Source organism: Botryllus schlosseri, chromosome 16 (assembly GCF_051294905.1).
Source record: "Botryllus schlosseri isolate E-star chromosome 16, Bs_hap1, whole genome shotgun sequence".
Classification (NCBI taxonomy): domain Eukaryota; kingdom Metazoa; phylum Chordata; class Ascidiacea; order Stolidobranchia; family Styelidae; genus Botryllus; species Botryllus schlosseri.
Window position 1 is genome coordinate 8,025,809 of NC_137251.1, and position 137,781 is coordinate 8,163,589.

The following is a 137,781-nucleotide window of genomic DNA, read 5'->3' on the forward strand; positions in this document are numbered from 1 at the left end:
TCACTTTCAGCCCGGTAACAGTATCACCGTGCCTGATAATCTGTTTTGTGTTTAGTCACCACGCTGGCAGGTAGGCTACAGAATATGTACTGGACACTGAACAGTGTTATGAAGTAGTTCGACGACACATTAACTTTCCAAATCATGCGCTCGCGGTACTCGTAGTGCAAGGGTGCCGCAATTTTTTTCCCTTTCAGAGGGTGCAAGATCAACAAGGTTGAGAATCACTTCACTAGGTCTATAAACAGACACGGATCGAAATCTACGGACATTGGTGTAACCACTAACCAGGCGCGAAGCCATCCGTAAAATAAGGGAGGGGGGATGAAAAAGGGAGGGGTTTCGATTTTTTTCTAATTTACTAATATAGCATCGATTCATTAGGGTTAAGTATGCGTAAATGACGATTATGCAATCTCCTCGTGTGGACGATTATACCCGTATGATAAGCTTGTCGGCGAGTCCGAAAGTGATGTTAATCAGCACAGGGGTGGCCAACCTTTTCGACCAAAGGGCCACATGAGATTTATGAACCATTGCGGGCGCTACTTGAATGTTGAAGTCCTTATTTTAGTCGTCCGATAAGGGTAAACCGGATTAGGTAACGGTAAAAGTAGGACTTATATTAGTACGCATTCAAATCGATAACAGATATGTCATGATAACTCTGTGTACATGTCCTAGCAGCGCCAAGCGGGAAATTTTTTCGAAGTTATACAATGAATTCGGTCAATATAAAAATGTTAGTTGCATGCAATGTGGGTCGCCTTTGTATATACCGCTGGGTTGATTTGGCCATGACATGATTAATCGTCGCTTGTATATATCACTATCGAAGATTTCAGTCAGTGATATCCCTGACTTCAGTGAACAATGCGTCTATCATTTTGTACAAAAGTTTCATCAGCGACGATCTTTCTGAGAGTGCAAACGCGAAGTCGCATGTTGGATGACACGTTCTCTCATAATTGTGAATATAGTTAAACTCAATTCCGTAAATTGGGCGTATTTTTAATTTATAATTTTAAGGAGGGGCACCAATACTTTAAAAGCAAGAAATCGAGTGATAATAAATCGCGTAAAGTGATGAGAGAAATATCAAGTCAAATATATTTGTCACATATAGTATTCTACTTCACGGTCATATACGAAGATCTACGAAAACGTGGATCACCCCTAGCTACGCCGATGCGTCGGAACTGATATTTTAGTCATCAACATCCAAAAATTCGCCGTCAGACTAATCAAATTTTCGGTTGATCTTGCAAGTTCACAATAAATTACCTGGGTAAAATATTTTTGATATTATAAAGAATTTCGAGAATTACCTCGCGGGCCACTCAAAACCTTCTCGCGGGCCACATTTGGCCACCCCTGAACCGATCAAGGATAATCCGAGGATTATCATCGAAAAACTCACATAACTACGCTTCTACCGGTCGGAATTGACTTTAATTTGTTTTGCATCGTCTTTGAAGACAGCGCAACAGTTTCATGGGGTTGGCAGAAAAATTTGATTTTTTTTTAATTTCCCCAATCAATTCAAAATTTTTATTGGCTCTGCGGAGTCCTATACTTGTTAGAATTGAACCAAATTTGGTGTGCAGCGTTTTTTAGGGTAACCTGACAATTTAATCAGTGAATGACTGGAATCCGGCCACCTCATCCGCGTCAGCGGTGTCTTACAAAAGCGTAGAGGTGGGCCGTGCTATAAGTCGGCAGTTACGGAAAATAAGAAGAATATATCGGCCTGGTGTAAATGACCATAGTAGTCGACAAACACCATGAATACCCCAAAACAAACAAACAAACAAACTGGAATCCGGGAAAAAAAGTTATTTTTGAACAGCCCTAATGTGCATACAGGGATATCTAAAAGTTTTAGAAATCCCTGATGTGCATATAGGGCGATTTATAGCACACATCCAATCAATGAGTATCTCGTGAACTGAGATAGAGAAGAAGTTTGCTGATTAACTGATCCCGTGCAATATCCTTATACGGCAACGCAGCAGAATATGCAAAAGCGCAAGTCGTGGATGTCGACTCTGTTCATTGCTCTCGAAGTTCCCTGCTAGGCTGCTGAAAGTTAATCGCGGAGAGCTGCAAAATTTCCAGCGGGAATTTCAAAGCACGCGGACACGTCATTTCCACTTTCTTCGTGCATTTGTGACTCATTCAGTGGCAGTTGAGTAATACATATGGACAGTACAACTTCGAAATTGATTACACCTCTCGCGCTGCATTGTATATCGTATAAATTCCGGAAGCCACAAATATTGACGTACATCAGGAGTTTCGTATCTTTTATAAATATTGTAACATTTGCGCTTTGAAAAATATCTATACATGTAGAGCAAATGACGTGATATTATATTGCAAAATCATTTTATCTCCTCTAGCAACTCATATGCCGTAGCATTCCGATGATAATAATAACCATCTTATTATGGGGGTCGGCATATTACAAAATCCACGCACCCATTGCCACCTCTAAATTTTTCATGAATGGACTCTTCTGTTATACTGAGGCTGAAGTTGCTACATTGTCGATTGATTTCTCATCTTTATCGGATAAATTGCCACGAAGATCGTCAGTGCCGCACGCTCATGGTAGAAGAGAAAGTCGAATTTAATACTTCCTATCAGCGTGCCCAATCTAGGCCCCGAAAATAAGATATACGGAACTGTATAGCCAGACGGAACCATATCGATATGACAGCAATGGCCTTATTATTGACTCCATACATATACACTATTCACTGTTCAGCCTGCTATTGATTTCATATTAATGACCCCACTTATCTAATTTGGCGGATAGTCAAGTTCGATTTGGTCTGGAGCACAAGATCACAGTAGTTTAGCACCACTAACCCCATATACAACCACAACAACAATAACAACTATCAATCATCCGATGTGAAGTCAGATAGAACCTACATGTAGTCTTGTGAAGAGCTCACGATACTCATATCGATTTGTAATATCGGCATATACATGCAATCTTCAGGATAGAGTCATACGATAACTTCCACAAATCATGCTGATCGCAGTGCTTGTGAAAGTCGTGACAGATAATTACGAAACAGTCTTATGGTTATAATAACAACGAGCATAAATATAGTAAAACACTAAAACCTATATAGACTATTCAAACTGGTTAAGTTTCATCTGTATAGCTGCAGTCGAAAATCCATCATCAGCAATTTCGAAAGCAAATTTTCATAGCGACTGCAATCGAAAGTTTTCTGAGATAGAAATAATTCAACTAAGCGGTAATTTCCATGCGGCGGAGAGAGGGACACGTCGCATAGGCGAGTGAGTAGTGATCGTTCTCCGTAGCGATATCGAGATGGTGTGAACTGATATATGTTGTCTGTCGTGGCAATATCTGATGAATACTTGACACAGTATCGACAGAATATGCGAACATCGCAAAACACCTGACGAAAAAGTAACAGATGACATCAGTCTGATGAATAAATCACATTCATGTTTTTTTTAATTGAACGTTTGAAGAAAGCATTCTTTGGATACTGTCGTTGCGTATCATTCTAAATCCATGAAAATTTCTTAAGCTTCGGTTCCGTTGAGATTTTCGCTCTGTCGTATGTTTGCTGTTTCCTATCTGGCAACCACTTTCTGAACACACCTGTGTCCAGTTACAGATTTTACATACCCTATATTGCCATCCCCGTAAAGCATACTCATTATGGGTAGGACTATGGACAAAATCGAAAGTTCAAATATATGTACCTTTAACGCGACCACGAAGAAATTATAGCCAGTTCTATCCTACAGAAAGCTAATATGGTATTTTCGGCCATGCCTAGCCTACTTCATTGGATTTTGCGACAATGCTATGAGTTGATTACGGATTGACGGAAATGCCATTTCCGCTAACGTGCGTAGCTTCGTACTCGCGTTTTGGATTCTGCGATACCACCAATTGAGGTTTCAAGGCTTCTGCGCTGGAAAAAACATCGATAAATATAATTCCGGTTGATAATATACCTTATACTGGAAAGGGGCGTGCAAAGTACCAGAAAAATCGTCTGGTATCAGTAGTGAGTACCGGTATGATGAAAATTGCAATAAAATCACTCTGACACCGCCAGCTTGTGTCGTTTTGACCATATGCTAGAACAGAGTAGGAGGGCAATGACGTTGGACCGTTGGAAGCAGATGAAATATCGCTATATGTTAATGATGATACAATTACTCCATCACGGTGCGCTGCCGCAATGCTAATATCGATTTTAACTGACCCCGACGGGGCTCATGTATTTCGGCCACAAAAGTGATCGTCGGCGTAGCCTATGTCTGGAGCAACTTTTCTATCGAGCTGGTCCGAAAGTGCCTCCGCGCAATCAGACGAGTACTCGGATCCTTATGCCAACCCTACTCATGAATGGTTTCGCCACACGGCACTAGAATATTCAGGAATCCAGAATATGCATTTGCAGAAGCGATGACGCTGACGTTGCAGCCACGCCATTTATGGCGAGCTCTTGTATCATTCTATGACCAAATCCTAAATATATATATGTAGGGCGTAGGCCTATACTACAACGGTGTACTGAAAATTGGTCAGTATAAAATTATCGAATGTAAACATGGAATGGCAATTTTCCAGCTTCCTTCTGCTTCGCTGGAGGCTGTATTCAGAATTGTTTTACGGCAGTGACTGTAGGATTTCTGGCAACCCAAAAGTTATCTTCCAGAGCGCAGAAATTACTAAATCTCGCTTGGTCGAAAGCTATTGTCGCGCCTATTCTGAAAATATAAATTAAAATATAATCAGGCACTGAACCACCCGGAATTTGCCCTCCAAGTCTGAAATGTCACCAAGGTCCGAACAATCGGAAAGCCGCAACGGGTCATCGTTATGGTTATGTTTACATTCGATACCTATACTACAACGTTGTTCTCAAAGGTGGTCAGCAAAATTCTCGATGAGGCGGCAAATGGTTTGATGTCCTTCATTGGTCCGTTTGTTTGCTTGTTTGATATTCATGGTGTTTCGATTGCATTGCTCATTTTACACCAGACCGATTCTCTTCATTTTTTGTTCCGTAATTACGGACTTGTAGCACGGCCCTCATCTAGACTTTTTATAAGACACCGCTTAGTTATTTTTGTTTCTCGCTTGGTATCGATCGAATGTCCTTTCTCGGGCATTAACAAAGTTTACTGCACGACGCAGCCGCAAATGGTACTTGAATCGAGTCGTGCAAAATTGTTCCAGGGTTCCGAATATTCTCCGAAGAGCGCGACAAGACTGTTGACATCACAACAGGGGCGGGCAACATGCGACCCATGACGGGATTTTGAGCGGATCGCAGACAGTTTTCGGTCTTACATGACATTGTGACCCGCATCTACAGTCTGCCGCAATCCCCCGATATTTCCGAGCCAACATTTTCGACCATGTACGTACAATTGTAGATTACAAAGACAAAGCTGAATTTCCAATCGAATTTATGTCCACGCCCATTCTTTGCTAAGGGTTTCTACGTCAGACATGCAGTCAGACATGCAGTCAGAGTTCAAAAAAACCTTTTTTACAACTTTGATCGACCGCAAATGTGTCATTGGCTTCAACGGCTGAAATAGGCTATATTACGTTCATAGATGCATTAAGCATTGTTTTAGATCTCTATGCTTTAAACTTGAAGTTTACATCAAATACGATATTCATTGTATAGGTGGGTGTACAGATTTAGGAATCCGGCCTGCCAAGTATTTCATTTTCCTGTATCAGGGGCGGGCACCTTCACCAGGCGGTTCAGTTCTCAATTTTGAATTCTCTTTAGTGGCTGAAGAATACCCGTGACAAAGGCCCGGCGAAAATATTCGGTTTCATATCAATATGTATAAGTTAGTCTTCAAATAAGTCCAAACGATTAAGCCCCCTCCGGCCTTGAAAACAAAACCTAGATTTATTAGGGTGGAGATCATAAAGTTAGCTTATCCGCGATAGCGCTAATCGCCTGATTAAAAACTGTTTTATTCCTGGCAACCTGCATCGCTGGATTAATGTTCCACCAGACGATTCGGGACAATCATCGTACGGAACAGTATCCAACTTTATGCGCCACGATTAATAGTCTTGACGGCGATGGAGAGGGGCGAGATAGCGTAATGGTATAATCCACAACTGCAACACCAATGGGTTGAGAGTTCGATTCCGACCGCGGTCGACTCCACAATTCCTATATGAGTGTTATAGATTTGTCTGGGCTCCTCCTCGCCATCTCATCGGCGTAAGCAGTGTCTTATTAAAGCCTGGAAGTGGGCCGTGCTGCAAGTCGGCAGCTACGGAATAAAAATGAATAATATTGGCCTAGTGTAAATGACCGATATAGTAGCCGACAAACGCCATGAATACCTCAAAACAAACAAACAAACAGTAGTTTTGATCATACGATCAGCACTCTCACGGATAAACTAACTTTATGATCTCTGCCCTGAGTTCTATACCATCAAGTTATTATAAGATCATGACATTCAGCTCAAGCCACTGAAAGACAGCTGGCAGACAATTGAGCCAGTAGCTTATTTACGAGTTTGAAATCAATGCACACTTTACACGTTTGAGTAGTTTGAGTATACTATATTCCAAATTTGAAATCGAAAGTTTCATATTATCGTAAGACCCGTTGATGCCAGTTGTACCAGCTACAGGGATAGAAGCCCATTGGTTTGTATTGTGCGTCAAAACAGCTTTTAGGCTTGATGCATAGAGAAAGAGGCGCAATTCACAGTTCCCAATGTCTCTATGATACCTTCAACATCGACACAATAGACCAGTGGTTCTCAACCTGGGGGGCACGCCTCCCCTTGGGGGGCGTGAAAGAATCTGAAGGGTTTGCGCGAAGCAGCGGTCAGTTGAAAAAATTTTTCGCGCTATGCGCGATTTTCCTCTAATTCACGTGTGTTTCTATATATGTAGACCGAATTTCATATTTTTGAATTCTCTCATCAGCAGTCATAATCTTCCATGCCATCAAACAATCTGTTGGGGTTGCTAGCATCCCAGTTGGATTTTGTGATATGACGATAAGGGGCGCGCGAAATTTTTCACTATCATAAAAGGGGGCGTGTCTAAAAAAAGGTTGAGAACCACTGCAATAGAGGGTTCGGAGGCAAAGAAGCGTGTGTATTGACTATCACGATGCATATACCAAGCAAAAGTGGTATCATTGACAAGTGTATGTTTGGCTTTTAATCTGGAACCTACAATAAGAGCAGATTCATTTGGCAAATTCAAATTTATGAGAAAGTAATTTAGCTCAGCTTGATTCAACTTTATATAGCAGCTGATCATTATCACACTCTTGCTGAGAACATTCTGCAGACAAACACTCTTTCTTTACCGAGAAAATATTCTTCAACTGTTGGTAAAACTTTTGAAGGCAATGGAATTGTGACATCTGGTCCATGAGGAATCGTTCGTATTGCGCAAGTCAAATTGGATATTGAATTTTATAACGATTTGTGACATTGAATCCAAAAAACCCTCATGAGCAAAAGTAACAATCTTTTCCGTGTCCTGGGCTCGCTCCAAACCATTTGCACACCGAATGTTAATGATTTTTGTTTTCAAATGCTTCAGAACCCGAATGTCGCTTTATTTTTCATTCAGTGTTCTGTGCATACTTCTTCTTTACATCGCCTAGGCCCAGGTGGGTGTCTAATTTCAAAGACTACTCCAAGTCGTTATGGCGCCTTCCTATCTTTTCGTGGTATCTTGTGATGTATTCAAAGGAAGAAATATATTAATAGATTTATACTGATATCAAAAACTAGGCCTAGAATACTTACTTTTTTACATACTTATAAAAAGTTACTTTTACTTCTACTTGTGTAGCTATGGTGAGTACTTTTACCACCTCTGATGATGTCCCAGTAGTTATAGCTATGACGCAACAGCAAGGAATACGTCACAGAACAGGCTGTTTTTAGCACTGAAATGCAAAATGTTAAATCATAGATTATAGAAAAATCTAGACGTGATGGAAAAAAGCGACTTCATATTCGTAATCAGCGTACGAAAATTGACTTTGTAGTCACCATTTTGGCCAGAGAGAAAAAATGATGTCGACCAGTGTAATGAGGTGTAATGATTACTACTCCGGCATCTGATAACACACGTAGGGGTAGACAGGAATGCAAGCACGATTTGCGTTGTGAAAAGCATTCTGACATCATACGAACCGTAATAGTTGCGTAATCAAAGGTTTTCCAGATGCGCTCTCCGCTCTGTAATAAGTGCGATACGTTATTCATCACTTCGGCGTTGATCCTAAAGCGAGTATTCGCCGCTGGAAATATTTTTTTACTGCGTATAACCAGCATCAGGAGAGGATCGAAGAAGGGATGTTTTCTTAAACAGTCACGTCATTCTAGAAGAATAAAACTTCGGTACGTATTCACGCTGAGTAGGTCGTACATATTTTCAGGCGACACATAGGCTTACATTTGAGATCAAGGATCGAATGTCGTAATCGCGTGAAACATTCGTGAGAAATGGGTTCGAGCACATAGGTTACTTCCATCGTTTCATTTGGAAACCTTTCCTGATTCATCTCCTTCCACTAAACACGGGTGGGCTATTCTACATTAAACCTATAGGCGGGCCCGTGTCAGAGGAAAGTATATACTTCGAACCTATCTTCAGAAAAGATTGTACATATAGGCATTAAACATCGTTGTAACTTTTGCTTTATTAATGTCTACTGTTTGCTTAGAAATATATGTACCTCCAAGAAGCTGTAGAAATATATGTGTAAAACTCCAGCGTGGAGATCTTTCCCGGCTTGACAAACGTGGATTCATCCGGTGTCGCTTACAATTTGTCACAGTTTACCTCGGCGACCGCGCCTCACGATATCATTCAAGACCAAAAGTGTCTGCGGGCCGCGTCTACGGAACATTAAGCGAGCATTTTTGCAAGGCATACTTTTTTTATGGAAGTATAATTTGTATCGCAGACATTTCACATAATATACATATAGTCACTCAGTATATCCTCGTTATCCTCACTATACTCAATACGCTATCTTGTGAAATTGTCGCCATCTCGGAATATCCTGAAGATTATTCACTGATATGACCATAAAATCGAAATTTGTAGGGTATTTAGTTTTCACTACGTCATCTCAGACAATCGACGGTGGTCATGGCCTCTTAAGACAGGTCGAAAACAATAACTCTTCAAAGCGATACCCAAATAGTGTGTATATTCAAATAACAATGTACCGTCATATCATCGCGCGATACCTGGCGACATTATTATTATTAATCTTTATTCACAGTAGAACTGGTAGATACACACATAATCCGGGAAGCAACCTGCCCCCAAAAGAAAATGGCGAGATTGGAGTAAATTTTTAAAATTTCAGTAATACTGTCAAATTGTTATTCCTATGCAATACACGGAGAAGTCAGATTACAGAATTGCAGTAGATGGAGAATTGACAAGGGCTACAGAGCAGAGGTAGAGATGATTGAAAATGAAGAATCGAAATTACAGAAATTATGCTGTGATTCACAAGTGTAATTTTAGTCCAGTGGTGCATTCATGGCCTTCCGAAGAATATGCACAAGGCCCAATAACGTGATCTTTTGGATCATGTCGAATCGAATGTTACCCGGAATCTGTTCGATATGTCTCATGAGTTTTTTGTTTACGACCCCTGAGTTATATTAATATTATTATTTATTCACAGTAAAACTTGTATAGTATAATATAGTATAGTATAGTATAATATAAATATAATAATATAAATCAAAATGAAAAATAGGCTAAAATATAGGTAGCGCATGATGTGAAGGATTGAAATTAAAAGTATTCGTGTCCGCAGCCTGCGGTTGCGGGACTATTAGGCACCATCTTGTTGGCGCCAAAAAGCCACACCAAGGCAGATCAAGTTTTGGCCAGCACGACGTGCGATCCCAGAAATATCCCCGGCGATAGAACCATGGCGAAAGATCGTGCCGGATAACCCTGTTCTTGCAATCTGAGTCCGGCGGTAGGAATGCGACCAGCAAAGTAAAATATTGCGCCCCGAGAATAAATGCAAATTGTGAATCGTGCGCGTCTCAAAGAAGTTTCTCTTTTAATTCGTTGTTTTAAAAAACTGAAATTTTAAAAAGAACAAAATTCTTTTGTTTTTTCAAATGTTGTATAATTATGCCATAATTGTGTAGATACTTTCGAAAAAGCATGAGCCTATTAGCCTACAGATGATTTGTACCCGATATAGTCGACGTATACGATATGGAATGGTTGGAACCCTCGAAATCGTCATCGAGGGCCATGTTTTGGACACGTTTGTTTTAAATTTATTTTTATTTCAAATGCCACCCTAATAGTTCGAACATCCGTTATTTGCATTCATGGTTTTTCAACTATGGATTTTATTATTATTATTATTATTGATGAAAAGGGGAGTGACGCTTTTCGCCTTTGAGGCCAGGTGCGTCACGGACTAGAATGTGCGGTCGGTACACCACAATGTGGGCAATATCCGATTTATAAGTATGTACAACACGCTAGAACGAACTCTGCAACATGAGATAACATTTCGGGGATGATCAATAGATTTTCGAGTGTTGTAGCGACTTTGAGCTCGCGCGCCCTGTCGAGTGTCGAATAAAAAGTTTCGATGAAAATCATATCGATGACAGTGCAGCAAAAAATGCTCGACTGTTTCAGGTACTGTACAATGCTTGCATAGGTCAGTATCGCTACATCAAGTTTTGTATAAATGCGCATTCAGGCGGCAATGACCTGAACGAAGTCGAAATCCGAATCTGAAACTATGGGTCATTTTACTCCAGGCAGATCTTCTTTAATTGAAATCCTGACCTACCGACTTGTAACACTGTCCACTGTTGTTCCAGCCTTCTGTAAGAAATCGATTACGCGTATCAGATGGAGAATAAGGGCATGTAGGTAAACCTTCAAGCCGGGCATGGTATGGTATGGAATGGAATAGAAATTTTCCATACTCCATACCCGCCCCAATCGTTCCATACCATACTTACAATTTTCCATACCATAGCAACATTCTTCCATTCCATATCTGATACTTTTTCCATACTTTCGAAACTAGCCCAGCTCTCAAGCGACATTCTATTTTTGATGTGTGAAAGTGTTCCGGTGTATATATTTTAATTACTTTGGATGGAATTATCCATTTAAACCGCCCTGATGCACCAATGTTATCACCAGTTCCTTTATATTAAATGTTGTCAGCGATGCAGGTTATCTAATCATGGAAGACGGAACGTAAAATCACGGGATTATTCTAAAGTACAACATGAACACATGAAATATAGATCTAGTGTAGTGACGCACTGCTAGCAGTAACATAATCTACAAAATTACATAAAACAAAGGTATATTCAAATTATAGAAGAGTGGTTCCCAATCTTTTTTTCTTCGTTCCCCGCAGCCTGCAATCTTTATTTCCAACATTTAAAATTGCCCCCTCCATTAAAAGTTGGGAGACTTACTATTGGCGAAAGTTAAGACCCCCAGAAAAATGTGCAGTGAGCTGGTAACCGTTCATGCAGTGTTACGCCTCCGTAAAATGATTAAACAAGCCGTGAGAAAAATAGGAAGGAATTGAAAGTTTTTCAAAAGTATAGCGAAGTAGCATCGATTTACATGTCTAAATGCCGAATAATGCATAGGTCAGATAAACTTCCTGGTGTTGACGAACTTATGCGTATGGTAGATATAAGCCCCCATAAGGTACGCTTTCACGCGCTGCTATAACTCGAAAATAATTATATCATTTCATCCGTAACGGGTCCGGCTATGATATTAATTAGCGAGCCAATTCTTTAATTATTTATTATAAGTGTGCCCACCGTAAATACTATTTTATTCAAATCCAAATTTTTCGACGGCAATAACTCCGCTTCCTCTAGTTGGACTTGAACCAAATTTGGTGAACATAGTTTCTGTAGACAACCTGACACTTTCATGAGGTGAGCAGAAAATTTTGAATTTTTGTTTATTTATTTTGAATAATAAATAGAAACTTTCTTCTCCTGTAGCAATGCGGCTACTCGCTGGAATTGAACCGGATTAGGTGAGTACGCTTTAAATTTGGTAACCTAACAATTTTATCAAGTAGCCAGTACAATTTGAGAAAAAAATCATATTTGAACACCCCTAGTGTCCAATGATATTTCGCAACGATTGACAAGCACGTTCGTATATATAGATATAGGTCATAGAGGCTATAATAGAAATCCTGTTGTCATAGTATCCGCCTAAATGTAATGGCGAAGTTGTTGCTTTAATCTCTGTTAGCCTATATATTTTCGGTGGACGACGCAATCTCGTATATTCGCTTGATTTTAAATGGTAACTAATCAGCCAAAGAGACGATCTAAATATAATTTGAGAAACCTGCTACCTGCTATTTACATTATTCGACTGCTTTCAAGTTGCTGGACCGCAGTGCATAATTGGAGATTATGGTGACAAAAGATGTTGTTGCATGCCCCATTGTCCCGTGTTACAAATGCATCCATCGCTTTCGACATTGTTTGCGCTGACTTCGGAGAACTATCTACAAGCGAATGGCAGTGATAAGAATTGAGAATGCAAACGTGTTTTAGCGTTTGAGGACTCGTTATAGACGGGCCGAAGACAACCGAGGTATTTTAATTCGGCGAGCCATTACGGCATGGAAAACCAATATTGATTTTTAAATGAAACAAGTCCCTGTTTATTGAGCCATCACAAATGCTTGTCATCCCGTAACTGGTTACATAGGATATTTGGTTGCTAATCGTACATTCCAAATGTACAGTTCAAACAGCGTTTATTGTTTGTGTGTAAAATAAGGTGTAGCGTTGCTGTGGCCTAATGCCCCGAATGAAATGGAAATCCCTAACTATACATGGCTCACCTAAGTTAATTCTCCTTCCATTATCGAATTTGTTTTGTCGTCTAATAGCCATTTGTGATTCTTGAGTGTGGATTTTCAATTCCGATCTTTGGTCTTTATTCCATGTGACCTCTGTTCGTCTCTCGCTGCGCCGTGCTCATTCTCTCATTATCCGTGGTGCGAAAGGCCAAACGGCAACAAGGACCAAAGCTTTCTGTTGAATAAACAAACGCCGTTACCTGAGCCATTACGATAACAATTTATGACTTAAGAATGTAATGCGCACTTTGCTAAACGTACAGCAATGCAAGGCGAGGATGTGAAACGTCGCTTTCTGTAGCATATAGTCGTCGAGTAGACGTACAATTTGTGTAGCGGCGCACTCAAAATTGAATCCACTCATCCTCAGTATTACCATTGGGTATCATATTCTTGGGCAGGACCGGCTGTCTATGGTTCTAGAATCACATATGCTCTTTTCATGTGGTGCATGGAATAGGAATAGGACTTCGGTATTCTTGTCATTGATGCTTTGGCGGCATATACATTAGGGTTACCATACGTCCTCTTGTAAAAGGATTTGTCCTCATTTTTGACTTTTTTGACAAAATTCGACTTAGATACAGTAAATCAGCATCAGCATTAGTCAACCAACCGATAATGTAAAAGAAAAACTGTATTTTGGGAGCAGGCAGGAAGTTGACCTTTTTTTAGTCAACCGACCACGAGGTGAAAGAAATTTACGATTTTTCATGATTTTCCTCCGGTTTTACAAGTCTGATAATTTTGAAAAAGTGTCCTCTTTTCAGATTTCCAAAATATGGTAACCCTAATATACATTGACTCATGTAGTCTAGCAACGCCTATCAATCTCCGAGATATAGAGGTTCAGTGGCTGACAGATGTCGTAGTTTTTCACATTCCACCCTTTTAATATATCTGTGACATAATTTGAAGAGGTGGTCAGGAGTAGGGTTGTCGTAATTATACTACTTGCTCAAGTGCAGTGCTTCTCAACTGGTGGGTCGCCAAGACGTATTAAACTTTACACTTTCGTATTCAATTTTCCAAATATTCCGAACACTTTATATTCTCAAGATTAGAAGAGTAAATGCATATTATCCTCCTCCAAATTAAATTGTTTTGCGCGCATAAGCGCCACAAGCCACGCTGCCGTGCTCACAATAGTTAGTGAGCCAGATCTTCGTCACAGTCATATTGATCAGAGCAGGAGTCTCAAGCTCAAATGTGCTCGCGGGCTAATTTTCCAGTTTCTGATGGCGCCACGAGCTTCAGCACCAATAATAGGAGTGTTCAATGTCAATAATCAATAATCGTCAGATTATATTTCCATCTGAACGAGACACTCCCAATGCACAATGCGATAAGACACAATGCGATGTAATGAACGGATAAGAGGATGCCGAACGACCAGTTGGGGTTGTAGCAGTGTTGGGATCAAGTCACTACCTTCGAGTCACGAGTCATCTCGAGTCATTGCACATTTTGACTCGAGTCAAGTCAAGTCAATCGATTTTCAAATGTGACTCGAGTCAAGTCAAGTCACTCGTTTTTTGGAGGTGACTCGAGTCAAGTTGAGTCAAGTCAAGTCAAGTCACGAGTCAAGTCACGATTCGAGTCAAATTGAATTTTTGAAGTATATGTGATGACCCAACTGTGTGACTGTGTGCTAACTGTGTGAAGGACAGATTAATTGGCCATTTATCTTGAATCAAATGACGATTATAAAGTTAAATATTCGTGCAAAAAGGTGTTGTATCGCTCACGCACACGTAGAACTGATAATAAAATACGTGAGTAACTGCATAGCTACATGCTACAGTCTGATTTTATCAGCCAATATAAAGGATCGAATACGAAGCCTCGAGAAGTTGAACAAATTGATATAGTACAATAGGCACTACCCACCTTCACCTCTGTGAGAATATAAAGGCATAAACTAAATTCGTTCGATTTCAATCATACAAGAGTGTTGGTAAAGGTGAGCACTGCGCAATGTAAGCACTAATAAGCTGCCTAAGAAACAGAGATACGATGCGAATAGATAAATCTACTGCTACTAGGACAAAGTAGGTGTGATGGTTTCGTAAGCGGTCAATTTATTTGTGATGTAACAATGGATGATCAGTGAAACTTATAATTATTGAAGACTGGTTGCTCTCGCAAGTGACACCGGCGTATCGCTAACAACCAAAACATACATAATATAGGGTGATTTAATCGACACCGTTTACTTAATGACTTGAAATTGACTCGTGAATTTTGCTCCGAGTCACGAGTCAATCCGCATTTCTGAGGCGTCGAGTCAAGTCAAGTCAAGTCATTTTTGCAAAGTGACTCGAGTCAAGTCAAGTCATACGAAAAAGGTGACTCGAGTCATCCCAACACTGGGTTGTAGTTGCTGTTTCTTAAACTGGCATCCACCTCGGCCTATTGAGCCCGACGTCACTGTTCGCTTTCGATGTTAGTCTCATTTCCTCGCTCTTTCTTGCTCTTTCCGTTCTTTGTGACTGCGACCTTTCATCAGGTCTTTTTCTGGGCCCTTTTGTGTCCGTAAGAACAGCGACGCGGGGAAAGAGGGGCCCAGAATAACCTCCTACGCGTAATCGAACCCGGGCCGCCAGTAAGTTTAAGTAATTCTACAAATGGTCGGGCACTAGTAACCAAATCACAATTTTCATTCACGAATCGTCAACGGGTCATGTGACGTTATAGCTGATCTTTTATCACTTGGCAAATTTTGAAAGTGATGTGATAGTGAAGTTTGATGAGTAGTTTCAGGTTTGTGGTGTAGCTTTAGAGCTAATTTTAAGTTCTAAAATCTGAAAAAATATATATGGCAGTTAAATATTGTCGAATTCTTAAAATCTCAAATGCCGAAGCGGGCAGCACAAAATTGGAGAATTATTGAACTTCCAAATTTTCTTCCCGCCGAGCGCGATTTGACATCGTTAGATCTCTTGTTTTTAATAGGGGTACCCAAACCCATCTCCATAATGAAATAAAACGCATAATTTACCGAAATAGGCCTTTCGGTGTTGGCCATTACCGCGCCACGACATACCAATTCAGGGGTCGGCAACTCCTGACACGCGTGCCATTTGTGGCAGGCGAGATGATATTTTTATGGCACGCCAAATGATTGACGCACAGACGATAGGACAACCATATTTTTGCAAAAAGTGAAACAGAAGTTTTTTAAATGTACAAAGCTCGTAGGCGACCCAAAATTATTTCGTAAATCAACATAAAATATAGTCTTTTCAGGCAGATTCTATTTATCTAGTAAAATTTTCCGCACTTAACCCGATTACCCAGAGGTGGTCAAAGTAGTCAAGAAAGCTACTCAATAGAAGTAGAATTACTTCTTCCATGAGCAACCTAAAACTACTTGAAGTAGAAGTAGAATTGACTGTCTTTAAAAGTACTCAAGTAAGTAAGTAGTTGTGAAAACGAACCTAATTCGTTCACTTGGATTGTAAAAAGGTGAAAATTGAGCTATGCGAAAGATGACGAGCTCGATTCATATTGATGCATACCAGCACTCCAGCAGGTATCCAATTTTCGATAGCATAAGGATAAGCATTCGTCCACATCATGGGATGAAAATGATAGTATTGATATGGAAATGCGATACTAATCCTCTGTTTACTCAAACAGCACGTTTTAGAAGATATCATGGTATTGCGGACTCCTCCTACTTAAGTATCGTAGGCCCCGCTCCCCCATATTATAAGGCCTGTAGTTTAGTCGAAGAGCAATGGTGTGTTGGATATGGTGTAAACACATTGTGCGATTAGTAAACGTTAATAAAAAATATGGTGGACCGTAAAAATGCTATATTGTGTAGCTTTATTTCTGGAAATTGATGGCATTACTACACTTCCTCTTATACTTCAACATGTGCGTTATCCAGACAAAAGAAGTGATATTAATTAGAAATCAAAATATAAGGCACTGGGAATTGAAAGGGAAATATAAATCTGAAAACAGAACATGTATTTAATGTCTTTAGTCCAGAAAGTTTCGAAGGCTGGTATGCTAAAACAGCTCTAAAACTAAAGAAAAGTCAGAGTCCCCTTTTCCAGATTGGAACACGCCATGGACAGCTAGATTACGATATGATAAGTAAATGCTAAATTGTGAAACATCAGTTTCAAACATTATGATAAGCCATATATACTGTGATGAAATATTTGATACGGTTAAGGGTGACAATGCGGTGTGAACGGAACCACGCCAACCCGCTACCTAAATTATATTTACCGATACTTTCGTGAAATCATACTGCATATACTCCGCATTCACTGCGCGCGACCAACATTCTAGGCTTAATTCGACTTTTATGAAAATTAAATGTCGATACTCCGTGAAAACAGTCCCGAAATTTCTCAGGCTATCTTCCTGATTGGAGGATTAAACTACTTCTACTTGACAAACTGCAAATAGCGAAAAGTAAGTAGATCACAAAATATTATGAAGTAGAAGTAGAAGAAGTGAAATTCAGATCTACTTGAGTAAGTCCCAGAAGTAGAGGAAAACTACTTGAGTAATTCAAAAAAGTAGAAGTACTTCGTTACCGACCACTTCTGCCTGGAGCCTTATTTCTTGATTATAATGTGGGAACCCCCCAAAATACATAGATATATGGATTTTTTTGAAATGCATAATGTACAGAAATGAGTCCACCCGTACTAGCAATTATGAAAGAACGGCAACCTATAATATCGTATGAAACCGTTCGGGCGCTTCAGTGCAGCTTGCGAGAGCGCGACTAGTATATCAACCGGCATTTCGGCGCTCGGCATTTTCACGCTAGGAGACACGACCCAGACACAACGTTTCAGGCAACATGCGACTCCTTATGGTGTGTGCGCTGCCAAATTGATTGACGGCGGTAATGAATAAAAATTACCGCTGCATGTTGGACAAACCGTTCGACATTTATATAATGGTAGCGAGATAGCGTAGTGGTATAATCCACAGCTACAACACCAATGGGTTGCGGGTTCGTGTCCGACCGAGGTCGACTCCAGAATTCCTACCTAGGTGATGGAGGTTTATCTAGGCTCCTCCTAGCCATCTCCTCCGCGCAACCGGTGTCTTACAAAAAGCCTAGAAGTGGCCGTGCTACAAGTCGGCAGATACGGAATTTAAAAAAAGCAATCTCAGCCTGGTGTAAATGACCACAATAGTCGACAAACACCATTAATACCACAAAAACGACAACATTGATATGTTGATTTCGATATTGGGGCGAAAAAACTGTTTCCCATTTGTTTTGCACTGTTATCAGTCACAATTTCGGTTGAGTGTATTCATTGCTATGTGCCGGAAAATTAAAGTCATGACCAATTGTATAGGTAGGCGAGCACACGCAATCGTGTTTTGTCCGCAATTGGGGTAACTTATACGCTTTTCGCGCAAGGGCTATTGAATTTGTGGTTATATCTACGCACAAGAACGTTTATAGAGTCATATAACGGATGACGAGCATGACGCTATGGTTGCCATGAATCTTTAGTTTTGGTGAGTGCTTATCACCATTGACTCATTTACTACGATGCGGTGAGAAAATTTGCCAGGAAGCGATGATGAAATCTATTGATCTCAAGTCTGTATCTCATGAGATATTGAAGTGTCTATCATTAACCATAGTAACACCTTTGCTTATTGATAGCATCGCGTTATACTTGGTTGTTGTTCGAGAAAAAATGTGTCACACAACAAGGTACACTGAAGGTATAGGCTATTTATAGATAACTAACCTACGTAGGTTAGTTATCTATAGGCTATTCTCCTCATGTGCTTATATATTCAGCGTTCGCGATGCACAAAAATTTACAGCGTAATCATATCTCGTTCTAGGATTATTTGATTTCTGCATCTTGCTGAATAAATCCGTTTTATAGCGACATATTCGCCTGCAACAGCATTTGTCCTAGTTCGCCGCAACGTTCACTGATGTGCAACTATATGCTTGAGTATTTGTGTCCGCGTAAATTATCTCAAATTCCATATGATTAGTCGATTTGCATACCCGACAAAACATGCGCCAACTCTGAACTTAGAAAAATGCTTCCTCGTGGAGTCACGACATTTTACATATTGCGAGTTGGGAGGATAACGTGTAAAATGTGTGCGGATCACGAATGCGTATTTATTATGTACATATGAATACTTAACTAAAGTCACTAGATTACATGAATTAAGCAATCGAGTTACATTTTTCCACAATAGCCTAAACTATTGATAGTGTAATTTAAATCCATGACTTCGTTCCCGACTATCAAGACTATTGCGTAGCCTAGTCCGGTCGTTGTCTGCAAAATTCGCACGCCGGACAAGAAGAGAATATTATTTCCCGGGCAAAGGCAGTTTTTCGTCACGAAGTACTAAATGACAAATATTATTCGACACACGTTTGGTCTGCGTTATACTCGCGATACATACAGTATATAGCGGATTCCTTCGTGATTATGAAATTTGGCGCATTGCTAACAAAGACGTGAGGATTATTTGCACGCATCACCACAACGACCATCTGCTTCCGTAGGTATTCCTTGAACAACAGGACGGAAGTTTTATATCCCAACTGCAGCAGCGCGGAAACGACAACTAACTACCGGTGTCGAGCTGTTGAATCCAGTAATCACATTATTACGAATTGGGCCTGCGTAACATTATTTGCAAAACGATATAACGATATCACTTTCTGTCCATTTTTGTCAAAAGCATCACTGCTGTAACCACATGCTTATCAGGCTATGCAACTGTTGTGTGTATGATATTCCATTTAGCAATAAATGCGCGCGTGCTATTATCTGCTGCTATAAGCAGATGTTTTGCGGCCAACTGACTGGATTCATTGAGTCACTTACGTGGTAAGCCGAATGGCAGTCGTCACTATATTCTTAAACAAAGGCGTTAGCAGATTACCCCGCATAAGGTACAGGAGACGCTAAGATACGATTCGTGAATACTCGATAGCAAAATATTTGACACGAATTTAACAAGAGTCATCGGTTGCTGATTGCACGTGATGTGTGATCACAAATGATGACCGTTTACTACGGTGTCGTAGCAAATATTTAGTAGGCCTAACCCTCAATTCGTGTTTGGTTATAAATGGATTAAATGGCCCTTCAATTGCTGTGTGGATTTCTCTGTGGGATAATACCTCCCACATAAATACACATATATTGCCGCAACAACGAATATACTACTCCCCTTCAACGTGTGTGATGACCAGTAGTTTTTATGACCGTTGTTGGCACCAGGGTAATGTGTTTGGCGCGGCTTAATGACTGTCTGACACAACCCCAACGTGAAAGCGATAGCCCCGGCGCACGGTAAAGAATTGCGTAACGCGCCTTTCGAACAGCTGTCCCCCGTCACTGCTGTCACATGTAACACTCGGCATATATATTGGAAGGCCAACCTAACCACGAATACTATATATTGGACATTTACTTCTAATACTGAAGGTTCTTATCCGAATAATAAATTCATGGAATGTAGCATCGACCGATTTGGAAATCTCTCTATATAGTATCCTCGGTAGGTCAATCGTATTCATACCTGATTAAACTCAGATATAGGCGTAATGCCTAAATGATGTTTCCATACACGAATTTCCGCTGACTCGCACGATTGTACCAATGCTACGCAACGCGAGGAGGCATTTCTGAGAATCAAGAATAAACGCATTAGATGACACCATGGCCGTGATCAACATACAGAGGCTGTCAGTAAGGAGATCTTCTGCCATGCAGGCCATACATATTCATAAATTTCCTTACGAAATTGACCACGGGAGCTGATAGCGAACAATGTTTAGCTTTATAATTGTGTGTCCTTGCCAGAACAATATCAATTATAGGCCAAATCGGTTGACAATAGTTCATTGATAAATTCTCGCAGTTGAGTATAATCCGTGGAAACCCGGACGAATTTGGTAGTTGCAGAAGGAGAAAATACCTTTCCCTGATGCGTTGATGCAATAGCCAATACCACTGCGCAAGGTCATTTTAATTCTATGTTATTGCGTCCAAAGTTAAGCCCAAAGCCGCGTAGAACGAACCTATATAAACCTGTAAACAGTGGTGGCTTTTGGGGGGGGCGAGGTGGGCGGTCGCCTGGGGCCCCCCCTATTCGGATTATGCGCTTTTTTTTTTAAGGATAATAACGAATAAACATGGAAATCCGTGTACCAAGCGAGAATATGATTCCGTACGGATGTGTCAATCATCATCAAATCTCTGCATTTGTTATAAAAGTCCCGTATCCCGATGATGATCACGTCTCTGCATGCAGTAGAATTACTTAGCCTTGATGTAGTCTATCCTTAGACACATGCAATGATAGACATAGCCGAATCCAGCACCTGGCCAAACCGTACCGCGGGAAAGGGGGGTCTAGGGGGCGGAGCCCCCCAGAAGTTACGGTTAGATACTTATGGGGGGCCCCCCGGTAAGTCTCGCCCAGGGTCCCCCGTTCGTAAGGCCACCACTGCCTGTAACAATCGATCCTCTGCCGTCAGAAAGAATGCCTCTATGCTTTGAGATTCTTTCATTGCTTTTGTTTTCTTATATGGTTATTTTCATCGCCGAATTTGTCTCCGTAATATTATAAAATAGATAGATTTATTAACCAGCGGATAGATACGCAATTTCAGCAATATTGGTAATCCCATAGCTGGCGACCGGAGCACATTGAAACTGGTCTTAATCGAAAGCTACTGTCGCGATGATTCCGAAAATGTAAATTATTATCGGGTTAAGGCCCAGTAATCCCAAAAATATCGTGTCCAAATCCTAAAAACTGCAATGTTCCCAACAATCTGAGCCCCGCAACGCATTGACCATAACAATGACCATTGTGTCGCTACGATTGTTTTGGACGATGAAGACTTTGAGGGCGCTCTCGTGGTATTTTCATTTGTCTGGAATCAGTAAGACAGTAGCTTCAACCTGGGGCTCGTTCGCATTTTTCTGGGGGTCGCGAAGCTGCTGATCGTTATTCTTTTTTTACTGTTACCCAGATAAGACGGGAGGAAGTCTGGGCGAAGATACTGACCTGTATTCCTTGCTGCAATCATGTGATTTTACACGTAAATTCTTCTTACATATGCAGTTCAATCGAGCTGCGTGCACGGTGCATGATTTGTACCGGTTACAAATGGTTATTTCGCTCTCGGTCTCAAGTATTCGTTATCAAAACTGACGCGTTGAACGTTGCGAAATAACGCGTGGTATGATTCCAAATCGTGTTTAGGTATAGCATGGAAAAGAACACGCGACGGAGGGCTTCAACACCAGCTGCCTTATCGATTGAATGGTGTCTGTGGAGCAACACGTAGTAAATATTAAGCTTCTTTGCGTTGACCCCCTGATGATGCCCGTAATTACAAGTTAGAAACTTAATCAAATCATATGAAAATATATATTTGTAAATAGATCACGAACATGAATCTATTAAATAGTATATATTCATATTGAAATGAACCCGAATATTTTCGGCTGACACTCATCAGGGGTAATCGTCAGGTTCATTTCAATATGAATATACTATTCAATTGTATATTGACATTCTGTACCGGTTCTGTTCGAACATGAATCAATGGACGAATTTAGTTGTCGCGCGAGATAAACTTGATATCCAAGAGAGTATAGACGAGTCAGGTTTTGGTACAGTAGCTAAAATCACACATGCAGTTACTAATTTATAGGAGCGTTATTGTTTGGTTGACTGGGTACTTTCCGTCACAACTCAACGTTACCTCATCACCTCGGCAGTCCGCAGTGACGCAACGGCTCGACCATAGAGTGTTGATTTGCGGTTGCGTGTTAGAGCGATGCTGCTATGTGCACTCTCGTTCAGATTTTTTCGTTCTGCAACACACACAAAGCATATATAAGTGATTCAATGACTGCCGATACACAGTACAGCGACATAGTCATCTGATTTGACGAACGACAGTGTTATTTACAAGTTACCATCCAGTGTAACCGAATTAATTCCGAATATGAGTTCACGAAGATACCGTCGACGAGGTAAGAATGCTCTTATAATAGTGTAGGTTAATTTTCGCGTACGCAAGTGTTTCTTTGCGCTTCTCTCCCCCTTGAGCGTACCTCCAATGCATCGTTTAAAATTGGCATAAATATTTCTCTGTGGGCCAGATTTTGCCAGCGGTCTCCACGCTGCACATGTCTGGTGGGTACATTGATTGGACATGAAATCCCGCACTATGACATGCTTAGAGAACTCGTGATAAATATGACATCATTTATCCTATGTCATGCAAAGACTTACAATAGATATTCAAAGTTGCATGGCTGCCACCTTTGGCATCAAGGAAATCAATGGCGCTAGCAATTCTTTAGTACAAACTGTAGTTGTGCTCGTGGTCTCCTCATATGTTAAAAAATATATTGCTGCTTTAACGAAATTACGAATGCTCTGATAATCAATATCTTGATATTTTGTTCTGCAGTGAGCTCGGGCACCAGTACCTCATCGTGCCAACAAACCACCAGGAGAATGTCACGCAAGCGAAGTTCCTGCGACTTACGAAGGCAAAGCAGCGCTTGCGACTTACGAAGGCAGGACAGCACTTGCGAAGTATTCTTGGGACCGCCCATCGTAGAGAACCCGCCCCTTGTCAATGTAATCCATGATAAGTCGTGCGCATCGGCTAGCTTGGTGGCTCTCCTATCTTCCGAATTAATGCACCTCGGCAAAAGACCAAGAAAGTGTTCGTCGAGTTCGTCTTCTTCATCTTCTTCGTCGTCATGCTCTTCTTCATCTTCCGATTCTGAATCGCACCGCTGCGAAACTGAATGCGACTCGATCAATCCCACTACCGTTTGGCCGGAGGAAGCAATTGTCAACAGTGCAATTATCAGACATGTGACAACAGGGTACGGTTTCAGTACGGACGGCGCCCCCCACCAAGGCGCTGCTGTATCGCTTTCGTCGAGTCCACGCAAACTTACCATATGGAATTTGTTGGATAATGTCTACGTTTTCGGACTGGAGTCGGGCGGCGAAACATATTACATCACCGCACCGTCGCTAACCGAGGACACATATCTCTGTTTACGAAAAGGCGGAAGCGTTGGCGCTATTGCGAATAAGTACAGTGACCCGAGGTGTTTCAAGTATGTATTCAATCAACGTCTAGGGCACATAATTCTTCAACCATCCGCGGACGAGGGATGGGACGTGGCCGTCGCAGTTGATGAAGTGGATCGTGACTACTATTTGGTAGTTTTGAAGTCGATCGCATTCGCTGAAGAATGGAGAGTAAAGTACTTTCATTAACATTCCCCGCACAAAATCTTCATTTTTACGCACGACATCTTTATTACATTGAAGAAATTATATTTTCTCTGCGTCACTCATGCGACAACCTATTTATAGACGATGGACAATCTATTGTTTCAACAGTGCTTGCCGGGCGATTTTGCAACAATTTCAAGCCCTTTCGCACTCTTTGAACATCCAACTTTGCTAGTCTTTATATATGAATATATATTTTAATTTTGTTATTATTTGCAAATTCCACTTTATAGGCAACCGCTTTGCATATCTTTTATTTATGATCTATATATATTTATATGTGATTTAAATATAGTTTTGAAGAGCTTCTTGGAGGCACAGAACTTCAATATACAATTCAACAGTAAATTCATATTGAAATGAACCCGAATATTTTCGGCTGACACTCGTCAGGGGTAATCGTCAGCAACTAGTAGAGAATTGGAAAGAACATTGTATCAACAATCATATCACAAAATATAGTTTTGTGCAAAATTAAGCATTGAAAAAATGTGATAAAGCAGTCGAGATTGAAGAATTGAGAGTGTATGTCAGGATTGTCAGGGTTGACAGACATACGTCCCTCGGGCTGCATTCGGCCCGCCGGACGATGTCATCCGGCTTGCGAAGCAATTTTGAAAAGATTGAAAAAATGCTTATATTATCCAGCACATTTCCAACAAATGTATCCCAATCCCACAAGGCATTAAAGGTCGAGGTCAATGTTCACTGTTCAGTAGGGCTCTTCAAAAATAACTTATTTTCTCAAATCGTACTGGCTACTTGATAAAATTGTTAGGTTACCTAAATTAAGCCTACACACAAAATTTGGTTTAATTCCAGCCAGTAACCGCTTTGCTACAGGAGACGAAAGTTTCTATTTATTATATAGAAATAAATATTAAAAAATTTGAAAATTTCCTGTTCACCCCATGAAAGTGTTAGACTATCTATAGAAACGATGCTCACCAAATTTGGTTCAATTCCAACCAGTGGAGGCGAAGTTATTGCCGTCGAAAAATTTGGATTTGAATAAAATAGTATTTACAGAGACCGATTCTTTGTTTATTTATTATGGTTGTGCTCACCGTAAATACTATTTTATTCAAATTTATCGACCGCAATAACTCCGCTTCCACTGGTTGGAATCGAACCAAATTTGGGGAACATCGAGACGACCGATTTCGAATCGTAGGTCGAGGTCGTTCACAATTCCATTTGTGTGCCTTGGAATCAACTTTTATCAAAATACACCAACCAAAACTCTGTCAACAAAAGGAGTTCGTGTATCACCTAAAAATAGTACATTGAACGTTCTCTCATTCGAAATTTCATGCTGGTGACGTCATATTTTGTGATACGATTGTTGATATACAATGTTCTTTCCAATTCTCTACTAGTTGCTGACGATTACCCCTGACGAGTGTCAGCCGAAAATATTCGGGTTCATTTCAATATGAATAACATATTTGGTTGAAATTTATTGCCTTTCAGCGGCGGGGCACTCTATGCATCGCGCTGGCAGCATAAAAAAATCAACACTAAACGAGCATGCACCTCGACAATCTCAAAAATTTTACTTGCTTTGCTACGAAAGTTTGCTCGAAATACCCAGCTTTCTATTTGTGAATATTTAGTGACTCTCTGCTTTGAGCTTGACCCGCAATCACACAACATCAAGAGCGAAATAACCTACATCTAGGAAGTGAGCGAATGATGCTTATTCAACCATCCAATGGAATTGATATCGTTGTCTGATGTACGGGGACAATCTTGATTTCATATGTTTATTCTATCATAAAAAGTAAATCCGGGCGATTGGGATGTTGGCTACTGCTGTACAACTTGTTAAATGCTGGGTAATATCGGTAGCAAGTACAGAAACCCGTTTTATACTCTACTTAATACCAACGTAGCAATACTCAGACATCGAATATATTGTCCGGTCTGGCCTGGACCGTTAAGGCGTAAGATTATATTCCCTTCAACGTTCTCGTCGAAATTGTTGGCAAATCGACGGAAGATAAGGATTTTATGGGATTACTGTATCATTTGATTGTCCCAGTCGATACATTTAGCGATGCTCAAAACGTCAGTATGTACTTCAGTATTGTGGCACCATGTGGTCCGAGTCGTCGTTGAGCATCGTGTACATCAATATTGGCTATCACTTCACTGAAATGTAGGGTTGGAATTACCTATATGACGTCACATGACGTCATGAGGTTCACGTTCGCGTTCACACAGAACCTTTTAAAAAGGTTCGCGTTCACACGAACCTGAACCTTTCAGAGGTTCACACCATCCCTACTAAGAGCTTTATGGAAAACTAAAAGAAAAATAAATTATTCACAGAATAGAAACGCCAATGCGAAACCGCCGTTTTATGCAGGTTATACATGGAAAACATAAACGTCGCACAAAGATATAATTCAAATACCGATGGTCGCACTGCCGTATAACCTCTGATTCAAAATGTCCCCGGTCTTCAGAGAAACCCGGGTCGCGATTTATGAATAATGAGCTAAACCACATTTACAGTCAAATCATCGGTAATCCTCACGACACATCGCATGTCCAACACCATATTACGACTCAAACAAAAGAAGCTTAGAAATATATTTACTAATATCGTCGTCAGAGCCGCTGTTTTAATGGTTTATAACTGTATTCAACCAGTCAATCATCGTATTTTGCTACTTCCGTATATCAGACATGGGGTGATTAATTCATCATCATCATCATTGGTTTATTAGCAACTTTATCAGTTCAATACACCACAAAAATGCGATACAATGAAAAGAAAGGAAGATGTCGAAGCGACTAGGAGTTGTCTATGGAATCGGACACCCACCTTGGCCTAGGCGATGTAAAGAGGAGGCATGCACACTGAATGAAAGTAAAGAAGATCGTATAGAAAAAGGAAGCGACAAGAAATAGGGCGGCATGTCATGGGAAGCGAGATCGATAGGTCAGTCGTGGTCCGGTAATTTTGAGGATGGACTGTATTTACTGTATTTACTGTATTTATTTATATTTTTTATTATTAATTCATGAATGTAAATCGATTGCGATTACGATTACTTCTGATTCACGCGATTACGATTAAGATTACGACTACGATTACATTGGAAAAGTAATCACGATTACTCACGATTACATTTGTTTTGCTTCTTAGAACTAATCTTATAAGATATATTGGAAGACAATACAAGGATTAAGATGAAAGGCCCCATGAGATAACACCTTTCTTATTTATGTGTCATTTGCCTGTTACGTCATAATGTACTAATTACCCAGCTTTATAGGGGACGATTTATCGCACTTAACGATCTGCATTCTTGCAAGGTCCGTAACTGCCGCTCCCCAACTTCCCAATATGGCGGGGAGCGAGCTCGAAGGGGACTCAAAAGTATTTCGTAAACCATCAGAAATTATAGGGTATTTCCGAGTGACGAATTGCTGTTTTGGTTCTGATTCTAGCTACAACCCGTGTTAACATACTATGTAAACGGATGGTTATGGCGGCAGGTCTAAAAGTTGAGTAAAGAATTGTGAAATAACGATTGACGCCCGTTTCACGTAGGGTCATATTCAATGATCCCTCCAATGTTTGACGAGTCTGCGCACACTCACCAACTTATTGCGCATACCCTGCGACCGTGTCAGTACTGCGCATTTGCGCACGTGTGCAGCTTAGAGGGAACATTGGTCATATTAGAATGACATAAAGTGAACATAAAATTCTACCTTCAACTAAATACAGATATTGCAAGCTGCCGTTACGAGAGACGACAAAGAACGGCTTGGTTATGATATATATCAGCAGCTGTTGATTTTTAATGCGTCGTTGTGGAAACCGTATTGTTTTATTTGACGAGTACAAAATTTCGAAGCTTTGTCCGGTGTACGTAGGCTACGACATATACCTACTGCTCGCCAAGCAGCAACGGTCAAACTGTGTCTAACTAAGCATAACCAAACATCAATACATACGTTACTATTTGAAACTAGGCAGAGTTCTGCGAGGTAGTGGCGTCTGGAGTGTGTCGATAACCTGATAATGCTGATATACACCACGACGGGTGTTCTTACAATCACACTATAATGTACATCGAATATATATTTACTATGTGTGGATACTGCTTACGCAATGACGATCAAAGCTAATACTTCTGACGTAATAATGAGCAGTAGCGTTTGAGAATCAGACGTTTGTGCGATCACTAACTAGGTAAAATTTCTCTTCCTTGTTTACGAATGTTCAGTTTATGTCATAGTCTTCGTACAAATAAAAAGTAATCGTTCTTTCACAAAGAAATCGATTAGATATGAAAGTAGTCGAGTACGATCACGATTACTTCGGATTTTTTTTTGGAATGTAATCGATTGCGATCACGATTACTTGAAAATCCTGTAATCGTCGTAATCGATTACGATTACTAATTGCGATTACTCCATGTCTGCCGTATATATCGTTAGTGAATAAAGGCGTTGCAAGAATGGAAACCCTCCGATCCGTTATATAATTTCATATAGTATCATTATTCAAGTGAAAAAGCATGGGCATGGATGTTGAGTTAACATTTTGGAATCGTTTGACTCGTCCGGCACGCGAGCGATTTGAGGTTTCAATGAAGCCCTCGACGTTAGTCGAGTTTGACGCCCCTGCTGTGTATGTAATAAGTGCTGGCTCTACGATTGGGGGTCCTGGGCGAGACTTCAAGGGGGGGTCCTATAAGTATGTAATCGCAGCTTCTGAGGGGATCCACCCCTTATCGCATCTATTGTTTTCAGCTTAATATTAGTGCGCCGTGGGGAAATGGATTACGCGATGTGCGTATGGCACTATAGCAAGGCTTTGATATAGGCCGGAATGTTGAATTGTTCTAGCTCCTGAGCCTTCTTTTATCATACATTGTCAAATTATTAAAGAAGTGAACCATTAAACTATAGCTCATGCCTTCATGTTGAAGATGAATGGCATATTGCGTGAAATAATATAAAAGCGAGAAAACTGCTGCAGGCTAAATAGACCCACACTAATATGGAAAGCTATCGGATGACATTAGTAATGAGCCAGCACACCACGTCAAGGTTTGAACCAGGTGCTGGTTTAGGTCATATCTATTATTGCACGGTTGCAAGGATAGACTACATCAAAACTAAGTACCTCAACCGCACGTAGAGACTTGATATGTAGATATGAATATAGATATTTGATGATTAACTAAAGAATGGGGCCCTTCGACCAGGGGGCCCCCAGGCGACCGCCCTCCTCGGTCACCCTAAAAGCCACCACTGTATGTAATATATAATAAACCGTGCGGGTAATATTCTATAACTCCCGGTTGTTTTGAATATGAGGACGACGCATTTTGCGATTCAAAATACTCCAGTACCTGATCTTGTTGTCTTAGAAAATTTGTATTGGCGTTACTAAGGTGTACCGGAGAATGGATGTATCTATACATCGCAACTATGTGCATCTTGAAACGACAATGGTTGCTAGAAACAAGTTGTATATGCATAGAGTATAGAAATGATATTTTTGACTACAGGAAATGTAATCTCGATTCCACAAAGAATATTGAGAGATTTCGTCGATGTATCATAAACAAAACGTTCAAAAGCTTGTAAGACAATCTGGATGTCTTACATCTTTTTTACAGTGCACGGGACACACTGAAGACACGCGTGTAATTACTCAATACCAAGTGATGACGCCAGTGCTCCGAGGTATCACGTTTATGATGGCTAGCTGTTACAATACTGTTAGGTCGCCTATCCGTGTCATCATGCTCTTACTAACGACCACGCAATAACGATATCATCAATGATCGGCGAAGTTTGGACATTTTCGTGCATGATAAGGCGTTTTTTCATCGTGATTTGTGATTTACAATTCGAAGTGACAGTTAAAATCGATCTATCACTATCGATCATCTACCTTAGTGGTTGTCAATGGTAGGGCCGCAAATAGTACTGATGTGGGTCGCGGCAGCGCTATAGAGTGATCGTTTATTACACTGGTCGGGAACCTTGTTCGTCCGAAGAGCCATATTGACCCTATATTTTCCATTTGAACTCCCAAAGAGCCATTCATGTCTGTCCGTCAACTATTACGTCACAATTGGAAAAATTCGAAAGCACTACATGGGATTCGTCGTTTGTACCGTATTTTCTCTAAAAACTCGTACTAATCATGCTGGTTGCCCTTATTTGAGTATGGGTGTGCAAAACCTGAGTTACATAGATCTTTTGCAACTTGTATATTTTTAATTGTATTGCACTGAGAGGCATGTCATATTTTTTGAAGCTTAAGACAATTACCATTTAGATTTCTAACAGACGTAAACAACAGTAGAAGTATTTATCTACTTTCTAAACAGTTTTACCCACCTGTCTACACAAGATTTTGAACATTTTTACTACCAAAATCAAGCAGCTTGCCTTTTTATTGTTCGAAAATAAAGTGTAAATGGAGAGGTAAGGCATAGGTGAGGTACGGCCAGGCCATGCCTTACCTGTGATAGCGCAATTCATCGCAAATATCATAATTTATATAACTAATAATAATCGAATGTAATTGTCGCACTGATCCCGATTCGACTTCTCAATTCTCAAAGTATTCGGCGATACGATAACGTTTCGCCACACGCCTACATTTTAACAGCGACTAAAAAGCTACGTTATCAATCAAGAAAGTGGATAGCTATGGCATTGTTTGTAATTTGAATTTGTAATTGTGAATGTCACTTCCACGGTAGTTCATTTCTCGCCGTAGTTCAGGAAACAATGTGTATTCGAAAACTGCATTGTGATACAGGTGCCGCCACGTATCCTACTCTCGTTAATCAATCAACGTGTCGTGCAATCCAAGATTTCGTGGCGGTTACATCGAATTCGAGAGTGATATTGGTCGCTGGCGCGACTGCAACTTGAATTTGAGGATTTTGAAAAGGGGGACCGAGCCCCTAAACTCGAATATGCCACTGTCTTAAACTCTCAAAGACATGTTTATACTGCCACAACAATAATTATACTGGTCGTGCTGAAGATTTAATAAGAAATGGCTGCAATAAAGATAAATTACCACAAAAATAAAAAATTCGTAAAGAGCCATATCTTATGTCCGCTTTCCGGCCACTGGTTTAATGAATTATTCATGCACGTGATATTTGCCGAATCTCTCGCGCAAAAAATATACACCGGCGTAAAGTTTTTAAAACGTGGTTACTAAACTGTGTGACATTTTCGTATTAATATTGCATTCTTGAGGCCCGCGACCTTTACGAAATTTGAAAAGTTGCCCACGACCCGTTTTGAGTTGGCGACCCCTGATATATGGGGTGAATAGCTTATTTTGAAACAACAACAACACGGTGCATCAGAATGCACAACCACCATGTTCCGTCGATTTTAGCATTTGTAAATGCTTTACTTATTCTTCTTCCGAAATCTCAAATCAGAGCGCGTGCCGCAAAATAAAACCTCGCGGGCCGCGTGTTGGTGACGCCTGCTTAATACATTTCCAATACAAGTCCACACTTGACGGCGTTTGGATGCTAGCCGATATATGCAGCACGTGCAAACAATTTGTGTCACTACACGGCCTGATAAAAAAAAGCCCATATTCACTGCCAATGTTCCCTCTAAGCTGCGCACGTGCGCAAATGCGCAGTGCTGAGATGGTCTACAGAACAGTGGTTCCCAACCGTTGGGGAATATAGACGCATTTGTTCAACATTTTATATAGGACAGTCTACATATTTACGGAGACACATGCGCGATTACCGTTACCACTTACCAGTTAACCGCTTTGGAATGTATGTATCGAAAATTATATTGCGTGCTGTTCACAAAAACTCATTTCAACTATGGATAACCAATGATGGCGTCACAAATGCATCCAACACGACCAGTATGACGTGAAATAACGCTAAATTTTACGGGTTACCGATATCGGTTCATATACGTTCCACGTCGCATTCGTGGGCGATTGTCTCGCGGACTGGTGTGGTTGTGTGTCTTGTGTACTCAAACATGCAAAGCTGCTCCGTAATGACAAAAGTTAGAAGGAAATACGACGGTAGTTTTGGGTAGTGCGGAATGAAGACAAAGAGGTTAGGAACCACTGCTATAGAAAGCTCTAGTTTGCAGGGAGATGGTGTTGGTGTTAGACTTGTTAAGGTTAAACCAACGGCATCATATACTCACCTTTGCGAACTAGTTTGTCTTCAGTTGCTGCGTGCGGTAGACTTTAAAATGGGATCGCATTACGAAAGACTTGGACAAACTCTTGGCCTCAGTCATAGAATGCTTGGTGATCGATGGACGGGACAAATCCGGCATGAACATTATTTAGTTAGAAGGGGTATGGTAATAATTCGTTGTCTGGCAAAAATTGGTGCTTCTCGTGGACCAAATATGCATATGAATATATCATCGTTACCAATCTATTCTTTATTAACTTGTTTTATATCTGCATTATCTTGCAGCAGTATAATCATCGATATTTTTAATTCTCATTAACAGCAAAGTGTATTGTTGTGGGTTTATTATTATCATCATTGGTAAAACGAACGAAAATAATGTGACCCTTTTCACGTGATAATGCCTTTTTAGCGCGACAACGCGCATAAACCGCGCAACCGCGCATAATATGATGCAATGATATGGCAGAACGAGAGAAATACATTGGCAGAATGACACAAAAAATGAACGATTTGGTCCACAGAAAAGCAGTTCAATCAGAGGTCACGAACCTTTCTTTGAAACCAAGAGTTAATTCTTGAGTACTGATAATTGCGAAGGGCTACCAATTACACCCATCGTTTTCTCGCGCTTGATTGACTTTGAAATTCAAATCAATGAACAGGGTTTCCGCTCCGTGCCGAGGACTGGGCGCCAAAACGCCAATCTTCGCTTCGAGGCTCGGAAATATTAATCAGATACCCATTGGGAATCCACTGGAGCGACGACGACTAACTCGCACCATTGAAAACCACGTCCTCGGGATAGACTGACCCATGTTCGACTGCTGTTCACAGGGAAACCTTCTCCACTCCGACCTTCAAAGCTCTGATTTGAATATTTGTTACTGTCAGCAAGGGCGACTCATCTGGTCTTAGCGGGCGACCTGGTACCCGCGGACACCGCGTTGGTGACCGCTGTGGTAGATGATCGTAGTTTCGGCTCGGTTTATTAGCAATTTTTATCAGTTCAATACACCACAAAAGTTGCGATACAATGGAAAGATAGGAAGGTGTCGAAACGATACTTGGAGTATAATCTTTGGAGTAGTCTTGGAGTAATCTTTCAGATACACCTTCAGAGGTTTTCTCACTGCATGGCAAGAATTATTCATAAGTGTGTTAAACTAAATAACGCGTGTTAATTCTGTCGCGTATTAACAAAACTTCATTGACTGATATCCTCGTTGCAAAAGTTATACGTTGTTCGTTAATAGTAGCGGTGTCATATGCTTCATATGGAGAAAATTTGATCACAAGATTAGGCCTTATGCTTATGTTCTCCATAGACTCCTGTAGTTTATGATTGTAAATATACGGGAACATATCGATTTGTCATCTGGTTAACTTCATATCCAAAAAATAATCCTGCGATAGACGCATATCTGAGGTTAGACTTCATCCCGCGGTCCGACGATGAGCTGGAAAGTCTACCTACAACTGCCTCAGCATTGTAAGCGGGTATTGGTATTTATCAGTGTTGAAATTTCCTATATTTTTTGCTTCCTCCGTTTCCTCTATCTAACGCACACTCTCAGGACAATGTTTACTTTTCGATATTATATTCGTTGGGATTCCACATGAACATACAACCAAATCTAGTTCGATATTAGATTTCGAGTATTCTCATTACAACTCAACGTCAAATAGATGAGTGACGCTAAGCTGAGTGTAGTCGGCCAAATATTTGAAATTAGCGCGAATGTGTTTCTCAATACTACCCATAATTTCTCACGGAACGCAGACCATTTGTCGGGTATTTATGGGCAGGATAGAGCGTGCATGAATACAACGCGGAGTAATATTATCTAAACTGACACGTATCTTTCCATTAGTGAGACATTATCTCGCCGCCGTCTCAACGTTCCGGATCAGAAGTTCAGAAATTCTCTTTAGTCAACTTTTGTCAACAACAGCTTCACATATTACATCACACATTACACGCTTAATATTTAGACCAGTTACATTATTTCGCGCCGTGTCGACCCCGAATCCTTATTTTGAACATGGAAGTCTTTTAGGTTCTTGCGTTCATATAAAATACGATGGTGAGACATGGAATCGGACCCCGAATACTTGTCTCTATGGTAGTCTGAATTTCGAGGTCGATCAATCACATTACCCTGCGGCCTGCTCACATACTCAACTAAACATGCTATAAATAACATGGCGGCAGACATGACAATGTAAACCTGATCAAGTTTCAAGGCCTACACGAATTGGTACATTGAGTGACAGACATTATTTGTCGGACATTTTAAAACTATGACGAGGCACAGAATTATACATATGTCTGTCGTGGTGATACACGGCTTACTTTGGTTGTTGTGATTTCTTGATAAATGCATTTTGCATTTGAGTATTGAGACGCACATATTCTGGTGGAAATGGGTATAAAGAGACCGCTTCATCAAATAGTGAAATTGAAGGGAAGCTATATTACTTGACTACTCAGGTTAATAAGAAGTCTTTTGTTTGCTGACAATATGGATTGAAACAAGGCACAATGTGCAATCATTGTGACATGGTGACGAGGTCGTATGCTTAGAAATGCATTTCAAATCATTTCATTTTGGGATATTCTGTAGCATCTGAAATTTGTATAGAACCGAAACAAACTTTTCGACTTGCAAATTGCAATTGTAAGCGCTAGAAATACTCGTGTGGGAGTATATAAGTTGACGATCGAACGAAACCCATAATGAGCTATCAATCATTGAAATAGAGATGCTATTCTTAGTATTTGTTAGCCAAGAACACTATCTGTTTATCTAATGATACAAATAGCCTTAAATTATCGAAGACGCAATGCATGTATTTGAATAGCCGGCGTAGACACGAAACAATAATGTCCATCCACTTTCGAGTCAACCATTTGCCGGCTGGCGGGAATAGAGGAGAAAGGTTCAGAAATTTGCACACGCAATCCCATAATTGCTTGATCGGTTACTGAAATAATACTGTGAAAGGAAGCGGAATTTCCGGCAACGGTGCCGAATCTGAATACGGCAGAGAGGATTGCATACACGGTATACGGGAATACAATTTGTGATAAATGGAGGGCTTAAATCTTTAAGGGGTCATAATGATCGCCATTCTATGATGTTCATGGTTATACACCAAGTTGATAATGCTTTACCTTATCATGGTATCCCGTAGCGACAGCAAGTCGGAGCATGTATAAAAATGAGAACTTTATTACCCAGGAGCGGCAACCGTGTGCAAATTTTTGGTATAAATCGATCAGTCTTTAAACCAGATTCAACCGTCTTCAATTCATAGAGTATTAACGATTTACGCTGAACATTGATCTACTCTCTTTCTCCCTCCCTAACATCTTTAGTATATCCATAAAATTTAACACTATAGCAGCACGTCTTTCTTTGCGGTCACGTTAAGTGGCCGATCTCCTAAATTACGTTGCCGCTATTCGCATTCCCGCCCTTATTGTTTGCGCACGTAGCGTAATTAGTATCATTATTACCGATACCTCAGATCAGCGATTTCTCTTAACCTCGTTAATTTCGTGCGCCGCAATTACGAGCTTCCGCTCCGCAATTTGATTGTTCAAGGTAAACGATCTGTTGGTTAGGTGGTCAAACGTCGAATTCATTTCGGCTATGGACACTTGGACAGCATGTATGCAAAATGAAAATTGTATAATGAAGTGTGAACAGGGCGCACACAAGGGGTAAATTGTTCTCCCTAATGCTGCAAAGCTTCTATTTTGGTCATTCTGACGTGATTTTCATGCACTTTGCCATGATGTATATCTAGAGTCGTTTCACTGTGGAAATGATTTTACCTATTCTTGATTTCAATTGTGATTCGTAAAAAATGTCTATTTACAGTTATCAAATCACATTCTATAATAATAGCTGCGACTATTAATTCACAAATCTGCTGAATTATATCAATAAACCCAGCTGGAAATAGCCTTAATGCGTCATTGAAAATTTATCGTATTCGATCATTTTTGATTCCTCGATGCTCTATTAGGTACGAATCCGTACACTCTGATAGCTCACGTCATGGTAGTTTCCATTTGGGTGGGGTGGGGGTAACATACTATCCATCATATCATGTATTTTTGGGTTATCGGATATCGGACGAGCACACTAACATTGTACTCTCAATTCATTGCGGGACCAAAGCGCGCAAATTTCCTGATCTCAACGAGATGAGAATCATTCAATGCTCTGAGTATACGGAGTAATTGGGAATTTTGTAGCTGTTCTGTGATTATATACAGGACATGTGGCGATGCCAGTGGCTCATGTAGCCCGCTACATCAGTCCGGGGTATATAGCATATTATTATCATACGCAAGGCATATAATTTCAACTTTGTTTTTGGTACGGTTCCTTCGAATTACTCCAATAACCGCCTTGAGCACTGGTGTTGTTTCGCTAATTTGTGGTACTTCCCTTCACTACGCAACATCGCTATGCGACACATCCGTAGTATATGCGATGACGCAATGAGCCAGCGATGGAAAGTTAATTTCTAGTTGCCGATTTGCACACTCGATTTGAGCTTTTTTCTGCGCTACGAGCTATATATAAGCGCACTGATTTCTCTGGGATAACATCTAAGCGACATAATCATTTTGAGATTACCCATAACAGGATCTATACACGCTTTAAGGAAAGTAACCGAATCCATTGCTAACATGAGTGCAAGAATATACCGCCGACGAGGTAAGAACACTAGCTATGGAATTGCGTATGTATGTGGGAATCAGGACTGTATATTGCCTGTGTACAGCATGTCGTAGAATTGTACAACAATTCCTGATCATAGCATTTCGAATTAAAATTGATATACCTGTTATTGATGATTGGATAAGATATATATATAATTTGGTGCGTGTCAAGTTGAGTTACACTCTGAACTATATCAGTGTGCATGCGCTGGCAACTTATGTATTACACCTCTTGTCACGCAGAGAGCTCGAGCACCACCGGTATCTCACCATGCCAACAAACCAACGCGAGAATGCTACGCAAGCGCAGTTCTTGCGATGAAGGAAGGGAGAGCAGCTCTTGCGAAGTGTTCGTGGGGCCGTCAATCGCAGAGAACTCGCCTCTCGCCGATGCATTCCTCCACCAGTCATACGCCTCCGCGAGCTTGGTAACCTTCCTTTCGTCTGAATTCATGCATCTCGGTAAGAAACCGAGGCGGTGTTCGCCAAGATCGTCTCGTTCTTCGTCATCATCATCCGACTCTGCTTCTGATTGTGAATCGTGCCTTTGCGAAGCTGTATTCGACATCATCGAGCCTACCACAGTGTGCCCGGAAGAAGTCACTGTTGCTCCCAAAACAACCGTGAAACTCGTGAGAGAAAATACCAAAGTGTGGAACGTGTCTCGACCGGCAGAAGGTCAGCGCATCACCGTCTCAACAGCTTCAGCTAGTCTCACCATCTGGGATTTGCCGGATGACATTTACGTTTTCGGAGTGGAATCGGGCGGCGTGACTTTCTATGTCCACACGCCGTCGCAAGCCGAAGACACATTCCTCATGCTGAAAACAGGCGAAAGCCTGGACGCTATTCAAGACCGGCATAGCGACCCGAGATGTTTCAAGCATGTATACAAGGAAGAGCTTGGCAAGCAAGTTCTTCAGCCCGTATCGGACGACCAGCTAGGTGTAGCGCTGGAGGACGGATATGCGGTTGTCAAGCCGATAACTGACGCCGAAGGGTGGAAGTTGGAGTAATCTCGCAAATAAATTCATTCACGCACTTATGCAATCATGTTTGCACATGAGAATTTTAATGTTCTGAATTTATCACAGATTGTCGATACATAACTAACCGGTGCAACGAGCACTGATTTCGGTAAAGCAACATTATTGACTGTTTCGTCGAAACTCGTCAACCCCATCTTCATTGGTATCATTATTTATAATACTACCTCGCGAATTGTACATTTATATTCTTTGGAAATTTAACGGTAAGGAACCGTTTATTCATTGTTTATTTATTTATTTATTTGTGACATATTTATATTTAATTGCACAACATTACTTCATTATGGATGCCTCAATAAACATTATGTTCGCGGTAGAAAAATCGAGTCCGAGAAAAAGTGTAGGAGGTTAAGTTGGATATAAACCCCGGAAAACGCCTTCAACAATTTCCCCAAGGATATCTCCCGAAATAACCTCCTTAGTTCGTAAGGTCAGAATGGAGGTGTCACCAATCAATAAGATATCAATAATCGTCAGATTATATTATCATCTGATCAAGACCCCACAAGTAGTCAAGTACAATGCGATAAGACACAATGCGATGTAACTATAGCAACACGTGAATCAATTCTCATTGCTTCATACTGTGTCGCATCTTGTATGAACAATTGAACATTTTAACTGAAATTTAGTCCACCATGGCGTATTTCTATCCAACATGTCGGTACGAGAGTTTGACAAGGCTGCGACAGTTTGATAAAGTTTATGACGGTACACTAGCGAAAGAATGCATTCGATAAAAGGGATTCATTCATTCGATGCTGGTCAATGAATTCATTCTACATATTTTGAAATGTCGAATGTTTTCTGCCCTTCAGCGCAATATGACTGCTGTGCCGTATAAAGATTTTTAACGATGTATATCAAATGAACAGAGAAGGTCATGGTCATGGTCATGGAAGTGCTTCCACTTTTCCGGCGTATTCAGGGTGGTTTTTCTCTAGTTGCAGCACTTACTCAATTAACGCAACTTTTCGGCCATACTTCTACGACAGTGCCAGTTTTCAACCTTTTGACTTCGCGGACCCCCCACCCCACCCTTCCGTTCACACACACACACACACACACACACACACACACACATATGATAAGTTATAGTTCAAACATAGCTCAATTATCTTGCAACCGTCACCTGTCAACAAAATGACTTTTCTTGAAAATAACACAGCACTATTTATTTGGAACTAGGGAAAACTTCTATTATTTCAAAGCGAATTCTGTAGCTGCTAAGTGGCCGTGTGCTGAAAAGTCGCGTCGTGGATTCGATATAAACAAGTGCCTAAAATCCATTCCCACAAAGATAAGTGGTGGCGAATGTAATAATAACGCTTCCGGCGATATCTTTGGGTATGATCGCAACGTATGTGGCATTAAAATTAAGAAACAGATTTCTAATGAACATATACCGTCCAGCCTACTCATATCCAGCAGCTCATCTTGAAATGAATCTGGAATATCGGTCATTTATATCACAGGATAAATTTATCTTGACAAACAAATTTTTTCCAAAACCCAAACAAAAGCAGCAACATTTTTGTATTAGTAGGTTATTGGCAATTTGGCAATGAAATCCAGTTTGTGCAGTATAATATTCCATCTCAAACGGCCATTCTGTTTATGTGAGTCATCACGTTTTAGCAGTTATGAAGTGAAACGACATCGTGATTTTTTTCTAATTCAAAAAATACAAGTTAGCTTTCAACCATTTTTCTAATTTGGAAGTTTCGCAGACCCCCAGAAAATGCTTCGCGGACCCTCGGTTGAGAACCACCGTTCTACGACAACCTCACCATATTTTGCTACTTGTCTACTGTTGGCACCATTTACAGTTTTTCATCTAGAAGCATTATGCCCTTCCAATCAAAGAGATAGAGGCAAAGATGACGAAGTCTACGGTCTGTTTTCACAGAGATCTTGTTCAAATCAGGACGTCTCGCTTACGTGATCCTCCATATCAATAATTCGGTTAACTAATAAGACCTTCGTCGACAAAGATGCATCTGAGGTTAAATGAATCATATATGTTTATCTCTAGTTCAGTCTTGACGGGTGCTGATTTCAGGGGTTCAGCTCTAGTTTTAATAGTGTGATATATAATATGATGGATTTGACTGTGACGTGAACTGTAATCTGTTATTTTTAAATTTATGAATTAGGTGCAGTGCAGTGGATCTTAACCTTTAATAACCTGGCGAACCCCATATTTTCGCCGAGTCTAATTATACATCTACATTAGCGTTGCCCAAAATTTGGAAAATCTCAAAAAGGCTGCGTTTTAATGTCTCATTCTATAAGTTATTGAAAAGTCCGACAACGAGCCTGCAAGAATCTCACAGGAAAGTCGTTGAGATTTCGCGCAAATCGTTTGAAAGAAGCTGCAGAAGAGTGGGAGATCCACAAACCAAAGAATCGCGAGAAGACCGGTAGTCGCGAAATCACCGCACATGACTGGTTAATCGGCTATGTTTCAATGATCACGAAAGCAGCGGCTTGCTGCTGACCATAGTCGCTCACACGAGGCCACATGCCACGAGCATGATAGTAAGGTATTGCCTAACATGGAAATGTCTGGCGCATTCCCCTGCGCGTCACCCCAAAAGATCATGGGGTTTGCTGTAATGCAGGGTCCCCAAACTGAGCTATCTCCATCAAAAAGACCTGTTTTCATGTCACAGGCCATCCATTGCTTGACAAATTCGTGAGAAGTAGATCGCAAAGGATACAAATCCTTGAAGCGCGAGGTCTCTTAGCTTTCGCCTGCCTTACTGATTTAAGCACTCATCACATCGATGTCCTCGCTCTTCTTAGTTGGGCATGTTTTGTTCTACGGCGAGCACTTTCTTTCCGCCATTATCATTTATTATTATCCAACATGAATAATGTTGACAAGGCGGACTTGTCCAACCGTCCGAAACCATCGTCAGATGTTCCGCCCTGTTGATGAACGATTGGGTAGAGGTATTCGTCTTTGCATGTACTATCGGTGATACCGACAAAAAAAACCTTGTTTTCTTCTGAGTATTTCAAATTCCGGCTGTATCGAGAGACAGAATTTTTGGAAATGTTCATTTTCCAAACAATTTCACGAAACATTCCCGCTTATTAGTACAAGAACTAAATGCTAGTGTGCAGAGCTGACAGCAGCCTGATTAAAAGCACCACTTTTACATGTATGTAACTGATGTATTGCCGTATGACCAATGTTCCCTCTAAGCTGCGCACGTGCGCAAATGCGCAGTGCTGACACGGTCTCCGCGCACAGAAAATCTAAGTTGCGCACAAAAAATCCGAAATGATGATCTTATTTTTAGTCGTCACGCACTGTTGTCCAAGGGTCTGCGCAGTGAGTTGGTGAGTGTGCGCAGACTCATCAAAAATTAGAGGGAACATTGCGAATGACTGCTGATTGCTGGTGCTGCTCCCGACACCCGAGCTGCATTCACTTTCATCGTCCTTTTCCAATTGCACGGGACGAGCGAATTTGCATTTGTTGCTCATAGGGGTCCTGCTGCACTCCTGAGTATGCTTATCATCATCCGCGAAACTTGTCCTTCAACTTCATTGGCACAATAATTACGCGTAGCCTTCTTATGTACCGGTAGTACACTCGAAGAACTTGCACAGACTTATTTATATAAACCGAACGTTCACACCAGGGCGAGAAATTTATACGCTTTCCAGTAGGGTGGTATCATCGTGAGCCTGTAACGCTAATTTTGCGAAAACCTAGGCGGAAAAGATTCTATCAGACTTGAACAATTATAAAATTTTCAACTTTTCCAAATTATATCAGAATTAGAATTATAGCTACAAAATTTTTTCAAAATTACATTAGAATTAGATCACCCGCATTTCGCTCTAATTAGTCTTATTAGTCAATTAGAATTAACTAGTTGTCCAAGTCTACTCGCGATTCGCGAACGTGTCTGCTCTCTGGCCTCGAGTGGCTTACAAGCCTCCATGATTATGGCCCTATAGTGTCATCTAGCGTTACAGTTTTGGATTTTCGACCTGGTTGAAATTGGGCCGCGCTGTGCCTATCGAGTCTTGTGAGCATTTGAGAGTTGAGAGCAACCAGAGTAAGCGATTTTCCTTGGGAATTGAGCTTGATCGTCCTTGTTGGAGCCACTTGCAGCGCGTTTAAATCTATAAATAGACTACCTTGTGCACGAGGAGCTATGCTAGGGTTACCATACGTCCTTGTTTAGGAGGATTTGTCGTCCTTTGTCAGGAAATTGAAAATGTCTTCCGATGACGCCTAAATGTCCTCCTTTTCGGCAATTCGTCCTCGTACATTCAATAATAGAGGATTGCATTAGTTTTAGAATTCCCATCACTTTCGATAATAGGCAATGTGCGTTTCAAGCTGGAGATAAAATATATTCCAAGATATTCCAGCAAACGGAATATTATCAATATCTTCTTATTTTATTCGTATATTTAGTCACGTCGGGCGATGTAAGATGCGGAAATAATTCAGGCCATGATGCTCATACCGAAACCTCGTATTTTGTGCATATTAGACCGAAAATATACCTTATATAACTTAAGAAACGCACGTAGTTGCTTCACCTATATTTGAGTCAGCATCGGAAATATCCAGTCCTCAAATCAACGCATCGCTCTATCTCTATACAGTATGACGGACAACGTCTGTGCAACAGCATTTCGGTAACAATCCGACAGACTTGGAAAACTAGATCATTCTAGTTGTCTAATTTCACTAAATTAGAGCGAAATACCAGTATCTAATTTTAAGATAATTTGTGAAATGTTTCTATGCTCTAATTTTAATAGAGTACTAATCTAATTTATTGTTTTCCTGGAAATGCCTGTGTCCGAGGCATAACACTTAGGTAGGAATTCTGGAATCGACTTCGGTCGGACTAGAATTCGCAACCCATTGTTGTTGCAACTGTGGATTTATACCACCACGCTATCTCACAACTGTTTTCTGAGCGTCCTGGCCGTGACAGTGACGGATAGTGTCTGGGCCATTGCACGACAAGGCAATACGCCCAAGCCTATTCATATCAACAATATTTTTGAACTGAAATCAATTTCAGCATTTCAAAATGCTTTATCAAGCGTTCTTCCGAAATCTCAAACCAGGTCGCTGGCCGCAAAATGTGACCTAGCGGGCTGCGTGTTGGTAACCGCTTGTCTAGCGCGAGCTCGAACTTTCCAGATTGCAAACGGAGTCCTTACATAACTACAGTATGCCTCATGTAGAACGAAATTTTCACACGTTCACCTCTGGCTCAGGGCATAATCACTGGCACGACAAACCTGTTAAAATTTGAACAACTATCAATAAGCGACGGCTCTCGGACCTTTCCCTCTGTCAAGGAATATAGGACTAAGGTAAACAATACTTTCCATATAAATCCTAAAGATTTGTTGCAGATTTTTTCTGGAATTATTTCGGTAATACTTGATGGGGAAAGTCGATGCACACCGTGCGCGTGCAGTCGCGGTCGCGGAAATCTATAGTTCACTGACTGCACAATAAGATAGCTTTAGATGCCATGTGATCTTGTATTCGCTGATACAGTATTTCGTCATACATTTCTAATTTGATCCACATGATATCATGAATCTCGGCACCTGAACCACGATGCCAAATTATCTGATAGCCGAGAAGAAATAATGATGACATCACTAATAAGTACAAAGATCATATTTGTTTGCCTTACAGCCTCCTATGCACTCGATGTACTGATTCAAGCGAGTCAACCAACTACTAGCATGATATCTATGTCTTATCTATGTCTTATGATGATTTGGCTCATCGTTTCTTTATCGGCCTTAATCGTAGGCCATCGAAAATCGTCAAACAATCGCAAAGTTAGGCGAACCATTGTCTCCATTCTTGTAGGACCTTCGTTTTCTAAATCGGAATTACGTGTGATGTGCGATGAGACAGCTTACCCTTACAAATATCACTATATCGCGTGGTGGAAAAGGCTGAAGCCTCGCACTAGTCTGCAGTCGATTTTAAGAAGAAGACGCTGAGAATAGAAACCTAAATAACAAAAGTGCTATATGGAAACTGCATTGAGTAACATGAGTTGTCGAGACAGCACGATGTAGTGACTTGTGCATGTATTGCATGCAATATTATGTTCCTTCAACGCGGTGGCCTGAGTTGCTGACAAAAGTACTTTCGATGCATGTACTATTGGTGTGATGCAGTGCAAGCTTAGGGCCGTTGTTTCTTCATGGCTTTTCTGCATTGAATAAAACTGATAATCAGTTGCAAGATGGTATGACAAGTTTTTCGGGACTTTATATGCGGTTCTATATTCATTCTGTAAACATTGATTTCAACTGAATGACTGATTGGCGTGATTGTCTCTCATTTACGCGCGATAATATAATTATAAATAATAATGCTTTCAGTTGCCATGAGCACAATCTGTATGTCAAGTCTCTTCTCTGGTGAATTCGTGACCGATGTGATTTTGCGCGGGTTTTTCCAGTGTCGGCCATGGGATACTAGGTGTTTCCCCTTTCTATAACAATTTGGTAAGATGACGTGATGTCTTATGAACGCGCAATGTGACGTTTCGTCAGAAGTTTTTTTACAGAGAATGTATATAACATGGATGGTTTTAGTCATCCTAGCACAACTGGAAAAAGAACTGACTTTGCAATTCTATTACTAACGAACTTGTCAACACCGATAAGAAATGGATAGATTCCGTAACATGGTTACAGAAGTGACACATCGAAAGCAACAAGGTAAGTTCTTGGCCTAGGCTACAAAGCAGCGGCGATTGTGATATTTTTAGATGTATTGGCATCGTGTTTGTGTTCACTCTACAATATTTATAGAGCCCTTTCTCTTCTATTTTTCAGGCGTAGCTACGGATTTTGACATACCAAGTATGGTGGAATCACTCAGAATGAGAGATAGGATGCAAAACGGATATTGGGGTGAGTTTGGGTGCGAAATGCTCAAGGAACGCATGGAGACTTCGCTCGGGGAAAGTGACGATGAATTCGATATAAACGGCAAGGTACTAGAAAAGGAGCCGAAGTTAACGCGATCAATTGATCCCGACCGTAATGCAGGACGGACATCGAATGTTTTTCTGTCTCTCGCCACAATGCGATTCGAGAGGTCAAACGGCGCGAACAGTGTGAGTCTGGTAGACGATGTAAACACCGAAAACTCATGGTGTCCGGTGGAAGGAGAGCACAGATTGCAGCTATATCCCGGCAGAACCAAATTTCTACATTGGGTAATAAGGGATGGATCTTCTGGTCCAGTCCACGTCTTCGCACTGGAAACTGACGCGGGAAAGCGTCGGTACGTGAGAACGGAAGACCATCACGACTTCCTTATACTCGAGGCGTCAGACGAGTCTGGTGAACCGGTTATTGACAGCAAATCCTCCGATCCCAGATGCTTCGAACATGTTAGAATGCCACTCGCAGGGGGTGATAAAGTTCTACGTTCCCTACGTAAGCGCAAAGCCGTTGGAATAAAAAGAGGCTTTATCGCCGTAACTTCAGACGAGCAGGCGCGGTCGTGGCTTCTAATGACATAATACAACGACCCACTCTATTGAATTTGTATGAAAAACATACATTATCTATTTTTCTATATTTTACCAAGAGCATTTGCATTCGTTTGAATTCATTCGCATTTACATCTATATAAAACTTTCACTCTGCCTTTTCTTGAAGTCTTTACACAATCGACATATATTTATATGCCAACATTTTCGCTATTCTGTCAATCATATGAGCTAAACATATATTTATTCTACAATTAATCGCTGTTATACTGCGAAGGTTTTTCTAATACACATATTGTACATTTTTAAAATGGTGGAAAGTAAAAGAAAGTCTGTTCCAATAGTTCTGTGACTTGAAGGCATAATCATAATTATAATAATTATTCACAATGATTGATTAAATTCGATCCGCCGAAACGGACTTCTCAAAAACATCAAGCAGATCCATTCTAGAGCTCACTGATATATGGCGAGCGCGGCTCTACCCAGCGTGGATATTAACAAAGATTTATAACAACACTTTAGTATATATGAAAGTCGGATTTATTGAGTGAAATCTGAAACTGAGTGAAGAATGATGGTGCAGCCTGATATTCAAAACACGGAACATATATTACATTTCACTTGAAATATTCCTATACCTGCGATATAAGTAGTAAAATCCCAGGTCATTTTACCACGAACGTCGCGGTTTTTATTGTATTCAATTATAGGACATTAAACAATTCAGCCAGAGCATTTGCTTCGAGCTCTGTATACATAGGGTTGCATTAAATAAAATCAATTTAAAACATACATGTTTAAAACAAAGCCATTGTTTAAAACATGTTTGTTATTGCTTTTTTAGGTCATGACGTCACTATTATTCAATTGTGACGTCATAATGGATTAACATGCACAATTGAAAATATAGGGTAAATATAGCTCCTTGGACGAAACATCGACGTAATATAGCTGTTGTACCGACTATTTTGAGGTTTCCAATAATCCAATATCGTTTAAGTCGGCCTTTATAGGCCATATCGTCACCTCCGGTCAAATTTTTATGTTTGACGAAGCATTAAATGTCTGTCTGTCTGTCTGTCTGTCTGTCTGTCTGTCTGTCTGTCTGTCTGTCTGTCTGTCTGTCTGTCTGTCTGTCTGTCTGTCTGTCTGTCTGTCTGTCTGTCTGTCTGTCTGTCTGTCTGTATATATAGGGTGGTAGTCGTCCGTAGGCTCATACAACATGATATTTGGGAGGTATTTACACAATTATGACATAATTATACAATCCTAAAAAATTTGTGTTTTAAAAAAGGTCCGTTTAAACAGGGGTGTCAAACTCAACTGAAGCCACGGGCCGGATTGAACACTTCAAATCGCTCGCGGGCTGCACCGAAATTCCTCAATCCCAAAATACATGCTCTTGCTCCTCATCGCCGACCTCACTACTACGGTAGTGCATTGAAAAGCCCAGACTGAAAGTGAGTCGTGCTACAAGTCGGCAGCAAAGACCACGATGGGAACGCTTGGGAGCGACAGAGAATGAAGAATGACTGCGAGAGCGTTTGAAAGACGTTCCCAAGAATACTGAAAACGCAAAGACTTCTGAACATTATGAAATTCGTGTCGTGGAGCACAAGGCTAAAAGGGCGATAAGCTCCACTGTGTTGTACCCATTAATAAATACATACATACATACATACATACATACATGCTCTTGTTTTGCAAATTGGCAATAATACGATGATTGGCGGCGGCGATGACGGCGGTTAAAAGTTATAAACCGAGAAAACAGTGGCTCTAACGAGGATATAAGTTGGCATATTTCGATGATCCCTTCGTTTTAATGATATATTGGCATCAACCCTGCATATGCGTCGTGAGAAATGCAAAAGATTTAACTGTAATCGAGGACGTTGGAATTTGCTTCGTATTGTTATATCGCGATTAGGGTTTATCTCGAGGCTGAAGACCTCTATTATATTTTCCATGTAATTTGCATATAAGGGTTTAGCATTCACGTTTTCGCTTCTGTGAAAAACTAGTTTTTGGTCAATGAAATGAATTTGCACATTCTTGCCTTCTCAGAATTGGGTGTCAATGCCAGTGACTAGGGATGGTGTGAACCTCTGAAACGTTCAGGTTCGTGTGAACGCGAACCTTTTTGAAAGGTTCTGTGTGAACGCGAACGTGAACTTCGTGACGTCACGTGACGTCATATTGCTAATTCCAACCCTACATTTCAGTGAAGTGATAGCCTTGCAATACCTAGCGACGATTCGGGCCACATAATGCCACAATGCTGAAATACCTATTGATGCTTTAAACGTGTACAGATGTATCAACTGGGACAATTTCGACGAGAACTTGCAAGGGAATATAAGCTTACGCCTTAACGGTCAAGGTCAGACCGGACAATGTATTCGGCGTCCCACGTATTGCTAAGTTGATATTGAGCAGAGTGTAAAACGGCTTTCCTTACTTGCTACCGATATTACCCCTTTAACAAGTTATACAGCAGTAGCCAACACCCAAATCCACGGAGTTGGTTTTTATGATACAATAAACATATGAAGTCGAGATTGACCCCGTACGCCCGCTAGATTTTTTACATCAGACAAAGATATCAATTTCATTGATTGGTTGGATAAGAGTCATTCGCTGACTACCTACATGTAGTGTTTCGCTCTTGATGCAGTGTGATTGCGGGTCATGCTCACAGCAGAGATGAGTCACTAAATATTCGCAAACGGAAAGCTGGATATTTCGAGCAAGCAGTTGTAACAAACAAGTAAAATGTTTGAGATTGTCAAGGTGCATGCTCGTTTAGTGTTGATTTTTATGCTGCCAGCGCCATGCATATACCGGGCCCGCAGTTGAAATGCAATAAATTTCAACCAAAGATGCTATAATGAAGTGAAAATAGTAATAAATGAAAAAGGTTCACAGTGCAGAACCTACCAAGGTTCGTCTGTGAACGTGAACCTCTAAATATCTGAGGTTCACACACAGAACGCGAACGTGAACCTCACGTTCACACCATCCCTACCAGTGACCTGTTCCTAATAGTGACCAGAAACCACAACACCACAGTCGGCCTATAAACATACTCGACATGGGTGGTCTTTAAGGACCATTCAATGGGAGTATTTCTTACTAAATATATCGATATTTATTAAAAATGTACTGGATAATACACGCATTTTTCAAACTACCCAGAATTGCTTCGCGGACCGGATGCGACACGCGCGCCGTATGTTTGACACGCTATTAAAACATGTTTTAAAAAAAGTGACCCGACCCCATTTTTTTCGTCTGACTGCGCGCCTCAGTATGTATGTATGTATGTATGTATGTATGTATGTATGTATGTATGTATGTATGTATGTATGTATAGCATACACCGTACAGAGGTATACAGTGAATTTTACAATGTACAATTGTATATACAATATACATACGAACAGTGAATATAATAGTAGGTACTAATAACACTATTTAAATGCGAATGAAATTTCGTCGCAAAATACAGTTATGGAATCACTGTGGTATACATTGTCACAACGAATGGTATTTGAAAAGCACCTTTGAAGTCAACCCATCTCCAGCAAGTTCATTACTCAGTAGGAGAAGGTTCAGAAATGAGCTGAATGACTGACGTAGTTTTCTTTCGTGATTGATCTGCATTCCCAAGTCAAATTCTCAGTTGCAAATAAACCGTGTTTGCAAATCTCAGGAATGGAACATGCGAATGATGTAGAAGGCTGCGAAAGCCCATAAATAACATCGAAGCAAAGAGGCAAACAGGCAAACAGTTTGAGCCGAAACAGGAATGCATTCCTATTCACGGATGGATCATCCTACATAACATGCTCAAGCTCACATATCATAGTCGAGTAACGCTTAAAGTTCATTGCCGATGCCGGGGAATTTACAAAAATGATTATTTTGCAAGAGTCCGATCTTCCTAATGTCAAACGAGGTAGACAGACATGTGGTCATACCATGTTCAGAATTCAAAAAGTCTATATATTGTGAGCTCGGTACTTCCCGCAGAGGCGTATTAGGGATGTAGTTTTACACAGGTACTTTCCAACTTCCTTCGCACAAAATACTTTATGGCTTATAACAATGTGATCCGAAAAAAGACTCAATAGCTGTGTTCTTGTTGCCTTATATATGATCTTGCGCTTGTTCCTTATCGTCCCTTATAAATAACGACCGTAGCGGAGAGTTGGCGAACACTATAAAGTAGCAGCGTCATGAGCGAGAAGACGGTATCGGTGACCATAAGCACTGAACAGTTTACTACTAGATCGCCGCCAGTTACTGAAATTCACAAAAAGACATACCCCTGGACACGGGAAAGGCTGGAAGATTTGCGACCACAAAAGACAAACTTTCGAAAGATATCCGAGCTCCCGCCTCCAAGCTTGCAGCGGAACGTCGCCGATGAGATCGGTAGTTGCACAAGTACATGTAGAAAGATGATGCGAGGGAGAAAATGGGTGAAAATAAGGAGTGAGCAAACCGGGAATCTTTGGCAAATTCCAACGGACTTACCATCTACGACCATACCTGTGTCGCTCGAAGTCGCTGACTGGAACGTGTGCGACTGGGATCTGGGTGAAAATATTCACGTTTTTGCGTTCGAAGATAGAATAAATCAAGATATATACTATGTTAAGTATCGACAGCATGGTGAATCCCGCAGTTTGATAACAGCAAGTGATGATGTTGATCCGATGTCGCTAACAATGACTGAAATGAAAACGGACCTTCGATGCTTCCATCTTATTCGCGAAAGAGCGACGCGCGACCGGAACGGGCGGGCTTATAACATGTGTCCGGTGTCAGCCCATGACATACCGAAAGACCAGCGCCCCGCTGTTGCGGAAGAAAACGGTAGTTTAGTAATAGTGCAAGGGCTGCGTCATGCTGTACAATGGGATTTGAGATATAGAAGTCGGAAACAACACCCGGAGTATAAATTATAATATTCGCATATCGAACGTTTTATGACTCGGAATGATATGAAATATATGGTGAATGGAATTAATAAGGTAGAGTACTCCTAAGCTAAAGTAGCCTAATTGGCTTCAGCTTATTTCATAAGGTATAGGTAACAATGTAAACTTTCCAGAATAGAATTGCTTTATTGTTTCATCTGCTTCTTATTACAGAATGGCAATTGTATGATGTATGATAAACTACGAGTTAACGAAATTCGAAAACATGCATTAGCGACATAACGATTTTAATGCTGTTATGCACAGAGGTGTGAATTTATTGTACTTGAAGAGGCATTACGCGCGTCGCTGTCGCGTGGTCGCAAATTAAAGTTAAAAGTTTGAAAAACATTTGGTCACTGTATTCGAATGGTGGCTACAAGATTTATCGCACTTCATCAATCTCCGTGGTCTCCCGGTCACGCGCCATCGCTTCCTAACCCAATCAATGATTTTTACTAAAATTTTCATTGAATCAAAACACCACAAGATTGCGATATATGCCTAATGAAAAGATTGGAGGGTGTCGAAACAACTTGGAGTAGTCTTTTAATCATACGCCCTTTTCGAAATTTCTGGGTATATCGGCTGACCACTATTTCAGAATACTTCTGAAATTCGTTCTCTGAGTCATCACTTGGACCCGACTCCCGTTATACCCGATTTTCTACGAAACTACGACGTTCGTTGCGTCGGGTCCGGTTTTTGATCGCATTTTTGATCGCACTTTCAACAACGATGCAAAACAAATTTGACTCAATTCCAACCAGTAGAAGCAGAGTTATTTCAGTTTTTCGTTGCTAATCGTCGGATCAAGGATAATCCGAGGATTATCAACGAAAAACTGATATAACTCCGCTTCTACTGGTTGGAATTGAGTCAGATTTGTTTTGCATCGTCTTTGAAGACAATGAAGACAACAATTTCACGGGGTTGGCAGAAATTTTTTTTTTTTTTAATTTTCCCTAATAAATTAAAATTTTTAATTGGATCTGCAGAGCCCTATACTTGTTAGAATTGAACCAAATTTGGTGTGCAGCTTTTTTTAGGGTAACCTGACAATTTCATCAGTGCATGGCTGGAATACGGGAAAAAAAGTTATTTTTGAACAGTCCTACTGCACGATCACAACTTTCACATGAGCACAAGATAGCACACATACAGTTGGAACCACGAAGGATGTATTAGAAACACAGGAACATATCAATGCGGAAGGTAGACATCGCTGCAGACACCCTACGACAGGTCCCGGCCATTCCTGGAATGATCACCATAGAATCTCCCTAAATTTGCAGGTAGTGAGCACGCAGTATTGCGAGCTATATATCTCTAATTACCATCCAAGTGTCGTAACTGATGCGACGCATGCAAGAGAAATGCAGTCAAATTCTAATCATTCACAGTTCACAGCACACGTAGCGACTTCCAAAGTCAGCAAATGAGAGTGAAAGGCTGTCACAATTGCAAGACACATCTTCCAGCTTGGCCAAATGGTGCCACATAAAGCGATTTCGTGACCATAATCCAGACCGCATCCAGGGATGTAGGCCACAGCAAGGCATTTGCGACTCTCGCGATTGAAAGATACTAGTCGATAAATGCCCCAAGGATAACAGAAGCATACTGCATGACTTGACTACTCTAGATAACCCTGATGACTACGCATTGCGAGCTGATGAAGCCCGCTTGTATCCTTTGAATAGGTAGAAATTAGCTACTTAAGGGGCTAGGCTACCCTAGAAATTGAAAAAAAAATCAAATGTTTTTTATTGCCGATATTTGTTGTATTAGATGTCATCTTTCATATACCCAAGTATTATAATCATTGAATTCACCTAAGTGTCACAAATTGATTTTTTCATGAGACTATGTAGTCAATCTCCCCCCTTAATAGTGAACTCGGCTACAACCACCGCGAATATCCGAGCCCTATATTACCTGAGGAGGATATCTATGGTGTAATCAACGATGCGTTACAACAGATCAAAACAAACGGTATGCCGGTCTCAGCACTTTGCAGCCAGTGGTGCCACTCCTAGTGTTTTAACACTAGATCTAGTGTTTTTTCGGTCGTCCTAGTGTTCTAGTGTTTTTTTTTTGCAAAATTTTGCTAATCTAGTGTTTTTCTGTAATTGTGCGAACAATGAATATTCTAACGTTATACTACTAAATTATACACTAAATTTATTGCTGATAAGGCGATTTATTGTCTCTGACTGTGTTTGTTTTCAATAATTCCATGTAGTGGTGTAGTAACAACAAGCAATTAGTGAGAGAGAGAGAGAGAGAGATATGATATTCTTTCTCGCCTGCACCATCGAGATGCTTTGGCGACGGAGTTGCGATACGGCCCCATGAGGTCATCTAGTCTGCGGGCTGCGCCCCCGTTTTTTTTCTCCTCCATGCTATCCGTGATTGCTGAGCGCCTAGCAGGATAGCTGCGGATACCATTTTTCGAGTCTTTGGTATGACCCGGCCGGGGATCGAACCCACGACCTACCGCTCGAGAAGCCGGACGCATAACCATTACACTATCTCGCTCGTAACAGGGTACGCTGTGAATCCGTACTTATGAGCGAGAGTCTCTGATAAAATGAAGAGCGATTTCGCTCTGATACTCGTGGTTTATTGTTGAACTCAGTCTGCAGATTCGGGCATGATTTTCATTTGCCGTGGACAGCATACTTTGGTGTCTTGAATCCGTTAACAGCCTTATCGACACAAAGAATAGTAAAATTAATCATTCCTCTAGCTGTGCAATTTCCCTCTGTGATATTGATGAAGTTGATGATTCGTCGGAAGAATGGGCTGCTTTGGCAAGATCGCAAAATAAGCTGCAGGTTATCAGTCAATGCCCTCCAACAGAATTTTTGCAAAAATTGAAATATCTGTGCACAATGGATTCGGTGAATCAAAATTCCCTTTACTGGGTAAGCTCATGATGAATCTCTTGGCATTGCCACATTCCACTGCATTCGTGGAAATGAAGTATGCTGTACCGGGCTGTTCAAAAATCACTTTTTTTCCTGAATCTTGCTGGCTACGTGATTTAATCGTTAGGCTGCCTTAAAAAACGACGCATACCAAATTCGGATTCTTTCCAGCCGATAATCGCGGATTTCGTTGAGTTTGAAAATGTTAAATTTGCTCAAAGATACCAAAAACTTTTTCTGCCAACCCCATGAAATTGTCGCACTGTCTTCAAAAACTATACAAACCAAATTTCACTCAATTCCAAGCCGTAGAAGCGGAGTTATTTGTGTTTTTCGATGATAATTCTTGGATTATCCACCGATCAAGGATAATCCCATAATTATCAAAGAAAAACTCAAATAACTCCGCTTCTACTATAGTTGGAATTGACTTGATTTGTTTTGCATTGTCATTGAAGACCGCCCATCAATTTCATGGGGTTGACAAAAACAATTGAAAATGTTTTAATTCTTCCTAATAAATTAAAATTTTTAATTAGATCTGCGGAGTCTTATACTTGTTGGAATGGAACCAAATTTCGTGTGCAGCGTTTCTTAGGGGAACCTGAATGGAATGGAATGAATGGCTGGAATCCGGGAAAAAAGTTATTTTTGAACAGCCCTATGTACAGTAGTGAGCAAGATGCCACACAAAAGATACTCATGTTTGATGGATGGTGTACAATCGAAAGAAATTTTATGATGCCGTACAATTCGAAAGCGACAATATTTGATTTGTTCGTGCTTTTGAATTCGTGTCATTAATTTTCGTTGAATAATCATGCATATGTATCAAATTAATGTGTGGAACACTTCCTATCTATGGATTTGTACCTTGGTCATAATGCTTGGCAACTTGGCAACGGCAAATTTTTCTTGCAATTTACGAATCTAGTGTTTTTTTCGCCAATCTAGTGTTTTTTCACGACATAATCTTGTGTTTTTACGGGAACCTAGAGTGGCAACGCTGTTTGCAGCTGGTGTTTCGTAGGTTCTCAGTGACTGGGTTTGGGGACTGTTTTTTGTCAATCAAAGCTGATATTGATCACTGTTAGAGGCTGGATTGGAGTATCACAGTGTCATTTGATGTGTCATGGCATTTGTCAAGACATGCAATTGACCACGGAATCGGATTTTGTTCGAGCCATTCACCGTTTTACGGTCGACTATTGAGCGGCTATTGCAAAACGTGGGAAATGGGAAGTCAAAGAATGGAAATCTACTCATTCAGAACTGTGAACGAATGGACAGGGCTGTCAAAAGCAGAAAACATGGCAATACAGAAGGAAAATATAACATCCTGGCGCTTTTTAGACTATTAACTGTGTGAAATTTTGGATTTTCAGAGTGATAATGTGACTTTTTCATGTTACGAAATAAAAGTGGCTTTTTCTCAAAATTTTCTATTTTTCGTACCTTGAAAGTTATGAATCATTTTTGTGGCAGACAAAATCGTCCAATCAACGTGAAAATTTGCAGGTATATCACCGTATATGTATCTTGGGATGCTTCTCCGGATGAAACTGTTTATTTTCTTTTATAAGTTAAGGGTCCCTTCCCTTTAGGTTCAACTAACTCAAAAATTTGCAAAAATTTTTATTTTATTTTAATTTTCAATTTTTTTTTTCAGAGAATAACCCTTGTTGAAAAAAAAAAAGTTTCATCCGGAAATTAGGGGTAATTTGAATCTATTATAGGCACCAAGAAAAAATTTCACTTCAAAATTTTGCCAGAAAAAAGTTCACAAAAAAATAGTTTGAAAAATCATAAAATCGGATGAAAGTCAAAAAAACGTTGACCATTTTCCACCAAATTTTCACCAAAGTTCGACTGTCCAACACAGCACCTTGTGTCAAAATTTCAGAAAGATTGCTTCATTAGTATCAAAGTTATGGTTATATTACTGATTTCCCAATTCGAGGGGTAGCCTAGCCCCTTAACCCCTCTCGTTATTCTACCGCCAAGCTACTGCGCAACTTCACAGTAGCCAGGACCTAGAAACCTTGCTTTCACGTTTCACCTGCTGAGTATACAACAATTGCTTTCGTTGATGCAAAATTTCATGTCAATAAAATGTAATAGTTTGAGACAAACAGACGTACACAACAAACAACACTATGCCAACGGAAATCGCATTCAAAACTCCACGGAATTAGACACTGAATAGGGCTGATGTTCAGAACAAACGACAGCCATCCGATCACGGCGGAACAAAAACATCATCTTATCTTTCTATTTTTTTTCATGGTGGAGTGCGAAAAATATAACAAATGAATTTACAACTCGAAAATTCATTACCTAGTAAAAAATGGATATGGCAACGACAGCTCATACCAACTATGCACTGACCGCCGGATCGAATAAGATACAGAAAATTGCGTACATGCTTTTGTCAATAACACCACATATATCAAACTGCATGCTATTTATTCCACGATTTCAATAGGACCTCCAAAATACTGTTGATAGACACACTTGCAAAACAATAATAGGCACCGTCTACGAATAAAGTACCTCCTAAGAGATGTGACAAATTTCCAGTCCAACACGGCGCGCGCGTTCCGCGAGACCAGTCCAGCCGCCCGTTACCGGGGACCGACCCACAGTGGCACGGATATGTTTCTTCAATCTTACGAGAGTAAAATAATATTGCACTATTAGCTGTTCATAATTTTGCCACACATCACTGAATTGCCCTGCTGCAAGGGTAGAGTTTTGCCGAGATTTTTCGCTTTCCGCCTCGTGAGCGTTAAAAGTTTTCTGTGGGTCCCTTTGACCTTTTCGAATTTTCTCAATGATTTCCTGCAAAACGTTTACGAAAATGAGAAGGTTGGCTGCACACTGGTTTTGGTGCAATTATTCCAACCTATAGAGGCATTGCTGTAAGAGAGAAAAGTTTTGGATTTATTTAATAAAACTAAACAATAAAAATTTACTGGCTACTCCATGAAATTGTTAGGTTGTCCGAAAATAACGATGCACAGCAAATTTGGCTCACCTCCAACCAGTACAAGCAAAGTTATTGGAGTACAAAATTTTGGATTTGGAAAAAGTAGCGTTCACGGTGGCTAGTTCTTGAATTATTTATTACAAGTCTACCCACCGTAAATATTATGATTTGAAATCTTAAAGTTTGAACGTCAACGACTTCGTTTCCACTGGTTTGAATTGAGCCCAAATTTGGTTTGCAGCGTTTTTTTAGGTAAACCAATCAATTTTATCAAGTTATCAAGTAGACAATAGAATTTAAAAGAAGGGTATTTTTGAACAGCCCTATTATACATTGTTGGTGGCTGGTATATAATTGGTCCTAGGTTTTATCAGGGGTGTTCAAAGTACTCATCGTCGGCACTCATGTTTTTAATCAAGTAAAAACTGAACACTGAGTCGTCTAATATCATAACCAAGTGAAGAAGTACTACAAGTAGAGAAACTCTACTTGTAGCACTTTGAAAAGTAGAACTACTTCGTTACTGGCAACCTCTGGGTTTAATTAGGGTTCCATGGAATTGGAAGTAATGATCGAGACCAGACTTGTATCAACTACTGGATTATAAAATAGTGCAACTAGAACTAGAACTACTCAATTTTCAAAACCTGCAACTAGAACTACTCAAAAAAGACGTTAGTTAGTTAGTTGACCGTCAGCTAACTAAACAAGTAGTCTGTACGAGTCTCATCGAGACAGATAGAATTGAGAAGTATGAATTGATGACATAGTCCTAATCCATAAGCGACAGTCGATTTGCCTACTCCCCACTGCCACTGCCCTAGGCTGAGCGAGAAAAAAGATTTGCGAGGGGCATGAATTTTCAACAAGGACGTGACGTCACCAAAGCTAAGATTACAATTTCCAAATCCAAAATTTCTGAAGAAACAACGCCGCTTTGCGTATGGCTATGCCATTGTCTACTGCCCAGTCTAATTTCAAACTCAAAACGAAAGCATTGGTCACTGTATCAACCACAAATTATGTGCTGACAAAGCTCTTACCTCATAAAATCTCAAATTACACCTAAATTTTAAACAGCATACTTACGTGAACGTAAAATCTGGATATGATATCCTTATACAAGACTTTGGTGGTAGAGTTGAAAAACCAGTGAACACTGACAAATCGATAGAAGCCTGCATGTCAGCGGAATGACGGACAGAAGCGCGGACTATTGGCGATTCCAGCGACAGCCGGCATTGGACTGATAACGCTCCGCTGCCAAAAGGAAACGCGCATCGTAAGATGCATGTTCTTTGACAAGAACGATCGAGACTTACCCGGTAGTGGTTACGATCTCAACAGTTCGACTCCAGAGCGAAAAATCAATTTCCGCGGTGATTTTTGTGGAAATAGCGCCCAACACTTCGGCTTTCACGCGCAGCCCTGACGCCATCGGTATGTGCTGCAAGATAGTGTTACGGTAGATATTTGCGCGGCAAAAAGTTTGATTTTGGTCAACATCACAGTTGATAGATGATAATTAATGATCACATATTATGTAATATACAGATTGCCACAAATTATGAAATACACACATGTTCAGTGAGCCGAATGAGCAAACATTGTTCGCATTTGTAGTGTGACCTGGGACGGCTCATTTGATATCCATGCATACCACGGCACAATCAACATATCATAGTGAATAGGTATGGTATGAAAGAGATGAAAGCATCGTTAATATTATGCATAGGAATCGGTGACTCAAATCTCAATAATGACGTCACAAACGCTTACTTCGAGATGATCCACCAGCATCAACATGGCTTCCACCCCGCTCGGTTCTCCGGAGCTACCCTTCCACGCCAGGGCCATCATCTCACCGTAGCCCCGGAAGAAGGTCAAAGGCCGTAATTTGACCCCCATCATGATGGACGACATTCCGACCATGGAGTCGAATTCCTCTTCTCCCGGATCGTGAGCACTGCCGATGAGAGATTCCAGGCCTTGCACGACGATACCAGCCTGAAAGGAGAGAAGCCATAATGTTGCGGTGTACTGGTCAGTGGGGTTTTTCAGTTCAAAGATAACTTTTTTTACTGAACAGCCCTCTTGTAGGACCAACTGAAAATAAGTTCTAAACTTGCTCCTATTTGTCGTCTCACTATTCATTTTACTTAGTCGCGAAGCTGAATCCTACGATGAACTGTAAAAAGTATTCGAACAAATCTACTATTTTGAAACTGCGTACTTGATTAGATTTTGTAAATTCATTTTCTAGTTCCACTCAAAGTAGTTTTGATGACTTGGAAATCACTACTCTTGTTCTAATCAAGTAGAAATTTACTGTGTCGCTTCAACTTCGATAACGCCACCAGAATTTTACAGGGGGTTGTAATCGTCGGCACAGAACAGTGATGTGTGTTCTTATATTCTTATATGGAGACACGATATTGATGGACTGAAAAAGCCTGGCCACCATGAGTTCTGAAAACTACACTAGCTACATCTAGCAGCTTTAGTTCGCTTGATACATCAATCAATTCTCTATCGCAGAATAGCATATTGATGATGTATATTAGGTATGGCTGCAGCTATATTTTTGTAACTGCCTAGGTACTTCATAGTAATATAGGTATGCTTCAAATATTTGGATATAGCCTCTATCATTAATGATCACATACATGTGAATAAAGTCAGTAGCTAATGTCAGTAATGATATTTTAGAATAGAAAAAAATATAACTGTGGATGACATACCTCAGTCAAAGCGATGGAGTTTCCTTGGCTGTGCAACGTAAAGTCAGAACCAGTCCGTCTCATCATGCCGGCGTTACTATATTCCATGAAAAGGCCGTAAGTAACGTGAGCATCGTCAGTACTAAAAGCAACAATCCGATTAAGCCACGTGGACAGTGAAGAGCTAAGTGCAAAGATCTTACGAAAATAAGACTCCAGTGAAGGCGGAAGCCATCCCTGAATTTGCTAGCGTCCAGTAATTTGAAATCGTGCGGTCTTTGAGCACTTTGAGAATCACATCCCTTGAGAAAATGGTAATAAATATATCTTCAATGTTATGATAATACATTGCTACAAAATAATGATAGGATGACATTAAATTATCCTCCATACTATTTAGCATGAAATATACAACCTGAGCAGCATTCTCAGCGACTTACACAGATAACACATGAATCATTTATAGCCTCTTAGTAGTTTTGCAATGGCATGAAATAAAACTTCATAATTTAGGCGAAGTCTACCCAATATCCATATCATCTGCATCCGCACATTAGCTCAAACGCCACGAACTAAAAATATTTGGTGACTTGAAATTGACTCAACATTGGAAAATTTGCGTGACATGACTTGCGAGTCAACTTGAAAACTTGTGGTGACTCAAAATGACTTGATCCCAACACTGCCTCATACAGAGATAACATTGCTCATTATCGTAATTTCACTTTTTGAAAACAAATTTCGCATACTTTGAAGGATGATTGGTCTTGATGATGTCCATTATTTTTTGATACATGAAGTTTGAAAATTCCTTTGATTTGTCCTCCGGCAGCGAGAGAAGAATGTTTCTGATGCTGACTTCGCTCGGGTTGTTTGTGAGAATTAAAATACCCGCAGCTGACCGGATGGTGTTGTCGTACCATCTGACGTTCAGATGGTAGATCCTGTTCATCACTGCATGAAACTGCAATAAAAATGTTATTACGACACTTAAAATACGTTCCTAATGACAGATGGCAGCGGATGGTTGGGATTTGTTGCTATTGTATTTTTCGCAGATTTAACTTTGTAGAGCGAGCGAGCGAGATAGTGTAATGGTTATGCATCCGGCTTCTCGAGCGGTAGGTCGTGGGTTCGATCCCCGGCCGGGTCATACCAAAGACTCGAAAATTGGTATCAGCAGCTATCCTGCTAGGCGCTCAGCAATCACGGATAGCATGGAGGAGAAAAAAATACGGGGGCGCAGACTAGATGACCTCATGGGGCCGTATCGCAACTCCGTCGTCAAAGCATCTCAATGGTGCAGGCGAAAAAGAATACCATCTCTCTCTCTCTCTCTCTCTTTTGTCATCTTGTGTTACAATCCTGGTCTTGTGAAGTTTTGAATTGATAAAATTATCAAACAAAATCTCATGATCCGACCTATTTACCATGACAAAACTTATTCTAAGCAACCATAAAATCAAAAATCTGGACACCACTGTTATACACCACTTTGCCGTTGTTGTTCGCGATATTCATGGTGTTTTTCAACTACATTCGTCATTTACTCCAGGCCGATATTCTCTGTTATAATTGTGTATCTGCCGACTTGTAGCATGGCCCACTTCTCGTATTTTTTAAGACACCGCTTACTCAGATCTGTTAGCAAGTAATAGCCTAGATCAGTGGTTCTCAAACAATTTTTTACACGCCCCCTTAATGATGGTGATAAATTTCGCGCCCCCCTCATCGTGATGTCACAAAATATCAAAGAGAGCAATCAGAATTCTAGCAATCCCAACGGATAGTTTGATGGCATTGAAGGTCATCGCTGTTGATGAGAGAATTCTCAAATAGGAAATTAGGACAATAGACAGAGCAATAAACATGAGGTGGAGGTAAATCGCGCTGAGAACCACTGGCCTAGATAAACATCCTACACTTGGGATGGAATTCTGGACTCGACCACGGTAGGACTCAACCTCAAAACTAATTTGTGCTGCAGCTGTGGATCAACCTTATTGAAATTAATTCTGTATGAAAAAATAAACACGGACGAGTGATTCATATCACAGACTTTCAAGTTATTGCTTTACAAACTTACGTCGCTTCCAAAATGCTTCGAGTCGAAGACAGTCAGTGTGGTGAGAGCGTGATGGCATACAAGATCGAATTTGCTCTTCTCGGCCAAATGAACGAGACGATTGATGAACTCGGGCATGCCGGAATTTCTCGCGATCAGTATGTGATGGTTTTGGGTTTCTTCCGTGGTGGACTGCATGAAGCCGTCTTCTATCAGACGAATGATCTTTTGTGGAAGCTGCGGCAAACGGAAAAGATATTACTTAGCAGGTTTTTTTTTCATTAGGTAATCAGTGAAGCGATAGTATTACCTAGCAAGTTATGTTCACACTTGATCATTTCCCATTTGAGGTACAATGAACCACAAAATTTATCAATCATGGCTTATGTGCCATTCCTAAGGCTGGGAACAATGATTCGAGTATTTGATTGGAATAGGGTTTTAATTGTAATGAGTCAGGTCTAGTAGTGAGAGATCAGAGTGACGATTTTTTCGAGTTCGAAATTATACGTCTTTTGCAGGTTGGTAACCAAGTTGCAAGGTTGCGAGTCGCAAGTCAATCTCACTTATATAGTTTTGACTCGAGTCAAGTCAAGTCATTTTTAATTCACGACCGAGTCAAGTTCGAGTCCAAGGCAGCTAATAGAGGGTCGAGTCTGAGTCATTATGTTCACTGTTCAGTTTTCAGTACAATCCAGTTCAACCCATTTTTTTCAACTCTGCTTGAGTGATATAGAATGGCTCGCATTCATAATATAGTAATTTTCCTCAGTCTTAACAGTTTCTGGCCCTATTTTCCAAGTATCAGGACTGATAGACGAAATACCAATAAGTTGGTGACTTTACTATTCTTCAAAGTTACAATGAAATGTCTGTCTTGGTAATCCTAGCCTTGAGTCATATGACTTGGGCCGAGTCATGCACAATGTCTCGAGTACAAGTCGAGTCAATACAAAAATTGACTTGAGTCAAGTCAAAGTCAATTAATACTAGATTGGCTTTGCGTCACTCAGATACTCCATTTTGCCCAGCTCTAGTCCTGGCCCATCAAATTATTAAGTTATTCTGCTGCTTGGTAATGGTAGCGCTGGTAATGCAGAGTATAGTGAAGAATACTAATGATGTGCCATGTAATTGTATACCAATTCCCAAAAAATGTGTTGACCCGTCGAAACCTGGACTCTCATTGTCATTGTCAACAATCTAAAGTGCCAAGTCTCTGCAAGCAGACAAACAAATTTTACTAAAATAAATTTGATATACGCCTAGGCCTACAACTACATATATTTGAATTCAATTTAATAAGTACAACTTGATGCTAGGCCAGGCCATGTTTTTTCACTTATAGATTAAGAACAGGCAGCACTGCCGAAACGTACCATCAGTTCATCAGTTAAACTGGCGGTTGATAACAAACAGCTGAACAAGCCAACTAAGCTGGTTCTGATAAGTTTTCAATATAAAAAAATGAATGTTATGGGTTTTGCATATCTTACCTCTCTTTTGCAATTTCCCGGCTTTGCGGCACAAAACTTTTTCAGAACCGCACCGATGGCGAGTCCGACGGTGTCTTTGATCTTGGCACTGGAAATTTTTCCTTGATAGATTTTCTGTCGATGTAAAGTCAATAGTTACCCACTATTTAATGCTGTCAATTACTAACACCAATGCAAGTTACTAACCACAGGGTCCGCCACAACGAGAACAGCCTTAAAGGGCGAAATGTATTCTTAGATTAGATAATTTTAGGGTTTAATATCTACAATTAAAATCTTGACAACTTTTTGTTTCTTTCCAAATCATTTTTTTTATCTGGTAACACTTTTGATGTAAATATGTACCAAACGGAGTTTTGTTGCCGAGCATGGCTTGCCTCATCTACCAGTAAATTAACTTGGTTGTAGTAACAACGACAGTTTGGATATCAAGTATATCATTCGCAATTATATTTACATATACATTATAGCGTACACACCTGTATCATACGTACAACTTCATATCAGCACACATACTAAATAGAATCCTTCCATCCATACAATACAAAGGTAGAAAGTCTTGTATGAATTACCAGAAGATCTCTCAAAACTTTCTCGGACGGGTGGGAAGAGAATGCGATCCCGGTCAAAGCCCGTTCGACTGCGCCTTCCATATTCTTGTCGTTGATGTCCAAATACTCCAAAAGCGCGTCTTGGGAAGATTCAGTTTGCGCAGCGGCAAGTATATCCAGCAATGTGTATCTGAAAGTTGGAAAGATAAAATCAGTTCCGATGAAAATTTTACTTGAAGTAGCGTCGTCGGCAGAAAAAAACTCACAAAATGCTCTTGAACTGTTTTGTTTTCAATAGTTTCAGCAGCGTTGCTTTGTCAGCCTGTCTCGCCGCCCGCACAGCGGAAATGTACGCCTGCGCCGACGTGATATTCGCCATGTTCTTCTTCGATAATTCTTCGGACAAATCCGTTATGATTTGGATTACCTAAATTGGGGTTGCCATATTTTGAGATCCGGAGAAGAGGACACTTTTTACAAATGACAAAACTTCGTAAAAATCGGACTAAAATAAAAGGATTTTCGAGAATCGACTCCCAGAACGCCCGGTCTAACATCAGATTTTGTTCTTTCTGCCTGCGCTGCCTTCGAAATAGTTTATCGCGTTGATTATGCCCTTTTTTAATTGTGCCTGTACAATCGCCTAGCTGTCAAAGCTAGAAAGGAGGACGAATAGCCAAAAACGAGTACATTTGGGCGTCTTCGGAGGACATTTTCGATTTCTTGAAAATGGAGGACAAACGAACAACGAGGACGTGTGCTAACCTTACCTAAATGCGATATAACCTATGATATATGATTCCGCGACTCAAACACAAAGGGCACCGATACTGAGTATAGCTAAAGATTGCACATACGCAACTGGACTATCAGATTCAATTATAGATCCAAAAATTGATAACGAAAGTTAGCTCTTTGGTATGTAAAATACTCCCACATTGATTAAAAGCTGTATATTATATTTAATTTTTGAATGCGTATACAACTGCAGAGCATCAAATTATTGTGAGTAGAATACTGAATCTAAAGGGCATTCTCATAACCGACAACATTATACTTACATCGAGGCAACCTTCAGCACAATTTTTGACGTCTCTTTCTGAAATTAGCGACTGTCGAACGTACTTTTCTCCGATTTTCCTTTGCTCTAAACACAAGGGAAATTATTACAAACAAAAATAGAAAGAATAATTTTGGTAAAATTCTGACTACCTCGGGCAAATGTTTGCAATGCCTCTTCTTTTGTCGATAGCGATGAATCTTTAATGTCATCAATGGACAGGAGTCCCATTTTTTGTCTGGAAATTTAATGGACTAGTTAGTAACTAAATTTGATTGTGCGACAACCAGAGGCAGCAATTGGATTCTTTCATAAGAAGCTTTGAGTCAAGTACATAGAAAATACAGCATTGGGTAGAACTAGATCATTCTTCATACTCTGTGATGATGTCAATAACCAATACCACGTGGCTGCCAATGCATACATGCAGATGCATCACGACGAGGATTTCATGGGTAAGTGGGGACAATTTCCCATAATAATCAGCAGCAATTTGGGCAAAAAAATCTCACCAAGATAAATTACAAATATGAAATCTTCATCCCCATGCCATATCGATTTTCAGTATATCATACGTAGCTTATCACAAAATGACGCACACCATACCTCCCCAACGAATAAAGGCTTATCTCTTGTCTAACATTCAGCCTGATGGCGTGGGACTCAATGTTGACACCGTACATGATAAAGTTCTTGCCGGGCGCCAGAGTGTAGATACTTTGACTCGAAGAATCGGTTGTGATTCCAAGAACCTAAAAAGGGACAATATGTTACCATTACACAACAGATTACTAACCTATGGATAGATGCGCTACTGCAGTCGGCACGCTTGGGTACTAAGAGATGTTTACTGCAAAGCAGTGTAAAAGAGGCATAATTGGTAGTCCTAAAGCCGGCGACCAAAGCACTCAAATTTGATAAAGTTGATCTTGATGATCATATTTGAAAGCTACTGTCGCTCTGATTCCGAAAACATTCATTCAAATGTGGTCAGGGAAATGTAACCATCCCGAAATGAGCCCCAAAATCTGAAAACCAGAACTGTTCTGAACAATCGCAGTGACGCAGTACAATGACCTTGACAATGAAAATGACAACAATGACCGCTGCCATCTATCCGTAGGTCAGTTATGTATAATTATACATGGTACGACCTGGGTTGGTATCAACTCACCTCACCTCAGTATTTAAGAGACAATTCATTACAAAAAATATGACAGATTGGTGCAATATGTGTACAAGATAATTGATCATGAAATATGATAGCCAACTAGATTAGTATATTCACGTCAAGCTGTCATATCAATGTAATCATAAACACATAATTCAGATACACCCGTACAATCGTACATACATACATTTTAGATCATCACACTCGATACCCACCTTATTAGGCGAAGTAAAGCTTTCTTCGCCGTGGACACACGACTCCATATCTTTCTCTTTTTTTACCTCCATACCATCGATTCTATATGTTATATTGCATTTACCGGAGAGATCTTCCTAAACATTACAGAGTATACGGAAATAACAAAATTTCCGAGAATCCCATTAGCAGATCTAAGTATATTACCTCAACGCGGACCCCGGGATGCGTTTGAACTTGAAAGAATCCCAAAATACCTCTTTTGATATTGAGCGATGTTACCGTCTCTCCTGTGCTTGCATAGAATTCTTCAATCTAGACAAAAAGTTTAAGTAGTAACGATGTACAAGTTTACATATAATTAACAAGAAACACTATGGAATGACATGGTACAGAAATTCACATGTCATGGCGCTATCATGCTCAACAATATTATATGGCAATATCTACGCCACCGATTGACCTATACATGTGGTGCATAGTAACTATTATATTCGTTAAATACGTCTGAAAAGACACCAACAGTATACAGGAGCCCATATTTATCTCTCCAGTTACACTACTTTCAATATGGTACATTGATATCAATCACTCACACAACAACACATTTTGTATCAAAGTACTTTTACTTGTGCCAGTTCAACTTCTTGATAATTAATAACATGAGCCTTGAATACTTTACAAGGCCTCTATTTTGTTTCTAGAATACGTCTTAATAAGACTCGGAAAGCATTACTTTTGCTAGGGCGTGGATAAAATTTGAGTGGGCTACTTCTACTTTTACATGAGCAACACGGTTGAGTGCTTCCTTCCACAAGTAACTAGCCGCCAGCTAAGCTTCCATATTATCCAGTCATGTATAGCAATTACAATCATGATTTGTAATCTCGACTTACACTCACCTAAATATTCACAGTAAAGACTATTGCAATTGTGTTCCATATATTGGACTCTGGCCATCGTATATTCCATAATATCTATAACTCACTAAATGAAAACTGCCATCTCGAGGTCAGTATCTCTTCGATGCATTCATCAAGCAGCATGCATTTTGATACTTGATTACTTACCAGGCCATCTTTCCATCGGAATATAATTGGTTTCGTGATGGTTCGAAGGGCCGCGCTATTTCTTGTCACAAAAAAATTTGGATCTCTCCTCTCCTTGTCGCTGACATTGAAGACTTCGGCTCCGTCGAACTTGAAAGAAAACTTTTGAAAGTTTATTCCTTTCCAAACAACCTTGTTAACATCTGGAATATGGCTAGGGGCAGATTGGGCATATTTATTGTTCATTGTTATGTTGCCATTTATCAGACATATTTTAGTACCAGGGGCTAGAAAGAATTTTTATTGTGTGATATTACCAGAGGTGGTCAGTAATGAATTACTTCTACTTTTTAGAAGTAGCCTACTCAAGTAGGGTTTGGCCACTTGCACTACTTCAAGTGGTTATGATTATAGACTACTCTACTTCGAAGTATTCAGTTTTCAAGCAAAACCTGGCCAAGAATACTTACTTTTTACGTTATTGGAAATAGCTACTTCTACTTTTACTTAAGTAGAAATTTACATTTTAAAGTCTATTAGAGTAGCAACGATGACTACCTTTACCACATCTGGATATTACAAATATAGTTAGGTCAAAACTCCCCCCCCCCCCCCCCGACCATATTTTTATAGGAGGCGCACTAATGCTACCCTAGCTCCACCAAGATTTGTATTATTAACGTAGCCTACACACAAAATCATGATCCAACAATTTAATGGTGTATGATGGAGGACCAAAAGAACTAAAATTAGTTTATAACATCGAAGACCAATAGAATATGTCACTTTTTATGGTTAGACAGGAATGCGCAATAAGGTCTTGCAGACTTACGTTGCTTAGCCAAATCAAAATACATCTATGATGCCTCCTAACTTAGCAAGATATGTGGGCTGATACAAAGCAATGCAATGTTGGACTCACCTTCATTTCAACAATTTGGTCATATTTGTTGTTCGGGTCCGTCCATCTCACAATAAGGTCGACCACGGCGTTAACTCGAACACCTTTCAAGATAATGAATAAATACATCAGCAATCAGCATAAGAATTTTCACGCAGCGTATCGTTCAGGCCGCGACTTTACGATCGAGGCTCAAACATTGGCTGAACTCATTCGATAAAGCACAATCTCATTGCCAATAAGCACTTTCAGATGGGAAGTTAAAGTTATAAATTTAAAGAGACCATTGGAGGTAAAGGACATCAGTATACAATTGAATAATAAATTTATATTAAACTAAGCCCGGGTATTTTCGGCTGACACTCGTCAGAAGTAATCGTCAAAACTGACGCTTGCAAAATAGATTACTGAATTTGCCGCACAAGGACACGCATTGAGAATTAATAAACGTACCGGGTTGCGTGGCACAGGCGATAATACTCACCGACGTCCGAGTGGCGCGTGTGAACTTTAGCATCCGTCGGCACGTCGGCTTCGTTCAGTTCCACTTCGGCTTCGTAGCTGTATTGGTATACTTTCGTCGGATCCAAAGACTGTCCCGATACACCCGCTGAAGCTGCTTGTGCGAAGCCACGCACAGCAAAACAACAGCACGAATGAAAGCAAGTCGCGCAGATCATAAACATGTAAGGTAGGATTCGCGAGGGCCTCATAGTCGCGATGATACGTTATGCGAAAATCTAGAATTTCAGCAATAAGCGTGGAATGCGTTATAAGCGATTAAGGGCGACTTCCATCTAGATAAGCTTGAGAATATATATTATGCCAAAAAATAAACGTAGTAGTTTCAAGTCACATGTTTCAGCCTTGCGCAACTACCCATTGTATAGCATCGCTCAGTCACCAACCAGGGCAGGTCAAACTTGAAGGAATTTCTTATCACCTTTTATTAGCATAGTACCGCTATGAATGAAATTGGTGAAAGCAAACGAAAAGTACAAAAAGCTACTCTACTACGGTTGGGTAAGCCATTTATTTGATTCACTCAAAATAACTCGTATGCCAAACGCGCTGAATCACGTTGACGTTTCAAACCCACCCATGTATATTCAATAGAATTACAAATATGTTATACATTCGCAATTTAGAAACGGTTGTAGGCCTCGGTAAGCGACTGAAGCTTCTCACGAATCTCTTTGTTTTTGCTCAAAATTGTCATAACAAGTTTAGCTCTAACCGATTATATATTTCCCTGCACTGTTTCCAGTCAATATCTTCACTTCAACTTTCTCGATACTAAGCAACACTTCATATATGATCGAAACAGCAGCTCCTTACAGAGCATTTCGCACAGCCACGTATATATCCTCGTAAAACTACATCGTGTTGTTTACCAATTACTGCAAACTCAACAACATAACACAGGCGGAGAAGAGATATCTGATCGTCGCGAATGTTGTGAGCGTAAAGCTAGATCGGCCGCTACTTTTGCAATACTGACTGCCGCTCTCGCTTAGCGGAGCAAAGTCCAATCTACGAAGCAAGTACTTTTTCGCTTTGAAAACATAGGATTGCACAATAACCGGGAGCGAGAGAGAAACGAAGGCCCAGATTCAAGTCGTTTGCATAAGAATTGAACCGGCTTCATCGTCACTGTCGGTCGATGAATGGATGACGAACTATTTGAGAAAATTCGATTTGGAAGAACTAATACTATATATACCTTGAATAGCGTACGAATTGGTAGTGTTCTCTCAAAGTTTCGAATATTTTGCTGCGGAATCAGAAATTGGGTAAACTTACCGGCAAATACGACAAATGCGATCCACAGCGCACGAAAAGCGATGCTCTTGTTGATTGCCATTCCGCTTGTTTAAAATTGAGCTATTAAACTATCAATGAAAACACCAAAGTCACAAAAAGTACAGTAGTGAAAATGTTTTGATAACAAAACTGTTCTCGAAAGTGATGAATCACAATGTTCCTTTGTTCGAGGCAACAGCTTGCTGTGCCAGCAAATAATGTATACGTGTACCTTCTCAGAGCATGAGCAATGAGCATATTGGCGATATATGCTGGTTATATTTATAACAGGGATTATATATATTGTCGTAATGGTGAACATAATACTCAACTGAAGTGCGTTGACTCTGATGATAAACTTATCCGTTAGAAATCAAGACAATATCTGTCGATGCGTAATGCGTTTGCATGTCTCCAGGGCAAAATACTAGTAGGCCTACATTTATTCCCAGCACCGTTGTAAGTGCACACTGAACAATGAACATCGAATAATGGAATCAGCAATCTTGTTCGCATTTTGGTTACACATGAGCCTCACCTGTCTAGAGTTCCCTGTAATGCTAAAGAAATCATATTCATCGATAGCTACCATAGCGACTTGAAGTGTCGCCAATAAATCGTTTTTATCGGCGCGAGATAGTTTTATATAGATGCCGGTGGAATCAATGCCCGCAAGTGAGCAAAGTCCACGATAACGTATCCGATACACGCAGCATTCGTAAACGTGGCAAAATCTTGTTAGGAGTCGGACACCGGGTTTACTACTGATTGCATTGAGTCAACAACCAAAGCACACAATTGATATCATGTATCGAATTGCGATTGTATGATGTCATTATAGACGTTTGACTTTAAATTATGATGCTATCGCTGACTGCAACTCGAAGAGCGGACATATTCGCTACAACCGTTTGTGAAAGGTTTCTTCGCGAATCGCCAAGAATATGCTGAGACTTGATATTGTTTACCAAGCGACGCATCAATAATCACAGCTGATTTCTCTCGCTGCAACGGAGCGGAACCTACATGGCAGGTCAAAATCATCTGTTTTTGTACTCTTGAGAAGAAATATTTGGTTATCCACCAGGATTGATATATTCCTCGTGTCCACCCACAAACGTTTAAGCGAAGCCAACTTGTTCAGCTCAATTGCATAATATTGTAGGCGCCAGCGCAAACGACGACCGACAGCCAATAAATCACAAAAATAATGCTTTCGGAATCTCTTGATAGCGATTCCACGCGTGCAGCCGCAAAGACCACACACGCGCCACGCACGGCGGAAGCCCTTTTGCTCGACATGGAGTAGACAGAGATAATATATCTTCAGAATTTAATAGTATTTCTGGTGATTAGTTATGCGTATCAGCAAACACTATGGGGCATTGTGCCGGGGTGGGGTATTTTATATGCATGACGTGGCCATGCAGGATTGAAGAATCCATCCTCAGATCTTCAACGCATCCAAAGTACTTGCTTTTTACAATTAGTCAAGTAGAAAGTAAATGTTTTGATAGATCATAGCCTTTACAAGGGATCCAGTACGCGAAGGGATTTTGACCGGCCCACAGAGAGTTTCTACCCTGAAAGTGAAATTCAATTCTGAAAGTATTGACAAATTTTATGCGTCATAAAATGAATCCAAATTTGCCAACCTGAGAAAGATGGATATGAAAGTGAGACTACTTGTCCTGTTCGGGTTCACATATACATTGTCGACCATGAGCACTGACGAGACAAGGCTGCGTTCCAATATAACTGACGTTCACGTGCAGTTTTTACAAAGGGTTTCTACATACGATATGCAGCCTGAGTTCAAAGAACTCTTCGACAACTTTGACCGACCACAGATGTCTGATTGACTCCAACAACTACTGTCAATAAATAAATTAAATACTGTTTTTGGTCTCTATGGTTTAAAGTTTAAAGCTTAAACACGATTTAGTCCCATGTTTGGTGGATAAATACGCGTATGTAATCCGGCCCACCACGTACTTCATTTACCCATATACGTCCCGCCGACCGGAGAAGCTGCCTATCCCTGTTCTAGTGAATAAATACTAGTCTGTGTTGAGATAACCGTATCACGATGGATGATATGTAGACCTCGCCTTTGGACACATGTCCCTGCATTTTTATCGCTTGTCCTATTTAAGTTATCTTCTATGACTCCACTTTTCATTCGGTGTGCATGCCTTTTCTTTATGCCTAGACGGGTGTCCGATTTCAGAGATAACTCCAAGTCGTTTCGAGACCTTACTATCTTTTGATTGTATCACAATCTTGAGGTGTTCAGATCTGATGGTATTATTATTTGATAGTCTGAAACAGACCTGAAACTATAGTCTAGATATCCACGCTGGGAAGAAATTAGCAGCATTACTTCTACTTGAATATCCTCAATGTCCAGACAACGTCTGCGACTAAACATGGATGTCTGAAACAATGCATCAGCCAGCATCTCCAAACTCACATGTTAACAAAATCAACTTTATTTCAACGAGGTACTCAAGCATTAATTTCATCCATACCGTGAGGTATTACTCACGTTTACTATAGGCAATCTCTTGATACAAATATATAAGAAAGCAGACACTATAAATCTCATAACATTTTAAACAATTTGATAGAATGATGGTCTTCTACAGTGGGAAGTATGGAAAATATATATATTACATAAATTGGATTTGAAAATAGAGAGTTACAGGCCTACTGAAGTTGGACTAAGATGGATAAAATATTCAAATTGGACGGGAATTTCCAGGCGAAGTGTTATATAACACCAAATTTTAGTTGATAAAGTAAATCAGAAGTAGGCTGATTAAGAACCTGGAGCAAAATTGGATTGACTGTAGTTTTAAAAAAAATATCAAAAAATTTAAAGCAAATGAAAACCAAACCTTGGAAGAATAGTTTCAAGTAAAATTGCAATTGCAAATGTCATTTGTGGATATCTCAATTTGCATTACTCTACATTGGGTCAGCAATAAGAGCTTGAACACAGTGAGTAGTACGGGAAATCCCAAAGGCACCAGCGCAACTGAACCCTCATGGCAGACTTGGACAACTAGAAAATTTTCAGCTTTTTCAAATTAGATTAGAATTAGAATTAGAGCTACACAGTTTTTTCCAAATTAGATTAGAACTAGAATTAGAGCAACAAAATTTTTCCAAATTAGATTAGGATTAGAATTAGAGCTACACAGCTTTTTTCAGATTAGATTAGAATTAGAATTACTGAATTCGCAAATACTTGGAAATTGAATGAAATTGTGAATGAGAAATCAAGTTCAGTTCATATCAAATCACAGCGCGTTCCCATAATAATGAGAATGGTCTGTACACCATGCTTGGCTCGTTTTGCAAATCAGTGTTCACCAAGACGCGGGCCACATGCGGCCGGCGATCTGATTTGTGATTTTGGAAGAACGCGAAGTAAAGCATTGTGAAATGATGAAATTGATTTCAGTTTCAAATTATTGTTGTTGTTTTTTCAAAATAATCTATTTGCCTGTGCCCAACAACACTATTCCGCACTAGCAGAAGCGGCTTCGGCGTTGCACTAACACATGGTTAATTATTATTCGTCACAACTACTACTATGATCGTACGTACTGTGTACTGTAAGTAATGCGATGGCGGCTTGGCAGTTGGCACTAGATTTCCCTGTGCGAGAGGGATATTCTTATTAACTCGCTACAAAATGCCGCGGACAACGAGGCATTTTCAGGAAAACAATAAATTAGATTAGAAATAGAATTAGAGCTTAGGACCATTTCACAAATTAGTAGAATTAGAATTAGAGCATTGAAACATTTCACAAATTAGACTAAAATTAGATTACTGGCATTTCGCTCTAATTTAGTGAAATTAGACTACAAGAATTATCTAGTTGTCCAAGTCTGCCTCATGGACTTTACAAAGGCTCGCGAAGATGCAAGGAATGCTTACGCCTTATATCATAACAGCAATAGCAAATGCATATAAAGTAACAGTACTCTTCCTAAAAGGCATACTGACATGATTAAAAAGGATCAAAACATTGAAAAAGGCATAATTTCGGCCAATTCATTTTAAGAATCAGACCGTTGTCTGCTAATAATCAACAATCATTTGATCATTGAAATTCTAACTTAAACATTAGATGATCCCATATCCGAGTCTTGTAAGCTAACAGATGGAAACGGCATGCTGGGAAGTCCGGGCTGATCTAGGAAGCTATCATCTTGGGTACCTGACTGAGGGATGATGGACGTACCCGGCAAGATCATCATATCTACATCGGATGGTGTGGATCTGAATATAGGAGTCTATTACGAATATCGGTATATCGCAAAGTTAGATTCTTGAAAGTACCGTTTTTTGGAAGCTTTTTGGGAGGGGCGAGAATCCTGGGCTTTTGAGGCTTCCCGTCCGGCTGACGAATGCCTCATCAGCTGATTGATGTCTGGATGTCTCCTTAGTTTTGAAAAGAGATTTTGATACTTGGTAGCAGGTTTAAAATACACGGAATAATAGGCAGCGTATTCTGTCAGTACCAGTGGTGGAATGCAGTACAGCCTAACAGCCTATCAACTTCTACCCAACAACAGTGAGAACAAGCGGTTGGAATTAGGTCATTGATGTGAAATCACTTAGTGACAGTGGGATAAGTCTTTGCAGTTTCATTTTATTTTGTTACTCATCCATAACTCGAACCTCAATAGTCAGATTTCAAGCCATTTCATTTCAATAAAATCACAGGCCTGAAATCTGCTCAAGTAAGTATTTTTAGAAAGCAGATTCGGTCAAGAGGTAGGATACTTTTAGCAGTAAACCGGAGTTGATTGATTTCGAAATTGCAAGAAGTAGGCCTGTTTTTCTGACTTATCACAAAATGAACAATGACACTATAAATTGGTACAATCTTTCGAATGTGACAATCTCACTCCAAAGAGTGATGCCATATTATCACAATACTACTAACCTAGAGCCAACAATATAAAGAATCTGTGACAGTCATGTTTATCATTAAATACTAGCCATCTTCAGCAGTGCATCAGTGGCTATACGGTGTTCAGTTAAGAAAATAGTTAGGGCTGTAGACATGTCGACCGCCCCAACGTGTTTCAAAGATCACAAATGTACACAGGCACCCAAGATCTAGGCCAGTGGTAACCAACCTTTATCGACTCATCGGCCCCTTATCAAGCTCGACACAAATCTTCGCCCCCCATATTTACAGATCCGAAAAAGAGAACATATAAACAGGAAAATCATCCACCTTACTCTGATCGCTGGTGAATTGACTAAAAAAGTCATTTTTCCGAGCACCTACTATTCGTTGCGTTGACCTCTTTTTCTAGTCAACTTTCACGTCATATGCAGAAAATGCCGTCTTCACGTGCATTTTTGGCCGTGGTAATTAAATATATCTCACTGGACATTCTCACATTTTCTCCCCCGTTGGTATTTTCGCCACTTGTTTCTCAAAATCGCCCACTTGGTGGCGATATCGCCCACGTTGGGAACCACTGATCTAGGCCGAAAAGCGATTTAAGGTGCCGCGAGTTTCATTATTACTTTCGGAAAGATGTGAATTTTGGTCTTGTTTTCGCAAGCACTTGGCTGCATTTCTGCAAATTATCATAGGCTGAACATTAGGGTGTTCAAAAATGACTTTTTTTTTTCTCAAATTGTACTGGCTACTTGATAAAATTGTTAGGTTACCTAATTTAAGCCTACACACCAAATTTGGTTCTATTCCAGCCAATAGCCGCATTGCTACAAGAGATGGAAGTTTCTATTTATTAACCAAATTTGGTGTGTAGGCTTAGATTAGGTAACCTAACAATTTTAACAAGTAGCCAGTACAATTTGAGAAAAGAATTCATTTTTGAACACCGCTACTGAAAATATTACAATATTACATCCTTCAATTACACTGTTGGTATGGTACATGACAAACCTCAGTTGACCATAAGAAAATTGTCTACTACTGCAATATAACTTACGAGTCACTTCTCGAGTCAGGACTTTGCTGGTGATAATCAGAAATGGGAGGAAGGTGCTGCTGGACTTCAAGGTTGGAACTGAAGAGGAAAAACATAGATTACTAGGCGCTGGTAACATGAATAAGCTAGTGAAAATACCTTTGCTGCTTTCTGGCTACTCGAACACCTCCATGGGGTGTCAATTGAGCGAGAAGCTGTTTGATCTCTCTCAAGTCTCGCTGCATCTTTTTCATGGTGCCATCATTCGCTTTCTGTAAAATATTTATCGCACAACATCTTCATATTGCTAAACTTCAAGGCGAGTCGAAATTTGGGAAGAATTTGGTTCGTTCGTTCCAGATAAACTCAAATTTGTGAAACCCATGCCGCAATGGATGATAAACAGTAAATAGGACAATTTGGCATGTTGAATTTTATACAAATTGACACTGAAGCATCCTCAAAATTCCATTTCAGCCCGCCAGGGCAAATATATTGCAAGCGTAAACACATTTATAGCACACGTTGCTTTTTAATTCGTTTCTAAAAAGTATGATAGCACAGTGGTACCTGATTCCTATTAATTGCTGCGAGCGTATCATGAGTGATCCTGGCATAAGCACCCGGCATCCTTAATTCTGCAAATAAGATTTGATTGAGACGATTCCCCGATTAATACTGTGGCGTAAGGGATTTGTAATATACAAGAATACAGCAAAATTACAATCAGTTATTTTTCGGCAGATCACAGCTTGATGCAGTTGGATGTGCATAAAGAATAACAGTGAAATATAAAGGAATATCCAGCCCGCATCTTGTACCCAGCTTGCCAATTAAGGTATCGTATGATAAGTAGTTGTTGTGCGAAGCTTTTAGCATTGAGATACTAAATCATCACCGTTATATATCAAACACTTGAAACAAGTGAGTTTCATAAGGCAGGGATTTTACGATACGAATTAAATAATAATAGATAGAAAAAACTAGCAAACTAGCACCACATTGACATAAATCTCTAATGGAATAATCAACTAAAACATGATACGACATCGTGTAGGATGGCATACGTGAAAGTTTGCGAGTACCCGGAAGAAGGACTTAATATGCAAACATCTATAGATCATTTCCGATACTGAATTTGATCTGGTCATTCGTTATCCAATGCCACAACAGTACATAAGCACAAAAGTGTTTACAAGTGCTTTCAAACAATTGCGAACTCAACAAAACAACATATCGACTCATAAATTGATGGCATAGAAATAAGCAGTACCTTTGCTCGTAACTGAAGACTTGTGTCCAAATCTCCCATCGACTTGATCTGCCTCCTGCACCAGAGAACATGATGAAATACAGCACAAATCAAGTTAAAATTGAGCGTGTCCAAGAGAAAGAACAGGAATCAGCGACTTACCAAGATAATCAGATAGATTAAAAACAATCATCAATTCAGGAGAAGACGAAAACAGATACCAGATAATCAGATGGGTCTCGGATCGATGTTTTATTGTTATTAAAAATCACTGGTATAATAGTTCGGTCAACAGACGAGAAAAGAGAAGAATTTGATAGACTTCAGGGATTGGGAATCGAGTCGAGTTTTGGTAGGATGCCGAAACTCACAAAAGAATGTCCATTCGTATCTTGCAACTCCCGAAATCGTAGAAGTTTGTGCGTGTCACAAAATGATGGAAAGACAGAAAGAAATCTCAATAACGAAAGTTTTTTCGTACAATTTAGTCGCAGTAATACTTCAAGTCATTGTTAATCAGCACTACTTCGTTGAAACAAGTAATTTTCTTTTGCAGCTGATGTATATCCATTTATGAGCACTCAATTTCTGAAACGCACACAATGATGAACAGATATTGGATCGATTCATTCAGAAGCGCTATGATACGATTGATCGTAAACTAACTACAGGCTAGCGCACAGCAGAACATTATACCGCGACATAGCTTCTTTTGCGCAATGAAAGACCGCGTTCAGAGCCATGGAAACCTCCTTCGACATGTTTTTCCTGGAATACCATCAATATTATTATATTATGTATATATACTTATTAATATATATTGACTACTTTAGTGTAAAATAGTTTTTTTGTTAATAATGGTGCATAAACTTGTTCACTCCTCACCAAAGCCTCTCTCTCCTCGTTCTCTTTCCTTATGTACTCGAGCACCTCGTCCATCTGATCCCGTACTTGTATCGTCGCTTTCTTCAAGTCCTGATCTTGGTTTGTGGTGAGGTCGTCATCGTAGAATTCCACTTTTGGACTGCACTTGTCCATGATGAACCTGAATTGCGTTGTCAAAATCACAACACGCTTCCTTATTTCTGATGCAAAATAGCTAACGTACGATATTCAAAAAAAATTTCGTGCAGGGGACGTAGTGTCTGCTAATTGTATGACACACTTATCTTTGGAAATCGCGATTTGAATACTTGAATATGAATTGAGTATCAATTTCGGTTTGATTTATGTAAATAAGCAGACCGTGTTATTTTTGGCATTTCAGGAGCCAGATGCCAAAACTGCCAAAACTAAAAATTTGAAAATGCCAAAAATAAGCAATTTTTGGCATATGCCAAAAATAACACGGCCTGCCAAATAGTTTATTTCGTTCATGGTGTTGTGTTAACAGGACCACGTTACAAGCGAGAAGAACGTTTGTGAAAGGCAGGTTTCTTAATCTGGGTCCAGCCCACCCATTAGGGGTGAATGCATGGTGTCCTAAATGGTGTGGGCACAGCGAGATTGGACGGCTGACTGCATTTGGTTTACGTCATACTTTCCATTTGTCCAAAGGCAATTTTACGACCATTTTTGACCGGCTTGTCGAGCGCTAAATTTGATAAAACGGGTATCAATGTGAAGCTGCCGCAGTACTGATTATTAAAATATAAATTATATTCTGCTCATGGAACTGAAACCCCCAAAATCAACCACGATTTTTGCATTGTGATCGAGTTGAACATTGTGACGCAACAAATTGTCTGGCTATTTATGAGCTGCATAGTCTCGTTTTGCCAGACAGTCTTGTTGCGTCAATGTTCTTAAACAAGCTAACCTTCCCAGGACTCTTCCATCCGAGTTGGTAATATTAAAGATACCTGAATTGACAAAAGTCCTCTCAAAAGATATCGGTAGACTGAAGGAGAAATGATAGTCGGGCTACTAAATAAAATGTGTTGAGAGACAACACAGGAAACTCCCCAGGATCGGGAAGAAAATTCTTTTCGTAATGAGATCGATGGCACTGGCGAAGTGATCTCTTTTCATGATGCATGGAAGCCGGTTCGGCCCTCCAAAGATTTTGAAGCTATGAAAACCTTTTGTGGATGACTGGCAACATTCTTTCCCTCAACGACTACTGTTGAAGCCGATATTTCCCAGATTCGCTGGGCGAGAAATGAATTTAGGAGAAACTTAGCTGACCTGAGTTTGGAAGCACTGTTACAGTGCAAACGATTTAAGTCTATTCAACAGCTGTAACAATCAGCTGTTGAGAGTGTTTGTTTGGCTTTTCTTTCCTTTTTTTGCTTATTGGCACCGATTCCGATGGATACTGCACATTTTGTGGTTTCGTTTAATATTATTAACCTATGAAATCGTTACGTATTTTCTTCTGCTCATTGTTTGTCGGCACTGATTATACGTGGGTGCTGCACATGTTGTGGTGTATTTTGACAAACTAGCCCAAATAATGCGTTTTTGTGACTAATTCGAGGCTGAAACTATCTATTTAGAGGACGATGCCAAAACTGCCAAAAATAAAAATAGAAAAATGCCAAAAATAAGTTATTTTTGGCAGTTTTGGCATATGCCAAAAATAACACGGCCTGTAAATAAGCAAGTAAAAAGTGAGCGGTTTGAACACCATCACTGGTAAAGTGAAGAAAGGTGAATAGAACTTCTCTCGAGCGAGATAGTGTAGTGGTTGCGCGTCCGGCTTCTCGATCGGTAGGTCGTGGGTTCGATCCTCGGCCGGGTCAGACCAAAGACTCGAAAACTGGTATCCGCAGCTATCCTGCTAGGCGCTCAGCATTCAGCAATCACGGATAGCGTGGAGGAGAAAAAACCGGGGGTGCAGACCAGATGACCTTACTATAAAGGCCGTATCGCATCTCCCTCGTCAAAGCATCTCGATGGTGCAGGCGAAAAAGAATACCATATCTCTCTCTCTCTCTCTCTCTCTCTCTCTCTCTCTCTCTCTCTCTCTCTCTCTCTCTCTCTATCTCGATCTGTTACTGCCAAGAAGCATTTCGATTGTAGCGATCTCCAGCCACGTTATACTCAATCGATCAAGTAAGCCTACACAAATCAATTGATATCAGGGTCATACCGTCGAAATCGATCCTTTCTCTTTTGACTGAGATTTTCCTCGATGCTCAATATCAGTATCGCTTGTTGCATCACCGCATTTGCCTGGGCGTTGTCGTAAACCCTGTCAATAAAATAGAAAATATAAATACACTAACACACATTACGAAAAGCACAGGCCGCAGACCAAACATTGGAGACGCCTGAAAATCACAACTCACCTTTGGAAGGTATCGGACAGCAATGCAATGAAGAGATTGATGCACAGTATCGCGCTTATCCCAAGAAATGTCCCGACGAGAATGTACGTCATCACCACGTCGAACGTGTGCATTTGATCGTACTCGTAGTCGTCAACAAGGGTGATACGGTAAAGTGAAAAAAGCATCTGGTCAACACTGCTCATCGAAACAATGGTAGGCTCGTTGCCTGGAAAAGAATTTTTTTTACGTGTAACGGCGTCAAATTGCCTTGAATAGTGCAGATATTGATTAGTTTGGGGCGGAAGTGAAACCTTTCCAGATCAACATGTCCCAGCAGCCCATATGGCACCAAGTAGACTCGTCTGACTTATTATATGAGTTTGTGGATTTTTACAAAACTTTGGTGGTATAGCTAATATAATTGGTATACCAGGATCATCGGATACCACTCTATGTGATAAACAGGCTTCAGACTGTATAGTGTGCAAGACAGTTCTGGTTATTTGGAAGAAATACAATTGATTCCCTAAAATTTCAAATTACAATGCAGGCATAACTATTGTTCGGAAGTTGGCCCATGGGAAGTTATAAACATCATCATAGGTATAACCAAACACAGGGCTTGCTTTCTACAGATAGCATAGTGAAACATACTGTTTCCGTTACCGTTACTCACCAAATATCATCCAAAATGCGCACGCATATGGAATGTAAAATTCAAAGTACAGAAACAGGAACCGTAAAACATCGTATGTGATTTTTCCAAGCATAACGACGAATGGCCCCAGTTGTCTGAAAAATACATACCAGTTGCTATTTGTCAGGCTTACTGTATCTCAAACTCATTCTTGTAAGATTCTCCCCATGAAAACGAAGTATACGTGAAGCTAACACCGGACCATGTACCGTATTCAAGGGGGCAGTCAAAGAAGTAAAAACTTTCCCAATATTCAAGTTTGAACAGGTGCGAATAGGTTAAAGAAAAGATTTCAGCTAAAAGCGTTTAATTTAATTTGAAATCCTGAAACTGATCACTGATATTTAGCTTCAACTGTTGAAGTAGGAGTACTCCAAAAACAAAACTAAACTGCTTCAGGAAATATTGCAATAGGTTTGAGTATTCAGACAAAATCCTGGGATCCCTAAACAACATTTTACGTAGGCCTACTGCATGTAAATAGCTCTAGTATTGCAGAGAGATATAAAAGGGAGCATTATGATTATGTAAAAATACCATGCAATGTACCAATGTGGTTGGTATCATGAATCTCACGTAAAACATAGGCCATACCTGAAAGCCCTAATGTTTTTCATCAGCCTCAGCCACATCATGATAATGTTGATCGCAAAGATTCTATTGACCCAAACACTGAGACACCCATTGTTAACATAGGCATCGGGAATAGCGCAGACAGATTTATCCGTCTCATCTGAAAGACAAAAATCATTGTGTTCGCAGTGCAGAATTCCGAAGTCACAATTCAATGAAATTGTCACAATTTAGCCTAGAAAGTCTAACTAAAGTCATAGCGCCTCACTTCCTTGTAGGATGAGCTGTGCGGCGGCATCGCAACCATCAGTAGTGCAACATGGGGGTGGTCGGTTTTCAGGAGTATAAGCGACGATATTCACGATATGCGTCAGCTGAAAATTTCACATTGTGTAAGCTTGCATTTTCCGTACACGTAAAGGAGGTTGAATATCTTGGTAATGCACGCATTCAAACGAGCACGCAAACCAGTTGACAGTGAAATGGCAAAAAAGTTGTCATTCCTGCGATAAGCTTCAGCGTTTGTCACGGAAGGAGTGAATTTAAAAAAAAATTTATCTACGTACGTGTAAGAGTTCGTAACCACGAAGCACAATTACGGAATAACTTACAAAAACGAAAAAGTTCAGGAAATACACTGTCCAGTCGAAAAAGTTCCAAAAGTCATGAAAGTACGCGGGTACCATGTCATCCAGATTCTCGATTTCTCTTTCCAGGTAGTTTTTCTCCTAAAATATATCGATATTCAACCTGAGACATAAAATCAGAAAAAAAATCTACCGGTGATTACCCCACGCCGACTTACGAAGTGGAATGAAAAGTGCAAAATGTATTAGCGTATCGTTCACAACATTTTGTTTCATTTATGTTTCATAATTTAAAAATATGACAAAATCATCCCGCCGATAAAAGACAGGACAGTGTCAAAAAGATATAGTCAACTTGTTGAACACGAACACCTGTTTTCAGTGAGAAGGGCATCTAAAGGTTATTATATCTAGATAATGGCTTGCATAGTACAAAACAAACAGGAAGTTAGAGACAGAATCGCATGAAAACTCGATCCGTTGATTGCTAGAAGCCAATTAGAGACATAAACCGGTAAACAGTAATAGACACATCAGCACACCTCCGGCCACTTTGGATGACAAAATTTTTTGTCGCTTTCGATGTTCTTGATCCTCCATTCCTTCCATAGCGCGAAACGTTGCCTGGACGCTCGAATTTCCAAAACCTCGATCCCGACAAAGTACAAGGAGGATGCGATGGCAAAAATCCAGAAAACTATCCGCCAAGCATCCTGAACAGTGCGAAGCATTTTATACTTCAAACTAGGCCTGGACAACATATACTGATATAATAGCATGTGTGCTACACCTTGTACAAGACAATTTACATAAGAAATTGGAATCTTCAAAAACATCAATGCTTTTGATATATCTACCAATTTAACAAGGGGTAATTTTGTGGGTACATTCCTCTTCAGTAACTTGACTGGTTAAAAAACTCATTTTAGAATTACTCATGTACGGACCCCTACCGTCTTACAAGCTATGACAAACCTAATCAACCAAACAATTCAAGAGAAACAAACAAATGCACCCAGAAAGTTCATTAGTCGAGTTACAGATTTGCTACAGATTAATACAGCATAAATAGTCGCTTACCGATCCCGGCAGAACATAAAGGTATCTGGTTTGCCACGGAACCCCCACGGCTAATGTAGTCCATATCAAAATGTACAGTAGATTGACCAATAACGCTCTGATGGCACCAAATCTGTAAATAAACACAGGGGTATGTTAAATCGCATATATTTTAATCCACGAGTGTTGACATGTGTATCGAATTCAATATAAATGACAATGCACTGCAGAAGTGCTCTCTCGGCCAGAGTGGCCTTTCTGATTGTGCAATCTACTAGGGAGGGCATGGTCAATCTGCCATATCAGCGTTTACAATTACATGAAATTGGCAATTCCCCCATTACCAATAGCGTCAGCAAGATATTAACCAGATTGAAGTACCTGCCAAAGTGGTGCCATTTCACATTCAGCATTTTCAGTATGACGGGATGCATTATAATGTCCAATTGTTTGTAACCGACAATGACTTGAAGCTGCAAGATAATCACTGGCTGTTACTGCATAACCGCCCCAATTGCAATAACTTACTGGTGTTTTTGCAAGGGTACTTCCACCTAGGCAAAAAAGATCATTATTAATTAACAAGTACTGTACCTATGTTAGACATTGTAGAGCAATCCACGGCCGCATTTCAATTACTTATGTAGCTTATGGCCGCATTCCAGAGCATAGCCGTAATAAACTAACTGGACGCCAAACACACACGTTAAACTGGCCATGTCCATTTCTGGTGAACTCCGGACTAATATATTTTTTCATATCGGGTTACTATACGAGCCGAAATCGCGAGTGGTCATCTTTTGAATAGTTACTGGTACGGTATACGATATGATTGCGATAATTTTTTTTTCAGATTCACGAATAAATTTTGCCATTATTATTAATCGTTTCACATATTACTATCAATAATTCACCCTTTCTCAGCCCATGTGATCAGATTCACCGGTAGAGTTGATGGAGGGAGTGTTTTTGAAAATTCACAGCAAGTTATAAATGATGATGCATCTTCGGGTGGGGCACTTGTTATTATTTATGTCATTAGTTGCATGCTGTTATTTCTTGACCTCCCACCAGGATTGTCGGTATAGTGGGAAGATCAAGCATTTGATGGTATATCAAAATGTACGTTTGAATCAAACAGTCACAGCAAAGGTGAGCAATAACAATGTATGGTACTTCTATTTCCGAGTATACCAGCACATTAAACAGGCTAATACACAAAAACGGGTCCTGCTTTTAGACTAATTCCGCATATCTACTTGGAGAGTTTTCAAAATTTTAACTTCTCCACCAAAATGCTTCTTGGAATAGTAAAAATTAGCGGATCAGTTCCTGTATCAGGATAAAATAGGATTAGTTCTGAAATGAAAGGTAGCTTTAGAATAATTATTCACTCCCCATTAGTCACAAAGATGCACCAATCAATTCTACAAGTTGTTTCAAGATAGAGACAAAAACATCTTGCATTACTCTGGAAAGCAACTCACACAAATACTTGATAGACCATTCATTTTTTCAAACTACTTGGTATAGGATTGGTACATCTTTGAAATGAAGTACGGTATACTTTACTTGAGTTACATCCATGGCTACTTTTAGCACCCCACTAAAACCATCACAGTAAATCGCAGCAAACAAGAATGGAAGTGACCAATAATTATATATTGTACTGCATCTACCATCCGAAAATGCAAGGCTGTATCAGTATCAGTACCCCATATCCACATATTCAAAGGCAGAAAGAATGAATTCACGAGGCATGCATAGTATGGAAAATATATAAACATGAATGTGAATGCAGTTGAGTTATATGGTGATGTCCATCATTTGAAAGCTATTTCAGAGCAATAGTAAAGCTGCAAGTCGTTTGCACATGTACTGTACTGTAGCCAACAGCAATTACCAGCGGTATCAGTCTCAATTGAATGAAATGGTTTCTAAGTGATACTGTCCTGATTGCAAAGTAAAATATTCATTAAGTGTGAAAGTAAGTTATGATTGGGACTACAAAATGTGCTCTACGGGTTATTCTCAAGGTTAGTATTCCATCCAGATATTGCACACAAATTTCAACAATGCAATGGTCTAGAAGTACCATGTACGATTTCCATACCTGGGTCTTTCATATCTATTCCTGATATCAATGAACATTTTATTCAAATACCCGTATGGAATCATATCGGATCAGAACTACAACACAATTCCAGCAACAGAAGAGAAAACGACATCATAAAAAGCAAAGCAAATTAAATCGTAATTATTATATACTAAAGGGGCACTGCACTCTAAAAATGATGTGGTCTCAAATTGAAGGGCAAAACGAAATAAAAATTTTGGCCGCAGCCGTTTTCTTCAGAACGCCACCGTAATGGTGGTTTAGATACCGCGTTCAACGGAAGATGTTCAGTCAGGAGATTTATGTCAAAATCGGGCCTAGTGTATTCTATTTCTTCGGGACAAAGGGCGTGTACCACATATTTCCTTCATAGCATCGGCTGACAACGATATAAAGTTCGATCTCTGCGTGACTGCTGGAACGTGAAGTAGCTATCAAAATTTCAATAAATTGCAGCTCCATTACGGTGGCGTTCTGAAGAAAACGGCTGTGGACAACATACTTATTTCGTTTTGCCCTTCAATTTGAGACCACATCATTTTTAGAGTGCAGTACCCCTTTAATAACACTAGCCAACTAAAAAAAATTTTTGTAGTGCCAAAGATATTCTAATGGTTTTGGGGTATTTTTGGGCTGCCGAGTCCGAAAATGACATTCGTTTCTTTGAATTGGCTCTATTTTCTGAGATATTTAAATTTTTATTCAAAAAAAAAAAAGCAAAATCATTAACTTTAGTAACTGTGAAATGCGGACAGAAGTATCAGTGATATGTATATTGGAAATGTCTCTTAAGCCAACGCATTACTTATTCTGGACCAGATCTCCACTACACTATTGTGGCACTACATTACTTCAGAAACAAGACATTGAAAACACTCCAGTTTGGACAGCACAAGTTATTTATCTGCAGCCTATATACAGTATGTTGTTGTACTATATAACTCGACTGTCACAAGCGATTTCCTCGTCTTTCTGCAAACTGTAAAGTACAGCATCACATAGTAAACCAGGCGATTGGAGTGTAACAGTAGAAGCATCATGCTGATAAGCTGCATAGTGCTATAGTTGTGTAAGGCGCTTCGAGACCTTTCTGAATATACTTTGAGCGTTAGTAAGAGCCGGGCTTGTGCTTCTACATCAGCTGATTTCGTTTACTGCTAATATCGCATAACTTAGCTTGATCTTCACATGAAACATGACTCACGTTTACAAGGCAGAGAATTTTACCTACGTCAAAATTGGATATTTTTAGCATTTTTTGAAACTAAAATATGGAATATCTCAAAAAATAGAGCCAATTCGGAAAAACTAATGTCATTTTTGGATTCAGCGACATGCAACTACCCTGAGACCGTTGAAGCTTTCTTGGCACCAAAATTTGTGTTGGCCAGTGTAATGAATCAAACACAAGAAAAAATGAAATTTATCCCATCACAACTCAACACTGTACTTTTCTATCATATATCTATATCAACACACCCCAGCTACTAACACTCGGTCTATACCTTCCGTTTCACTTTCATCTAAAATTGAGAAGAACAAATTACACCGATTGATTCAATGTCAATTTCAATGTTTCAATAAATAATTTAAGCATAATTCTTGATTACCGGCACCAAAATTTCAGTATCGGTTTGTTCAAAATGAGTCACGAGTCAAGGCCACTGAATTCGAGGTGGGTTTTGGATTTAGGGACTCCTTTAATCAGTTTAGATTCCTTCCTCACTCTCCACCAAATTGTTCTTGAGTGATATTTTGACGTGTTATACGTAATGATATAGCAACGAAACACAAGCGATGGCACTTTATGTGACTTGGGAGGAGAGGCTGCACATGACCGGAATATCGACCCACAGCACAAAACAGTTAATTGAATAGTAGTTACCGCGGCGTTTTGGATATCACATTGACTTTGCCTTGTGCTAGACACATCCAATTGCACAAAATTTTCTTGATGACAAACACGATTCAGCAGAGATATAGACACTTGAACAGATCTATTATTATTGACATAGTCAAGAACTGTCAATAGTGCAATGAGATTCATTCTATAATGTATAGCATGTGTGCTTAACAGTTTACGTTACAGCAAATAAGGCAAATACGTAGGAATCTTAACTACACTGGCAGGTAGCCTACAGCTTTACAAAAAATGTTAATATAAATTTTCACGGCTTGTTAATTATGAAATGATGAGATGATTTCGTGAATGAATGCATCGCAGGGATGATGTTAAATGTGAAATGGTGAGGTAATTAGTTCTTGGCTACGTATTTGAAGTCATATCAAAGTACCGAATTACCAGAGAGATTTGGTTCCAGCAAATGCAAAGAGAAATACTGCTTCCTGCTGGGCCTGTCCATTTTATGAAAAGTGTCCAACGCGTCCATGGCCTGAAAACAGGTATACACCACAACGATAAAGAAAATTTGAACATGTGCGATAACGATTGAATGATCTGTGCATTGGCGTGAGAGACAAAAATGATAAATATCACTATGTATCATCAAATGAATTTGTCTTCGACAAAAAAATGCTCTGAACAAACATCCTTTCATGATAACAGATGTAGACGAAAATGAGTTTTACAATAAATTGGGTCACAGCCCGGCACATTTACATGTCTGCACGGCCTTTAAGATCACATCATCGCATTGTATGGTCTATTTTTCCCGGTTAGCTCTAGGTATTACCGACATTGAATTGACTTGGGTACACAACTTTAATATACAATTGAATTCTATCATAACACTACAATCCCATGCAGCAGTATAACAGTTATTGGTAGTGGATTAAAATTTCAACATCAAAGAGTTTTTCGCAACATTCACACTTACCACAGGGCCCATCCTTATGATCATATTGGTCATGCACGATTGACCGGCATTATCGAATCTCCCGACATCGGCTCCGTTTTCCATAAGCCACCGAGCGGTTTCGCTCCGATCTAAGAAAAGATTGCACTGATAAACAATCAAAACTTCGCGAATTGACAGCAAATTTCATAATTCCGGCTGACTAAACTTGTGATTAAATTGCAGCGAAGCAAAAAATCTCAGAGTATGCGAAGCTTTTCGGCAAGCAGACCTGATCCAAAAGGGAAATTTGTGATTGCAACCACTTTACTTCAAGTACAAAAAGAACAGTTACTCAAATAGGTGGCCTACTACTAACAAACAGCACTTTGCATGGTTGCCTCTTGGATTAGCATTTCCTACACAACCATTTCAAAAGTACGAGCATTAACAAAAGTTAATCTGACCTTATACCTGACCCTTATCCTCAAACCTGATCCAACCCCTACCATCACCATCAGATAAGCTAAATTGACCCCTGACCTTATCACTAATCTGACCTAATATTGTTATGCACTGTTTTGAAAGCATCACTATTTTGACACCAGCTATATTGCTCGGTTGTTGTTTATAGCAGACGCAAGACCGGGAATTTCAATTTGAATTGGTAACGGCATTGGACTACACATAGGCTTATTAGCTGAAGGCTGTGGTTTCTCAAATACATTTTTGTAAAATGTGCATATTTTAGCAATTTTGAATGATCTTGGTGCTTTCCCACTTTGCTCAAACATACCAAACCAAGATATATAAGAAACCTATTTTACGGGCAGCAATGCCAGCAAACCATTCAAAGTTCTTTGCGGGCCTCAGCAGGCATACCCATGCTCTAACTAATGTACAGGTAGTTGTTGAATCCTGCCAAAAAACATAGCGATGTCACCTAAATCAGCGGCAACGTAGACAGGAGTTCTCTTTTTGTAGTCCTCTGCTTCTATATCTGCCCCACACTTTATCAGGATCTTGCACGCTTCCACCGCATCATTACGAGCGGCAAAATGAAGCGGAGTCTGCTTTTCCCCGGCTGTTTGTTCCTCCAGGACGGCTATCGAAAAAGTGTGAGTGCGAATTGAAGGCAAAAGGAATTTCCAGCAAATTTAGAATGACAAGATATCAATATTTTGTCACACTAACCGCCGTTTTCCAAAAGTAATTCAATCATGTCTGGATAATTTGTAGCAGCTGCTACGTGTAACGGCGACCTTCCGTATCTATAAAATTATAGAATCAATGACAGTAAATGAAATAATTGAATTCGGATTACGTTGCATTCCCAATCCACTGGTCGCCACGCAGATATGATTGCGGAATCGCAAAAGTGAATCGCAAAAGTTTGAACTTATTTGGTACGAAATCAGTACATAAGTAACATCAATGGATGTCACTTTCACATTCAAGCACACATTTCCACAATTATCGCCAGTACATAATGGCTCATCCATTCATTCTATGGTTAAGCATTCATATAACAAAGTAATCCAGTTTTACACAACACGCTCACCAGAGAGATCATATTGAAGATATAATAAGTATGTTCCACCTAAAATAACATAGCACCGATTGATTGTGGATTTAGGTTGAAGTTTCTGCTGAGACACAGTGAGGTTACTTGACAATAGCAAACAATGTGTTTCTGCTCTATCAAAGTACTCAAAGAGGATATTTCAATGTGTAACCCAACTGAAAGATATTTCATGCTTTATGATTTTACTATGGAAAAAAATTGTATTGCAAATAAAGCGGCCATCGCTGTTTAGAACACTGTACAAACACACTTTCCCCTTGAGCGGCAAATAAATGCATTATTCTCCATTATATTCATGGATCAAAATGCGCTATCAATGTCTATAAAATGTGATAAAATCTTGCAATAAATTGTGAGGTCATTTTAATGTTGGCAAATACTAAAATATCAGTAGGCTACTGTTCGCATCAAGTCATCTAAAACTGGTAACCAGATGAGAATAACTGTTTTGAATCTCTCAATCTCTCTCAATAAATTACTGCCTAAAGGCCATCTTGTAAAACAAGTTGTAGGTCACTGTTGCAAGGGATCCATTGCCTGATATCAGTTTAGATATTGCTAACATATCTTTCATTAGATTTTGAATAATGGATCAATTGAATGATAACTCTACATAATATGCAGTGGCTCATTGTTGTCAGGCAATAGTCATGAAAGTTATATCAAAAGTACAGAAGACCAAGATTTGAGTATCGTCTGTAGCACACTTTGAAGTCTGGGCGGTATATGTGGGCTCGCCTACCCACCCTGTTGCTATTCTCATGGCAATTAAACAGTCAAAAAGAAAGACTAATTCGAACACTAATTGTACATTAATAAGAGTAACACCAGCAGGCTCAGCTGGATGTTAGATTGATAGACAGTACTTGGTCGTATTACGACATCCTCCTATCAGTTCATCCGTATTGTGACTTGTGTCGCACTGTTCATTGTGTGTTTGTGAGGAAAATAATAGAATTGCTGATTATGATTAGAAATATATCAAAATAAAACACGAATTCATCTGCATTTTGGGAGCTTGTCAAACTGCTTCAAAGCAATAAATATGGCAACGAACAAAAACAGAGAGAATTACTGTACAGCAGTGTTGGGATCAAGTCACTACCTTCGAGTCACGAGTCATCTCGAGTCATTGCACATTTTGACTCGAGTCAAGTCAAGTCAATCGATTTTCGAAAGTGACTCGAGTCAAGTCAAGTCACTCGGTTTTTGGAGGTGACTCGAGTCAAGTCGAGTCAAGTCAAGTCAAGTCACGAGTCAAGTCACAATTCAAGTCAAGTTGCCTTTTTTAAGTATGAGGCATGATTACGTCATTGCATTTTGCTAGCTGTCTAAAATACAGATTGAGCGGTCATTGATTCTGAACCAATGAGCGAATATAAGTTAAATATAAGCGCAATAAGGCGCTGAATCGCTCATATATACGTAGAACTGCTAAACTACGTAAGTGATTGAACAGCCTCAGTTTATAGTTACCAGGCAAAAGAGAGAATAGAGAAACGAATTGAAAAGATGCAATACATTATGCATTTACAAATTGATATGATACAATTCAAGCCTACGCTAATGGTTGAGGACTATATCAACTGTATTTGAATTCAATTTCAATAAAACAAGAGCTTTGGTTCAGGAAAGAACAGAGAACAGAAATAGACATTTTGCTATTAAACTACTTTACTGTATTAGTTTACGACAACGTAATCTGTAAATTTCGATCACTCCGTTTGCAGTCAATTTATGTGTGTGAGAACAATGGAGGTTCAGTAAAGCGCACAATCACTGAAAGATTGGTCACTCTCACGGGTTACACCAGCATTTAGCGAACAGTCCGACCATATGCAAGATACAGGGATTTTTATCGACACCGATTACTTGATGACTTGAAATTGACTGGTGAATTTTGCTCCGAGTCACGAGTCAATCCACATTTCTGATACGCCGAGTCAAGTCAAGTCAAGTCATTTTAGCAAAGTGACTCGAGTCAAGTCAAGTCATACGAAAAAGGTGACTCGAGTCTGACTCGAGTCAAGTCATGACTCGAGTCATCCCAACACTGCTGTACAGAGCAGATATCAGCATACAACCGCCAAGTTCAAGTTACCTGTCACTCTTGTTCACATCGACGCCTCTCTGAATTAGAAAGAGAGCAATGTCGGTATGCCATAACCTGGCCGTCTCGTGCAGAATAGTTTGTCCGTAACGATCCGTGCAGTTAATGTCGGCTCCCTTGTCGAGAAGCGAACCCACCAGCTCTAGATCCACCTAAACAACGTGCAAGTCAGATAATATTTGAGTATTTCCACTCGTTTACATTCAAGAACTTACCTCCGCCGTCTCTGGCGGCTGCTTGCTGACCATCACAAAGTGTTCGATCAGCTTCCTATTAAGCCTTGTCACGTTTCGTTTTGAATCTACGAAATGAAGAGAACGTCACAAGTAAGCCCGGATTAGGGTTACCGTACCATTATTTGAGAATGCAAACTTACAGACAAATCATTGATGCTACTTGAGTAAATGAAATGGCACAATTCTCTACTCAATTAAATGTAGCAAGTTTGAGATCTATTCGAAGCATACTTGAAGTAGAAGTAAAATTTGAACGTTGCTTCAATGATCTGACCAAACACGGAACTGCCACTAATATCTTACATATCTGAATTTGTAATGCAGAATACCGTCGTACTGAATGCTAGTCAGCCAAATTACAACACAGTCAAATCATTTCTGCCACACCATTATTTCATTCGATAGCAATGGCAACGCCCTATTACAAGGGACATCTCCGACACACGATTAAGGATGATTCAAGCATAGTGACAAAGTAGGCTTGAAGACTGTGTCATATCAAGCCTCCTGTCTACCTTTCATGTCGCATTTCACTGTGTTACATTTTTGTTGCGTGATGTTGATATGTAATGTGGACGAATAAAGATTCTCTCTCTCTCTTATATTGTATGTGGTGATGGATACATTTGAGGGTGACAGACAATGTGCTTAGATTGCACTATACTTTGAACAGTGTAGAAAAAAGTGACACCCTACAGAGAAATCATGAGTGTGGCATAATTTTTGAGTATCTTGAACTTCAACGCATGGAACCCAGAGACAGATTATAACACCGAAATCTCGGACACGTCAGATAAATTTATAACTACGGCGGCCCTTGACCGGATAAATGTACTCAGCAGTCGTTAAATATCTGTTTGAAGTGGTATTCGACGACATTTAATCACACCCACAATAAACTCTCACCTCTTGGTGACACAGATACGCCGTTGTTTTGCATACTTGGTTTGAACGCCAATTCCTCGCGGAGCAAAGCTGCGTCTATTTCCAAACCTAAATGCGAATCCATGACAGACTGTTGCCGAGATGTCTTCCCGCTCCGCAGACCTGTAAGTGGTACAAGCAAAACTTAACAGACTTGAAATGACACCTAGAATCTTGTCGGCAGGGCCTGGCATAAGAACTCGAATCCGAGTTGAGTATCAAATGTAATTATTCGAGTCAAGGAATGAGAGCCCACTTTGCCTACTTCCACAAGTGGTTATGTTTGTAGACCACTTCAATGAAAACCGTACATAGTTTTGAGATAAGCTTGCATCCTTTTTGCAAGCAGAATTGTCATGATAACGTGATGAAATAGCCTGTATCACGGTATCTGAATATATTTTTTGAAAATTGCACCTATTTGTAGTGTCATTTGTAGTTCCACTGCAGTCACTGCCCCCAAAATTTCAATGACTTATTTACCTCGGCATCAAAACTGCCCAAGTGCAACACACGCATGTCCAAGTCACCCAACTACCATATGGTCGACGTAAAAGATCATCGCTCTATCAAATATGCCGTAACTGCAGTGTGGAACAATATCTCGCCGGCTATCCAACAGCCATCGAGCATTTCCACATCCAAGTCGAAATGCAAGCCGTTTCTACTGAATCAATACGAGTCAGTCCTCAAGTTTACCGGACCACGACCTGACATATCGATCTCGCTTTCCGTCACACTCCACCTCATTCTGACGCTTGTCCTATTGTATTATCTTCTTTTACTTTTCATTCAGTCTGCATGCGTCCTTTTTCACATCGCCTAGGCCAGGTGGTGTCTGATTTCAAAGACTAATCCAAGTCGTTTCGACACCGTCCTATCTTTTCACTGTATCACAGTCTTGTGCTGTCTTGAAATGATGAAATTGTTACCAATAATTGATTGATTGATTCATTAGTTCCCACATCCGATAAACTGCTTAAAGTATTCGGTTCCTCAACCAAATCTAATTTTTGAAACTACTTACTTAACTACTTTTTAGCCCTTTCATTTTAGACTTCTATTTGATATAGTTTTGATCTTGGAAACTGCTACATCGACTTGTAATCAAGTGAAAATTTATGGCGTTACTTCTACTTCTACGCTATCTACTATGACCACCTCTGTTCATCGCCTCAATCTACTTCTTCATGCAACTTATTTGAGCAAGTATCAGACATCCTCAATCTACTTGTCATAGAGTGAAAATCTACGGATTACTTCTCTACTAGTACTGGAGCATCATCGACAAGTACCAAGGTCCAAGAAATTCTGCTTGAAGCTAATTTGAATACTTGCATTTCAAATCATATTGTAATGTAAGCACAATAAGAAGAAACTCCGCTATGAGGTATTGCTCTTACACTGATGCACAGAAATTCTGCTTAACATGTCTGAAATCACAGCCAGCAACCTAGTTCTATGCCGCATTTGACATAATCTAAAGTGGCTACCTGTAGCAGAGTCCTTACCAGAGTCATTTCTTTGAATCCGTTCTTTTCTCATCTGAGTCACATATTCCCGCCAGTCTTTGGCTCGTTTTTGCATTCGGAGGACGTCTTCAAATTTAACTGCTTTAGGCGCTTGTCCTGACTGAAAAATTATCAATAAAACAACAGGTCTCCAGTAGTTCGAGTTGCATTGCAAAATATTGATCAATCAATATTTTATTAGTCCACAGGAGTTGAGATAATAGTGTTTCTTCACCTATTTTTGGTACAGAAAATTCTTGGAAAAGCTAGGGACGGTTGGAAAGCTATTTTGAACAGTTGAGATATGTTTTCAGATTAGTGGTAGGCCTACTTATCAACAATATTATGAATGGGCTAAATTTTCAAATGAGGATACTTGTAGAACTATTGAGCCAAATTGCATGTAATGACGAGGTTATGGTACTTGGGGTGGAGAACTAAATGAAATGTTCGGGTAGTAGCAATAAATTGCAACTAATAGTGGTAGCGGCCGATTCTTAAGCCCATTAGTTAGAGGAGGTGCTACGAGCTCAACCTGGCTAAATCAATGTTTAGGTTAATCTATTACCTGTTCTGTCTCATCAACAGGAGCCATGAATGCACGGTTGTCGTGTCCTCTGGCATCTGAAGGCATAAAATAGATTACCATAGAATCACAAAAGGTTATGCCAATTGATTATTATGTACCGGCATGGATTGCGATAAACAATTGTTTATGGAAAGCACTTTGAAATAACAAAAACAAAAGAAATATGCTGCAATCATGAAAATCTAGACTTCGTAAATGAGGCGGGACGGTCCAAACGACAGCTGCAGTAACAGCACAGCACTGATACTATAACCGCTGAAATTTTGGATTGAATTTGGATTCGAAAATCACCAGTACGGCGATAGTAATACCAAAAAATTCACGTTAGTTGTTCAGTTCAGTTTTTAAGTAATTAAATCAATTCAAACACGGCAAGCTGGCGATAAAATGAAAAGATATAGGAATAGCCTAATAAGAAGTCGAAACGACTTCACTACAAAAAATTAGACAAGTTTGGTCTTAATGTCTCAAATCGATTTTTTAGCAGAAAAAGTCTTAAAGATAAATTAGTCTTACCAAGGAATTTCTGTCTCAAATCGATTTTTTAGCAAAAAAGTCTTAAAGACCAATTAGTCTTACAAAGCACTTTCTGTCTTAAAAATAAGACCCAAATTGATCGAAAATAATAGCAGTGCTTTGAGGGCATTCTTTTCAATGTAAGGTTCCGGGGAAGGGGAAGCACGAGAGAGACCATAATCTGCAATGTTGGGATAATACTGTATACTAAGGAGTTTACAATGCATTCACTTGATAATCTTATTAATGTACATGCCACTTACCACTCAACATGTAATGTTCAGAGAACAATATACACGCTTGTCTGAGTCAATACTAGCATTTGTGGTGAGTGGGTAAAATGAGACCAAAAACTGCAAAATTCGTCTTGAAAACAGGACTAAAATCACTGAAGCATCAAAAATTATCTCAATAAGCTAGCTGTGTCTATAAACTCTTTATCACAGTATTGTTGGGTGGTCTCTCTCACTCTCCCTCTTCACTCAGAACCTAACACTGAAAAGGATGCCCCAAAACCACTGCTTTTATTGTCAATCAATTTGGGTCTTACTTTCGAGACCGAAAATACTCATGGTAAGACAAACTGGTCTTTAAGACTTTTTTACTAAAACATCAATTTGAGACAGAAAGGGCTTGGTATGACCAATTATTCTTGAGAATTTTTTTTATAAAAAATCGATTTAAGACCAAATTTGTCTAATTTTATGCTCTTGGCCCGTGTCAACTTTCGGGTCTCATTTTTAAGACCACAAACCATGTTGCTTCTTGATTAGCGAAATTTGTCTCAAAAACAAGACCAAAAATACTGACACATCAAAAACTGTCTCAAAAAGCCAGTTATGTATTATGCTCTTGACCGGTCTCATTTTCAAGACCACAAACCATGTTATTTCGGCACTTCTTCGATAGTAGGTAGACATCGAAAAGTGTTCACCATGATCACCAATAAATGTTTCCCATGAACACAAATAAAAATTTATAAACGTCAAAATGAATTGTTGTTTTTTGTGTCTTTGGAGAGACGGATATTAGGGTCGGGTTGGGGGGGGGGGTATTAGGATTGGGGAAAGAGGGATATTAGGGCATAGGAGGGGATGTTAGGCTTGGGGGAAATTAGGGTTATGGGAGGGGGGATATTAGGGTTTGGGAAAGAGGGATATTAAGGTTTGAGGAAAGGGGGATTGGAGGTGGGTTAGGGTCAAAGTTGGGGTTAGGTATCCCTAGATTAGGAAGGGGGATATTAGGGTTGCGGGAAGGGGGATATTAGGGTTGCGGGAGGGGGATATTAGGTTTGGGGTAATATACCCCTCCCGCAACCCTAATATCCCCCCTCCCACAACCCTAATATCCCCCCTCCCACAACCCTAATATCCCCAACCCTAATATCCCCCCTCCCACAACCCTAATATCCCCCCTCCCACAACCCTAATATCCCCCTAACCCCAACCCTAATATCCCCCCTCCCACCCTAATACTCCAACCCTAATCTTGGGATACCCTAAACCCAACTTTGACCCTAACCCACTCCAAACGCAAAAACAATACATTTTGACGTTTATAAATTTTTGTTCGTGTTCATGGAAAACATTCATTGGTGATCATGGTGAACACTTTTCGATGTCTACCTACTATCGAAGAAGTGCCGTTATTTCTTGATTAGCGAAATTCATCTTGAAAACAAGACCAAAAAAATGGATGAATCAAAGACTGTCTCAATAAGCACAATATGTCTTATAAGATGCGTTTTATAGGTCTGATTTTTAAGACCGAATGATCGTGACAATTTCACATGGATCAGTCTCAATTTTAAGACCTCACATCATCAGCAAGACTGAAATTGCTGAAAATGAGACCAAATCATCCTCATGTCTCAAATTTGAGACCCAATTTGTCTAATTTTTTTTTTGTAGTGTTGAATTTGCCACCATAATTGCTTTCTGTCAGTTTTACTGGTACGCTATTATAACTATTATTATCACATCGCCTAGTCCTAGTTAGGTGTCTGATTTCAAAGACTATTCCGACTAGACTATAGCCGTTTCGACACATTCATATCTTTTCATTGTATCGCAGTCTTGAGTGTCTTGTGGAGTTTTGAAATGATGAAAATATTGGTACTGCTACTCGTCTTTTACGCAATAAAAGCTTACTCTACCTTGCTGTCTTTTGGTGGGGTACACTTTCTTCGACATTGCAGCTACGGTTCACACCCAATAATCCTACAATAATCACCACGCCATGCGATGCGCTACTGACATACAAAATATCTTGTTCTGTCGAAGCATAAGTGCGTTGTTCCTATAGTTACTATGATAACATGGGTATCTCCCGATTTTCAGTGCGAACTGCAGCACCTAGCCGGTAACAATCCGCTGACGACTTGATCGCTAGAGGGATGCACGACGTTCCGTGATTTCATATAGATAACTAACCTACGGATTGCAATTGTAATTGCAATTTGCATGCCGACGGCCGCTAACACATACTAATTGAATTACTTGTCGACAGCGGCACTCACACAAATTGCAAGCTAGGGCCACAGGTTGCTCACCCCTGTTCTATACCAAGTTCAACACATTTCCCCTTATTATTCATACGTCATTTGGTAAGACCACTGAGCTATATAAACGCAGAACAATGCTGATTTTCAGACTTTGAGGTGTTTTTCAAGAGGGTTCCATTGCCCTGATTAGATTTTATTGTATATTTTCGGAATCAGTGCGACAGTAAATTTCCAAATAAGATCAACTTTATTGAATTTAAGCACGCGGGTCGTCAGCTATGGGATTAGCATGATGCGTTCAGATTGCTGAGCAGTAATTCCCTCCGGGCAAGCAAGCGTGACGACGGGTGTTGCGCATCTATCCGTAGGTTAGTTATCTATAGATTTCACTTTTCAGAGAGGGAGAGATATGATATTCTTTTTCGCCTGCACCAACGAGAGGCTTTTGACGACGGAGATGCGATACTACCGTAAGGTCATCTAGTCTGCGCCCCCGTTTTTTCTGCTCCATGCTATCCGTGGTTGCTGAGCGCCTATACCTACAGTGGTTCCCAACCTTTTTCATCTCGTAGACCCTTTGGCCGAAATTTGAGCCAAAATTCCCCCCTAGGAGAAATCATCCCGATGATCGAAAAAGGTCATTTTTTCCACACAAACACCTGTTGACGGAAAGATAAGACCGGCGCTACGGAGTGTTTATTTCAATCAACACTTTGTCGGCCTCCAAAAAACAATGGTCTTGGTCCCAATCAACACAACTTCTGGAGGGCTTCGCTCAACAGACTCCCTATACTTCCATTGATACCTACTACAATTCACAGTGACACAAACACACACACACACGCGCACACGCACACACACTTTCCGGAGCGAACTAAGTACGGTACGACGCGATTTAACCCAACCATGTTATGTTATGTTATGTTATGTTAGGTAACGGCGAACGCAAAACTTATCCATTAATGTTTGTAGGCTCACCAGTCACCATGCATCTATCGCTAATATAAGTGCTGTGAAAAATCAGTTTGCGGTAATTTTCTGTTCGCTCGAATTTTCTTTTAACGTTTATGTCTGAATTTGATCAATAATATTGGTACTTCCAGCATACACCTGATTAGATGTCCTGCTGAAGCTGATGGAAATGGTGGAGACCTAGGATAGGACACCTATGCCACACAGTTATGAATATTGATGAAGTTTCGGGTGGGTCCACACTACTTTTCTGAAGCCTACTGCGCAACTCTAAACTGACGATGCATCTATACGGCCTCAAGGGATACTGAGAAATTACCGTCCTTTCATAATTGGGAATACAGTTTGACTCAATTCTGTAAATCAAGCGTATTTATTGCGGTGTTCTTTCATTTTTAGTTTTGTAGTGAAACTAAATCGCGCGAAGTGCGCAAAGAAATATTTCAGGTTAAATGAATTTGCCCCAAAATTGTGTATTTATTACTCATTAAAAAATTACAACAGAATCAGAGGCATGGTCCCTCTGGCAAATAATATAACACGTGAAATTAGTTCGTCACTTTCGGTTTGGGCAACATTGCACCAAGTTTAGTGTTTATCATAATTTTCTTGCTTGGATAGCTGTTCAGTAAAAATAAAACACGTTCACTTGCGATCTCTTTGGATTGAATCGAAGATTCTTTCACTAGAGGCCTCGTTGTGATAGATTCGGCCCGAAGTTTACCCGCTTGGGAAAAATTTGGTCGAGAGGCCGTCACGGGCCCAACAAAATTGTCTCGCGAACTTCACTTTTAGCACGTCTGAACTAGTTTAAAAAATAAGGGGGAATTTGTATGTAAAGGAGATATTCCAAATGCATTTGAAGATATTTCCAGAAAAAAAACGACCTACCGATCGAGAAGCCGGACTTATCACCATTACACTCTCGCTCGGCAATACGATCACTATAATACAGTTAACGGTTATTTTTGTTCGCTCAAGACACACAATTTGCATTCTACACCTTAACTTTAACACGGCCAAGATCTTACCTTTACCCAGAGGAGGTCACTGGTCAGTAGTAGTACTTCTACTTTTTCGAAGTACTCAAGTAGTTTTCCTCTACTTCTGGTACTTACTCAAGTAGATCTTTTTTCGCTACTTCTACTTCGTAACATTTTGTGAACAATTTACTTACTTTTCGCTATTTTCAGTTTGTCAAGTAGAAGTAGTTTATTCATCCAATAAGAAAGATAACCTAAGGAATTTGGGGGTTGTTTTCACGTAGTACCAACTTTCAATTTCATAAAAGTCATGTAATACCCAGAATTTCCGTTGCACATCGCGCACAGTAGATATGGAGTGACAAATATGTTTTAACGAGAGTATCGCTGAATATAATTTAGATACCGGGTTGCGTGGTTCCGTTCACACCGCATTGTCGCCTATATCAAATATTTCATCACAGTATAAGTATGGCTCCCCATAACGTTTGAAACTATCGTTTCGCAATCTAGCAATAACCTATTATACCTAGCAGTCCATGACGTGTCCTAATCTGGAAAAATTGACTTCGACTTTTTTTTTAACATTAGACCTGTTTAGCAGACCACCTTTGAAACTTTCTGGGCAAAAGACATGAAATAAATTTGCCGCTTTTTAGAAGTAGTATTTTTATTTTTCCTTCAATTACGAGTATTATACGTTGAGTTCTAATTATAGTTTCAGTTCTATCGTCTGGAAAACATAAATTCAGGACCGTAACTGCCGCACCCCAAACCCCCCAATTGGGGGAGCCCGAGCTCGAAGGGGGCCCAAAATTATTTCGTGAATTAGCATAAATAATAGAGTATTTTGGGAAAATTTATTCAACTTTTTCGAAAAATTTTCGCACTAGGCACGATTTCAAGTTGCCAGATATCTTGATTTTAGGGTATCCTTCCCCCAAGAAAAAATACGCAAGATTTATAGAAACGGGCATATCGGCGTTGGCCATGTAACCATGTGACTCCAAGAAGTGAGTCAGCGCGAAAACCTTGGCCGCCCTTATGATGACCGAAAACTTCGTTATATATACAAAGTACATATAGGTCGAATTGTCCGTAGGCGCCTAAATGACTGACGCCGCATGTTCCTGTCTTGGCAATCTGAGCCTCACAAGACAAATACCATCCCGCAGGGAAAATTATATGACAGTGAAGAAATACTAATTTGAAATCATGTGCGCCTTTTAGTTTGGTAGCCTACGATTGGGCGATTCTATATTTTTTGATATAGCAGACAGGAGGTCACGAAATAACATCATACCAACGGGCCCTACAGTTTCCAAGACACCTCACTCAGCTCTACCGGTAAATCTGATAACGTGAGCAGAGAGGACAAGAAATTGATAGCAATATATATGCAATTCCCAATCGAAAATTATCGAAAATTTTCGCGCGTCGCGCTGGCTCGCTAATCAGTACGACTAATTTCGTGGCAAAAGCGAACAACGTGATTGAGGGTAGGTTGATCTCCCTATGGGAGCCCAAGACCCATTTTTTTTGGGGGGGGTGGGGGGCTGACGAAGTGCTGTTTCGTTCCTGCCAACGGGTATACGCCCGAATATGTTTAATTATCATTGAGGGGTCCTACCTTTGAAAACACACCTCACTCAGCTCTACCTGTAAATCTGATCACGTGAGCAGGGAGAGGATAAAAATTGATAGCTGTGCAACTTTGCATTTATTCATAGGTTAAATACCGTAATAAATGATCAAACTGAAATACAAAAGAACAGTCGCATCGACTAGCCTAATCCCTATTGTTCCAACAACTCACAAGACGTGGGTGCTGATACATACATGCACGCACGTCGCACAATCACAACAACAAGAAGACGAGATCACTCATGCGTTTAGGGAAACTACTAGAGAGAGAGATAGTAGTAAGAGATTATCACACAATAGCAATATATATGCAATTCCCGATCATATTGACCGATTGAATCATGAATTATAGAAATTTTCCGCGCTTCGCGCCTTTAGGCGGGTATAGAGCTGACTCAGTAAGCGGCCCCCAATGTAGATGATGAGTATAGCGGTAAATAGCGTATAGCCTGAGGGGAGGTCTGGGGGCGAAGCCCCCGCTACCCCTAGCCCCCGAAGTTCGGGCAAGACCAACGTTTTTTGGGGGGCTGACGAAGTCCTGTTGCTGTTAGATATTCCAAATGGTTGGTCTATACCCAGCTCTCTGGTGAAGGAGGTTTGTGTAAGATTTGCATTGTAATGCAAGCACGTCTTAAGCATAGTAACCTAAAAAATGCTGTTTTTGTTGCACTAAAATCATGAGAAAGTTTCACTTCATTTTAACAAATGTTGCAGTAAAAATTACATCTATAACTCTTTAGAATAATCAGGTTGTGAGATACTCGAAAGGTTCCGTTGTATAACCCAACAGTTTAAGATTTGCAGCATATCTGCTTGTTTCGTTTCTTTCTTTGTTATTCAATCGATAATGTATACACTTTATGTTCTTAGGTTTCAAACCTACATGACAGCATTTCGCTATCAGCTCCTGCATTTCCCATTTCTTGCTTGGAAACAATTGCGTTATATACAACAGTGAGATGCAGCTTATCCATCACATAGCTCTTTGTATAGCAAATCAAAGAGAGAACCATACTAGAAATAGTTTTATAGCATGTTTTTTAAATCACTTCTTACATTTTGCGCAATATACTTGATCAAAGTTGCACTAAAAAGTTGCATGAAAAAATAGAAAAGGTTGCAAAAAGTTGCAATATAAAATTCCACCAAACAGCGTAAAACATTATGCTATATATATTTTTAGTATTTAGGAAGCTCCCGAAAGATGTAAAAAAAAGTTACAAAAGTTGCAAAAGCTTGCCCTACTAATGTCTTTGTGCGTCGTGGGGCGGGAATGGCCGGTAAATGCCTATTCTATAAAAGATGGGTATTTTTTTCGCGAAGCACGAACAACTTTTTCAATTCGAATACATCTCCCTCAAAACAGTTCATGATAATGTTGATTCGGATAATACCCCCCCCCCCCAATTGGTGACTTAGGGTGCGGTAGTTACGACGCTGCATGCTGTAACCTAACTTATCGTAAGCCATGTAGCTATAGGCCTATTGCACGAAATATAGCCATGGGTCGACACTGTATAGGGATAAATGATTTCGATGTCCACAAACCTTACCATCGGCTGCAAATAAAAACACTCAAGAAGTCATGTCATAACGATCTATATTTCCGATGACCGATTATTATGCGGAAACAGTAAAAGTGCAAAAATATGCGAAAAGTAAAAGTGTAACGAAAAATTGAAGATCATGTGGAGCGCTTTTCGTTCCAAAATTTCGTATTTATGTAGTATCCTCAATCATGACGTCCTGGCGCTGTCGTCTGTATAAGAAGAGTTCGTATCAGTTGGGAATATATTTAATCATCTTTCGTTCAACGAAAAACGTGGACTTTCGGATGTTGATCATGACATGGTCTACAATGTACTGTACAGTACAATACATATATAAATATCACCAGCAATTCCTGATGCAAAATCCATCTCTTCCCATATGCACGATGCCCTCATAGATACGGAACCATCTTCCATATGTCACACATTCAAAAAACAATTATTCCGTCACCTCTCCTCCGTTTACTAACCAATTGGCCCTTACGCCATCCCATATTTGCATTGTTTTTATGTTATGTCGAGTTGAAATCCTAGTCAACCACAATCAAATTCCTACATAACAAACAGTCTCGACCTGGCCTACTTACAGACATATCGGTTTAGTGCGTGCTGATTAAACACGGTCATCACTTTGCATGAAAATAATGATAACTCTTACAAGAAAGGACGGTATAGCCTATGACATGGCAACCCGGGCAATAATACAGATTATACAGACAGACATCACATTGCCAGGACGAGGTAGAATAGGGGAAAGGAAGCAAATGATTTTGATTTCAATAATCGGGGGTTCAAAAGAAATGATATCGGCTGACAAACCATTGTCGAACATCCTGTAAAAATGACTTCTTTCACTAAAATAGCAGCATGCAGCGTTTATTACTTATTACCTGAAGTTTTGCTTCAGCCGCTTCAATGCATTCAGTTATATTCATGCACGTCGTGTCGAAGTTGCTTTTCTGTATGAATCCGACTTCACATTCGCAGAACATGCCGACGATGCACTCCATCGTGCACGCTACAGTTTCATTCTTGACGATAGGGAGATTTATATCATCGCAAGTACCTTCGCACGGCCTGCAGTACTGCTTTTTACGTTCATCCGGGCAGGTGAACGAGCCGTGGATCTGATGAGAATGGAAAAGATGCATAGGGGCACAGCAGAGAAACACGATTTGACGACTGTTGTACAGTACAAAATAATGAAATATTATGATGACATCACAAGGCCCAATATAAAAATAAGCAGGTGAACTGGACATCAATACGTGACTACTGAAGAACAGTTCTAGTATTCTAAGAATAGTGAATACCATCGCATTACATGTTATCTCAGATATTTTCATAGTTATGTTCCTAAACATTTCGATAGCGGTTTGTGACAATTGTGCGGGTGGATTTGACATAAATGTCGTACCATGAATACATAGCCTTGTACAACATGTTTTTCGGTGCTAATTGCTGAGTTACGGCCAACCGAGCTTGCGATGCTCCAACGCTGGGAGGAAATTGTCGGAACTATTGTCACTAATAAAATATTACTCTTAATGTAAAAGTGTATACTGTATATTTTCGTTACTCGAAAAAAATCGACTCAAATCATTACAATAATTGATACGCTACTCGGATTCGAGTTCTCGCCCCACCAAAAAGATTTCAATTGTTACAACAGGACAAGACGCATTATGGTGACTCGAGTCCTCCCATAACCAAGACTGACATATTACCGGACCGTCCATACAATAACATACGTACTAGTAAGATTAGGATGCCGCACATCATGGATAAATGAAACACGTTGAAGTTTTGAGATACCATATTTCCTTTCTTTGTTATATTCCGACAGATATAAATTAAACGACTGAAGCGTTGAAATGGTACCGAGACATTTATGAGGGCTTTATATAGATAGCGTCTTCAACGGACATTATTTCAGAATTCAATATTCCTTAGAGCCTAATAGAAAACCGAATTGCGTTGTAACTGAATACCAACGACGCGATACGGAATCAGAAAACCTGGTCAGCATTTCTATCATTGAACAATGAAATCTGTAGGCTAATCACTCAGCAGATTTGAGATCGCCAGAGTAGAGGTGTTTGGTTTTCGGTTTTGACATCTTGTTTACAGTATGTGTGAGAGACAAACGAAGAAACTCTTCGGTAGCAACACTGTTATTTTTCCTAGCTACAGCCAATCCCGCAGTGACATCGAGGTTGCTGAGAATCTGGGATGGCTCGTGTGTTTGAAATGCAAGCGAACGTTCAATGCTTCAACAACAGAAATTATCGGTTATCAAACTTGGTTCTGCGACCTGCGCAGTTTCCGAAGTAGACTTCTGACTTTTCTAGCAATATTTTTGCGCAGTCGGAATATTCATGCAGTCCGCCGCCGTAATTTAGTTTTAACTAGCCTATATGTTCTGACTTCTGACAATGATGGCGTGAAATGATCAGACTTAATTATTATACGCCGAAATCTAAATTAAACAATCACATGTGAACTACGTGTAGCCATCGACCATTTGTTGATTTCTGATTATTATATCTACTCTAATTACGCCTACGTTAATTTGCCTCTGAAGGAGACCATTGCTAGTTTTTGTATTTAACTTTATATAGGCTTGCAGCACATATCGTGGCCTCGCGTGGAACCATCAGTTTGTTTCGTCAACTCGGACTTTTGGATTTGGATTTGGCAAGTGTGAGCTTTTCTACTGTGGCTAGCACAATGGTTTTGAGCCGATGAGCCTAGGAGCATTTTGAGGTGGGTCACAGCCACAGAGCTATTTCGAAATAGTGAAGCTCGTGAAAGTTTAGTCATGTTCGTCTTATTATACACGCAAAAGATGCATTATCTGGGCTTCTCATCGTCGATCCCGCTGTACAAACAGTGTATTGAAAAGCCCAGAATCAGAGTAAGCCACTCTTTCAAAAGTCGGCACTCGGCAGCCGATACCAGAAGACGGACGCATGCCAGAGAAAATGTCAGTAGAGTGAACGCGCGTGATTGAAAGTCGTCCAATGAACGCGAATGCACTTTACTAAGTCAATGACACTGAACTGTACGGTACACATATTATCTATGTCGTGATGTACAGCACAAGGCCTAAAAAGGCTATAAGCGTCACTGTAATACCTTGAATTATAATATTACTGTGGTTAGCGCAATGGCTTTGAGTCGATGAGCCTAGGAGAATTTTGAGGTGGGCCACAAGACTTTTTGGAAAATAGTGAAGCTCGTGAAACTTTAGTTTTCTTCGTCTTATTATACACATAAAAATGCATCGAGATTGTCGAATTATATCAGTACATCGACTGACTCTGTGACGTAGAGAAACATGTGACATCACAATATTCGAGTCGAAAATGTGAGGGGACGAAGGGGAAGGCGTCTTTCACGAGTTTCACTACCTGGCTGAAATAGGGTTACCATACGTCCTCTTTTAAGAGGATTTGTCCTATTTTTTGACTTTTTTGAAAGTGTCCTCGGAGGACGCCCGAATGTCCTCTTTTTTGAGAATTTTGGTTAAATATTGGGCAAAATTCGACTGAGATACAGTAAATCAGCACGGAAGTAACGCGCCTGTGGCTATTTCTGGAGCTGGGCCGGAAATCTGACCTTTTTTTATTTATTTTTTAGTAAACCAACGGATAATGTGAAAGAAAAACTGTATTTCGGGAGTTTTTTGTTTTTAGTCATCCGACCTCGAAGTGGGAAAAATTTACCATTTTTTCAGGATTTACCTCCGGTTTTGCAAGTCTGAAAATTTTGAAAAAGTATCTTCTTTTAAGATTTCCAAAATATCGTAACCCTAGCTGAAGTCTATGATGACAACCCACGGCCGAAAGCACCGAGAATAATGACGATTATAGAGTAACCAATACTTTCAGAGTCTTAGATCATGTGCACAATTTCACAATGCACACGCAGTTCCAGAGGGTATCCAATGGTCTTAGACGGAAGTGTGACCCTACATGACAAGAGCTGCAGCAGCACCGCGTCCACCGCCCATGCATACGTAGTACGTACGCCCTTCATTCACGGTATCACGAAAAGGGGATATGTATACCCGATGATGCTTTATGGGAATTACAGAAAAGCAAAAATAAAACGTTTTATTATAGAGGATCCTGTATAAATGTATGAAGTCGTCATCTCGACCCCATTTGACACTAATCCTATTGACAACATATCGGCAGTTTGTAATTTCTGCTCTGTCAGCTCCTTGTTTGTGACACGACAACAATGAAAGTATGAAACTACCATTTATCGTTGTTTCGGGCGCCACATCGTTACTAGTTACGACTATTGCGAGCCTTAACGCCACAATTAGAAGGAATGTACCACGTAACGGACAAAAGTGGTCATATTGCATCACCAGCAGTTGCTATGTCGATGGATTTATACTAGTGTAGCAACGATATCGTCTTCCCTAACAGAGCAATGCAGGGGTCGGCAACCTTTGTCATACAAAGAGCCATTTGAACTCATTTCACATCATGTAAAAGATAAAAGCCAATTGAGAGCCGCAATCTCTGTTTCATCCCTGAAATGACGATCAGCCCACACTATCATTTTATATAGGCTACGTTTGCCAATGTAGGCTTATGTGATATCACAGATTAAACCAGAGATCCCCAACTTCTCGTAGCGATCTGACATCTTATCCGGGAAAACTCTGGAATAAGAACATAACAAATTTAAGACATATACAGGATCATAGCCTACAGAGGAGGGGCGAGCAATTATTTCTCCCCACCGGCCAAATGAAAAGCAGAAAATACGTTGGCGGGCCAGGTCTGCGGCGTTATGGCGGATTGGTGTACCGCACATACCCTCTCGACGCCGGATCATCCAATTAACAATCATTGCTGATCATTGTGCGCGACAGTGTCTGGGTTCCGATCCGAGTCCGACTATTTAAAGAAGACCTTCGTGAGATGCACGCCGCCTTTATACCTGACGACTGCTACGGCCTTTTTACCTGACAAGTGCCTCCGCCCTTTTATCTGCCGATCGACCGACGCTGTACGACCAACGCTGTTCATTTTATCCTTAGTCAGTTGATGTTTTCTGTTATACAATAAAGTGCAGGCCAACGTATTCGCCGACTCTGTGTTGCGGACCCTAGAGGGAACGCGACGTAGTCTATAGCCAGTTAGCTTGCCACAGCTCGCCATAACGTATTAATTGTATGTCTAAATTGAAACCAGTGAATTACGTTGTCAATGCATGCTGTTCAGTGGATGTATTGGCAGGCAATGATAAAGTGAAGGTTAATTAACAACAAATAATATTTATTCGCCGTCATAATTCAAAAGAATTGTAAACATGATACCTTTTAAACTATGTTTTAACCCACAGACACGTTTTTTATCAAGACATTAAAATGTATTTAGGATATTACAATATTACAGTGTGCTAGGGTTGCATTTAAGACGAATGGTTGTTTAAAACACTTGTTTAAAATTGTTTTTTTTTAAGTTGTAAAATCATGCCATAATTGTGTAAATACTTTCCAAAAAAACATGTTGTATGAGCCTGCGGACAATTACCACCCGGCATAGCCTACGTATATCGATATGGGATGGTTGGAACCCTCAAAATAGTCTGTTCAACAGCTATAGTACAGATATTTCGTCTAGGGCTGGGCAAAATCGAGTACCCGAGTGATTCGATTCTGAATCACGTTTTATGCTTCGAGTCGAGTATTCGAGTATCACTCATTATGACGTCACAACAGAATGAACTATATGTCAAATTTCAAATATGTACCTTTTATGGCACCACAAAGAATATAACGCCTGGCATCCGTTACATTAAAGATACTTTGATATTTTTTCGACCATACCGATTTCATTGCACTTCGTGACAATGTTGTGGAATGATCATGACTTCGGAAATATGTTATTTCCAGTAACGTTCGTAGCTTTGAACAATGTCTCGTATGCTGCGACACGGCCAAACAAGATTTCAAGGCTTCGTCGGTGGAAAATAGTATGAAAACTATAATTCCCGTTAGTAAATTAACTTTCAGTGGCGAGAAGCGTATATTTTCATTACTCGAAAAAATCTTCTTTTACTACTCGACTTGAATCATTAAAATTAATGCTCGATTCAGATTCGAGTACTCGAATCATTGTGCCCAGCCCTAATTTCGTCTACAGAGCTATATTAACCCTATATTTTCAATTGTCAATGTATTTCCACTACGACGTCACAATCGGATATTCTTGACGTCATGACTTGAAAAAAAAGAAAAAACAATAAAAAACATGTTTTAATCAAGGGCCTTGTTTTAAACATGTTTGTTTTATATGGATTTTTGTTTTAAATGCAACCCTAAGTGTGCAGCTCGTTGAAATAGCCTTTGTTGTTGATGGAAACCATAGCAGTGCTTTCGAAATTCGCCGAAATACCGACTTACGATATACTCCACGGCGACCTGCTCGCCACAAACTAAAAGAACGGGTTCACCCTGACTCCAGTAAACAAATATTTAGTGCTCCAAATCTTCGTGGAATTCCGGCCGCCCCCCTCACCTTTCTTTTTTTACATGTCCACCCATTCATGGTTTAATCACGAGCACTGATTGACTTATTGTTTTACGAAGTAGAGATTTGGAAACGTACCACGTAATTATTTGAAGCGCGGAGTGTGTAAATGTGACAATGGCAACAAAGAGCAGGGTTTAAATGAAAGAAACTACAGGGAAACAGTGACTTTTTGTGACTATAATTGTTACACGGCACACTTAGCAACACTGGCCTTACTTTGAATCTGAATTACTCGCACGAGGGACGTGTAGGCATGGCATGGTATGGTATGGAATGGAATGGGAATTTTCCATACTCCATACCCGCACAATCGTTCCATCCCATACTTGACAATTTTCCATACCATAGCAACATTCTTCCATACCATACTTGATACTTTTTCCATACTTTTGCGACTTGCCGAACCTCTCAAGTGATATTTTATTTTTGGTAAGTGGAATTGTTGCGGCGTTTTTATTCTAATTATTTTGGATGAAATTATTCAATTAAACAGCCCTGATGCACCAACGATATCCCCAGTTTCTTTATATCATATGTCGTCAGCAATGTATGTTGCCTAATCAACAAAGATGGAACGTAACATATATAGGCCTGCACACGGGATTTTTTTGAAATCACAACAAAATCTCATGACATGGGAACTAGTGTGGTAACGGACTGCTAGCAGTATAACTTCATCTATAGAATTACATAAAACAAAGGTATTGTGAAATCAGAAGATTGGTTCCCAACCCTTTTTCCTTTATTCCCCACAACCTGAAATCTATATTTCCACCCTTTAACATTGTTCCCTCCTATAAAATTTGATAAGACTTCGTATTGTAAAGAGTTGCTATTGGTGAAATTTAAGACCTCCAGAATTGAACAGCATGCAATGAAATGAATGAGCAGTAAACTGGTAACCGTAAACACAATGTTGCGCCTCCGTCAAATCTATGTGTAAGCCGGTAGAAAAATAGAAAGGGCTTGAAATATTTTCAAATGTAGCGAGGTAGCATCGATTTACATGTGTAAATGGCTAAATGCCGAACAATGCACGGGCCAGATAAACTTCCTGCTGTTGGATATAAGCCGCCATAAGCTTCACTTTCGCACGCTTACATAACTAAAAAGAAATATGTCATTTCATCTGTGACGAGTCCGGCTATGCTATCAATTAGGGAGTCCGCGATCTCCCTGAATACATATTCATGTACATATGAACACTTATTATAACGAATCAGGTGATTTCAATCACGCCATTTCGCATGCGACTGAATAACAACGTATATGCGGGAGATCGCGTGCCGCTGTCCAGTGGATTCTCGCTAATTGGAGGCACTGATAATACGAATCACTGAATTGCAAATGAGCTAAGAAATATTAGAGATACGATCGGCATTTCATACAGACGTTTAATAAACGAGGTTAATAATGTAAAGAGTGTTTTACAAGTGAGTCTATACCCGACCAGAAACCCCTAAATTACCCACCGGTTCGAAACCACTGCATTAGAATATATCTTAGAATATAAATTTACATCACTAAAATCATTTTGGTACAGCGGATCAAATGTCCATTTTCCCCGCTAGCATAGCACTTGCCTTGTTATTGTGACAAAAACTAAAAGGCTCTAACGCCCATAGAAGTTTCTGAGCACAACTTTGTGTTCATTTCAGTGTTGGGATCAAGTCACTATACCTGCGAGTCACGAGTCATTTCGAGTCATTGCACATTTTGACTCGAGTCAAGTCAAGTCGATCGATTTTCGACGGTGACTCGAGTCAAGTCACAATTCAAGTCAAGTCAAGTTGCCTTTTCGAAGTATGGGGCATGATTACGTCATTGCATTTTGCTAGCTGTCTGAAATACAGATTGAGTGGTCATTGATTCTGAACCGATGTACGACTGTAGAATTAAACATACACGCTGTATCGCTCACATATATGTAGATTGTAGAAATGTTGAACTACGTAAGTAATTGCATAACCTCAGTAGAGAATAGAGAAACGAATTGATAAGATGGAATACATTACCCAATTACAAATTGATATGATACAATTCGAGCGCGCGCCAATGGTTAAGAACTATATGAACTATATTCGAATTCAATATCAATAAAACAAGAGTCAAGTTAAGGTAAGAACAGAAATAGACATTTTGCTGTTAAATTACTTTACTTTAATAGTTTACGACAACGTAAGCTGTAAGCTTCGATCACTTCGTTTGCGGTCAATTTATTTGTGAGAGAACAATGGAGGCTCATTAAATCATTGAATGATTGCTCACTCTCACCCTCACGGGTTACACTACACCGGCGTTTCGCGAACAATCCGACCATGTGCAAGATATAGTGATTATTATCGACACCGATTACTTGAGGACTTGAAATTGATTCGTGAATTTTGCTCCGAGTCACAAGTCAAGTCATAAGAAAAGGTGACTCGAGTCAAAGTCATGACTCGAGTCATCCCAACTCTGGTTCATTTACCTGGATACGTGCGAAGCAATCTACCTCTGGAAGATATTTACAAATAAATACATACGGTGACACTCATCCAGCCGCAAACCATCGAAATCGATACCTCCATGGCAAAAAAATGATCAAAATTGACACATAACCAAACCACTTTCGCCTTGATTACCGGCTTATCGAGTATAGCTATCAACTTATCACAAATATGGCGGCCAATTGAAATGACGCTGCTGCAGTAGTATTCCCCTTGAATGCATACAATTTTATGTGTCTCTTATGCGCCATAATGTCTAACAGGGTTAACTACATTCTGCGAATCGTGTCTGATTTATTTAAGTTTGGGTCCAGCTAATTTTCATTAGTTCAAGTAATGTGTCAACCGCTCACCGCATCCATGGGCAAAATTTGGCAGTGTGTCATGCAATTACGCTAGACTCCTCCATGTTCTGCTAAAGCGTGTCTTTGAAAGAATCAATGGGTACTCATTTACCTTGTTGAGATCCAGTACAATGTACATTGCTGTAACCATAACCGCTCTTCCAATGACCACTAGGCAATCCTACAACTATTTATTTTGTCCCTCTCATTCAATCATATAAATATATCATTGCTCTCATCAGATCAGTTATGCAGAAATTGACTTGAGGCTCAGCTGTGACCTATTACACCATGCTACTCCATATAGGTGGTTAGGTGCACAAGTGCACATATGGCTGACATGTCCATACTTGCACATTTGTTGCACTGCAAGAAACTTTTACTTACAATAATAAATCTGTGATATATTCAAATATTTTGATACAATAAACAATATGATCACAGGCAAGACAGTAACTGCTGCACCCCTAATCCCCCAATTAGGGGGGGGGCGAGCTCGAAGGAGGCCCAAAATTATTTCGTGAATTAGCATAAATTATAGAATATTTTTTGAAAATGTATGCAACTTTTTCAAATATTTTCGCACTAGGCGCGATTTCAATTTGCCAAATATCTTGATTATTTGGTACTCTATACCCCCAAGAAAAAACACGCAAGATTTATAGATATGGACAAATCGGCGTTGGCCATTACCGCGCCAAGACATATAACGATTTAGGACATATTACATGCGACTCCAAGAAGTGTGCCAGAACGATCGGCAGCGCGAAAACCTTGGACAGAAAGGACTGCCCTTACGCTGACCGAAAACTTCTTTATGTATACAAAATACATATAGGTTTAATTGTCCATAGCAGGGCTGTGGAGTCGGTAAATTTTACCACCAACTCCGGCTCCGACTCCACACATTTTCAATATACCGACTCCGACTCCGACTCCCGACTCCGACTCCAGCATTATTACCAATTTACTTCGAAAATTATATGCCACATTGTCGGTTGAATGACTATCATACAACCATTAAACACATACAAACATATGATTAACGGTGGTATGCTAAATTGTTTCATTGTGGAACAGCTCGAATTATCCACTATGCAATTAACATGAAAGAAAGATTTGCTAAATATCGTTCCTTTTTCAAGTATTTATAACATGGACTCTCTAATATTCTGAAATGTATGAATGATTCAAATATGGCAGATATCCAGTCCTGTATAATAAAAATGTAGATAAAAAATCCAAGTGTAGCTCTTGTGTATGAGTCAGCAACTAATAAAGAGATTGAACTTACTAATTTTGTCATTGCACACTATCCTGATTACAAGCACACACACTCTTACTACTAATAGACATTGGTCATAAATGGAATTTAGTTAAGTAGTCAAAGACCATAGCCTATGTCTAGTCTACATGTACTTAATTAAGGATTGGGACATGCAGTATTTCTTAATCATTTGTTGGACCCAAACAGCTAAGCTACCAGTGGCGGCTCGTGACAATATCGGGTGGTGGGGCAAGGGCTGCGAGCGACTTTTATCAACATGACGTCACAATGGCGTTTTCCAACGTAAAAAAGTAACTTTAATATGATGGTCACATGAATTTCCCGACAACAGTGATTTTAACGTAGGTGCCGCGAGAGGTTTGCCGGTGAGCCGTGACTTGAAGTGTGGTAACAAATGTTTTATTCATTTTTTTTTTAATCAAAGGATTATTTTACATAATGTACGTGAACTAAGAATCGTCCCTATGCCACGAATCAATTATCAGGTCATCCTTAGTAGCAATGTAGCATGCGTTATGATTTCATGGTAGAGTTAGAGATTACGCAAATCGATAGGCCGTCCGAAAGTGTTTCGTACACGATCCTGGTGTGTTACGACCACTGAGCTGGTGGTTACGAGTTACGACCAGGTGATAGGCAACCAAAGCGGAGGTACCCGGCGTACGATTGGATCAATGGACTGGACAATTTCTATCATCATCATCATTGGTTTATTAGCAATTTTATCAGTCCAATACACCACAAAAATGCGATACAATGAAAAGACAGGAATATGTCGAAGCGACAAGGAGTAGTCTTCTAAACCTTTAATTTTCGCTCTAAAGGCAACTGCGTAAACTAGCCTACGTACGGAGCAAAGATTCAATACGATTCATGTTCGCACTTGACTTGACCAGACTAATTCCAATGACTAGAACTCGAGAGATTGCGTAAGCCTAACTGCAAAGGTCAACGACTTCGGACACATACGCAATTGTTATCTCATAGATTGGGCCTGTCATATTGAATCCAGAACATCAATTTGAATGGTCTTTGAAGAACTAAGGACAGCAGCCTCGGAACTTCGGTCTCGGAACAACACAGACTTGGACAACTAGAAAATTTTAAGCTTTTCTAAATTAGATTAGAATTAGATTACCGGCATTTCGCTCTAATTTAGTGAAATTAGACAACTAGAATTATCTAGTTATCCAAGCATATACTTGGACAACTAGAAAAATTTCAGCTTTTCCAAATTAGATTAGAATTAGATTACTGGCATTTCGCTCTAATTTAGTGAAATTAGACAACTAGAATTATCTAGTTGTCCAAGTCTGGAACAACATAGTACATTTTGGCCTTGAAACTGGAGATTGTGACGCAACACATACGGCTTACTGTCTGCTGCCAAATCGCCGTTGGAAAATATATTAATCAATAAATACATGAATGAAAGCCGTAAACTTAGCATACTGTTACATGAAATCATCGAGAAGTAGCATTCGCAATCTCATAACCCATTCCGGCATGGTACACTGTCAAAATCAATACAAACAGACGAACACCGAACTTTGAGTAAAATAGATCGAGGAATAGGCTGATCGAATGATCAGCTGTTAGCCGACATCGAAAATGAAATAGCTATCGCATTTGACAGGGGATTGTAAGCAAATGGTTTGAAGGCCACAATTTCACAGTGAAATGCACATTGGCGAACATAAAATTATGTGAATATTTGAATGCAAACCGAGAATCTTAGTTAGCTGTTTCATGCGATCATCGAGATATACCATTGGAAATATCATCACCGATCTCGTTATGGAACGCAGACTAGATTAGCACAGACAGACACCGGCTTTTCCGTGAGATCCGCAATGATGTAGGTAGGCTAAGTATCAGATCAGCGCGCATCTCTACCATACTCGACCTCGAAAACGAAATAACTGCCTCAATCATTGAGCGTCAACTTTAAGACTTGGCACCGCGTTCGATACTAAAATCTAGACATACCGTGCAAAAGCTCATGACAGATCTAGGTATGGAACATCGTTAAAATCAATAGAGACCAATAACGGCTTTTGCGTAAATCTGTTAGCGATAAATGAAGAGTCAGCTCTCACTCGACTTTGGAAACGAAATTACCACCCATGCACATAGTTCAGTGACAAACTTAAAACTTATTACAGCGGTCGATACTAACATTAAGACTTACTGTGCCAAATATCATGACCGATCTCGGTATGGAACATCGTCAAAATCAATGGAGACCAATACCGGCTTTTGAGTAAAATCTGTTTGCTGTACAATGTACATGATAGATCAGCACACACTGAACTTCGGAAACGAAATTACCACCCTTATCTTTGAGTAGCAAGCCTGAAACTTGGAGCAGTGCTAAATACTACCTTCACGACATATCGTACCAAGTTTCAAGAATTATCATGGTGCGAAACACCGTCAAAATCGACATATACCAGCAAAGGTCGAGTCAACGCATATCACGGTAACCGAGTTCAGATATAGATACCATTGTTACATCACACCTTAAGGGCGACAGGCATAGTTGCCCCACTTGCTCGGCCATTTTACGAATAGGAGAGAGTAAATCACCGTTTCTTTATTGTGCGCAGCTTTGAGAGAATAGATAGTGAAAGCTTGTTATGAGCGCTACCGGGGCAAGCCCCGGCTAGGCATTCACAAAGCGAAAACACAGAAGAGAATTCGATTTTCGCAGAGACTTCTCTATGTATGGGCATTTGTTAGCGAAAGCACAAGAATAATGCGGGTTTCGCCGTGATCTCGGTATATACTGATTGCTGTGCGTCTATAAATGGTTAAATTGTTATTGAACAGAATTTTAGGTGGGGCAATGCCCCAGTTGCCCTATAGGACGAGCCGCCACTGTAAGCTACACTACAAATATTTTTAATTTTGTCAAGTGGGAAGCATCGTTTGGTCACAGTTACATCATTTTTGCAATTTTACAAAACCAGTCGATGCATTTGCTCTGTCACACAGTATCATGGTATAACTTCAAAAATAGCATCAATTTTGAATGCATCGCGAAAACGCATATTGCGATTTTCTTCCCCTCTGCAACTGAGTTGTAATTTGCAAGTAATGTCTAATTTTATCTATATCAGAGGTGGGCAACTTTTTCGGCCAAAGCGAGACCTGAGATTTACGAACCATTGCGCGGGCAACTGGAATGTTGATAACCTTTTTTTAGTCGTCCGATAGGAGCGAACCGAATTAGGTAACATTGCAAACAAGACTTATATTAATACTCGCTAAAATTGATAACAATATGTCATGCAACTGTGCAGCGCGCAATCAGGCCCAGGTCGCGCGAATCGCGAAATTTTTTTGCAAGATAATGACCGAATTATATCAATAAATATGTTGCTAACATGCATTGGTGGTCGCATATGTATACCACTGGGCTCATTTGGCAAGGACAGGATTATTCGACGTATAGACATAGCAAAATCGACGGTATCAGTGAACATGCCTCTATCATTTTGTGCAAATGTTTTGTCGACGATTTCGCTGCGAGTGCACAAGCGAAGCCGCATGTTGGACGACACGTTATCTCCTAATTGCGAATATAGTTAGACTCAATTCTGTGAATAATATGTATTTATAATTTTCAGAAGGGGGTCAAATACTGAATGCAAGAAATCTAGTGACAATGAATCATGCGAAGTACCGAGAAAAATTTCAAGTCAAATAAATCTGCTATGAAATATTCTACTTTATGGTCATATACGAATATCTGGGATAAATGTGGCTGGCGCCTGGATACGTCAATGCGTCAGAATTGTTGTTTTAGTCAACATCAAATTTCGCGGTCATGCTAATCAAATTTTGGTTGGCTTTGCAATTGTACCTGATGTCATAAATAATTTCGAGAATTACCTCGCAGGCCACACCTAACCTTCTCGTGTGCCAAATTTGGCATGCGTGCCACGGGTCGGCCGCAACTGATCTGTAATAACAGTGATTGGTGGTACATAAAAATTCGATTGAAAATTCTTTGAAAGCAAATGTTTTCATGATAGAGAAGTTGGAGTCGGAGTCGAAGACAGGGTCATTCTCACAAACTCCGACTCCGACTCCAGTCAGTATTTTCCCACCGACTCCGACTCCGACTCCAACTATTATAGTTTTCACGACTCCGACTCCATCAAGCGAAAATTACCCAGACTCCGACTCCATAGCCCTGGTCCATAGACGCCTAAATGACAGGCGCCGAATGTTCCTGTCTTGGCAATCTGAACCTCAGAAGACAAATACCATCCCGCAGGGAAAAATTATATGCCAGTGAAGAAACACCAATTTGAAAACGTGTGCGTCTTTTAGTTTAGTACGCGTTTGGGCGATTCTATATTATTTGATATAGCAGACAAGAGGTCACGAAATAACATCATGTAACGAAATCATACCAACGGGTCCGCCAGCCCGAAGATGTTTAATTAGTATTTACTGGTCCTATATACAGTTTCCAAGACACCTCACCCAGCTCTACCGGTAAATCTGATAACGTGAGCAGAGAGGACAAGAAACTGATAGCAATATATATGCAATTCCCGATCTTATTGACCGATTTTATCATGAATTGTCGAAAATTTTCGCGCCTCGAGCTGGCTGACTAAACAGTACAGCTAATTTCGTGGCAAAAGCGAACAACATGATGGGGGTCGGTTTATCAATCTATGGGAGCGCAAGACCCAAGTTTTTGTGGGTAGCCTGACGAAGTGCTGTTTCGTTACTGCCAACGGGTACGGGTAGGAACGGGAACGCCCGAAGATGTTTAAATGATTGAGGGGTCCTATCTTTTCAAACACACCTCACTCAGCTCTACCTGTAAATCTGATTACGTGACAGAGATAGAGGATAAAAATTGATAGCAAATATGCATTTCCCGATCATATTGACCTATTCAACCATGAATTATTGAAATTTTTGGAGCTTCGCGCGTCTGGACGAGAATAGCTGACTCCCTAAACGGACACCCAATGTAGATGACAAGTAGCGGCAAAGAGCGGATAGTGTAAGTGGGGTCTGGGGGGCTTAGCCCCCCCGAAGTTCGGTATATCACCCTATGGCCGTCCCAAGATCAACGTTTTTTTGGGGGGGAGGGGGGCTGACGAGTTGCTGTTACGGCCCTGCATATATGTTATGTTGAAGTATATAAGAGACTTTTTGGGGTACAGAACTTTAATATACATTTTAATAATATATTCATATTACAAATATATTAAAACCCGAAGCTTTTCGAGTCAACACTCTTCAAGGATAATCGTCGGCATAAAGAGAATTTCAAAGACTTGCATGACTACATTGCATACAGCCAATTGTGACGTCATAGAAACAAAACGATATCAGGTGCAGACAAACCGCGAGCGCAGCTAGTGGCCAATTTTAGCTGAAGCTATGATATATATTATTATATATCATTGGCTGAAGCAAACGATCCTTCTGCTGGCATAAGCGTGGTTGATGGATCTTAATCAGGGGCGGGCAAGTTCTCGAGTCGGCGGGCCGGATATAGGAAAATTAAGTACTTGGCGGGCCGGATTGCTAAATCGATACATTATTTGCCCATTTATCTACATATACAAGGACTAAATCGTATTTAATGAATTTATTTTAACGACAGCAATGTCACTGCAAAGCCATTTCTCGCCGATAATGACGAGGATATATAATATGGATTTGAGAACAGTATTGTCGTACAGGCGCCGCCATGTCTGCTTCTCTCTGATCATGGTGTCCTATATATGGTGAACACGAGCAAATTTCGCGGCTCAGTTAAATTGGTCCACGGGACATCAAATTTGACGGTAGTTCTTGACCAACTTTCCGAGCAATAAATTTGACGAAGTGCTGTTTCGTTACTGCCAACGGGTACGGGTAGGAACGGGTACGCCCGAAGATGTTTAAATGATTGAGGGGTCCTATCTTTTCAAACACACCTCACTCAGCTCTACCTGTAAATCTGATTACGTGACAGAGATAGAGGATAAAAATTGATAGCAAATATGCATTTCCCGATCATATTGACCTATTCAACCATGAATTATTGAAATTTTTGGAGCTTCGCGCGTCTGGACGAGAATAGCTGACTCCCTAAACGGACACCCAATGTAGATGACAAGTAGCGGCAAAGAGCGGATAGTGTAAGTGGGGTCTGGGGGGCTTAGCCCCCCCGAAGTTCGGTATATCACCCTATGGCCGTCCCAAGATCAACGTTTTTTTGGGGGGGAGGGGGGCTGACGAGTTGCTGTTACGGCCCTGCATATATGTTATGTTGAAGTATATAAGAGACTTTTTGGGGTACAGAACTTTAATATACATTTTAATAATATATTCATATTACAAATATATTAAAACCCGAAGCTTTTCGAGTCAACACTCTTCAAGGATAATCGTCGGCATAAAGAGAATTTCAAAGACTTGCATGACTACATTGCATACAGCCAATTGTGACGTCATAGAAACAAAACGATATCAGGTGCAGACAAACCGCGAGCGCAGCTAGTGGCCAATTTTAGCTGAAGCTATGATATATATTATTATATATCATTGGCTGAAGCAAACGATCCTTCTGCTGGCATAAGCGTGGTTGATGGATCTTAATCAGGGGCGGGCAAGTTCTCGAGTCGGCGGGCCGGATATAGGAAAATTAAGTACTTGGCGGGCCGGATTGCTAAATCGATACATTATTTGCCCATTTATCTACATATACAAGGACTAAATCGTATTTAATGAATTTATTTTAACGACAGCAATGTCACTGCAAAGCCATTTCTCGCCGATAATGACGAGGATATATAATATGGATTTGAGAACAGTATTGTCGTACAGGCGCCGCCATGTCTGCTTCTCTCTGATCATGGTGTCCTATATATGGTGAACACGAGCAAATTTCGCGGCTCAGTTAAATTGGTCCACGGGACATCAAATTTGACGGTAGTTCTTGACCAACTTTCCGAGCAATAAATTTGATAAAACGGATATCAATCGTAAGCTACCGCGGTGCTGGTTGCGGAAATATGAATTGTATTCTGCTCGTGGTCCTGGAACCCCCCTCCTAAAATCAGCCTCGAATGTTGCATTGTAACAGAGTTTGGTATTGTGACGCAGCCGTGCCATGCCGTCTGAGCAGCTAAGGAGCAAGCGCGCACGAGAGTAACAGCGTGAATGCTCAATGCTCAATCAAGGGCCAATACGCTTGCGATTTACTCTGCTCCTCACTTGCTCCCAGACGGCATGGTTGCGTCACAATACCATACTCCGTTACAATGCAACATCCGAAGTTGATTTTGGGGAGTTCCAGGACCACGAGCAGAATAGAATTTATATTTTCCCAATCAGTATAGCGGTAGCTTTTGATTGATACCCGTTTTATCAAATTGAATACTCGGCAAGCCGGTCAAAAATTACCGTCAAATTGCCTTTGATCAAAGGGAAAGTGTGACGTAGACCAATACTGCACTAAGCCGTGAGATTTGCTTGTGTACACACATAGGGCACTATGCTCTGATCAATCAACACACGGTGCAATCCCTAATTAATATTTCAAGGCGTTCGATAAAGCTCGGTACCCCAAATTTACCAAGATATCAATTCATTAGGGCTGAGTAGGTGATGAGATAGCGTCGTCGTTCATCTGTGTGGCCTATATTTTATCTCGATATTGAATTTATGCGGACCGCGGCATCTACGAAATTTGAAAAGTGGCCCGCGACTCTTTTTGAGTTGGCGACCCCTGGCATAAGCGGTGTCTTACGAAAGCCTAGGAGTGTGCCGTGGTACAATTGTAGTCTACAAACACCATGATTACTGCAAACGATATTAAGGTTGAGTACATCGTAAATGCCGATAATGCAAGTCTTCTCGCTTCGACGAACTCACGCGCAAGGTCCACTCGCACGCTGCGCAAGTGCGCATACATGTACAGTACAAAATAACATAGTCACTAAAATTTGACGAAGTAAGCAAGTAGCGGGGAATCTCGGTAGACTGTAGCCGCGGGCCACATAATCATATAAAAATGAAAACTGTCCACGGGCCGGACAAAATCCCATCGCGGGCCGGATCCGGCCCGCGGGCCGTATGTTGCCCGCCCCTGATCTTAATGAATGTCGATTCCAGCGCGGACAAGTGTGCGGCCTCTACCCAAAATTGAGAATCTGTCGTCACTTTAGTTATTGGCGCAAGTAGCATGCTCAGCTAAATGCCTGCCAATGGCAGAGTTCATTGCCACGGCCTGATTGTGTTCCAACACCCTTAGGTCAGTTTCAGTGGCCTGTTCCTGAGAATTTAATGTACGTAGTCTAATAACGCGCGGTACATGTTGTTTGAAACGTTCCTGCAAGCACTGAGTTGTTCTTCCTACGTACCGACAATCACAGTGGCACTTAAATTCGTAAACTATATTGCTTTGTTGAGAAGCGGGAAGAACATCTTTGCGCGTTGCAGGGAGTAGTTGTTTGGTGGTGAATACAACATTCGTTTTGACGTTGTCGTAACAACGATCTACGGCGAAGACCAAATGTTTCTCAATTCGATAAGAGATGGGACCCAACCACGGTAAATGTATGTATACATTATTCTCAGGGCGTTCGTTCGTGTTTTGGGAATTTCTGGCATTGAAATTGTTGAGTTTGCTGTCCATAGAGCGCTTGATGATATGTTCCGGGTAACCGTTATCAATTAAAATTTTCCGGATATATTCGAGTTCCAAGTTTAATTTTACATCCGAACAGATCATCAATGCTCTATGTACCAATGTCCCAATTAAATTCAGCCGTATCCGACACAACTTCTCCTTATTGATTGAACTAGAGCCCTATAACATCGGGTTAGGCGCCATGCCATGATATTCTTATTCTCTAAAACAGGGTGTTCGAGTAAACAAAGAATTAGTATCACATTTCCATATCAATGCTATCGTTTACATCCATGATGCAGTGTTGGGATGACTCGAGTCATGACTTGACTCGAGTCAACTTTTTCGTATGACTTGACTTGACTCGAGTCACTTTGCAAAAATGACTTGGCTTGACTTGAATCGGCGCTTCAAAAATGTGGATTGACTCGTATCGGAGCAAAATTTACGAGTCAATTTCAAGTCATCAAGAAACGCTGTCGACTAAATCAATGTATTTTGTGCATGTTCGGATTATTCACGATACGCCGTTGTCACTTGTGAAAGCAACCAGTCATTCACTGATTATACGTTTCACTGATCCTACATTATTACATCACAAATACACTGACCGCAAACGAAATGATCACAGCTTGCGTTGTTGTAGTAGAAGATATATTTAATAGCAACGTATCGCTGTTTATTGGACGGCTCTGTCCTTACATTGCACGGCGCTCAACTTTACCAACCCTCTTGTATGATTTAAATCGAACAAATATATTTTATGCGTTTATATTCTCACGGATGTGTATAGATGGCTAGTGTAATGTAGGCCTACGATATCAATTTCGTTCAACTTCTCGAGGCTTCGTATTCGATCCTCTATTTTGGCTGATAATAAGAGAATGTAGCATGTAGCTCAGGGTTGTCATACTCAACTGACGTCGCGGGCCGGATTCAAATATTCAGATCACTCGCGGGCCGCACCAGTCAAATGATTCCAAAATATTACTAACTCTTAACTCAATATATGCACCTTTTCGCATTCTCGGAATTGGATGTCAATGTCAGCGATTTTATCCTGACGATGACTAGAAATCACAACTCCGCTGTCGGGTGGCTATAATGTGGTCTATGAACATGCTATCATGAAGGAATATTTATTAGTAGTATTTCTTACTACAAATTCGGGAAATGTGTTGGATAAAATCCACCTATACTCAGAATTGCTTGGAGGGCCGAATGAAATCATTTGGCGGGTGGTATGTTTGACACCCCTGATGTAGCTATAGCCTACAGTTACTGACGTATTTTAATAGCAGTTCTACGCGTGCGTGAGCGATACAACGCATTTTTGCATGTATATTTAACTTTATATTCGTTATTTGATTCAAGATAAATGACCAATTGATCTCTCTTTAACACAGCTCGTGAAATATAATGAATTTGAATGATCACTCATACTTCGAAAATTCAATTTGACTTGAATTGTGACTTGACTCGTGACTTGACTCGAGTCACCTCAAAAAATCGAGTGACTTGACTTGACTCGAGTCACCTTTGAAAATCGATTGACTTGACTTGACTCGAGTCAAAATGTGCAATGACTCGTGACTCGAAGGTAGTGACTTGATCCCAACACTGCCATGATGTGGACGAATGCTAATTCTGCCAAAAACTGACACCTTCTGGGATGCATCAATATGAATCAAGCTCTCTACGTCTACACCTTCCGTATAGCTCCATATGCAGCTTTTGACAGACCATGCGAACGAATTACGATCGTTGCCACAACTACTTACTTGAGTAGATTTAAAGTCAGTCAATTCTACTTCAAGTAGTCTTAGGTTGCTTATTAAAGAAGTACTTCTACTCGTTCTTGAGTAGATTTTTTCGTCACTACTTCTACTTGAGTAGCTTTCTTGACTACTTTGACCACGTCTGTATACAAAGCAATCAACATTCAAAAATATACCGTACAATGCAATAGCCTATAGTACACAATTCGTTTCGACGCCCTCCTATCTTTAATGTGGGATTCCGAAAAGAGTTGAGATCGGAGAGCTGGCTAATACACCGTCCTCAGCACCAGGGCATGGTATGGTATGGTATGGTATGGAAGTATGGTATGGAACGAAATTTCGGTATGGAATATGGAAAAGTGCAAGTATGGTATGGTATGGAGATTTCCCAAGTATGGTATGGAACGTGTTTCCCATACTTCCATACTTTTTCCATACGTTGTCAGTTTTGCCAGAACCATGACAATTAACCTACTTTCGCTTTGTCAAATTGATTGCATACCACAGAAATTCGCTCACTGTCTACATTCATATTTCAAATTGCGATTCATGACTCACCCATCCCGGTCGACATCTATTTGAAGACAACAAAACTTCGCGACGCGCATATAAATAAAACTAATATAATTGATCATTATTCCAATTTAAATAGCATAAAAATGAATGATAATCGACCGCTGTCGCGTTACAATTGCATTTGGCTTATCGTAACTTCCACTACGAAAATAATCAATGGAGTTTTAAAATCGTAGACTCTGAGAATGTAGAAGTTACATGAATATTTTTATCAAGTTGTCGAACTTGGAAATAATTTTCTGTGCTTTGAGATGATGATCATCGCGCAATATCTATTTGACATAATCATCATTGCAATTCAAGTAGCTTGTCTGGAACGACGTTACGATATGCCGGTCTACAAAACGCATTGTAACTTCATGAAATCTGGTTATTTCTGATATTATGGACAGCGGACACCTCGATGTTCGCTAATGAAGCTAATGAATGTGACCCACAGATTTTTTGGGGAAAATAGACATGGCTTAGGCCTATATCTACCATACGCATAAGTTCGTCAACACCAGGAAGTCTATCTGACCCATGCAATATATTCGGCATTTACACATGTAAATTGATGCTATACCTTGGTACATTCGGAAAAACTTCAAACCCTTCCTATTTTTCTGTCGGACTACCTCACATATCCATTTTACGGAGGCGCAATATTGCGTGTACGGTTCACTGCACTGATTCATTTTATTGCGTGCTGTTCCATTCTGGGTGTCTTAATTGTCACCAATAGCAAGTCTTTACAAAAGACAGTCTTACCAAATTTTATCGGAGGAGCAATTTTAAAGTGTATAAAGGTTGGGAACCTATCTTATAATTTGACAATCAATCAATCAATCAATCAATCAGGTTTAATAATACCTTTAATACCATTAATACCTTTGTTTTATATAATTCCATAGATGATGTTACGTTACTGCTAGCAGTGCGTTTACCACACCAGATTTACATGTCGTGAGATTCCGATGTGATTTCCAAATAATCTCGTGTGTACAGGGCTATATTATACATTCCCAAATCGCTGACGACATATGATTAGAGAAACTGGGGATATCATTCGTGCATCGGGGCTGTTTAAAAGGATAATCTCATCCAAAATAATTAGAATATAAACGACGGAACATTTCCACACATCAAAAATAGAATATCACTCGGAGAGGTTGGACAAGCTGCAAAGGTATGGAAAAAGTATCAAATATGGTATGGAAGAATGTTGCTATGGTATGGAAAATTGTCAAGTATGGTATGGAACGATTGGGCTGGTATGGAGTATGGAAGATTCCCATTCCATTCCATACCATACCATGCCCTGCTCAGCACCAGACACTGCAATAAGAGTGTCGTTTTGCCAAGGTATCAACTTTTAACTCTAGTTGCCTGCAGCCCTTGAAAGTTTGTTTTGAAAAATACTTTGATCTTGATCCCAGGGACACCTAAACCTAGCCAGTAGCCACAGAGGCATTCGAGCTCAAACATGCTGCGCCTGCTGTCCAAGCAGCAGCTGTGGATGCCATGACACGCCTCTTGTCATCAGGCAGCAAATATCTCTTTTCGCCGGCATCCTAATTTACCACCAAACGAATTCAGAAGTTTCACTGTCAACCATATCATATGTTTTTGTCATTCACGATATTGAAATAAGAGATCTAATATTTACGCAGCAGGAACATCACGAATAGCCCACGAATAGCGGATCCGACAGTCGCACTGTAATGGGTTATTCATTTGGAGATCCACACACCACTTTCCGATAGCGTATTTTGGAAACATATATCCATCATTTATCGTCAGACGAGTCTTCTGATAAATTCAATTCTGGTTCCACATTTTTCCGAGGTAGCACTTCTCTGGCCTTGATGCTTGGTTTCGATCGTTTTGATTTGCCCGGCTTAGCAGGAACTTGTTTTCCGGTCAGGACAGCAGCGGCTCGTTGCACTCGTTTGCTCCTCTTCTTCCCCGCTTGAAGCAATGCAGGCTGGAAATAGTTGGTTATTCTAGCCTGGGCGGAGCGACGTTGTCCCTGTCTTTTGATGACAGGAAGCAAGACCTCATCAACCTTTTGACGTGTCCAGCCTATCACTTCAGTAGCGAATACACGCAATTCATCAAGATCCGGAAAACCCCAGTCAAACTTCTTCTTGTCAGAGTTCACCACAGGGTTCATGTAAGCTCTGTACACAGCTTCAGAGGGAAATTCTTTATGAAGGTTGATACGTCGAAGTTGAGATTTTATTTTTGTTTCCGTGGGGATAACAGGTGTTGTTGTGGTCACAGTTTCCTTCCACCATTGTTTCAATTTACGAAGACCTTCAATTCCATCTCCCTCAAATTCTCTCAGGATCTCCATCGCTGTCACAGGACCTATTCCATAAATCCCAGTAGTGTAATCACTACCAGAACACAACGCCAAACAGATGAGTCTGTCTCTATTCAACCCAAGCTGTGTTTCGATATCTGAAGCGTTGAAGGCAACTGGGTCTTTCCTGCTTCCGAACATGTCTTTGATTACGTATTTGCCCCCGAACAACCAAACATCTGAATCGTCAGTTATTGTTCCGTCTGTCAACCCAATTTGCTCCAACGTGGCGCATTGTGCCTCTGCCTCTTGAGGACTGACGATATATGGTAGTCCAAACAATTTCAAAAGGTCTTGACACTCCGCTTGAGCTGACTGGCTGACTTCTCGGGCAGCGCGTTCTCTTGCCTGCATCATTTTACGGAGTTCCTTACTTTGCTCATCGATTTCTTCCGAAAATTTGCTGACATCGGCAACATCCAATCCATCCCATGGATTGTCCTCGATGACCTCTTCCACAGGTTTAGACACGGACCTCGTATCTTCATCCAAAGGAGCCGTATCTGACACCTTTACTTCGAGCTCTTGTTCAGGGACATCAACGAAATCATCATCCGAACTTTCATTCTTGCCAGATAATGGATTCTCATGGTTAAACAGATTTTGCTGCTTGTTGGCCACACCGATTTCCAATGACTTATCGAATATTTCGGTCTGTTTTGTGTAAGCTTTTGTATTATTCAACGATGAGGTGTCTTTTGATGCTAAATTCGAAGATTTGTCTCGTACGGAATTCCGATCATAGTCACGATTTTGAGGTCTAACAACCTGCTTCTCATGTGTAGAACCATTGTTATCATTCATACCGGGTTTACTCACTGTTGGTAACTTGTCTGTAACACTGGTCGAAGCACTTGCAGACAGTTTATGTTGATTATCATCAATATCTGTCTCAGTCATGGACAAAAATGATTCATTACTTCTGGGCATTTCATTACCTGAATCAATTGTAACAATGCTTGTTGATCTGTGTACATTGGAGCGTTGCAAGTTGGATCCATTTCTATTGCCTACTTCCAAAATTTCTAGATCTGAATCGGATTCCGAAGACTTGCTAGGGCCCGAAACATTATCGTGACCTTCCGTTGGAAAGCAGGCTTCGGTGCCAGTGGTTTGTGTCCCATGATTGGTCAAACCTTCAGATGAGATTCTCTTGACTGACCGAATATGTTCAAAATTCTCATAGGGATCAGGAATTTTGTCTTTTATTTGTGATGCATCTGGAATTAAATCTGAAACCAGGGCATTAGACTGTGCCTCATTGTCCGATTCAAGTGTTGCGTACTTCTCGCCGAAGGCCTTTTCATCTTGGACTTGTGATGTACAAGGAGTTGAATCAGTCATGGAGTTTTCTGACATCTCCGTGTCGGGTTTCGTGGAATTTGACAACTTCCTCATCCATATAAAATGAGATTTAGAATCTGACACAAGCTGTTTTGCGACGACGCTGTGACCCGCCATGGAATCGCTATTCATACCAAACAATGTACTCGAAGAGGCTACATGCTCGTGCGACATTTTGTTTTCGACACTCTCCATTTTCTTCGTTATCTTTCGCTTTGCCAACAGTCCTTTGATTTGATAATTTGAAAACGAGTCTGATTCTTCAGGCATGACTTCAATTCTCGTCCTCTGACGCTTGCGGACTTCACGCAAATCCTGCAGCAATTCGTACTGCACGTCAGATGGCAACGAGTTGAAATCACTGGATTCAATGTTCATATCCAATATATTTGCAAATTCATTGCCGGTAATGTTGTCGTGGAACTCGCGTTGCAACTCTACTCGCATCGACAACTCCTCTTCCAATTCACTGTCATCACTATTCCTCAAGTTTGCCGACAAAGGGGGTAGATTATATATGTCTTCTTCTTGAGTCTTTGTCTTATTTGCTGTATATTCCTTACTCGATTCCGATTTCTTCTTCGGCCCAGACGTTTTCCGTTTGCCTGTCGCATCTCCCGTCATCTCTTCGAGAAGTTGCTTCTTAAGAAAATTTTGAAGGATTTTTTCGCCTGCTTTTTGCCCTTCGCGGACGTTTTCGTTTTTTCTCTGTCGCCTCTCTCGTAGAGTCCTCTGCTTCAACGCAGGCGCCTGACCGTCGAAAACGAATATCGGTTTGATACCATGGTACAGTAACTTGCATATTCTGTTGAATAGCGACACTAGATGAGCAGTTTGGGATGAATGGCCATGGTAGTCTCGCATGCCTTTGACAGCCATGTTTAGCCAGACACTGATATCGACTGCAAGAACTTTGCCTTCGAGGGATTCTAAACCAACTGGATGCCCCGTGCCATCCAGCAGCTTCCACAGTCCTTTCACGCCCATGTTTCATAAGACCAGTTGATATATTAGAAGTAGCAAAAAGGGATTACTCAATCATACATACATCTAAATGATGTATCGATTAGAAATTGCCATCAGTATGCTACAGTATCTTATATCAGCAAAAACATTGTGACAATCATGGTGAAAAGTAACAATTGCTGCGCCATTGATAAACATGGCCAAAATTTATAAATTCAGCACATTCTTAATTCGCGCAAATTCACCATACACATATCATTGAAACAGTTGGAGACCAGTATTAATAAAAATAAACGAAAATAGTTAATCGCAGTATAAATAATTTTGTAATTTTGACAAAATGGGTCGAAACTTCTGGCATCATGCATCAAAAGAAACACATCAGAGAATTTAAGAAGGTAATTCGAATTTACAGAGTCCCTTATAAAAATATGTGTTATCATCCACAAATTTCAAGACAACATTGAATTAATTGCGTTTACATTGTATTCTGTCAATGGTGGAAGGGCATGGTAGTTCCTCTCATTTTGCTGGCAGCATGACAACTACATGGAGGGTAATAACAAACATATTCATGATTCGAGTAGACACAACTGACCACTCCTATAACAAAGTGATAATTCCATAAATCTAATTTAGACTTAATAAATGATAACTTGGGGTGCAATTGAAATATTTATCAATGTGTATTGCACTAGCAGCGCAAGTAGTTTCAGGCCTGGAAGCCGGTATAAAACATCTCAATCACTGTGGAACGTCCTGAGCAGGAGTGATCAGATAGGGAATGCATACTCATCAACAGAACTCAAATAGTTTCCTATTGTTTTACCTTTGTCCCATTGCTCAGAAACGGCCGAATTGATTTTAACAGCTAACATCAAAATGTCGCTACATATGCAGCTACGGCATGCAAATTTAACACCACTAACATAAAAGGGTTAAATATAGCACGCTGTATGTTTTGAGGGTCATGCGATTATGCGATGATGTTCCACCAGTAAATCAACATCATGATTAACATCTGTAGCAGTCATCTATTGTTGACTGACACATGTATATTTGATAGGATTAACTGACAGATGCTTGACTGTCAACTAATTTTGGATCTGTCCCTAACTGAGCCAATTCTGTTTTATTAGTATCACTATCACTGCATATTTATCACTAACCATTTACCGCTCCCTGTATACAATCCACATTGATGATAACTCATGGTTTCATTGCATAAGGTGAAAAATACCGCAGATTAACTTGAATTATACATGTTTTTGCCATTGAAAATTTCATTAGTCTTTATTGCCACTTCAAATTGTGGACTAGCTTTAGCTTTTTGCTTTCAACGTTCTATGACGGCTATGACTAAGCCTTGGCTGGTCCCTCATGATTCCGACCAGATTAGGTAATACCTTGGATCAAACATGATGATTTTAGAAATGAAGCAGTCTTAATTCAAAGTTCGTAAATCCATGTAGGCGAGCGTCATGAAAGAAGATGAGATATACTCAATATATGTCCTATATGATCCCACACCTGAACAGTAGCCTATACTGATCAAATTACAACTTTCAGTTTCATTAAATGTGGCTTATGAGAATAGCAAAATATGCAAAAACTAGTGACCTGTTGTGAGTGTTCAATCGTTCATTATAGGTTGATCATTATATATTAGCGATCGATCATCCGAAATACCAGTATATGGAAGAAAATTACAATGGTGTCAACTAAATTGACAGGTCTTATCCATCAACTGACCAATTCACATTGATGGCCTCATTAAATTTACAATTGGTCGGATGTCAATGATGTATACCATCTGCAAATAAGCCAATATTTACTTGTAACACCGATTGGGATTAGAGATTATCTAAAATTTATGATAGTCACAGACACAATGTTACAAATTGTGGTCTCGCTTCAAATTTCCGACTTCCTATGAGCACTTCAGGTGTGTTTTTACCAATCTCCTATATTATTTTAGTAAGAACCGAAAGCCTATAGTATGTAAATCGCAACATATTTTGATCATTTATTGAGCAGTAGTCACATGGTTCATCAGCAAGTGACTTTTCAATGCTTGCAAAGATATCAATCAACCGCTTTCAACTTGACGTAAAGTTGACAAGTAACATATACTTCAACCTGGTGTGCAAACGGAATAACAACTGTAGTAAGTACTACAGGTAGTTATCACTAGGTAGTGCTACTCAGTTACTGAGTAGCTAGCACCTCTGATCGTCATCGCATGCTGGTAAGTATTACTAATTTGTAATGTTTTTTCATTTATTTTCATTGCGGTCGAGAAACAAAAGGATATTATGCGGAAAAATACCTTTCAATTTCAACCATCACGCCACCCCCGTGGAGATGTAATGGAATAATAGTAATTATTATTATTATTACAATAGTATAGAAAGAAGTTTCTTTGTGACAGGCTATTTCTCATTACTATCACAATAACAACACAATGTTTTTCAGAAGTTGCCACTTCGTTAGTCAGCTAATTCAGGAAAGTGACATTAGAAGGTATGACCAAGTTACTGAATGCCACACATCAACATCATAATTGTTCACAGATACGAGACACTTTTCTCACTGTCGACTCGGGAAGAATTTGTCTTGCTACACATGAACGCCAGGTTTGAATGTTTTCAACTTTTATGTTTATAATGTACTCTGCCAGGATTTAGTGTTTAACTCGAAACCCAATGTCTGATTAAATAGACCTGTGACCTAGCAGAAGGGTAAACACAGTACTTTTTCTGAGCTCGAACCGCTTAGCTAACATACCCACTTTAGGCCTGCCCAATATAGCAGCATCATATACACTTTTATATTGTCATATCAAGAAATGTCAAACGACTAGCATTAAAATGGCGAACAAAATTCGATGAACTCTAGCATACCAAACTCGCAAACCACGAGCATGGAAATAAATAAAAAGCATTTTTAAAATGAAAACGCAGAATACTGAATAAGTATGCTAGCAAAGGTGCCAGCGTAGACAGCCCAATGGTGTTAAGCCGTTCATTAACAGGAACTCCTGACCGAGTTGTATCAGTGAAAAGACACCTACAATCAGAGCCTTTAGTAATATTATAGCCTCAAAAGCCTAATGATCACTGAGCGTATCAGGTTTCCTACAGCCTTTCATCAATTGGTAAAAGCTGGTTTAAGACATAGTGCACTTTAAATAGCAGATAGGCCTATCTTGGAAGCATCCTTTATAAATTCAAATTCAACGAACAGTGAGTAACTGAAATATTATTTCGGCTACTAACCGAAAGGTAATTTGATACATAAGATCAAATCACAGAAAGCACATCAGTGCATTGTATTGAACTAAACATTTCAAAATAGAATATTGAGAGTGACTAATGTTAGCTTGTGGTGACATCTGATTTTGCGTCAACCGATTGAATCCGTTTGGTCACTGTGACGGGAGAATGAGAGTGAAAATCCTTGTCCAATGATTGTCATTTGCAATATCTCATATGCATCAAGTATAAATGACAGGTGACTTGGAACCATTAATTGAGTCACTTATTATGTACAGACACAACATTTACCTTCAAACAAACCAGACAAATTCGCCTAGTCATGCTTGCAAGACGCAAAGTACTCGAGAATTCTTTCATGGCACGAAAGTGTAAATGAGCAGTAACCGCTTTAGATATTAATACCTAATTTTACAAGAATAGGGTCGGTCGCAGAAACTTTACTATGTTAGTACGTATCAGTAGGCCTACAGTCAAGTCAAACATGAAACAGATAGAGGTTCCGATTGTCACTCATTGGTTGCTAGGCTGAATTTGAAGGTAGCCTAGTCATATTTAAAGCTGCGGGTAGAGATCGGTCACGCCAGATCGATTCCAAGCATACCAGACTGCATAGAAAATCAATATTTCAACGAATCGTTTCAAAGACAGCAATCACTCAACCGTTTTCGCTAACATCATCGTCTTCCTCGTTCAGCACAATTGTTCGCAACGCGTCCGTCGGCAAAATCTCTAAAGTGGCGACGGCGCCATCATTGAAAGCAAAGGAAACCTCCCCGTCGATACACAGGGACGCGTCCCAACACCGAGACCGCACCACTATCTTCCTGGCGAACCCCTTATTTTGACTGCACGTGAACACTCTATTCTCCATCGGATCACGCACGGAGAGAAGCATTTTTTCCGAGTCCGGATCGTAAATGTACGACAGGCCGTAAGCCTCCGTCACCTGCTGAACTAAATTTTCTGTCACCGCGCCATTGCCATCATTGCAATCGGCTTTATCTTTGCAGTTATTGTTAGAGATTACTTTGGCTGTCATCTCGAGCACTTGGCGAATTGTGTTTTGAGGCAAGCGGCAGATATTGTGGGACCACGCGGTACTGCCGGTTCCAGTGCACACGCACAGCCCTGAACTCTTTTGTAACTCCGACGGCTGATCGTCGATTTTGATTTCGTAGTAAGACGGTACCGCGGCCAGCGACTCGCCAATAAACACCTCGTTCAAAGCCAGCACGCACAGCACTCTGGAATACGTTTGCACGGGTGACTGCACCGCTTTTTTCGCGTCTGGAATGGAACACCGCCTCTGCAGTCCTTCGCGTTGATTCTTGCTTGACATATTCTCTTTCATCCTGGATTGTAGAAGGTCCCCGTTATGAATCGGGGTGAAGTTATCTTCAAGGCCTCTCATCGTGATCCTAATCCTCTGCCTCCAGAGCCACTTGAACTGACCGTTTGCGATCTTGTCCAAAGCCTTGCCGAGGTTTGTCGTGTATTTAGGCGGGAGACAGAGATGGCCCTCGGAACGTTTCGGATTTGTGTTAATGCCTATTACCGGCTTCCGTTGATCTTTGACCTTACTGGCAGCCGACAAGAAAGTGCCATCTCCTCCTGCCGTGATTATTGCGTCCGCCCAGTTGATCATCTCAACCGTGAACGCGTTCCCTCTCGTGCACATTTGATACTCGATACCGCGGTCTCTGAAAACGTTTTCTATTCTCTGCATAGTCTCCATGTGATTGTGATGCTGTGTAAGCAACGAGTCGTAATCCGACCCTCTGGAAGAAACGGTCTCCCGGAATTGTTCCTCGGAAATTCCGCCAAATCTCATCTTCTCAAATTCATACCTCGTCATCTTGCCGATGATGACCACCTTTCGCAAATTCAAAGACGGCCTGCGTTCGTCGAGGTTCACCGATAAGGCGGCACCGTTGACCATTTCATTGCACAGATTATCCATGGTGTTATTGCCTCGCACGCAAGCGACGTTTGTCATATCTTCGGCTCCGTTGAGCATCAAATTATCTTGAGAAGGCCTTCTTTTTAATCCAACACCGGTACTTTGAAGAGATTTTGTAAGTGCTGTGCTGATATAAACTGCTTTCGGGGTTTGTCGATAGAGAGCAAACATCATCAAATCCAGCGAAGCAGAAAATGCCACTTTAAAAGTCTCATCATGACACCACACAAGTATACCAGCTGTAGGAATCAGTCTAGTCGTAATTCGATCTAACACAAATGTCACAATAGGCAAGGTTAGAGCCATGAAACACAGCAATCAAGATCTTGATCAACATGATAATGTAAATGCTCATTCAGACAAATATATACAATTCAGCAGTAAATATGGTTCACCTGACAAGCTGACATTGCCTTGACTACAAAACATCTAGTGCCTACATTACAAACCCTTTTATAACTAAAGATTAATTCAGATTGTCAACATGATTATGAAGGCTGGCTACAGCAATAAACATCGCACCTCCTCAAGCCGCATCAACTGTTCACAAACTGTTCATTATTCTGTAATTGTATGATAAATCATTATTCTCTAATTGTATGATAAATGTAAGGATAGATCCAAACACATATGAATTTAAAAAACGAACCATATCATCATCCTCAGAATGGATTAAAAACGAATTTCTGTAGCAAAAATAATAAATGACCTCAAGCTCAGATCACCTGCGAAGACTGTGATTGCTGCACACCATTCTTTAAATTAAATAGCGAACAAATTTGAGATGATATCACCGAAATTGGACGCAAAAAAGACACGTCAAGCAGATGATTGTACATAATTTCATACCATGCTTCATTATTTATCACCTGCTGATGCATATCAAAATTTGTATCTACTGAGAACAGTGGGTACCATTCTCTTATATGTTTTTAAAGTGGAAGTGAAAGTTATAGCATGGTATAGGAATTCCCTCCTTTTCTTCCCGCTTAAACCAATTAATGCAAACATCATTGTAGGCACGGCCGTAATAAAATTGGGACTTCCAGTGCACGGCTGTCTGCCATGATCGTAATTACCACATCACATGGACTAGGCTACTAAATATACAGACTAATATTGATCATTGTAATAAATCAATGATTAAGCAAAAACTAGTAGCTAGAATAATGGGTAAGTCACAAAAGAAACAATATCGTTTGTTAGATATGACCAACAAAGTAGTAGTTTCCAAGTACTGTTGCCAATTTCTAACAAGTTCTTCACATACAGTACTGAGCAAATATATGACACAATATTACTGACTCCTGGAAAAATTTACATATGTGACATAGCAAATTGTCTCCAATGAAAAAAATTGGAGCACCACACATCAGACACCTACACATAATATGTATTAGCACATTCAGAAGCACAGTTCATAACAATGACATCTCTAACTAACATCATAGATCAATAAATCAGTGGTCTTTCATGACCACCTACGTCTGCCATGACCAATCAATATTGACATTTTTACATGTAAACGGTTTTTATTGGGGATGCAAATTGGATGATTCTTCAGTTCTAAACAATATAGCCACGCGGATATATCATTGGGCATAGCAAAGTAAGGATTTCATGATGTTACTATTTGCAGATTGTCACTAGGGTTGAAACTTCGGGATCAATTAAGAAATCCCGGGATTAAAAAAAGTACAAGCTACACAAACAATATTTATTCCTTGTAATATTAACGGGGAGTATCATCATTTAGACAAGGGGTCTCAAACTCAAATTTGCTCGCGGGTCAATTTCTTAGTCTCTGACGACCCGGCGGGCCGCAGCATCAAACAGGGGTTTATGTATTTCCAAGTAGGCCTTATTTGACAGACCTTACCGACTGGCATTATATACACATTGTAAAAATGTGATTCATTGTAATATTCACGTTGGCCACAAAAAAGTCATGTTTTTAAATATTATATTAAAAATATTGTTGTGCTTGTATAATTTGGCGAAATAATGAGTTATAGACAGTTAGACACCATGCGAGACGACAAATGCATCACGTCATCGAAAAAGCTATCACGTTATAATTTCACACCTAGCGAACATTTGATATGTGACAGCGATTCAGGTTTTTAGTGTGGTTTCAGAGTGAATTTTAAGTTCTCAAATCCGAAATAAGATATTTTCCAGTTAAATATTGTCGAATACTTGAAAATGACGACACAGGCCGCGTGTTTGAGACCATTGTTTCAGACAATCAGCCGAGTTTATGACACTGCTTTATTACCAAAATAATAGATACAGCGCTACGTAAGCATTGGCAGATGCTGTTTACAAATCCTGGAATTTCATTGGGATTAATACCGGGGTCCCAACGCTAGTTGTCACATGACATGGAAAAACCACCAAAATACAGCAGAATCCCCCTCCTAGTTGAGCACTATCTTTGTTCTCTAAGGTAAAGAAGATGCAGCCACCCACTAATCCAATGGTTCCTAGAATATATTTATTTATGGCACCTTATCAAAGAAACAAATAGTTGCTCTATTTCTTCTGCATTTCGAATAATAATATTAAATGACAAGAGTTCAAGTATAGACCACTAATCAAGTCAATCAAATGTCTGTGTGATGAATTATAACTTGGCTTGAAGATCTGGTAATAACTATGCTTGTAACATTTATTTTATAGGAAGGAGAGCTACTTATGGCTAATAATTATCTTTATGAATGATAAATCTCATTCATCATTACAGACAAGTTTGATCTTGTACAAAATGCACGGTTTGGCAGCAAAGAGACAAGCCTATGATTCAGTAGCCTAATCTGTTATAATCAGGTCTGATACATCGATTGGGCATGCCTGCATGCGTCTTAGCATGTTGCCAATAAGATGCAGACAATTTTATGATATTACACATTCCAGGTCAATGTATTAAATCATTTAATCGAAGCACCTGTACCGCATGCAACCTGAAATTGATTTTTCGCGGCTCACATACACTACAATATAGTTCATCAACCCTCGTTA

At 40.1% G+C, this 137,781-nt stretch overlaps 8 protein-coding genes and 1 non-coding gene across 17 annotated transcripts; 3 read left to right on the forward strand and 6 right to left on the reverse strand.

Annotated features, from left to right (window-relative positions):
- The first annotated feature begins 8,282 nt into the window (after positions 1 to 8,282).
- LOC145458539 (uncharacterized) lies at positions 8,283 to 24,648 on the forward strand. The gene is made up of 3 exons (XM_080336940.1): positions 8,283 to 8,427; positions 22,821 to 22,993; positions 23,437 to 24,648. The coding sequence occupies exons 2-3, from the start codon at positions 22,966 to 22,968 to the stop codon at positions 24,264 to 24,266; spliced, it is 858 nt and encodes a 285-aa protein (XP_080193066.1). The 5' UTR covers positions 8,283 to 8,427; positions 22,821 to 22,965; the 3' UTR covers positions 24,267 to 24,648.
- A 12,399-nt stretch (positions 24,649 to 37,047) lies between these two features.
- Positions 37,048 to 38,594, forward strand: LOC145458541 (uncharacterized). The gene is made up of 2 exons (XM_080336943.1): positions 37,048 to 37,218; positions 37,467 to 38,594. The coding sequence occupies exons 1-2, from the start codon at positions 37,191 to 37,193 to the stop codon at positions 38,237 to 38,239; spliced, it is 801 nt and encodes a 266-aa protein (XP_080193069.1). The 5' UTR covers positions 37,048 to 37,190; the 3' UTR covers positions 38,240 to 38,594.
- Positions 38,595 to 44,623: 6,029 nt separating this feature from the next.
- On the forward strand, positions 44,624 to 46,139 carry LOC145458542 (uncharacterized). 2 transcript variants are annotated; one of them, XM_080336945.1, is made up of 4 exons: positions 44,624 to 44,800; positions 44,863 to 45,016; positions 45,134 to 45,294; positions 45,350 to 45,891. In XM_080336945.1, the coding sequence occupies exons 2-4, from the start codon at positions 44,965 to 44,967 to the stop codon at positions 45,419 to 45,421; spliced, it is 285 nt and encodes a 94-aa protein (XP_080193071.1). In that variant the 5' UTR covers positions 44,624 to 44,800; positions 44,863 to 44,964; the 3' UTR covers positions 45,422 to 45,891. The 2 variants fall into 2 exon arrangements, with proteins under 2 accessions (XP_080193071.1, XP_080193070.1); XM_080336944.1 differs by lacking the exon at positions 44,624 to 44,800 and having other exon boundaries at positions 44,858 to 45,016; positions 45,134 to 46,139.
- Positions 46,140 to 55,819: 9,680 nt separating this feature from the next.
- LOC145458527 (microsomal triglyceride transfer protein large subunit-like) lies at positions 55,820 to 69,857 on the reverse strand. 3 transcript variants are annotated; one of them, XM_080336927.1, is made up of 20 exons: positions 69,723 to 69,857; positions 68,404 to 68,535; positions 67,941 to 68,023; positions 67,040 to 67,180; positions 66,177 to 66,284; positions 65,990 to 66,106; positions 65,210 to 65,355; positions 64,756 to 64,841; positions 64,605 to 64,690; positions 63,810 to 63,970; positions 63,565 to 63,733; positions 62,993 to 63,106; positions 61,518 to 61,733; positions 60,181 to 60,395; positions 59,635 to 59,733; positions 59,453 to 59,573; positions 58,491 to 58,718; positions 58,034 to 58,158; positions 57,801 to 57,971; positions 55,820 to 56,563 (listed from the first exon to the last, which is right to left on the reverse strand). In XM_080336927.1, the coding sequence occupies exons 1-20, from the start codon at positions 69,781 to 69,783 to the stop codon at positions 56,419 to 56,421; spliced, it is 2,724 nt and encodes a 907-aa protein (XP_080193053.1). In that variant the 5' UTR covers positions 69,784 to 69,857; the 3' UTR covers positions 55,820 to 56,418. The 3 variants fall into 3 exon arrangements, with proteins under 3 accessions (XP_080193053.1, XP_080193051.1, XP_080193052.1); XM_080336925.1 differs by lacking the exon at positions 69,723 to 69,857 and having other exon boundaries at positions 68,404 to 69,388; XM_080336926.1 differs by lacking the exon at positions 69,723 to 69,857 and having other exon boundaries at positions 67,040 to 67,168; positions 68,404 to 69,384.
- A 1,024-nt stretch (positions 69,858 to 70,881) lies between these two features.
- On the reverse strand, positions 70,882 to 97,831 carry LOC145458526 (uncharacterized). 6 transcript variants are annotated; one of them, XR_013921157.1, is made up of 31 exons: positions 97,675 to 97,831; positions 94,983 to 95,038; positions 94,415 to 94,535; positions 92,886 to 93,026; positions 91,959 to 92,044; positions 91,735 to 91,895; positions 89,243 to 89,319; positions 88,992 to 89,153; positions 88,091 to 88,200; positions 87,556 to 87,646; positions 86,759 to 86,776; positions 85,251 to 85,271; positions 83,666 to 83,691; positions 83,519 to 83,610; positions 83,159 to 83,270; positions 82,621 to 82,791; positions 82,103 to 82,219; positions 81,760 to 81,865; positions 81,513 to 81,651; positions 80,898 to 81,013; positions 80,240 to 80,447; positions 80,041 to 80,142; positions 77,832 to 77,991; positions 77,643 to 77,714; positions 76,968 to 77,022; positions 76,265 to 76,332; positions 75,854 to 75,966; positions 75,716 to 75,793; positions 74,079 to 74,180; positions 73,638 to 74,018; positions 70,882 to 72,780 (listed from the first exon to the last, which is right to left on the reverse strand). XR_013921157.1 is itself a non-coding variant. In XM_080336921.1 (30 exons), exons 1-30 carry the CDS (start codon positions 97,709 to 97,711, stop codon positions 73,856 to 73,858), a joined length of 3,081 nt encoding a protein of 1,026 aa, XP_080193047.1. In that variant the 5' UTR covers positions 97,712 to 97,831; the 3' UTR covers positions 70,882 to 73,855. The 6 variants fall into 6 exon arrangements, 4 of the variants coding, with proteins under 4 accessions (XP_080193047.1, XP_080193048.1, XP_080193050.1 ...); XR_013921156.1 differs by having other exon boundaries at positions 70,882 to 72,769; positions 73,629 to 74,018; XM_080336921.1 differs by having other exon boundaries at positions 70,882 to 74,018.
- Positions 70,884 to 71,016, reverse strand: LOC145459535 (U11 spliceosomal RNA). The gene has a single exon (XR_013921455.1). It is a non-coding gene; the product is annotated as a U11 spliceosomal RNA (small nuclear RNA).
- Positions 97,832 to 103,204: 5,373 nt separating the features above from the next.
- On the reverse strand, positions 103,205 to 105,129 carry LOC145458235 (uncharacterized). The gene is made up of 3 exons (XM_080336555.1): positions 104,927 to 105,129; positions 104,062 to 104,298; positions 103,205 to 103,380 (listed from the first exon to the last, which is right to left on the reverse strand). The coding sequence occupies exons 1-3, from the start codon at positions 104,987 to 104,989 to the stop codon at positions 103,354 to 103,356; spliced, it is 327 nt and encodes a 108-aa protein (XP_080192681.1). The 5' UTR covers positions 104,990 to 105,129; the 3' UTR covers positions 103,205 to 103,353.
- A 21,251-nt stretch (positions 105,130 to 126,380) lies between these two features.
- Positions 126,381 to 132,087, reverse strand: LOC145458453 (DNA excision repair protein ERCC-5 homolog). Its single transcript, XM_080336823.1, has one exon. The coding sequence runs from the start codon at positions 129,541 to 129,543 to the stop codon at positions 126,634 to 126,636; it is 2,910 nt and encodes a 969-aa protein (XP_080192949.1). The 5' UTR covers positions 129,544 to 132,087; the 3' UTR covers positions 126,381 to 126,633.
- A 251-nt stretch (positions 132,088 to 132,338) lies between these two features.
- LOC145458454 (NAD kinase 2, mitochondrial-like) lies at positions 132,339 to 136,435 on the reverse strand. Its single transcript, XM_080336824.1, has one exon. The coding sequence runs from the start codon at positions 135,064 to 135,066 to the stop codon at positions 133,456 to 133,458; it is 1,611 nt and encodes a 536-aa protein (XP_080192950.1). The 5' UTR covers positions 135,067 to 136,435; the 3' UTR covers positions 132,339 to 133,455.
- Between the last annotated feature and the right edge of the window lie 1,346 nt (positions 136,436 to 137,781).

What these genes read in the sequence shown, in the direction of transcription:
- LOC145458527 (XM_080336925.1), bottom strand. Translation starts at nt 68,632, where the DNA reads ATGAGGCCCTCGCGAATCCTACCTTACATGTTTATGATCTGCGCGACT. An exon ending in ACCAAATTGTTGAAATGAAG is followed by an intron (nt 67,181 to 67,940) that starts GTGAGTCCAACA and finishes AACTTTCAAAAG; the next exon opens with TTTTCTTTCAAGTTCGACGG. An exon ending in AAGTTTTGAGAGATCTTCTG is followed by an intron (nt 63,107 to 63,564) that starts GTAATTCATACA and finishes TTACATCGACAG; the next exon opens with AAAATCTATCAAGGAAAAAT.
- LOC145458235 (XM_080336555.1), bottom strand. Translation starts at nt 104,989, where the DNA reads ATGGTATCTCAAAACTTCAACGTGTTTCATTTATCCATGATGTGCGGC. An exon ending in GCGGCATCCTAATCTTACTA is followed by an intron (nt 104,299 to 104,926) that starts GTACGTATGTTA and finishes CATTCTCATCAG; the next exon opens with ATCCACGGCTCGTTCACCTG. An exon ending in CGGCTGAAGCAAAACTTCAG is followed by an intron (nt 103,381 to 104,061) that starts GTAATAAGTAAT and finishes CTTCTTATACAG; the next exon opens with ACGACAGCGCCAGGACGTCA.
- LOC145458454 (XM_080336824.1), bottom strand. Translation starts at nt 135,066, where the DNA reads ATGGCTCTAACCTTGCCTATTGTGACATTTGTGTTAGATCGAATTACG.
- LOC145458542 (XM_080336944.1), top strand. Translation starts at nt 44,965, where the DNA reads ATGGATAGATTCCGTAACATGGTTACAGAAGTGACACATCGAAAGCAA. An exon ending in GACACATCGAAAGCAACAAG is followed by an intron (nt 45,017 to 45,133) that starts GTAAGTTCTTGG and finishes TCTATTTTTCAG; the next exon opens with GCGTAGCTACGGATTTTGAC.
- LOC145458541 (XM_080336943.1), top strand. Translation starts at nt 37,191, where the DNA reads ATGAGTGCAAGAATATACCGCCGACGAG. An exon ending in AAGAATATACCGCCGACGAG is followed by an intron (nt 37,219 to 37,466) that starts GTAAGAACACTA and finishes CTTGTCACGCAG; the next exon opens with AGAGCTCGAGCACCACCGGT.
- LOC145458539 (XM_080336940.1), top strand. Translation starts at nt 22,966, where the DNA reads ATGAGTTCACGAAGATACCGTCGACGAG. An exon ending in ACGAAGATACCGTCGACGAG is followed by an intron (nt 22,994 to 23,436) that starts GTAAGAATGCTC and finishes TTTGTTCTGCAG; the next exon opens with TGAGCTCGGGCACCAGTACC.
- LOC145458526 (XM_080336921.1), bottom strand. Translation starts at nt 97,711, where the DNA reads ATGTCGAAGAAAGTGTACCCCACCAAAAGACAGCAAG. An exon ending in TTTATGTTCTGCCGGGATCG is followed by an intron (nt 82,792 to 83,158) that starts GTAAGCGACTAT and finishes CGCACTGTTCAG; the next exon opens with GATGCTTGGCGGATAGTTTT. An exon ending in AAAAACATTAGGGCTTTCAG is followed by an intron (nt 81,014 to 81,512) that starts GTATGGCCTATG and finishes TGTATTTTTCAG; the next exon opens with ACAACTGGGGCCATTCGTCG.
- LOC145458453 (XM_080336823.1), bottom strand. Translation starts at nt 129,543, where the DNA reads ATGGGCGTGAAAGGACTGTGGAAGCTGCTGGATGGCACGGGGCATCCA.